General features: G+C 47.3%; 3 protein-coding genes across 6 annotated transcripts; 1 reads left to right on the top strand and 2 right to left on the bottom strand.

Annotated features, from left to right (window-relative positions):
- Positions 1 to 29,541: 29,541 nt before the first annotated feature.
- Positions 29,542 to 42,994, bottom strand: METTL6 (methyltransferase 6, tRNA N3-cytidine; the record flags this gene model as incomplete). Of its 2 annotated transcripts, XM_079704638.1 has the most annotated exons (5): positions 29,542 to 29,915; positions 31,862 to 32,003; positions 38,107 to 38,277; positions 41,693 to 41,824; positions 42,770 to 42,994. In XM_079704638.1, 5 exons carry the CDS (start codon positions 42,992 to 42,994, stop codon positions 29,734 to 29,736), a joined length of 852 nt encoding a protein of 283 aa, XP_079560764.1. In that variant the 3' UTR covers positions 29,542 to 29,733. The 2 variants fall into 2 exon arrangements, with proteins under 2 accessions (XP_079560764.1, XP_079560765.1); XM_079704639.1 differs by lacking the exon at positions 41,693 to 41,824.
- A 1,277-nt stretch (positions 42,995 to 44,271) lies between these two features.
- On the top strand, positions 44,272 to 54,998 carry EAF1 (ELL associated factor 1; the record flags this gene model as incomplete). Its single annotated transcript, XM_079705487.1, has 6 exons — positions 44,272 to 44,374; positions 46,202 to 46,296; positions 48,109 to 48,245; positions 49,892 to 50,082; positions 51,738 to 51,971; positions 54,798 to 54,998. 6 exons carry the CDS (start codon positions 44,272 to 44,274, stop codon positions 54,842 to 54,844), a joined length of 807 nt encoding a protein of 268 aa, XP_079561613.1. The 3' UTR covers positions 54,845 to 54,998.
- A 9,379-nt stretch (positions 54,999 to 64,377) lies between these two features.
- COLQ (collagen like tail subunit of asymmetric acetylcholinesterase) lies at positions 64,378 to 128,652 on the bottom strand (the record flags this gene model as incomplete). Of its 3 annotated transcripts, none has more annotated exons than XM_079704571.1 (17): positions 64,378 to 64,447; positions 66,134 to 66,236; positions 67,607 to 67,727; positions 68,063 to 68,182; positions 69,415 to 69,554; positions 75,510 to 75,615; positions 80,050 to 80,130; positions 82,753 to 82,788; positions 83,257 to 83,301; positions 83,963 to 83,989; positions 84,479 to 84,541; positions 86,334 to 86,405; positions 88,394 to 88,420; positions 88,750 to 88,794; positions 93,448 to 93,549; positions 94,663 to 94,775; positions 128,547 to 128,652. In XM_079704571.1, the coding sequence occupies 17 exons, from the start codon at positions 128,650 to 128,652 to the stop codon at positions 64,378 to 64,380; spliced, it is 1,377 nt and encodes a 458-aa protein (XP_079560697.1). The 3 variants fall into 3 exon arrangements, with proteins under 3 accessions (XP_079560697.1, XP_079560696.1, XP_079560698.1); XM_079704570.1 differs by lacking the exon at positions 128,547 to 128,652 and adding an exon at positions 107,355 to 107,445; XM_079704572.1 differs by lacking the exon at positions 93,448 to 93,549.
- Between the last annotated feature and the right edge of the window lie 12,517 nt (positions 128,653 to 141,169).

The following is a 141,169-nucleotide window of genomic DNA, read 5'->3' as shown; positions in this document are numbered from 1 at the left end:
CTTTTGCAGACTAGGGTGTGTTTTCCTCGCCATCGCCACTGAAGCAGCACCGGCCGGGCCCCTCCGTGTGGTCCCCTCGGTTTTGGAAGGCAACTCCGCACACACTGGCCTTTCCCTCGGGCACCCATGTGGCCGCCTGCGGGCTGCTTCTGCCACAGCAGCTGGCTGGGCCGGCACACAAGATCCCCAGGCCAGCCTCAGAGATGAGGGAGAGGAGCTGGTGAATGAGCCCACCGACCCTCACCCTAGTGGGACAGCTGGACGTGTGTTCTGCACAGTCTCTCAGAGGGGCTGCAGCAGGATTGAGGCCCCACTGCCCTCATGGGCAACCTGCTCGTTAACTCCCCCTTTTCAGCTTTGCTCTCTTCTCTCCCCCACTTGCCCGCTTCCCGCTCTGGCTCCTGGGATCGTTTCCCAAAGATGACTTGCCACAAATCCTTTACCTCAGGGTCCACTTTTGGTGGGAGCTCAACTAAGACAGCTACACAAATTTTAGATAAATACAGACTTTAAAGGGATTCTATGACTATTTGCTATTTTTTTAGCAGAATTTTCCAGGTCATCCTTAGGAAGACCCAGAAAAGAGAAATGAAAACAATGAGAGTCGCACCAAATAGCGGCTGTGTTCTTGAGCAGTGTCACCTGATGTCATCATGTCCCCCTAATTCTACTGTAAACACACTGTGGTCTGGGACTAGGAGGCTGGACACTGTGTAGAGCTTTACATGCATTAGCTGATCTCACTCTCACAACAGCTCCCTGAAGTGAGTACTACTGTTGTCCTCATTTACAGAGGAGGAAACTAGGAGGTGAAAGTTAACTTCTGCTGCCTAGAAAAGGCAGCAGCAGGATTCCAACCCCGGGCAGCCTGGCTCCAGATTCTCAGAGTAAAGCCTCTGACACAGGCCTGAGCCAGTGAGAGGTGTCTGATAAATGCTCGCTTGATTGGGGAGTTACTACATGTGGAGAAAGGAAAGAAGACGGTCTATGTAATATCTTCGAACGTTTGACCATGAACCCTTTTAGCAGTCTGTGAAGTCCAGACTCTTTCCCAAAACAATATACCACACCTCACGGCATGTGGGATCCTAGTTCCCCAACCGGCTATCGAACCTGTGCCCCCTGCAGTGGAAGTGTGGAATCTTAACCACTGGACCACCAGGGAAGTCCCCAAAACAATATTTTTTTTTTTTTTTTTTTTTTGTGGTACGTGGGCCTCTCACTGCCGTGGCCTCTCCCGTTGCGGAGCACAGGCTCCGGACGCACAGGCTCAGCGGCCATGGCTTACGGGCCCAGCCGCTCCGCGGCATGTGGGATCTTCCCGGACCGGGGCACGAACCCGTGTCCCCTGCATCGGCAGGCGGACTCTCAACCACTGCGCCACCAGGGAAGCCCCCAAAACAATATTTTTAAGTGCATAAAAGAAAACATATAAGATTACAAAGGAAACCAATTATATTGAAATGCATTGATCAAAACCTTACCACAACTTGTAACCTAGCAATACATACCTTCATCCTATAGGGGTGATTACACATTGCAATGCGCTCCGTAAATGTGTCAAATCTGTCTGTGACAGGAATGGGCTGAGCTGCCCAAGAGGCTGTTTCAGGATAGACCTCAGTGGTTGGCTCCAGAACCTGAATTACAAGACCTCTTCCCTCCAAGTCACCCTCCACCTTCATTAACTTCCTAAAACACAGGTTTGATTGTATTTCTCACCCATTCTAAACCTTTCAATGCCTGCCCTCCATTGGCTCCGGAATAAAGTCTAGGACGCCCAGGATGACATTCAAGGTTTGCATGATCTGAATCCAACAATTTACCTTACTAACCCCCGGCCAGTGATTCCCATGTTCCTTACACCCCAGCTGCAGTAAATTCCCTGCTTCCTCTGCCTGGAATGAGGAAGGGCCCCATGGCAGAATCCTTTCCCTTCAGATGAAACTTCTGTGCAAAGTCTTCCGCCATGGTCCCTCTCCCAGGTAAAATTAATCATTCCTCTGAGCGCACATAACTCTTTCCACATGCCTCTACCATAGCATAAGTAACACGTGATGTTATAGTTACTGTGGGCATACATTCTGGCTTACTACATGAACAATACCTTGTTCATCTTAAACAGGACCCAGCAGAATATCTAGCCCAGAATGAGAATTCAGTTAATGTTGTTTAAAACTAATTTGAGGGTGGGACATGGGTAGTTGATTTGACATAGGTTTGAGATAACCGTGTGGACTATCTCAGTATTTGCCAGCAAAGATAATGGATCGTTAGGAGTCTGGGAACAAAGCTTGAAGTGATCCACCCAGATCATGAAACTTCCTTGAAAATGTGTTATCTTCAAATTTCCTGTAAAACTGGCTGTCTCTTTCATAATACATTAACATTTGTTATCAGAGTAATGTCATTGGTTTTGCTCAAATTTTTAAGAAAAATGGACATTCCTAAAAAAAAATCTGTCCTCTTTCTCCTGTTTCTTCTACCCCCTGGCCTGCCAATAATCCAGTGGGTGCAAGTACCCAGGCACCTAGGGCTCCTCTTCCTGACCCGGAGATGAGGGCACCATTTGGCTGACTTTAACCAGAAGTCCCAGGAGAGCTCTCCTCCCACCTCCTCAGGCAGCTGAATGCTAAATACACCACATCTGGCAGGACTCTGCCTCGCAGTAAGTTCAAGTGAGTAATTATTCCACAACCTATCCATTTTCTCATCTTCCTCTGAAGTCTTTCAGGGATGACTCACTCTGTGACATGAAACAGCTGGTTGGGTTCTTCCATGCTCTCCCTTTGTGTTTGTTACTATTGTTTTCACTATTGTTTGGTTGCTGTTGGGACTTTATTACCCCTGACTTCCTTCTTGTCCTCAAACTCTTCTTTGACTCAGGAGGGCCTGAGCATGTGCTCAAGTTTTTCCCTTTTATTTGAGTTTGATCTACTTCCTTACATTTTAACTATGGTGAAGTGGAAAGAGCATGGGTTTTTCAGCCAAGTAAAGCTGGTTGCAGGCCTGGGTCTGCTACTCACTGGCTATATAACAGCATGCAGACAGTATCACCTCTTCTAGCTGCAATATACTCATCAGTAAATATGGGAACAATCAAACCTATTTTACAGGATGTTACAAGGTTAGGTGTGTAGATGCACCTTATACAGTATCTGGCGCAGAGTAAATGATAAATGAGAATTTTCATTTCCTTCCTTCTACTAGAGAGAGAGTCTAGTTCTGTGGTCTGAAAGTCTGGTTAGTGTTGGTGCCCAGTGAAGAGCCAGTGGCAGTGAAATCTGCAGGTGGCCATGCCCCTGGGGGGTTCGGTGCCCTTGCCTCAGTATCTCCAGCTCCTAGCCAGGTGGCATATAGTCGTGCTTCAACAAATACCTGTTGACTGAATGAATGAATAAATGGATAAAGGAACGAGTGGACACATTCCTCCAGAATGATAAAGGATTGGAGATAAATAACCTAGTTACATCAAAGCAATCAAGTAATTTGTAGTATGTGACGCTTATTTCAAAAAATCTGTCTGCTCCCCGCACCTCTGGCACTGCATGATGACAAGTCGGCAGTGGAGGTCCACCACGCTAGCAGGGGGAGAGGCGGGCAGAGGTGGCCGAGGCCTGGGGGGATCAAGCGGCCCATAAAGCCAGAGCAGGTGGGCTGAGCAGATCCCGCGCCTGCAGGAGTGGGCTGTCAGGGCGATCAGGAGTCAGCAGGGATGGCCTGAAGAGGAGCTGCCCTGTAATTACTATTGTTTCAGCATAAATACATGTTGTTGTTGTTTTGTTCTGGCAGGTGACTGCTGTGTTTCTGGGCTGCAGCGACGGTTCTGACTGTGGAGGTGTCTTTGAGGAGCGAGCTCAGATGACTAAGCTCGGCTTGGCGTCACCATGGCTTGCCGCGGCCGGCGTCCCTGGCCTCCCAGCCCGTGTCCTGCCTCTGGCTGTGCCATCCCAGTCCCTTCTCCACACTGCGGCCACAGCGACCTCTGCAGCCCCGATCAGATCTTATCAACTTCCCTGCCTCCCAGCCCCCACCCCTATTTCCATGAGAAGCCGAATCCCACCACCCCAGTGCTCGGCACCCAGCCCCTGGGTGACCCAGGCCCTGCACAACAACACCGCACACTGGCTCCCCAGACACTCCAAGCCCACGCCCCTCACGGCCTCTGCGGCTCCCTGGGTCTGCAGAGCTCTTCCTGCCTGTCCTCACAGGGCCGGTCCTTCCCCTCACTCAGCTCTCAGATCGGTTCATTCCCCACAATGTCCTTCCCTGACTCTCTGAGCCACAGGAGCTCTCTCCCGCCCCCTCTCTGTGCCTGTACATTCTTAACTTTCTCCATATCCTTATGCCCACCGAAGATCACCTCATTTGTTGATTTTTTTTAGTCTGTTTTTTGTTCATTTTCCCTTCCCCTGATGAAATACAGGGCTTAGGGGTTTACATCCAACTCGTTCACTGCTCTGTCCCCAGCACAAAGTGGCCCTAATAGGTGCTCAATCATTATTTGTTTGGTGATTAATAAATAAAACCTGTCCCACTGAGAATACGCAAGCTCGTGTGGCAGAGTCCCTGCCAGCTTCTTGCCATCGTTCCTGCAAGGTGGACAGGGCAGTGTGTGGAGGAGAGCTCACAGGCTGGCCAGCATTCTCCCCGGAATATAAGAGGCAATGACTCCGCACAGCACAGTGATTCCAGGAGCTCCTTAGGAATCCCTGAAACCACAAGGTGACCTGGAAGAGCTGGCAAACCCAGAAGCTGCTGATGATCCCACTGCCACCGAATCCTATTACAAGGCCCAGAAAATGACTTTGGTAATTGTCAGCACAGCTGACGTGAACACCAGTATGGACTCCCGCACTAGGCAGCCCTCTCAGTTAAGAGTGATGGTGTTGTCCAGGAATAGTTCAGCAGCAATGAAAATGGACTCTGGGTATCTCAATAAAATGGGAACTTACTAGAACGATATCAGAGGCTCATAGTTCCAGAAGGAGAAATGGACTGGCATGATTAAGCCAAGGAAGCAAGGAAATGCAGGGCGGAGTAGATGAACCACATGAAGACTAGCCAAGAACGCTGCAGGGGCAGGAAACCCATCCCGTTTCCCAGGGACATTAGGTGGGCCCCTGCCTTCTCTCTTCTATTCCTTTCAGGGTTGGGAAAGGGCAACCTTGTCTGAAGCAGGATGTCTGAGGATTTAGGAAGCAGCGCACTTTCTCCTGCCAGATCTGCCTGTTGAAAAACAGAGGTGACAGTCACGTCTTCATCACCCACCTCCAAAGGACCTGATCAAGCCTGGGCCTTGCCAGGACCACAGGGGCATAGTGGCCCCAGCAAGTCTGGGCTAGGCCCATCCTGGCAGCCAAGCAGGTGTCAGAAAGTCACATGTCTTCAGGGACCAGCAGGTCGGGCACCCGAGTGAAGCCAGTTAGGTAAGAGACAACACAGGGATGAGGCCTGGGCCTGTGTGGAGATGGAGCCCACCTGAGACATCCCATCCTGAGTGCACTTGTGATGGGACATTCTTTAATGTCACGTGTTACTCTTCTCTAATGTACTGACAGAATGGATTCATTGGTGGATTTCCTAACTTTGAATCAACCTCCAGTGGTGTGAGACAGCGAGCTCTTATCAGATTGTGAGAGCCAGTTGTTTAATTTTCAGGAATTTTCAAGCCAGTTGAGGTCATGGTGGTAGCTTAAAATTAACTATGCTTAAAATTAGTCTTAGTAGGAGTATTTACACCACAGGAATTGACAAATGCTACAAATCAGGCCTTTTTAATCTTTCCCAGAGAGCTGGTTATTAAACCAGCATACTACTGTTTGTATTCCTGAAATAAACTCTGCTTGGTCTTACTGTATTTTTATCATTACTGGATTTTATTTTTACTCATAAATGAGATTTGTCTATAGTTTCATTTTGTTTTTTGCTTTGTGGGTACATTCTTTGTCAGCTTTATTTCTTAAAGCTTTCCATATTGTTCTACGGCCCAGTTTAAATCTCTGATTTTCAATCATCTGGGGAGTATTTTTAAATGCAGATGCCCAGGCAATGCACCTGATTAATTAAATCAGAATCTCTGGGGGTGGGACTCAAATGCCAGTATTTTTAAAACTCCTCAGATAATTCCAATATTCAGCCAGGGTTGAGAACCACTGCCCTAGCCCAGTGCTTCTTAATCACTGATATACATGCCATCACCTCTCTAGGTGAGTGAACTCCTGTTAAAATGCAGAATTTAGGACTTCCCTGGTGGCGCAGTGGTTAAGAATCCGCCTGCCAATGCAGGGGACACGGGTTCGAGTGCTGGTCCAGGAAGATCCCACATGCCGCGGAGCAACTAAGCCTGTGTGCCACAACTGCTGGGCCTGTGCTCTAGAGCCCGCGAGCCACACCTACTGAGCCCACGTGCCACAACTACTGAAGCCCGTGCGCCTAGAGCCCGTGCTCCGCAACAAGAGAAGCCACTGCAATGAGAAGCCCATGCACCGCAACGAAGAGTAGACCCCGCTCACGGCAACTAGAGAAAGCCCGCGCGCAGCAGCGAAGACCCAGCTCAGCCAAAAATAAATAAATAAATTTATTTATTTAGAAAAAAAATGCAGAATTTAGTTTAGTAGGTGGGGATGGGGGCAAACAAGCTCCCAGGGATGCTGATGCTGCTGACCCATGGACCACACCTTGAGTAGCAAGGATTTGAATAACATGGTAATTATCTGTATTTTAAAGGTTAGATAAAATTCAGTTATGCAGCCATTTCATCCTGATGCCTTTTCAACATCAAATCTCATTACATTTCTAATCTCTTCTATAATAACTGATTTATTTAAATTTTCCACCTTTTCCTATGTCAATTTTTGGTATTTTACATTTTGTGAGAAATCTTTTTTCTAGGTTTTCAAATTTGCTACCATAGAGTGACATTTAACAGTCTCGTTCATGATTTTAAACTCTCCTGTATCTGTAATTACAGCAATTCAAAATCAATAGTTTAAAAAATATTCATCCAATCAGCTAAACATCTGTGGGCTGACTGATCCTTGAGTTTCCAGTTTGAGACCCTGCCAAAGACTCCCAATGACTCCAATCATTTCTCCAGTTTTTGAGTTGAGCTTTTGACTCTGTTAAGGCATGCTACCAAAGAGGCAATCTCAGAAACAGTTTCCGAGCTCAATTATGCTTAATGCTATGTATTGATAATTCAATCATTTTATATACCGATGGGGAAACTGAGGCCCAGAGAGGCATATGACTTACACCTCTGATAGAAGCCCAATCAGAGGTAGAAGATACATCGCCTCTATGTCCTCAGCATAACTCCTACAGTTCAACAACTTAAGAACATCACCAAATGTGAATGATGTATAAGGCACCCAAGGCCTTTTATATTCAGACCGCTTTTGTGATGTTCACACCTTTTTCCCATGGTCCCAAGGAGGAAGTGTTGTTATTAAGAAACCAATGACTGGAACTCGTGTACCATTTGTGGGAATGTAAAATGGTACAGCCACTGTAAAAAACAATATGGTTCCTCAAAAACTTGAAAATATACCGTATGATCCAGCAATCCACTTCTGGGTGTATACCCAAAAGATGTGAAAGCTGAGTCTCAAAGAGATATTTGCAAACCCATGTTCATAGCAGCATTATTTACAACAGCTAAAACGTGGAAGTAACACAAGTGTCCATCAACAGATAAATGGATAAGCAAGACATAGCATATACATATAATGGAATATTATCCAGCCTTAAAAAGGAAGGAAATTCTGGGCTTCCCTGGTGGCACAGTGGTTGAGAATCTGCCTGCCAACGCAGGGGACATGGGTTCGAGCCCTGGTCTGGGAAGATCCCACATGCCGCGGAGCAACTAGCCCCGTGAGCCACAATTACTGAGCCTACGTGTCTGGAGCCTGTGCTCCACAGCGAGAGGCCACGATAGTGAGAGGCCCGGCACCGTGATGAGGAGTGGCCCCCACTTGCCGCAACTAGAGAAAGCCCTCACACAGAAACGAAGAGCCAACACAGCCATAAATAAATAAAAATAAATAAATAAAATTTTTTAAAAAAAGGAAGGAAATTCTGACATACGTGCAACACAGAGGAAAGGGGGGAGAGTAGCTATACGCAGAGCCCGCAGGCACGCCCTCATTCACCACTGACACATCAAGAGTGTGGCTGCCACTGCCCCGACCATTAAAATCACTTCCTCTCAGGAACTGCCTGGCAGTCCAGTGGTTGGGACTCCATGCTCCCACTGCCAAGGGCCTGGGTTCGATCCCTGATTGGGGAACTAAGATCCTGCAAGCTGCACAGCACAGCTGAAACAACAAAAAAATCACTGCCTCTCCTGTTGAGTAAAAACCCAAAGCCACTGGTTCATGCTACTGAAACTGCCACCAGAGCTGGGGAGCCTGTGGTCACCTAGCCCCCCACTGCTGCCCCACCCCAGCACCCACCAGTGCAGAGCCCACAGCCCCTCAGCACAGCTGCTGATGTCATAAACAGGAAGAACAAAGGTTTCTTCCTTCCTCCTGCAGTTCCAATCAACCTCACACCGCTGCCCTGCACTCGCAGAACCTAACTGGCAAGGAACTCAGCTGGCAAGGAAGTTAGGGAAATGCACTTTCCAGGCGGCCAGCCCCCGAGATACAGAGTAGAATGTGGAAAGGCAGGAACCAGGCTGAGGAGGTCCAGACAATATCCGGGTACAGCCACCGAGAGGAAGGGGTGAGGCAAGCATGTGGCAGCTGAAAGTCACGTCTTGGGGTTCAAATGTGTCCCACCAAGAACCAACCAGCAGGGCTCCCCTGGTGGCACAGTGGTTGAGAGTCTGCCTGCCGATGCAGGAGACGCGGGTTCGTGCCCCGGTCCGGGAAGATCCCACATGCTGCGGAGCGGCTGGGCCCGTGAGCCATGGCCTCTGAGCCTGCGCGTCCGGAGCTTGTGCTCCGCAACGGGAGAGGCCACAACAGTGAGAGGCCCGCGTACCGCAAAAAAAAAAAAAAAAAGAACCAACCAGCAGTGGAGGTATCACAAATTCCATCTGGCACAGTCCTTTTATCTGGTCTTCCGACAAAAATGACCTAGCCCAGAGGAGGTTCTCCTCTCCTGGTCTCCAGGACGGCTGAAACTTGTTGAGCACACCCAGAGGGAAATCTCTGTGGGTGGAAGGTCTCCTGTTAACGTAGAGGCAGTTGGCCTAGAAATGGAGGCTCGATTCATTCCAAGAGTCGTGCTCGTCAACTCAGGCTGCCAAAATGAAGCACCACAGATTGGGCAGCTTGAACAACAGACATTTATCTTTTCACAGTCTGGAGGCTGGAAGTCCAAGATGAAGGTGCCAGCTGTTTGGTTTCTCCCGAGGCCTCTCTCCCTGGCTTGCAGACGGCTGCCTTCTTGCTTTTCTCTTCAAACATATCCCCAGTGTCTCTTCCTCTTCTTATAAGGTCACCAGTCCTATTGGATTAGGGTCCCACCTTATGACCTCATTTAATCTTAATTAGCCCTTTCAAGGCCCTGTCTCCAAATATAGCCATATCAGGGGCTAGGGCTTCAGTGCATGAATTGGGGTGGGAGACACAATTCAGATAATAACAGGAGACAAGTGGATATTTGCAATTCTGAGAATAAACAGAGACCTGGCTTTTAAGGCCTGGTCAGGAATATGCTGAGTCACCCCCTGCCCCCAGTTGCCTTACCCCACCATTAAATTTATTTTGTCCTTCCATTCATTTATATCTCAAACATAATTGAGTTTCACCTGTGCCAGGCACTGTGCTGATACTGGAGACAGGGTTTTGCCATCCGGGAGACATCAAAGTGCTTGGGGGTCAGAGGCACTGACGACAGAGAGTCCAAGAAACGCTTCCTAGAGAAGGTGACCCTGCCCAGCCCTGAAATATCATCCCATCAGGGAGGAGGAGGCTTGTTTAACCAGCAAGCCTCCGAAGGCTCCAAAGCATCCCTATTTGCCTAGACCCACCTGGGAGGGGAGCTTAGAGTTTGTGTTAAAAGTTTTTACTCAAACTGGGGGCCATGGATCAGTACTGGAATCACCTGGGAGCTTCTTATACAGACACAGAATCTCAGAGCCCATCCCAGACTCACCGAATCAAAACCCACAGCTTAACAAGATCCCTAGGGGATTTGTGTGACCATTAAAAACTGGGAAACACTGATCAAACACAATGCTGTTGTTTCACAGCTGGAGAAACCAAGGCCCAGAGTGAGGAAGTGATCCTTCCATGATGATGACATATCATTTAGAACAAAAAAAAAAAAGTCCCAAATCTAAGCCCCCAATCCCCAGCTTGCAAACGCCTTTCTTCCATGGACTGGCATGTCTGAGACATTCATACCACATAATGATGCTGATATTTCTACACAACAAGCCCTGGAGGACTCACTAGGAGCTCTAACCAATCAGGTGAGCACTGGGGGACCACAAAATTTTCCTCTGTTGACAGTGTTCTGCCTGCTGTTTGGGGCGGTTTGACTGATTTCTGGCAGGCTCCCACCATGTCTGTATTCTCCTGGGAGTTCACTATTCTCCCTGCCCTTGTTGACACAATTGCTGCTGCTACACAGAAGAAATTAAGTGCATCCTATAGCCTGCAATCCCAGGGACAGCCTCTGGCTGCAGCATGCTCCCATCTTCCATATTAAATGTGTGTGTGTTTCTCTCATTTCCTTGGTTCATTTCTTCATATGGTAGACACTGTTAATTGTCTGGGTCAGGCAATATCAATCCTTGAACTTGGTTGAAGGTGTTTTGAGACTCTTGGTGCCTCTATATACCTTGCAGGAGCAAATGCAAATACTTCTTGAAGGAAGGAACCTTCAATATAAGCCTCAAATAATTCAACAAGGCAAATTAACAAGGCAGGTTTGTTGATATCTTTGGGAATAGGAAACTCCATCATGTGACATAGTCTTCCCAGAACTAAGTAGAACTTCTAACAAAAAAAATGCAATAACCAAAATACATACCTACATACATACATACTAACCTCAATGGAAGCTTCACAGAAAAATAAATACAACTGAAGAAGGAATTAGAGAATTGGAAGACAGATCTGAAGAAATGATCCAGAGTGTCATTACAAGAGATAAAAAGATGGAAAATATAGAAGAGACATAGAAAACATATTTTTAAAGCCTAACCATACATTTTATCAGAGGCCTGAAAGGAGAAAGACGGAGTGAAGGTCTGACAAGGTGACCTTTATAGCACTGACTGAGCCAAGGGCCTGCTGAAAAGAAACAGGTAGTCTCCATGCTTGTGCGTATGGATGAATTCCTTCTCCTTGGAATCAGAGAAGCACATCAAAGGGCTGAGTTCCACCTTTAGTCTCATCCTTGGCTACAGCATTTCCCCTCCAGATGTCCTTTTATTTCTTTTTCATCTATTTCCAGTAGGTCCTTATTCTATGTGTGAAAAAATTTTTAAATCCAGTGTTTATTTTAGATTTTACACGCATGGCAGACAAAGTCCCTAGGCAAAAAAATAAATATACAGTTCAGTGAATATGAAAGTGTTTCCTTTTTTCTGGCGTTGCTGATGTTAGAGACATCTGGGACAGAAAACAAATCCTTTGGAGTCTGAGTGGCAGGCCTGCCCACCATCAATGATTGTGTGGTTTGTGTACCACATGAAAATACCTGCTAAGAGGATGGAAGCCTGGAAAACAGCCACAGCTCTGCTTGCCAAGCTGTGTACCCTAGCGAGGAGCTCTGTCTGCCAGAGGGTACCTTCTACACAAAGGTACTACCCCAAGCTACACTCTAGCTGCATTTGCCCAGATAAATACCTTTATCTATTTTGCATAAAAGTACTCATTCATTAATGGGGTTCCACCAAACTGTCCACTGGAGAAGGGTCTAATAAAAGATGAATTCATTCTCAGTTACCTCAAAGGCCTGCCAAAGCTAGGTAGCCGTGTGTGTGTGTGTGTGTGTGTGTGTGTGTGTGTGTGTGTGTAAGAGTATGGCTTGTAGGGTAACTAATTGTCCAGATTACCTGGTACTGAGGGTCCTGTGATACAGGACTGTGATGCTAAAGCCAGGACAGTCCTGGCAAACTGGCATCGCTGGTCACCCTACTTTGGGGAATTTCCTCAAGTTGGGCACCTTTGGACTGTCATTACATGAAGGCCTGAAATTCCTGGTATTTCCCCTTTCTCTTCCCCTGTGGTTCCCTTGCCTTGTGCCAACCCTTATGTTTAAATGGCATAGACCATGTCACAGTGGGCAGAAGTCTTCCCCTTCAAAGTATGCCTCTAGTGGGGATGTTCCAGTGTCAACTCCTCAGACATCTTGGCTGACTTAGAAGGTCACTTTTTTTCTCCCCACCTCTCTGTCCCAAAGGTACTGGCTTGAGTTCTACTCATTTCCTCTTATTCTTATTGCACTATTCTGTTCTTTTTTCCTAACTCTACCCTGCATGCCCTCAGAGCACTATTTCTCTGCTCTTTGGATCACTGAATACAAAGGCTCCTTTCCTAATCTGACCCCCAAGTCTACCTCTGAGCTCCTGGTTGTTTTATTTAATTGCCTTCCTCCCCTCCCTGATTATAAAAGTATATATCTATATCTATATCTATATCTATATATATATATATATATTTGTTGTAAAATATTGAGAGTACAGAAAAGTAGTAACATTTTATGGTACTGAATTTCTTACCAGTATTTTTTCTATGAATATTTTTACATAGTTCAGAACAGACTGTATAATTTTATACTTGGATTTTCTTTTTTTAACTTAACATTACGACATGAACATTCTATTAAAATCCTAAAAACATTTTCCTATGAGAGTCACATCAGCAAGATAGCAGACTAGGAAGCTACAGGCCCTCCTTCCCCCACAGAGACACCTACAACATATGAAACAGAATACCTCTGTGAGAACTCTAGAGACCAGCTGAGAAGCTACAACACCCAGGCCACTGTAAAACCAAGAAGGGATTCCAGCAAAAGGGGATGCTACAATATATAAAGAACTCCTATAACTCAACAACAAAAAGTCAAATAACCCAATTAAAATTGGGTAAAGACTGGAAGAGACATTTTCCCAAAAGTGATATATAAATGACCAATAAGCATAGGAAAAAATATTCAACTTCACTAATCATCAGAGAAATATAAATCAAAATCAAAATGAGATATCACCTCACATCCATTAGGATGGCTACTATCAACAATACACAAAATAACAAGTGTTGCCAAGGATATGGAGAAATTGGAATCCTTGTTCCAACTGGTGGGATTGTAAAATGTTTCAACTACTGAGTTCCAGATCAATATGCAAGAGTAGGAAGCTTATGCGCTCAACTCCTCCCACAGACACACCAAAACTACAGCTACATATAGAACAACTATCTCTGAGAATGACCCAAAGATGAGCAAACAGATTTCCTATGACTAAGGATATAAAGAAAAGGCCACACAGAGATGGGTAAGCAGAGCAGAGATGCAGTCTAGTCAGCACCCACAGCCCTGGTGCAGCAACCTACAAGCAGGAGGTATATCACAACCATGGAGTTCCCTGCTGAGGAGCAAGGGGTTCAAGCCCAACACTGGGCTGTTCAACCTGGGGGACCTACACTGGGAAGATGAGTCCCCATAATGTCTGGCTTTGAAAACCAGCAGGGCTTACATCTGGGACAGCAGAGGGCATTGGGAAATTGATACTCCACTCTTGAAAGACTCGTGTACAAACTCACTGGCCTTATGTCACGGTGCAGAGGCAGCAGCTTGAAAAGCGCCTGGGTCATACAAGAAAAAGATTCATTGACTGATCTTAGGATGTGTGTTGCAGAGGTAGGGATCTGGTGGAACTTTCTCTGGGGATGGAAGTGCTGGCAGACATGATTTTTTAAAACTGGTTTTCCACATAGCTGGGCCAGTGCTGGCAGGCGCCATATCTATCACTCTCCATCAGTCTAGCTAAAACCATGCACCCCACCCCAGTGATCCCGAGGACCTGTCCCACCTAAAGGCTCCCACCCCACCACACCTGGTGGGTGGCCCCAGCTGAAACCAGGCCCCTCCAAAGTGGCTTCTGCTCCGGGGGCCAGCCCTGCACACCAGCACGCTCACATCAATTGTGGCCCAACCACAATAGGAGGGCACATGCAGCCCACACAGGGAATACCACTGGAGCACCTGGCTCTGGTGACTGGGATGGCAGGGAGAGGGTTGTGCCACTGAACTCCACAGGGCACTTTCTATGTAAAGCCGTTCTTTCAAGACCAGGAGACACAGCTGATATATCTGATACATAGAAACAAACACAGAAAGTTAGGCAAAATGAGGAGATGAAAAATACCTTCTGAAAGAAAGAACAAGACAAAACCTCAGAAAAAGAGCTAAACGAAACAGAGATAAACAACTTACCAGATAAAGAGTTCAAAATAATAGTCACAAATATGCTTACCAAATTGGGAGAAGAATGGACGAACTCAGTGAGAACTTCAACAAAGAGATACAAATATAAAAAAGAACTAGTCAGAACTGAAGCATATAATAACTGAAATGAAAAACACATGAGAGGGAATCAACAGCAGTTTAGAGCAGCGGTCCCCAACCTTTTGGGCAGCAGGGACCAGTTTTGTGGAAGACAATTTTTCCATGGACGGGGTGGGGAGGGATGGTTCAGGCGGTAATGCGAGTGATGGGGAGCAGCAGATGAAGCTTTGCTCTCTCACCTGCCACTCACCTCCTGCTGTGTGGCCCAGTTCCTAACAGGCTGTGGATGGCCCAGGGGTTGGGGACCCCTTGTTTAGAGGATGCAGAGGAATGAATCAGCAATCTGGAAGACAGGGTAATGGAAATCACCCAACTGGAACAGAAAAAAGACTTTTAAAAAATGAGGATAGTTTAAGAGATCTCTGGGAAAACATCAAGCATACTAACATTCACAGTATAGGGATCCCAGAAGGAGAAGAGAGAGACAGAAGGGGACAGAAAACCTATCTGAAGAAATAATGGCTGAAAATTTCTTTAAACTGGGGAAGGAAACACATCCAAGTCCAGGGATGAAACAAAATGAACTGGTTCAAACAAAATGAACCGAAAGATCCACACCAAGACATATTATAATTAAAATGTCAAAGGTTAAAAATAAAGAAAGAATCTTAAAAGCAGTAAGAGAAAAACTAGTTACATACAAGGGAATACCCAAAAGACTATCAACTAATTTTTCAGTAGAGACTTTGTAGGCCAGAAGGGACTGGAATGATATATTTAAAGTGGTGAAAGGAAACACCTACAACCAAGAGTACCTGGCAAGGTTATGATTCAGATTTGAAGGAGAGATTTAGAGTTTCCCAGATGAGCAAAAGCTAAAGGAGTTCATCACCACTAAACCAGTCTTACAAAAAAAATGTTAAAGGGACTTATTTAAACAGAAAACAAAGGCCAAAACTAGAAATAAGAAAATTATGAAAGAAAAAAAATCTCACTGGTAAAGGCAAAAATATAGAAAAGGTAGTGGATCAACTACCTATAAAGCTAGTAAGAAGGTTAAAGGACAAAGGTAGTAAAATCATGTCTAAAATAATCAGTTAAGTGATATACAAAATAAAAAGATATAAGTGTGACATTAAAACATAAAATGTGATGAGGAGGGGCTTCCCTGGTGGCGCAGTGGTTGAGAGTCCGCCTGCCGATGCAGGGGACACGGGTTCGTGCCCCGGTCCGGGAAGATCCCACATGCCGCGGAGCGGCTGGGCCCGTAAGCCATGGCCGCTGAGCCTGTGCGTCCGGAGCCTGTGCTCCGCAACGGGAGAGGCCACGGCAGTGAGAGGCCCACGTACCACAAAAAAAAAAAAAAAAAAAAAAATGTGACGGGGAGGGTAGTAAAAATGTAGTGCTTTTAGGATGCACTCAAACTTAAGCGACCATCAACTTAAAAAAGACTGCTGTGTACACAGATTGTTATATATGAACCTCATGGTAACCACAAACCAAAAACGTATGACAGATAGACACGTAGGAAAAGAGAAATGAATCCAAACATATCACTAAAGATAGTCATTAAATCACAAGAGAAGAGAGCAAAAGAAGAAAGGAACAAAAAATAGCTACAAAAACAACCCTAAAACAATTAATAAAATGATAAATAAGTACATACTTATCAATAGTAACTTTAAATGTAAATGGACTAAATGCTCCAATCAAAAGACATCAGGTAGCTGAATGAATAAAAAACAAGACCCATATACATGCTGCCTATAAAAGAATCACTTCAGATCTCACACAGACACTGAAAATGAAGGGAAGGAAAAAGATATTCTATGCAAATAGGAACAAAAAGGCAGCTAGGGTAGCAATACTTACATCAGACAAAATAAACTCTAAAACAAAGACTTTAACAAGAGAAAAATGAGGGTATTACAAAGTGAGAAAACAACCCAACAAGAGGCTATAACATTTGTAAATATCTATGCACCCAACGTAGGAGCACCTAGATACAAAAAGCAAATATTAACAGACATAAAGGGAGAAACAGAGAGCAATATAATAATAGTACAGAACTTTAACACCCCACTTAAATCAAAGAATAGATCATCCAGACAGAAAATCAATAAGGAAACATTGGTCTTAAATGATGCATTAGACCAGATGAACTTAATAGATATCTACAGAACATTTCACCAGAAAACAATAGAATACACATTCTTTTCAATACACACTCTTTTCTACACAATAGAATACACATTCTATTCAATAAAATACACATTCTTTTCAAGGAATACACATTCTTTCCAAGATCTATCCTGGAACGTTCTCCAGGATAGATCACATGACAGGCTACACAATAAGTTTCAGAGAATTTAAGAAGACTGAAATCACATCAAGGATCTTTTCTGACCACAATGGTATGACATTAGAAATCAACTACAAGGAAATAACTGCAACTCACCCAACACATGTAGGCTAAACAACATACTTCTGAACAACCAATGGGTCAACAAAAAACAAAGAGAAATCAAAAAATACCTTGAGACAAATGAAAATGGAAAGACAACGTTCCAAAATTTATGGGACACAGCAAAAGCAGTTCTAAGAGGGAGGTTTATAGTGATACAGATCTCCAACAGGAAACAAGAAAAACCTCAAATAAACAATCTAACCTTATACCTAAAGGAACTAGAAAAAGAAGAACAAAGCCCAAAGTTAACAGATGGAAGGAAATAATAAAGATCAGAATGGAAACAAATGAAATAGAGACTAAAAAAGAAAATAAAAGATCAACGAAACTAAGAGCTGGTTCCTTGAGAATATAAACAAAATTGATAAACCTTTGGCTAGACTCATCAAGAAAAAAAGAGAAAGGGCTCAAATAAATAAGATCAGCAATGAAAGAGAAGTTACAACTGACACCACAGAAATATTAAGGATCATAGGAGGTTAATACAAACAATTACACCCCAATAAATTGGACAATCTAGTAGAAATGGATAAATTCCTAGAAACATACACTCTGCCAAGGCTGAATAAAGAAGAATTAGAAAATCTGAACAGACTGACCACTAGTAATGAAACTGAATCAGTAATTTAAAAATTCCCAAAAACAAAGGTTCAGGACCAGATGGCTTTACAGGTGAATTCTACCAAACTTTTAAAGGAGTTAATACCTATTCTTTGCAAACTACAGTTGACCCTTGAACAACCAGGTTTGAACTGCATGGGTCCACTTATATGAAGATATTTTTCAATAGTAAATACTACAGTACTACATGGCCTGTGTTTGGGTGAATCCACGTATGTGGAGAAGCCCTGAATATGGAGGGCCGACTATAAGTAATATGTGAATTAACTCCCATATTGTTCAAGGGTCAACTGTATTCCAAAAAACTGAAGAGAAAGGAATGCTTCCAAACTCACGTTACAGGGCCAGCATTACCCTGATACCAAAACCAGATAGACACTACCAAAAAAAAATATAGGCCAAAATCCCTGATGAACATATATGCAAAAATCCTCAAGAAAATATTAGCAAATCAAATTCAACAATAAAGTAAAAGAATCATACACCATGATCAAGTAGGATTTATTCCAGAGATGCAAGGATGGTTCAATATCCACAAATCAATCAACATGACACCCACATTAACAAAATGAATGATAAAAATCACTTGATCATCTCAATAGATGCAGAAAAAGCATGTGACAAAATTCAACACCCATTTATGGTAAAAGCTCTCAACAAAGTGGGTATAGAGGGAACACACCTCAACATAATAAAGGCCATATATACAAATCTATGGCCAGCATCATACTCAACAGTGAAATGCTAAAATCTTTTTCTCTAAGATCAGGAACAAGATAAGAATACCCGTTCTTGTCACTTTCATGCAACACAGTATTGGAAGTCCTAGCAAGAGCAATCAGATAAGAAAAAAAAAAAAGGATAAAAGCATCCGAATTAGAAAAGAAATAAAACTGTCACTATACAGATGGCATGATACGATATATAGAAAACCCTAAAGACGCCACAAAAAACTATTAGAACTAATAAATGAATTCAGTAAAGCTGTAGGATATAAAATCAATGTACAGAAATCTGTTGTATTTCTATTTACTAATAATGAAATGCCAGAGAAATTAAGAAAACAATCCCATTTATAACTGCATCAAAAAGAATAAAATACCTAGGAATAAATTTAACCAAGGAGGTGAAGATACTTGGAAAACAATAAGACATTGATGAAAGAAATTGAAGATGACACAAATAAATGGAAAGATATACTGTACTCATGGATTGGAAGAATTAATATTGTTAAAATGTCCAAACTACCCAAGTCAATCTACAGATTCAGTGCAATCCCTATCAATACACCAATGATATTTTCCACAGAAGTAGAACAAATAATCCTAAAATTTGCATGGAACTACAAAAGACCCCAAATAGCCAAAACAATCTTAAGGATGAACAAAACTGGGTATATCATGCTCACTGATTTCAAACTATACTACAAAGCTATAGTAATCAAAACTATGGTACCAGCACAAAAAGATATAGATCAATGGAACACAATAGACAGCCCAGAAACAAACCCACGTGTACATGGTCAATTAATTTACAACAGAGGAGGGGGGAAGAGATGGTCTTTTTAATAAATGATGCTGGGAAAACTAGACAGCTACATGCAAAAAAGAAAAGAAAAGAAAAGAAAAAAACTGTACCACTCTCCTACACCATATACAAAAATAAACTCAAAATGGATTAAAGACTTAAATGTAAGACTTGAAACCATAAAACTCCTGGAAGAAAACATAGCCAGTACGGTCTTTGACATTGGTCTTAGCAATATTTTTTTGGATTTGTCTCCTCAGACAAGGGGAACAAAAACAAAGATAAACAAATGGGACTACATCAAACTAAAAAGCTTTTGCAAAAGATGCCCAACAGACACATGAAAAGATGCTCAACAGCACTAATCAGCAGGAAAATGCAAATCAAAACCACAAGGAGATATCACCTCACACCTGCCAGAATGTTATTATCTGTTATTCTATTGTCAAAAAGACAAATACGTGTTGTCAAGGATGTGGGGAAAAGGGAAACCACATGCACTGTTGGTGGGAATGTAAATTGGTGCGGCCACTATGGAAGACAGTATGGAGGTTCCTCAAAAAACTAAAAATAGAACTACCATATAATCCAACAGTTTCACTTCTGGGTATTTATCTGAAAAAAATGAAAACACTAATTCAAAAAGATATATTCACTCCTTCATTCCTTGCAGCATTATTTACAATAGCCAAGATATGGAAGCAACTTAAGTGTCCATCCATAGATGAATGGATAAAGAAGATGTGGTATGTACAGTTGACCCTTGAAAAGCATGGGTTTGAACTGCACGGGTCCACTTATACACAATTTTTTTTTCAATAAATAACTACTATAGTACTACATAATATGCAGTTGGTTGAATCTGTGGATTCACTTGTGGATTGAACTGTGGATACAGAGGGCCAACTCAAAAGTTATACATGGATTTTCAACTGCACAGAGGGGTGGTAACTGTAACCCCTGGGGTTGTTCAAGGGTCAACTGTATACACAAGGGTATATTACTCAGCCATAAAAAAGAATGAAATCTTGCCATCTGTGACAACATGGATGGATTTAGTATTATTCTAAGTGAAATAAGTCAGACAGAGAAAGACAAATACTGTATGATTTCACTTATATGTGGAATCTAAAAAACAAAAGAAACAAACAAGCACAACAAAACAGAAACAGGCTCATAGATACAGAGAACAAACTGGTGGTGGCCAGAGGGGAGCAGGTGGGGAGTTGGGCAAAATTGGTGAAGGGGATTAAGAGGCACAAACTTCTACTTACAAGATAAATACATAAGTTATGGGGATGTAATGTACAGCATAGGGAACATAGTCAATAATATTGTAATAACTTTTTAGGGTGGCAGACGGTTATTAGACTTATCATGGTGATCAATTTGTATTGCATATAAATGTCAAACCACTATGTTGTCCACCTGGAACTAACAAAATATTGTATGTCACCTATACTTCAATAAAAAGGTGGGGGGAATGGTACAATTACTATGGAAAATAGCAGTAAGGTTCCTCAAAAAATTAAAAATAGAACTACTATATGATCCAGCCACGCTACTTCTGGGTTTATAGCCAAAAGAATTGGAAGCACGGTCTCACAGAAATATTTGTACACCCATATTCCTAGCAGCATTATTCACAATAGCCAAAAGGCAGAAGCAACCCAAATACCTATTGATGGATGAACAAAGTGTGGTATATACGTAAAATGGAATTTTATTCAGCCTTAAGAAGGAAGGAAATTCTCTCACATGCTACAACATGGATGAAGCTTGAGGACACTATGCTAAGTGAAATAAGCCAGTCACAAAAAGACAAAACTTGCATGATTCCACTCAGCTGAGGCATCTAAAGTATTCAAATTCATGGAAACAGAAATTAGAATACCAAGCTGGGGAAAGGGAAATATTATTTAATGGGTAGAGAGTTTCAGTTTTGCAAGATGAAGCTCTGTTTCACAACAATGGGAACATAGCTAACACTATTGAACTGTACACTTAAAAATGGTTAAGAACGGGCTTCGCTGGTGGCACAGAGGTTGAGCGTCCGCCTGCCGATGCAAGGGACACGGGTTTGTGCCCCGGTCTGGGAAGATCCCACATGCCACCGAGCGGCTGGGCCCGTGAGCTATGGCCACTGAGCCTGCGCGTCCGGAGCCTGTGCTCCGCAACAGGAGAGGCCACAACAGTGAGATGCCCGCGTACCGCAAAAAAAAAAAAAAAAAAAAGGTTAAGAAGGTAAATTTTATGTTATGTGGGGTTTTTTACAGTAAGTATTTAGGCTTTGCTGGCCATAGTCTCTGCTGTTATAGCAGGAAAGGAGACATAAACAATATGTACCTGGGGGTGGCTGTGCTTCAGCACAACTCCATCTACAAAAGTAGGAGGAGGGCTGGATTTGACCAATGGGCCATCATTTGTTAAGCCCTGGTTTAGACTGTTTCTAATATTTGATATTATAAAAATGCTGCTAATGAACATCTTTGTGAAAAAGTGCATATATACACATATGTATACTTTCCTAAGAGAAGCTACTATATATATACATATATATATATATGCTAATAAATATATATAAGCTTTTCTCTTAGGCAAGAATCCTAAGAATGAAGTTAATGGGAAAAAAGTATGGCTATTTCTAAGGTCCTTGATGCATACATTGGGATACGACTTGAAGCAGCTCTCTGAATAGCTACCCGATCCTGATTCAGCAACACCTTGGACTCTGTCAAGGCAATACCTGGAACGAACCTTTCTTAAGTTCGAAGCACATACCACCAGTTCAGCTCCCCTGAGTTGCCTCCACCCCTCCAGATCTGTCAGGCCCTTTACCCTTGGCAACCCTGACAATCTACTCCCTGCTCAAATTTTCCACCAGTCTGTGCGCTACCTTTTCCTTCCCAACCCAACTGACTAATTAGTCTGCATGTACAGACTAAGCACATGTACTTATTTCAGCTCCTTCTGGAAACCCCACTAAAATGACAACAAAAGGATTCTTTACTGCACAAAACCATAAAGAGATGATAAAATGTGGGAGGCTTGAACACAGGAGGATGAATAGCAGCTGACTTGTAGATGAAAAGCTGAACCTTAAGCCCATAGTGAGGAAAGACAAGGAGCAACTCAGTTTGCACTAACTCCCAAAGGCTCTGTGGCCCAGGACTTGGTGGCACCAGCTGCTTCTAGAAGTGTGGGTGCAGATGGGACTAAGAACAGGAGAACTGGTTGAAAATCAGTAAAGAGCATCTATACTCCCAACCCCCTCCCAATGCACACAGAGCAAGACAACTGTATGTTGTCACAACAAGACTAGTGGCTAAAAACAAAAGTCTCTGGATAACGGCACACCAGGCAACCTTAAGGATGGGGCGCTGTTCTGAAGGTAGTACTAAAGATTTTCACAGTGAACTAGGAGAAAGCTTACATGCTGAACACTTGAGATTTTCCCCACCCCTCACTGGCTTGGCTCCCAGATCACGGGTAGCTAGGATGGTATCTTCCGGGCAGGGACTGGAAGATTATTTTCTGGAGAGATCTAAAGATATCAAAATGTGGGTTATATAAAGCAACAGGCAGATTGCCATACAGAGAAGCCCACATTGACAACTCCTGATGCTCAGAGTTCTAACCAGCTTTTAGCTCCCCATTTAAAAATATGAATGGAGGGCTTCCCTGGTGGCGCAGTGGTTGAGAGTCTGCCTGCCGATGCAGGGGACACGGGTTCGTGCCCCGGTCCGGGAAGATCCCACATGCCGTGGAGCGGCTAGGCCCATGAGCCATGGCCGCTGAGCTTGCGCGTCCGGAGCCTGTGCTCTGCAGTGGGAGAGGCCACAACAGTGAGAGGCCCGCATACCGCGAAAAAAAAAAAAAGAATGGAAAACCAGGGATCACCACAAACCTGAGGACAGCCCCTAACAATAAAGGTTTAGACCAAAACAGGAAAGAAAAAAAAAAAAGAAAATGGAGTGTGATGACTGGGCCTCAGAATACCCAGATAGGTTAAACATCATTTCTAAGTGTGTCTGTGAGGCTGTTTCTGGATGAGGTTAATGTCTGAATCAGTAGACTGAGTAAAGCAGATTGCCCTCCCCAGTGTGGGTGGGCCTCATTCAATCTGTTGAAGGCCTGAATAGAGTAAAAGCCTGAGTAAAAAAGAATTTTTCTCTCTGCCTGTCTTTGACCTGGGACATTGGTCTTCTCCTGCTTTCAGACTCAGACTCAGACTTGAACTTAAACCATCAACAATCTTGCTTCTTAGGCCGTCAGACTTGGACTGTAACTATACTGTCTGCTCCCCTGAGCCTCCAGCTTGATAACTGTAGATCCTGGACTTCTCAGCCTCCATAACTGTGTGAGCCAATTCCTTATAGTAAACCAATCCTGTGTGAGCCAATTCCTTATAATAAACCAATCTCTCTCTCTCTCTCCTTATTTATTTACTTATTTATTTTTAAATTACCCATCTCTTTGCTTTTTTGTGAATTTCTCTATTCCCCTTCTGTTTTTTCCTCTCTAAATGTCAGACACTTATTTGTTTTGCTAACAGTTTACATTATCCTTAATATACCGCCAAATCCATCCATTTGTCTGTCTATTAAATGTCTTCACTTGGTTGAGTGGATAAAGAACTTGAACATCTAACTGTGTGGATAAAATCAAATAACAAAATCATAATAAAAAGCTGACTAAGGAAAAAATATAGTTATGTAATATAATTATATAATGTATACATATATTATTATACATACAATATATATTATATATAATTATATATATTGGTTCTGTTTCTCTGGAGAATCCAGACTGATAGGGAGACTAGATAGGGAGATGAAAACTAAACCACATCTCTAAGGAGAAAAATTAGAATCAAAACTTTTTCCTAATGACAGAAATTAAATATTAAAGAATATGATTTTGTCAAGTATGGTTGAGTTTTGGAGGGTCACAATTTATTGTAATATCTAATATTTTTTGCCAACCCCTAAAGAACCGATTTTTGCCCCTTTGGGGGACAACTTTGCCCCTGTGGAAAGTATATGCCTTAGATCAGAGAAGACATTGCTTCCATGAAACGTGACTAAATTGCTATTTTAAAAGTGGACAGGGTTTTCCTGGTGGCACAGTGGTTAAGAATCCGCCTGCCAATGCAGGGGACATGGGTTCAAGCCCTGGTCCGGGAAGATCCCACATGCCACGGAGTAACTAAGCCCGTGCGCCACAACTACTGAGCCTGCGCTCTAGAGCCCGTGAGCCACAACTACTGAGCCCATGAGCCGCAACTACTGAAGCCCGCGCACCTAGAGCCTGTGCTCCGCAACAAGAGAAGCCACCTCAATGAGGAGCCCACACACTGCAACGAAGAGTAGCCCCTGCTTGCCGCAACTAGAGAAAGCCCACACGCAGCAACGAAGACCCAACGCAGCCAATAATAAATAAATAAGTAAATAAAATAAATTATAAAAACATTGTTTTAAAAAAAAAGACATTTGAGGGCTTCCTTGGTGGTGCAGTGTTTAAGAACCTGCCTGCCAATGCAGGGGACATGGGTTTGAGCCTTGGTCCGGGAAGATCCCACATGCCATGGAGCAACTAAGTCCGTGCACCACAACTATGGAGCCTGCGCTCTAGGGCCCGTGAGCCACAACTACTGGGACTCCGTGCCGCAACTACTGAAGGCTGTGAGCCTAGAGCCGTTGCTCTGCAACAAGAGAAGCCACCACAATGAGAAGCCTGCACACCGCAGTGAAGAGCAGCCCCCACTCGACACAACTAAAGAAAGCCCGCATGTGGCAAAGAAGACCCAATGTAGCCAAAAATAAATAAATACATACATACATAAATAAATAAATTTATAAAATAAAATGGGCACTGAAAGAATAAAAAAGGTTCTTGGAAATTAAAACTGTGAAAGCATAAATTTTAAACCTCAATGAAAGGACTGTGAGCTAAATCTCCCAGAAAGAAAAATGTTAAGAGAGATGGCAGAGAAGGAGAGAACAGATTGTAAAATTATGGCATGAGTTCAGGAAGTGAAACATTTTAATAAGAGTTCCAGAAAGAGAGAAAATACATGTGGGGTGTGTGTATGTGTGTGTTGGTAATGGTGAGGAATAACTAAATAAAAATTTCAAGTAAAATTCCCCAAGGGACTGAAGGATATACATTTCCAAATTCAAAGCAGCCATGGAGGGCCCAGCCCAACAGATGAAAATCCCCCATCCAAGGCACCTCCCCATGAGTCCAGAGCACTGGGAACAAAAAGAATATCCTAAGATACCCATTCTCTTATTCCTGGGAGGTGTCTTCTAGTTCTTGGTGGGTTCTTTTAAAGGTTAAAAAGGTATTTCTAGCAGATTTGTCACAAGGATTTTAGTTCATTTAACTTATGAGGTTTTCAAGGGAGTTCTGAGGATGCTAGATTACTTTTTTTCTTAATGTAAAAGCAATATATGCTCATTACAGAAAACATGCAAACTTCAGAAAAGTATAAAGAAGAAAAAGTATCAGCTGTAGTTGAATAAATCTGAACATATATTTCTTTACCAGCATGGAGTATTGTTTTTTAAGCTTTATCCATTTGGCAGGAAAAAGGAGAGTCTCAATTTAATGTGTGATTATTTCTAACTAGAGTTGACCATATTTTTAGCAGTTATAATTCCTCTGGGAATTGTCTCATTTTGCTAGTCTTGATGTTTTTCTAGATGTGCTTGGTAAGATACTCTAAAGGAGCTGTGTCTCACGTTCTCATCTTCACGGCCATGCCCCAGACCAGAGCGTATGATGCCTCTACTGTGAAAATGTGGAAATATTCTTTCTAAATGATGACGGTTGTCACACTCAGTTTTCCCATAGCCTTTCTTCCTGTTTCTCTTTCCTCTGGTGGTTGTGTTTGTGTTTGGCTTACTAGCTATCTTGCTTTGGCTGAGTGAAGACTCGGCCAGGGCTACCTCTCAGCATGTGCCCGCACTGCCTCCCTTCCCAATCCTGTACTCCAGCCACAGTGACCCCACGGGACCCTGTGCCCAGCCGGTACCTAATGAATACTATCTAATGAAATGCCACACATCTGAGAAGGACAGAAAGGAAAAGTGAAAAAGCAGCTAATTTTATTTTTGGTTTCATTAATGGAGCCTACTTAAGTTTCTGTTAAATATTTGCTCCCCAACAGCAAACTTGGTCCTGGAAAACACTCTCTTGGTAGACACGATTTACTTCACAATTTTCCCTCCCTTGATTGACCAAAGGCTGTCAAAGATAACTGAATAATGTGTGAGGCAAACAAGTGTCCACTCTGCAGTCCCTTCTCTTGCTTTAAACCCCAGCAACGTAAAAGTAAGTCCACAGAACCATTTGAGGATGAGGGGTGAGGCCTTGCAGACACTTTCAGAGCCCATTGCCTAAAAATGTTGCCTTCAGTAGGCAAAGTAGAATGAGTGCTGGAGAAAAGCACCCTTGCTTTCTTATCCCCACTGTGAGGCCAAAATTGATCTTATGAGCTAAAGTTGACCTAGAAAACACATTGGTAAGCATTTCCCTTCCTCTTCGAAGACAATAAAAATGGACACGTTTTAACTGCAATTAAGACTGGGGCCCAGCAGAGGCTAGTAGGAATATCTGGCATCTAGCGCCACCTTGTGGTGGCTCATCCGAATCCTGGGCCCTGTCAGATTAACTATGACCGCTTCGTGGAGAGGAGTATGGATTAAGTCATTTTCTTGGGGAATACAAGCTAATAGAAATAACAAGCACTTGACTGTAACTCTATAGTAAATGAAGCACTCATTTAATCTGTTAGCAGTCCTGTGCTACAGGTAACAGGATCTCAGTCTTAGAAATGGAAAGACTGGGGCTTCCCTGGTGGCGCAGTGGTTGAGAGTCCGCCTGCCGATGCAGGGGACACGGGTTCGTGCCCCGGTCCGGGAAGATCCCACATACCGCGGAGCGGCTGGGCCTGTGAGCCATGGCCGCTGAGCCTGAGCGTCCTGAGCCTGTGCTCTGCAGTGGGAGAGGCCACAACAGTGAGAGGCCCGCGTACCACAAAAAAAAAAAAAAAAAAAAGAAAGAAATGGAAAGACTGAGGCTTGGAGAAGTTGACTACTTGTATGGGCCAAGTCCTGGACTTGAAAGCAGATGTTTATATTCCAAATAGCATAACACAATTAGTATTGTTGTATGTAGTATACATCAAAAACTCAAATGAAATTAGTAGTACCATATAGTATCATATACGGTATACACTGCGTAGTATAATATATATATTCTATACTGTATATGGTATATATACCTTACTAAAGAGCACTATAGTACTTATGCTATTTTCTATAGCACTGTAAACCAGTACTCACTACCCTTCTGGGGCTATTTTCTGCCTGTGAAGACAAGGCAATACTGGTTGACTCTTGGCGGTCTATGGTTTAGCAAATGCTGTCACAGAGTTTTGCTACTAAACACACTATGACCTTGCTTTCCTGGATCTCCTGGGCACCCGATCTGCAGAAGACTCTGCTCCTCTGTCTTAATCTGGGGTCCAGTAATGGAAGTGTCCCAGGGAGAATGAACACGGGGGCACCAAGGCAAGAGAACTGAAGCCATGTTTTTATTATTTCTTACCCCAATCCACTGGCCCAAACCATGATAGACTATGTCACCGCATTCATTTAACTAGATGTTTTACAACCACTACATTTTAAAGTGGGGTTACTGAGAGGTTACCTGGCTGGGTGTCAGAGGTGTGCGTGTCATTAGGCCAGCTTTAAATATTCCAGGTGAAAAATCTGCAGCCTTTCCTTTATGGGGCAGGAATTTGGGGCCATCATTGCTCCTGAAGACAGAGACGACTCCAAGTTGTGCTTGGAGGAGACCGTAGGCCTCGTTTACAGGCGTCCCCTCAGGCAACTCCTGGCAAAGGTAGAGGGGCCTTTTCTTATGGCCGGGTCCTCGTCAGCCTGTTCAGCTTGCTTTAGAGTCACTCCCGTCTCCAGGGCACGTGGTCTGCCAGATCGGCCACCTCTGGTAGGTCTCAGGACAATTATCCATGTCTTACAAGTAAGGAATCTGAGGTTCAAACAGAGTGAGTGGTGAGGCCACAACTGACTTCTGACAACAAAAGCCCACGCTTACCCTACTACACCACACTGCTCCCCACTTTCTACTTTAAACATCCTGTTTTTATCCAGCTCAGCCACTAAAACCCAATTGACATTGGTCAGACCTATTGGAGGAAACGGGTGAAAGGACTTCCGAGGAGGGGGCACTTAGCAGCATTCTGGGGCTGAAGCTGGGTGTGGGATGCACTTGCTGGAGCCACTTGGAGGAAAGAGCCCTGGACTGGAGGTGGGGAGCCTGGGGCTGGTCGAGGCTCTGTCCCAACAAACTGCTCTGGGGCTGGGCTTGCCCCTAGCTCCATGAGGAAGCCTGTGAGTCCCCGTCCCCCACCAGGTTCATCTTCTTTACAAGCTGATTTCAAAGGACAACTCTGTACTAGTCCTCATCAGTTTTACTCTTACCCAGGATAGCTATCTTCCAGCCTTCAAAAGAAGGGGAGAGAATACATAAAGCAACAGACCAGCAACAGACAGGGCTTCCTCTTGCTTCCCCTGCCCCTTAGCGCCCTCCCAAGCAGTCAGGACACCCAGCAAGCATGCCGCCTGAGCCTCACTGCCTGTCCCTCTTCTCTCCGGGAGCGGGAGGGCTGACTCTAATTGTACAGAACGGCCATGACTGCTGGCCAGCCCCTCCCCACAGGGACCCCTCCCCTTCAAATGTGTTTGGCGTTGAAGGGCCCTAGCTGGCTGTGTGTGCGGTCCAGGCAGTACACTCAAGACGTCCATTTTCATCACGGCCTACAGGATCAGCTTTGTTAGAAGGCCAAAAGAACTCTGATTTCATTTTATAAAGTGAAAGTCATTACACAGGAATGCTTGGGAAACAGGTCAGCAGACCAATCTGAGGATTTTCCCATATGCCACCTCAGCAACTAGCCATGGCAGTCACTGCCTCTTAGCTGCTGCCGCCTCATTTCCCAGTGGGGAGCTGGGACAGGGGATGGCCTTCCCATCTCCCTCAGGGCACTGTGGCCAGGGACTGGCCCAATTACAGACGGTCTCAAGAATGAAGCAGGAAGCCATGGGGTGTTCCTGAGACCTCCAATGCAAAAGTGGCATTTGTGGACACTGGTCCTGAGGAGGCACATAAATGAACCAAAGTAGAGGGAAATGGGCAAACATGAGACACTGGAGAAAGAAGAGAACAATCCTTCAAGCTAAAAATACACAGGGATGTGTTATTTTAGTCTATTTGGCCTCATTTTTCCACAGTGTTGTCTGACATGCTGCCTAGAGACACACTGACAGACTTCAGGAGTAATGAATGACACGGGTCTCTTTAAGTGCTACAAGGCCCTCGTGCTTTCCTCTGTGGAATCTTAGACAACATGGCTAAATCACTTTATGCCATAAAACTTTCCTCTTCAGGTCTTGCAATTTTATTTACAATTCTGTAACACACTTGCTACCTTTTAATATAAAAAGTATATATATTCATTTTAAAAAGTTAAAATATAAAAGTACACAAAATAAAAAGAGTGACTTTAAACTTTCCTCTTCAAGGGGAGGCACAGACATCAACCTCGTGAAAGGTCAGGACTCGTGGCCCAGGCGCGGGGTCACAGGAGTTGGGTTCTTCAGAGACTTTCGGAACTTGCTCTGAAGGAAAACCCTCGGCACACACAGGCCTTCTTTTTTATTCACCGTCTCGCGAAACACATACTCGTTCACCTCTTCTTCGTAACCTGTGTCCATAAAGAGCCGTGCCAGGAATTCTAGAAGACAAGCAGATCAACAGCGCTCGCAGTCTGGACTCCACTGCACCACTGAGCAGTGGTGAGGGGGGCGGGAGGCTGAGACAGGGCGTCCTTAATGGAAGGAGAACCTCAACACTAAAAGGTAAAGAAGGTTTTGTTCTGGAAAGTTAACAAACTCCTACTTCTCCCTGTCAAACAAAAACTCCCAAATAAACAATAAGCAAAAAAGTTTAAGAACAACCTGGAGTACACTCTCCTTGCCCTACTGTGATTCCCCAAGGACAAGAGTCTGAGTAAAAAGAAACACAATTCCAGACTGGCTGTACTCATGCAAAGTGCGTGTGTGCTCAATTTGTTTACATCAAGCACCTCATCTACGCTAACATGAAGGAGGAAAATCGGTGACCAAAGTGGGGAGAAAAAAAATCATCTGATGGTGACATACCCTAAGGAAAAGTTAATCCAAGTAATACATCACTACACATTAAGTGAAACAAACAGAATGGCTACGTAGCAAAAACAAAGACTCTTATCGAGGGCATTACTCCAAAGAATGTGCCCTAAAGCACTTTGAAGATATTGCATCTTCTCAATTATTTATAATTGGTTTAATCAGATTTCATGAATCCAAAACATTAAAACAAATTTTTAATTTTCACCATACATTTTTAATGGTTTTATAGTTTTAATGGTAAGCACTCATTTTTAGCTTTATTTTTAAGAGAATATTTCACTTCAAGAAATACAAATGTTGTAAAAATTAGAGCTTAAGTAGGTAATTATCTTATAGTTCAGATTAGAGGCATACCTCTGAGATATTGTGGGTTCGGTTCCAATAAAGGCAAATATTGCAATAAAGTGAGCCACACGAATTTTCTGGTTTCTCAGTGCATATGAAAGTTATGTTTAAACTACACTGTAGTCTATTAAGTGTGCAGTAGCACTGTGTCTAAAAAAACCATGTGCACACCTTAATTAAAAAATACTCTATTGCTAAAAATTGCTAACCATCATCTGAGGCTGAAGCGAGTCTTAATAGTAACATCAAAGATCACTGATCATAGATCACCATAGGAAATATAATAATTTATAATAGTTTGAAATATTGCGAGAATTACCAAAATCTGATATAGAGGCATGAAGTGAGCAAATGCTGTGGGAAAAATGGTGCCAAAAGACTTGTTCGACACAGGGTTGTCAGAAACATCCCATTTACGAAAAATGCAATATCCACGAACCACAATAAAACGAGGTATGCCTGTATTTAACAGGCTTAAAACTAACGTTCAAAATACCTAGAAGACTAAAATCATGTTTGGTGTTTGGATAGTTTTCTTATCAAAAATGACCTTTTAAAGACCCCTCTATAGCAAATTTGTGTAAAAAGTTTCAATCACTTTTTTCCTTAAAGATTTTTCTTGATGTGGACCATTTTTGAAATCTTTATTGAATTTATTACTATATTGCTTGTTTTTTGTTTTTATGTTTTGGCCTCGAGGCATGTGGGGTCTTAGCTCCCCAACCAGGGCTCGAACCTGCACCCTCTGCATTGGAAGGTAACCACTGGACCGCCAGGGAAGTCCCTCAACCACTTTTATAGAAAAAGGTTTCTTACCTTTGTGAAACTCAAGTAATCTCAAGGCACTACCCTGTCCTATTTGCTTTATTCCTGAGTGAACGAAGTGAAGATTCTGGTTTGCTCTCCCCCCTTTCCAGCGCAGCTCCTGGTGTCACCCACATGGCGGCGCATCAGAGCCTGTCCACTGATCCGGCTCACTAACTGGACACCGTCACCAGAGGCAGCCTGTGAGTTCACAGCCGGGGCTGGTAAGTGGTGCGCGTGAGCGGGCTTGTTCTGGGACCTTGTGCTTGTGAGGGGGGTACAGTCACCTCCACTCCAACTGGTACCACAGTGACAATGCAATCAAGGAAACAGCAGTCAAGACAGATTCCAGCAATCTTACCATCAGTGAAAAAATACGATCTGGTTCCATCTTGTCTAACATAAAAGTTTTCTGCAAGTTTGCTGCCGGCTTTAAACCTAAGCATGGCATGATCATACAGCCCATAGTCGCGAAACAAGACACTTTTGCCTGGTTTTAATACCTACGAAACAAAACAGGCTGCAAGTAATTCAGGGACCCAGTCAAACAGAGCTTACTATAAAATAAAACCTGATTAATTTAGGGATTAAAATAACTTGCATTTGTGACAGTTATGAAAGGGGCCAGACTGCAATACCCGTACTATGAAGGAAAAGGGCCTGATAAGCAAAGGTGTGCTAAGGCTTGGCAGTGTCCTGTGCACTGGGGGGCGGGGGGGTACTTCCTGAGCACTAATGAGACTCTGTGGAAGGTCCAGTGTCGCACAATTAAAGTGTTAAAGACATCAGAAGAAACAATCATACCCTCACTAAAGCACGTTCTCCCACCATTTTATTAGCCATCTCCTAATCCATGACCCTGCAGTCAAATTGTTTCTTGAAAAAAATACTATGTCATTTTCACTTTTTACTGATTTTTTGGCCTTCCTCATCCTGAGTCTCAGCTCTGGTCTCCCACGCTACAATTCTGTATGGCTTGCCCACCACGCTAACAGTGGACGGCCCTCTATAGCTTACCAGACATTTTCTCATTGGGTCTTCACACAATTCTGGGAGGAAGGAAGGAAGGAGTGTGATTATCCTCTGTGAGACAAGGAAACTGGTAGCAGAAGAGGGAAGTGGTTTGCCCACGATCATACAACAGCTACTAAGGAGGGGAGGCAGGACCCAAGCTGGGGTAAAAGGCATCACACTGCAGGATCAGGGACGTTTGTTAGCCCTGGGCGGAGTAGGGGCAGGGGGTGTCATTCCAGTTCTGTCCTCACTACTGACAAGACAAGAGAGGCTGTGAGGGAAGGGGTGACTTGAGTATTCTTCCCACACTGCTGCACTTCCTGATTTGAGGCGAAGCATCCTCACGCTAGTGCAGTGTGTAGAGAAGGGACCAGTGTCAGGCTCCGGTGGGAGTCCCTCACTACAGCCTTTCAGAAATAGCTGTCACAGAGCAGATGTCTCAAAAATTGGAAGGTAAAATCCGCCGGGAGTGGTATAACTGCCCCTCTCTTACACAGCAGATAGCCATATGCTCTTCAGAATGAAAAGAAGGTGGTACTCGCTGTGACACTTGCTTTTTATGTGGGGATTCTTTCAAACTGCGTAACTTTACCCAATAAGAGTGGACTTCAAAAGGGGGTATTGATTTTATTAAATATATTCTGCCCCATCACATCAACAAGATGATTTTTAAGACATGACATGTAGCACTTATTACAGTAGATTTTTGATGTAATTTGATGTGTTTCCTCCTCCTGAATAGAATAGGAAAGATTGCCCATAATACTTCAAAGTGTGCTGCAGATTTTCTCATTTAGCAAATTCTTTTTTTTTTTTTTTTGGCCACGCCCCATGGCTTGTGGGATCTTAGTTCCCCAACCAGGGAGCGAACCCGCGCCCTCGGCACTGAAAGCACGGGGTCCTAACCACTGGACTGCCAGGGAATTCCGTCATTTAGCGAATTCTTATCAACACTAGCATGCATTAAAAATATTGTCAGTAAAGTGCCTCTTCGATAAAAACATTCATACCTTTGTCAGAAATGCTAAATTTTAAAATGTGAATAATTGAGAAGGAAAAGGTCTGAAAATTTTAGTCTGTTTGAGAAAGAAACCATTCTTAATTTCAGAGGGAAGGAAAGGCTGCATGGGACCCTTGCTCAGGAATTTGGGAAATCCTGGTCCATATCCCAGCTCTTCTGTTAACTGGCTGAATGACCGTGGACAACATTTCATCCCTCTGAACGTATTTTCTCGTCCATAAGACAGTAATTATGGTATAACACCTCCTTTGATGGCGGGGCTGTGCAGCCAGCGGCTTTCCTCACCCTCCCAACAGCTCCAGGAAGAAAGCAGGCGAGGTCGACCAGACCCACTCCACATTGAGTGAGGCTCAGAGTACAGGTGACTAGCCTGGGCTTTCAAGGCAAGTCAGTGGCACAGGGAAGACCAAAATCTCATCTTCTGATGACAAATTTGGTCTATTTTTATTTTACCATTCTATTCCAAAACTGAGGGAATTCAACTTTAAGGCTGCCTTTAAGTGTAAAATTATGTGGTTTTAAAATTTCTCAGGTGTTAACATCCTAGAGTAATTACCTCTACCGTACAACAGCTTATTACTGTAGCTGATCAAGCAAGACTGCAGAGCTGCCCAAAGGGTGCCTGGTTGTCAGAGGCTGAGAGCTCGCTTCTTCCAGTAATTTCCTGATGAAGCATATGGTCTCAAATTGATGAACCAGTGACTGACTATGCATGACAGCATCACAATGCTGTCGTGCACTCATTCTAGGTCAGTTGAAAAAGGATTTCTATTGGCGGGTAAAAACAGGAAGACTGCTGAAATGGAATTTGTTACTATAAGAAAGGGGCCAGGTATGGACTGGGACAGCTCAAGTTAACTTTTCTTTTAATATAACACTTCATTATATACTAAAATATAGATAACATGCTGTATGTTTCCATTTAAGTAAAGAATAGGCATATCCTCATTAATACCCGGCTCTGTCAGACTTAACTTTATTAATCTAACGGTGTCTCATTATGATTTTATTTTCCATTTCCTGGGTTATTGAGGTTATCTTTTCATATGTTAACTATTTGTGTGTTCTCTTCTATAAAATGACTGTTTGCTCATTTTTCTATTGTCATTCTTACTGTTATTCAGGAATTCCTTATACATTCTGGATATTAAGAGACCAGGGATCGAAGCCATGCCCCATGCAGTGGAAGCTCGGAATCTTAACCACTAGACCGCCAAGGAAGTCCCTCAGTTGAGTAGATTTTAAGTTACTTTTCCCACCTTGTCTTTTCAGTTTCTTTGTATTATACTGTCTTTTGAAGAACAGAAACTCTTAATTTTTTTTACCATCATGTTTATGCATAGAATGTTTCTGAATCTTTGAGAAAATTTTCCCTATTCTGAAGTCAAAGATTTTCTCCTATGTTTTCTTCGGAAAGGTTTAATCTTTTGTCTTTTCCATTTGTCTTTAAATCCACCTGGAATGACTTTTGTATAGGATGTGAAGTAGGAATACAATTTTTGTTTTTCTCTCACGTGGACTACCAACAGTCCCAGAATCATTTGCTGAGCAGTCCTTTTCCCAGTGATCTTCAATGTCACCTCTATCAACTATCAAATTTCCATACATATATGGATCTGCTTTTAAGCTATCACATTCCATTTGTCAATTTGTCTGTCCCTCTGCCAATACCATTGTGTCTTAATAATTGTAGTCGTAACAAGCCTTTATAGCTGGTAGGGTATAAATCTCCCCATCGCTTTCTTCTTCAAGAGTGTTTTGACTCTTTTGTTCCTTCATGTAAATTTAAAATCAGCTGTCAATTTCCTCAAAAAAAAAAAAAAAAAAGTCTACCAAAAAACTCAAAATCAAACAAAGAGTAAAACAAAACACGTAACATGAAGTGGAAAAGTAAGATTGCACAATGCATGTTACTTTTTTAAGTGTACAGTTCTGTGGCACTGAGCACACTCATCTTACACTTATGTAATTCTGTTAATATTTTCTCATTAGACAATCATATTATCTGCAAATAATGAGTTCTGTTTCTTTCTCATTCTAAAACCCTTTATTCCTTCTTCTGGTCTTTTCCAGCTGACTAGGACCTCCAGTCTAATGATGGATAGAACACTGACAGTGGGCACTCTCGTCCCCAGCAAAGTTCCAGACACTCCTTACTCTGCCCCTATTACCTTCTACTCCTTCCTAATCCCCAAAACCCTCCATCAGTGAAATCACTGGTATCCTGAATGTTCCCTTCACATTCTTGTGCTAACAAAAACCTGACTGTCCCCTGAGGACACAGTTTTCCCTGCAACCTCTCAAGTCAGGCTGTGCTTTCTCCCATGGTCCTTGTATCACTGGGCGTGGGAATGGGGCTGGGGTCCTCCTTGCCCCACTGCTACTTTCTGTGCATTCCCCTTTCTCCTCCCCAAGCTTCAGGTCTGAATCTCCTGTCATCATATCATATCACCCACTATCCCTTATTGTTAGTTACCTATTGGTTCCAGGGTCATTTCCCACCATTTCATGATGAATGCATCTTCTGGTTTATGCTTTTATCCTCATACTACTCCATTCTTAATCCCCATCAATTTCAACATGCACATGGATTATGCTTCCAAATATGCTGGCCTCTTCCAAAGATCTCATCCTCCACCCTACCTTAATCACTCGCTCCCACAGTAATGTCCTAAGGTCTTGTCAACACTGTAAAGTATAACCCCTTCGTACTCTCAATGTCACACAAGTCACTCTCCAACCACCCCCTCCACCATTTTTCCAGCTCTTTCTCTAATTCCCCATCTTTCATAAACCTTCACCTTCAACTGAGTCATCAAATCAGGGATCCTCCCATCGGTCCCCTCTTCCCTCTTTACCCGGCTTAAGTCCCATGCCCATCTGTGGATATATGCTGGGTTCTCATCTGTTCATATGCCAGGGCAGGGAAAGGAGAGGTAAGGAGGAAAAAACCTTACAAAACCTCACAAGCAGAGGGCTAAAACCAATGTGGCAATATCTGAATTTTTTAAAAAATTGTTTTCAGTGAGAATAGTTATTCCCTAACAGGTTTCCAGCATTTGAAATTTCTACCTCACTGCTCTTTTAAAACATCATGAACCAGGGTTAAATTTTAATGTACAGCTCTACATATACAGAGGTTCTCAATTAATGTCCACTTCCTCAGCTTGCTGGACACTTTCCACTCTCTCTGTAAACTGACTGAAGCCACGACCCCCTGAGCAGGTGAGGCTCCCAGGCTCTTTAGATCATGCGCCATTACACTCCAGGGCCTCCCGGGGAGCTGGTGCTCCCATCAGTCACTGGTGTTCATTCCCAAGCTTGCTTGTGCTGTTGTTCTGAGATTTATCACTATATACGAGCATATAAACAATGCAATACGAACGTGAACAGAAGGCAGTTTTATTTCCTATGAAAAGTATGTTGAATACTTTGGAAAGACTTGTTAAACAAGCACTGAACAAACTTCTGTTTAATTAAGCATGGGAGAATCAACTATGAAAGTCTGGGTAAAAATATAAAAGAATCTGCCCTCATATTACTTTTCAATTGTTTTTAAGTTCTTGCTGTAAAGAAACCAAAACTCTATTACATGTGTGATTTATGTAAGATAAATGGCCCCACACTCAAAGAAAAGGCCTTGGCTCTACATGAAAAGAATGATAAGTGAGTATTAACATATTTTAACTTCTAATAAAATGTTTACGGTAAGAAGGTACCATTTTTAAAAATCATTTCTTGACTTAGTTGATTTTAAGTTAATCAACATGGTTACCCACTGTTTGTACAACTAAGAGAGCCTCTATTGTAGTTTACAAAGCACCTCGAACCTGATCTTTCCTGCATCTCACAATAACCCCATGAGTGAAAGCCACCCCCATTTTACAGACAAGAAAACTGAGGCCCAGAGAAGAACAAAAAGGTGGCCTGTTTTGAGTCACATGACTTAGGAGTGATGCTTTACCCCCTGAGTGCTGCAGCAGCCTCCTGGCGGCCACAGCAGCTTGGGTTCTCCCCAGTCTAACAACAATGATGGGAGTAACAACAATGACGACCACAGCTGACTTTTAAAGAGCACTCACCATTTCTAGGCACTGCACTAAGCACTTAAAACACATCTCATGTAATCTCCCCCAAATCCTAAGATCTAGGAACTATTATCTCAACATTCCACAGGTAACGAAATGAAGGCTCAGAAAGGTAAAGGAAGTGGCCTACATTAGGGGAGCCAGATTTGATTCTAGGCACCCTGACTCCAGACTGTGTGCTCTTGTGCACTGAACTATGCTTCCTCTCACTTTACAGCAAGACTCCGCAGATCCTAGGCAGCTGCAAAATCAGCCCTGCTCCAAGGCTGGCCAAGCTCTGAAGGGCAGCGATGGCCACCAGGCAAATGAGAATTTAGGGTGGATGTTTTATGCAGGAGAACTTTCTTCCCTACACTGACTACGCAGCCCACCTCATGAGAACGGGGAGACTCTGTCAATCGAGACAGCACGTCAGCCTCAGAGGGAAGGTCAGTGAAAAGATCAGGACATCTAACCCTCAAGTGCAGGTTCCCAATCACTAACCTTGTAAATGTTTTGTAGGACGAGGCGCATTTTATCAGGGTGAACCGCAGAGAGCACAAATATCAACATGACAACATCCACAGACTCTGGGGGCATGTGTTCCAGAAGGTCATCTTTAGTCAGATCACACTGGAATACCTTGCATCTTTCTGTGTCATATAAAGGATTTTGCTAGAGAGGAGAAAAACACAAAATAATTTTAACACCACATCCATGTTGATACATAGAGAAAAACACAGCATCAAAAGGAGATCCTATTTCTACGTGTACACTGCTGCACAGAAATCAATGATCACTTTGTAACTGGGTAAAATAGTAATGAACCATTTGCACATGCACATGAAAGCATGTAGTGTTCAATACTGCTACAACAGACAAGATTTCATTTTAACAAATCATTTTTTTCCTTTTAAAAAATTTTATTTTATATTGGAGTATACTTGATTAACAATGTTGTGTTAGTTTCAGGTGTACAGCAGAGTGATTCAGTTATACATATACATGTACCAATTCTTTTTCAAATTCTTTTCCCATTTAGGTTATTACAGAGTATTGAGCAGAGCTCCCTGTGCTATACAGCGGGTCCTTGTTGGTTACCTGTTTTAAATATATTAACCAATCATTTTAAACTGAGTACACAGTCTATCACATATTCCAAACTGAGCATTTTAGAAGCATGTAACTCCAGAGGGATGATAATCCAAAACCAGCCTCTGCTCCCTTAACCCTATGAAAAGTCCTTCCAACTTCCTTTATTGAGATGCTCCCACAGTTCTTCTGGGTATATTTTCCCTTGATGCAGCAAGCTAATAAAACCTAACTTTTTTTTTTTTTTTTAACTACAAGTGTGTTCCCAGTACATTTTGGTTGATGGTTTCAACACATGTATAAGAGCATTATGGAAAAAAATATCAAACTTTTCTTTAATGTAAATAAGGACTTTAATAAATAGAGAGATGGGGCTTCCCTGGTGGTGCAGTGGTTGAGAGTCCGCCTGCCGATGCAGGAGACATGGGTTCGTGCCCCGGTCCGGGAAGATCCCACATGCCACGGAGCAGCTGGGCCCATGAGCCATGGCCGCTGAGCTTGCGTGTCCGGAGCCTGTACTCCGCAACAGGAGAGGCCACAACAGTGAGAGGCCCGCATACCGAAAAAAAAAGCTAAGAGAATTCAGCACCACCAAACCAGCTCTACAACAAATGCTAAAGGAACTTCTCTAAGTGGGAAACACAAGAGAAGAAAAAGACCTAAAAAACAAACCAATAACAATTAAGAAAATGGTAAAGGAACATATATATCGATAATTACCTTAAACGTGAATGGATTAAATGCTCCAACCAAAAGACACAGGCTCGCTGAATGGATACAAAGACAAGACCTATATATATGCTGTCTACAAGAGACCCACTTGAGACCTAGGGACACATATAGACTGAAAGTGAGGGGATGGAAAAAGATATTCCATGCAAATGGAAACCAAAAGAAAGCTGGAGTAGCAATTCTCATATCAGATAAAATAGACTTTAAAATAAAGAATGTTAAATAAAGAGACAAGGAAGGACACTACATAATGATCAAGGGATCAATCCAAGAAGAAGATATAACAATTATAAATATATATGCGCCCAACATAGGAGCACCTCAATACATAAGGCAACTGCTAACAGCTATAAAAGAGGAAATCGACAGTAACACAATAATAGTGGGGGACTTTAACACCCCACTTTTACCAATGGACAGATCATCCAAACAGAAAATTAAAAAGGAAACACAGGCTTTAAATGACATTAACAGACCAGATAGATTTAATTGATATTTATAGGACATTCCATCCAAAAACAGCAGATTACACTTTCTTCTCAAGTGCACATGGAACATTCTCCAGGATAGATCACATCCTGGGTCACAGATCAAGCAGGGGATGTGGGTTGGATCCCTGGTCAGGGAACTAAGATCCCACATGCCGTGGGGCAACTAAGCCCACACACCACAACTACCAAGCCCGAGCACCACAAGTAGAGAGCCCGCACACCGCAACTACTGAGCCCACGTGCTCTGGAGCCTGCGCACCATAACCACAGAGAAGCCCGTGCGCTGCAAAGAAGAGCCCGCATGCCACAACTAAGACATGACGCAGCCAAAAATAAATAAATAAATAATTGGAGACAGTACTTTTTGCCCATAAGGTTGGGAGATATAAAGAAGACTGATGTCAAATGTTAAGGGCATAGAGGAAAAAATATCTTTATACTATTGGTGAAATTATAAATCGGTATAATTTTCTGGATGGAAGCTTGGCATTATCTACTTAAATTTCAACATGTATCCTTTCTCCAAGGAATTCTATTCTATTATTCACCACAAAAATAAGTGCACACATGTGTTTTGGGGCATGTGTACAATTTTGATTACATTAACCCTACTTGTAAGAGCAAAAAATTAGAAACAATTCAAACAATTATCAACAAGGCAATTGTTACAGTATGGCATATCCGTTCTATGGAATACTACAACAGGTAAATGAAATGCAGTGGACCTACATGTACTAGGATGAAAAACTCGGCAAGATATAACATAGAGTGAAGAAAGCAGGTTATAGCACAATGTGATGCCACTATTTAAAAAGCCTAATAGATGCTAAAACTGTGAAAGGTTGATGGAAAACTACATATCTGCATGTTGCCAAAGTATCCCCCACATATCTGTTAGTGACAAAAAGAAAATACCTGCACAACAAAGGAATTAGGTAGTTACTACCTTAACCCAGCGATCAAAACTAGCATCACTTACAGCGAGATTACACTACTGACTCCTGATAGGATGCAATATGAAAGAAACAACATCAGCTGTTAAAGTATTTTTGCCCAAAGTATTTTACCTCATTTAAATCTAACTTCTAGTTTACAGGAAATAGAGAAACAAGTTAAACAATGATTAAAAGAAACAATCAGACCCAATTTGGCATGTGGTACCTCATTATAGAAAATGGCTTGCTCTCCGAAAATTCAATGTCAGTGGGGAAAAAAGGTCAAGGGGAAGGGCAGGAATGTTTTAGGCTAAGGAGATTTAAGGTACATAATAAAGTGTAAGATGTAGTCCTTAATTAAATATAGCTATTAAAGACACCTGGGACTATCGGGGGAAATCTGAATCCAGACTGGGTATTAATGACATTAGGGAATTACAGTTATTTTTGTCAGACATGATAAGTATATTGTAGTCATGTAGGAAAAGTCCTCATTTTTTTTTTGAAGATGTAGGCATACATATTTAGGAGTGAAGCGTGTCAACGTTTGTAACTTACTTTAAAACAGTTTAGCAAGTCTATAAAGCAAACATAGCAAGATGCTGGCAAGCATTAAATCTGGATACAAGGATAAGGATGTTGTTTGGTGTTTCTTTCTACTTTTCTGAATACTGCTATGTTTCTGTATATATTATACATGCATGTAAACAGGAAAACGAGGTTCACAGTGATCATAGCTGGTTAGCTTCAGGGAGAGGACTAAAATTGGGCAAATGGGTGTAGAAGGCAGGTCCAACAAGTCTAGGAAAATATAACAAAACACACAGCTGGTGCACCAACCTTGACATATTCAACTGCTCTTGGAGAAAAATCACAGGCATAGGCAAAGATATTCGGATCTTCTAAAAGCGGGAATAAACAGTTCCCAACCCCACAGCCAGCTTCAAGCATAGTCAATTTTTGATCTTCAAACTGAGGAAAGAGAACCCAAAGTTACAGTACACTACATCTACATAATGAAGAAAAAACGAAAAGGTCCAGAACATGAGACAAGGTCTCTGCCCCCATGGAGGAGACAATTAAGTGAATTGAGAACCCAAAGCCACTGATACCTCGTCCAACATTGGGCAGTTTGGTGTGGAGAAAACACAGCATAACGGTTAACAGAATCGGCTCTGAGGTTAAACCGCGTGCACTCCAATCTGGACTCCTCCCTTCGCCCCGGCTTCTATCACTGGACAAATCACTTAAACGGCTTTGTGCCTCAATTTCATCAGCAAGTGGGGATAATACTAATGCCAAACTTCACCATGTTATTATAAGGCTTATGTGACAGAACACATGTAAAGTTCTAGAAAACGGGCATGATAAAGTGTTCACCATTATTATTATTATGAACCTGTCATTGAATCATTAAGTCGATGTCATTAAATCAATCAATGTTGATTTAATGTCAATGAATCATTAAATCATTCATCATGAATTTAATACTTACAACTTTCAGATTAGCTTTAAAGAAACAGAAAATGCCCCCCTTTTTTTTAACTTACAAAAAAAGCATATATTTATCTACTTTTCCTTCTCTTGCCATAATACAGAAGCATGATGCTGATGGCCTGATATGTCGGTGTGAAGTGGCTGAAAGCCCCACCAGTCACTGATTTCAAAATTCTGTGACTGGCCTTTGTTAGACAACAGGACTGCAGTTAGAGCGTCTTTTCTCCTCTGTATTATACAATTCAGCAACTGCTAAAACTACTTGAGACAAACAGTGTATATCTAAGGTACAAAAATTTATGAAGCCTCTGAGAGGTTTCATAAATTATCTCACACTCCCCCTGGGAATGCAATAAAACACCCCCTCTTCTACACATTCTAAATGAAGAACAGCTCAAATGAGGTGTAATATTAGTTTACCTCTCTACATGATCTGAGCTCCTCAAACTCTCTGGTGGTCCAGTGTCTATCTTTGAAGAAATTAGTGCTATGTCTTTTGTAAAAACGGTCCCAGTTCTTCTGAGCCTCTTTTTCCAGTTTTTGCTGTTTAAAATCAGACACTAAAGCTTGGTCTCTTGTCAGTTTCTCCTCTTCTTCAGAGCTGAGAATCCTTGCCTGAAGCCCTTTCCTTTGCAAAGCAGCCATCTCCTAAGTTGATGGTAATATATTTAACATTGCTGGAGATTCTCCATTCCTGAACAACCTGAGGAATTCAAGCGGATACTGCAGACACAGGCAGGGTTTTCTCAGATGTGGTCCCTCAGGTTGGGTCCAAGCCTCAGGCTGCATCGGGTGTTTCGCAGGAAAAACAATGAGACTCCGGTTGGGGGGTTCTAGAACAGTTTTTTAAAGATGCTGAGTTAGTGGTCCTACAACAGTTCTTTCACCTAACAGTTCAACTCAGCAAACATTTACTAGGTACTGACCTTACACAAATCCCTGCCCCGCTACAGAATCGTTCACAATGACCAAGACACAGCCCCTGCCTTCAGAGGGCTGACATTCAGCGGCGAGGGCTCTCACGCACAGAACTGTAATTCAAACCAGAGTAAGTTAACTAATACAAAAAATCGCTCTGGTTTAGAAAAAGGTCACTGCCGAGAACTGACTGAGAAACCTTGGGTTCATCAACGTTGGGTGTCCGTGAGAGGGGTGTCTTACAAACAACCAAAACGGCTGCACGAACTGGAAGCGGGTGGTCAATTCACAGACAGAAGGAGGGTCACCGTTTCCAAGGACCGGAGACTCAGTGTTTTTCGGGGAAAACAGAGCTAAGCCCGGGTGGCCTGAGACTCTGAGTCTTATGAACCAGAGGGGGCGTCACTTCCCAGGGACTAAGGGCCTCGCGTCGCCGTCGGCACGCGAAGGGGAGGAAGAGACTCAGAGACGCGTGGCGTGGGGTCCCCAGGATACACGGGATAACCCGGGCCGCCCGGCCGCGAGGGCCTGAGAGGACGGCGTGAACCTAGTCCCTCGCGCGCTGGGACCCCGTCATCAGTTCCTAGGTTCACCTGGAGGGTGGGGCCGGGCTCGCTGAGCCCTCAGCTAGGCCAGCCTCGGCAGCAAAATTTGGGAGCCACAGCGGAAAAACCCTTCGACTGGAGAACCGCCCATGAAGGCCTCGAATAGGGTTTCTCAGGCGGAGTCCTTCTGCCCTGGCACCGCCCCCGCAATTTCCGCTCCGGGCCCGGAAGTCCCTCCTCGGCGCCGGAAGTTCCGGAGCCCCGCTTCCTCAGAGTCGTCCACCTTCCGGACGCGGAGGCCAGGAATTGCTTCCGGACGCGGGTGGGTTCCGGCTCGGATCCCCGCGCGACCCGGAGCGCTGTCCCGGGAGCGCGGCTCCCCCGGACGCCGGTACCGGCAGCTCGGGCCGCGGGCGCGCCAGGAGTGCACCGGTGCGGGCGCGAGGCCCGGGGGGGGCCATGAACGGGACGGCCAACCCGCTGCTGGACCGCGAGGAGCACTGCCTGCGGCTCGGGGAGAGCTTCGAGAAGCGGCCGCGGGCCTCCTTCCACACGATCCGCTGTGAGTCCGCGCCCCCACGGCCGCCCCTGGCCGCCCTTAGCCCCTCCGGTGTCCAGGGAGCCCTGCCAGCGTCAGCTCCCTTCCTCTCAGCCCGGATCCGCCGGAACCTCGGGTTTTTTCCAGCTCACTCCCAAACCAGAACTTTACTCCCTTCCCACTATTTCTCTGCCTCGTGGTATCAAACTCTTATTCCGAAGACCATTGGCCCCTTTTCCTGCCGCGTCCAGCCCTCCCGCGCACTGACGCTCCCCCTCTTATTTCTGAAAGGTTGCGACACCACATCAGGCTCCAGCTCTTCTCTGTAGCCCCCTTTCCGCCATGACCCCACTGGGGGTCTCCACGCTTCAAGGAAACGCTTGTCGTTTCCTCGGGATCCGCGTCCACTCCCTCCTATTCCATTCTCTTCTTCCCTGTTTTCCTCACTTTTCTTCCCTCGTCCGTTTTGGTTCTGCCCTCCCTGACGCAGTGCTTCATCCCCTTTGCAGCCCCAGAATCCACATCCTCTCTGCGCCTCATCAGTCTCCCTCCTCCATGTCTCCATGCTAGCTTTTCGTGTGATTTTGATGTCTTTTGAGGTCACCTGGACTACCCCAACTTTTCCTCGGGACCAAGTCCCTTGTGGGTGAAGAATAAAATTAGGATTTGAGAGCCAGGAATAAGTTAGCGCTTGATCTGTGTCTGGAAGCAGGAGCGAGCAGGCCTAAGGAATGTGGAGATAGTCATTATGCTGGACCTCCTTTTTCTCCATGGTTACAGACTCTATTGAGAGAGGGCCCTTCCACTCTGTGTCCTGGGTGAAGAATTGGCTGACTGAGCATCCCGCTGTGATTCGCAGGCTCCTGGTTTCCCTTCCTGGTAGCCCCAGTGCTGGTTAAGACTTGTTTTTGTCAGAGGAGCTCCTCCTACACGTGACTCAACACCTTGGAAGAGAGTGTGTTAGATAATGCAGTTCTGTTTTCCTGTGGTCACTTGCCAGGCCATTACTCTGCTTTCTCCTGACAACAGGTCAGCCCTTTCAGAGGGAGGGTATTGGGAATATGATAAGAGCGTCATTTCCTGAGCAGTTTACTGAGTTGATGTTTTAGCAGAGTGAAGGGCAATGTGGAATGTAAATAAGACACTTCACAGAAGCACCTGGCCTGCCGTTTGAGGCAGGTTTGTGTTAAAAGGGAGTAAGGTGGCTGGCTGTTCATGCTGTGCTTTAACTGCAATTCAGAAACGTGGGCAGGATTAACCTTTGGAAATACAGTTCAACCTTCTGCTCCAGACATCTACAGGAGTAATCCTTGTTAAAGCTATGGAACTGGAGTGTGGCAGTTCCTATCAAAATGAAATCAGCTTATATGGTGCTATGGCCTTTCATATTTCATATTGGGTTTTACAATCACAGGATCTTAAAAATATGCTCTGTTCCTTTTGATCCTTTTAATAACCCTAGTAAAACACCTCATTGTGGATAATAAGACATTAATTTTTCATCTGTCATTTGGCGGAAGGGGATATCTTTGCTTAATAAAATGTTGTGTAAATTCTAGCCTTTTTTCTTCAAAATAATCCACTGAGAATGAGAAGAAAAGTATGTGGAGGTATAGATGAGACAAGATTGTCCCAGAGCTGGGTGATGGTACACACGGCTCGTGGTATTATTCTATCTGCTGTTCTATATGAGAAGCTGTCCACAATGAAATTGCTTTTTGAAAAATTCTAAATGGTGTGTATTTTCCATTTATTTGAGTTATAAAAAATTTCAGTTCTTACATAGGAATGCCCTGCAAACCCTTAGCAAAAGTAACCTGGTGGATAAATGCTTTTTTCCTTTCCCTTTAGATGACTTTAAGCCGGCATCTATAGACACTTCCTGTGAAGGAGAGCTTCAGGTCGGCAAAGGAGATGAAGTCACAATTACGCTGCCACATATCCCTGTAGGTTTTATCCCACTTTTGTTGTTTTTAATGTGGAATCACAGTGAATCCTCATATTCTATATTATTGCAATTTGATTTTCCTCCTATTTAAATATTTCTAGATTTCTAAAGTGCCAGTATAAGGGAAAAAGGAATTTTGGGGGTAGGGTGGGGTAGAATTCATGCTTCCCAGGTACTTGAGTAAAAATAATTATTTGTCATTTTCCCCAAGCTCCCTTTTCCCCCATTTGTCCCAAAGTAGACAAGGTTCCTGTGTGGACACCTGGCCCCTCCCTTAGACACACGTAGCTTCCCCCCAGCAGCTACAGAGAGAAAGGCCCAGGTGCCCTGTGGAAGTAAAGCAGCAGCTTAGGAGTGCAGAGGGCAGGAGCATGGTCGACACGCATCGTGAGTCCGGAAAGGGATGATGTGCAGGCTGGTGGTTTCAGGCAGAAACCAGAAGTGCAGAGCCTTCAGCTCATTTAGGGCTGAGGAACCCGGTTAAAAGCTGAATGGAGAAGCCTTGCCCGAGGCGGCGCTCTGATCACAAAGCCCAAAGGATCAGACAAAATACTCTTAATGACCATGGGTCAGTGCATGTCCCAGCCCTGTCCTGGAACATCAGTTCTCGGTAACCAGTGATAGAATGAAAAGGCTCTGGACAGGGAGACCTGGGAAGCTTTGTGCTGGGGAAAACTTATTGTCTGCTAGTTCAAACTGCTATCTCATTACTTGTTGCCTTAGGCAAGTTACATCATCTCCCTTTGGACCTTGGTTTCCCAAATGTAAAATGAAGAGGTTACATCATTGGTCCCTAAGGTCTCTTCCAACTCTTAATTTTTACTGTATGAATAAGGAGTCAAGCAGCCAAGCAGTTTCTGATTCCATACAGAGGATTAAACGCTATATTTGGCAAATATTAATGACCACCTACTGGGTGCTGGCTCACTACTAGGTACTGAGAATACAGTCTTGAACAAAACAAGCACGTTTCTTGCCCTTAGGGAATTTAAATAAATATAAGAAAGCGTAGCACTTATTTTGGAAAATCTGGGAAGGCTTCCCTGAGGAAATGACCTTTGAGCAGATTTGAATGTTGAATAATTAAAAGGGAAGGAGAGGGTGGGATGTTGCAGGCAGAAGCCCTGTTAAATCCCTGCAAGAAAGAGCTTGGGTCTGAGAGAAGGCCAGCTCCTGCTCTGGAGCCTGCAAAGCCTGCGGCGAGTGGAGCCGGGCACAGTGGAAGGGCCAGGTGGCTCGTTTAAAGATTTTCTTCTTTGGCCTCAGAGTGATGGGTAGTGATTGAAGGGCTTAAGTGGGTGAGTGGAATGATGTACTTACTGTGAACCAGCCAGAATAACGAGCTGCCGTTGGAGAATGCTCTGTGGTTACTTGGCATGGGGGGAAGCCTGGACTTTCCTATTACAAGGAAGTACAGAGGTCACTCACTAGCTTTACTGCTCATAGTGAGAGCTCTTCTCAGTGTCAGACACGTAATGCATAATTTATGTTTCTCAGTTCACATTTTACCATTATTTGTAACATTTCCCAAATCCCTGGAAAAATGTACAGTAATTTTAAAATTTTATATTTATTTCTTGATTACTTAGAGCCAGTTGCACAGTCACAGATTCTTGCCGTATTGTTATTTCCTCTTTATTTTTGCTTGGGAAGCCAGTAGGAGTTAAAATACAAATCGGTTCATTCTGTTCCTTTTTGAGTAGCTCTGATAAAAGATGTGATGAGGTAAAGCCACCTGTAAATTCAGTTTTGATATGCATAACTGGTGTGTTTGGTTTGATTGTCTGACTTGTACTTTTGTGGCATGTAGGGATCCACACCACCGATGACTGTGTTCAAGGGGAACAAGCGGCCTTACCAGAAGGACTGTGTGCTTATCATCAATCACGACACTGGAGAATATGTGCTGGAAAAGCTTAGCAGCAGCATCCAGGTCAAGAAAACAAGGTATGTGAAGAAGCAGATGCGGATCAATGTGCCGTTTCTATAGATTTACATTACCTATTCAGTTATTTTATAAGGATGTGAGAACCTGGGTGCTTCGTGTCCTGTTGGCAGTCTCAGCAGCTCCACCTCTCTCTTCTCAGACAAGTCAATAAAATATCTTTTCCTCAAAGGCAATAAAGAGAGATAATGCTTTTAAGACCTGAAACAGAGAAAACATTGGAGAAAGGAGTGTACTGTATGATTAAATCCATTTTATTAATTTCGTGATTGTTGATATAGTTCCACCAAAGGGATAAGGTTTAAATTTACACACTTAAAATTATGAAAGAATAATTTAATAATATATATTCTTCATTAGAGTGAAAACATAAAATTTTTACAAGGTACATTTGAGATCATTATTACACCAAAGTAAAGCTTTATCTATTTTTTTGAATAATGAGCTCTCTTTAATTTTTAATTCAACAGACATTACACGTGTCATGTGAAGCCAATTAGATTTTATTTTAAAGTCAAATTTCATCCTGTAAATAGAAGTAACCCAGTGGTTCTATTTTTATATCGTGATACAATAATTATTGTAATAGAGTAATTAAATTTTAAAGAGAGTATTTGATGTTTTTCTGTTTTGCTTCCTCAAGCCATTTTTCTTTACTCATTCCACAAAGAGTAAAAGTACCTACCATTTATTGAGGGTACTTTATTTATTTATTACCACGTGCCAGGCACTGTGCTAGATGTTTTACGTGCATTAGCTAATCTTTACAAATAACTTTTGAAAAGGTGGTGTTGTTACCCTTGCACACACACACACACACACACACCACACACACACACACACACCCATATGACGAGACTGAGGATCAGTGAGATTGTGACTCACAGTGTGTTTGTGTTGATTACCTCCACCAACCAGGTGCTGCTCTTAGGCCTCTGAGAGCTGATGCTTGTGGGAGTTTGACTTACTACTCAGTGTCATCTGGCAACTAGCAGTATTTTATCACTTAGGTGTTTGTTAGAAGTGCAGAATTTCAGGACATACTAAGTCAGAATCTGCACTTTAACGAGATCCCCAGGTGATCTGTGTGGACACCAAAGTCTGACAACTGCGGAGCTGGTCCATTTACAAAAGAAACTGTTCATGGGTAGCATTTCCTTGGTCTGGGGTGCAGTGCTCTGCCTGCCTGCCAGCAGGAGCTGGCCTGTGACAGAATGAGCAAGCAGTGTATAGATAATGGGGAAAAGTGCTAACAGGCCAGTGTTTCAAGAGCTAGTTTAATAACTCACATGTAATTGTAACTTTATACTGCACACAAGGTGAATAGTTACATTTTCCGTTATTAAAATGGGTTCTCGTAATCACACTGTATCCCACCTCTGTGTCTTACCTGCTGCTTGATATAAAATGTGAGCTCCGTGAGGGCAGCGAGTCTGTTTTATTCGTCTCTGTGTCTCTGGTGCACGGTGCAGAACTGGAATGCAGTAGAATGAGTAGTTTGTGTGATAAAATTAACAAGTATCAGTATTTGGAAGCTGTCTGTAAAGATCCTGGGGTTCTGCAGAGACTTCCAGGTGCTTGGTAAGCGAGGCAAACCTGAGAACCACTGTTCTTGCCCCTCCAGTTTAAAATCCGTATCTCATTTCAGAGCTGAGGGGAGCAGTAGAATCCAAGCCCGAATGGAACAGCAGCCTGCGCGTCCCCCACAGCCATCACAGCCACCACCGCCTCCGCCACCTGTGCCATTCAGAGCTCCAACAAAGCCTCCGGTTGGACCCAAGACCTCTCCTTTGAAGGATAACCCCTCACCTGAACCTCAGCTGGATGATATCAAAAGAGGTAGAGAGCGTTTTCTGGGGCCATGGTAGCAACTTGGAGGAGGGTATTGATGTTGTCGTGGAGATCACGAGGCCATGTACACGGCGGCATGGGCATTCTCCGCCATCGTAACAGTTTCCGCAGGGCCTGCCGTTCCACAGGTGACGGGGTGGGGCGGGGCGGGGAGGCGAGGTTTACCGCTTGGCTCGTTTGACAAGGGAGAGTCCGGGACAGTGACCTGAGCTGTGGCTGTCTTTGCAGCTTTCTGCTTAGAGGCCTGAGGTTTAAACAAGCCTGCCTGCCATCTAAAGGTCCGTACAGCACACCTTTTAAGGCTTTGAAAGAAGAGAATTACAAGGTACTGGGGGTAAAAACCAAGTGTGCCAGTGTTAGTATAGTGTCTAGGTTAAATTCCACGACCACTGCTTTGTATTAACAAAAGTGCGTAAATATGATAGCGCCTGGGACACTGGGGACGCTGGCCTAGAAGGACTTAGAGGTCTGGTCAGGCTCTCCGAGGTAAAACCAAGACAGAGGCAGTCACCTTGGTTCTCTCCCCCACACAGTGGATGGTTTTAGTTGTCCAGACACTTGGGAAGTTATGCAAGTAAGTGTTATATTTCGTATTTGTGAAGTTCTATGAAACAAAGTTAAACCCATAACAGTAGTAAACAGGAAAAGATAAAAAAGTTGCCCTTGGGAAGTTTGCCCTTTCCACCCTGTGGACATACTGTCTTTTCACAAACGAGATCACTCTCTGCATGGTACACAGTTCTTAAGCCTCTGGATTTTTTTTTTTTTCTCATGGATATTGGAATGCTGTCTATGGAAGTTTTCACTTTAGTCGAACAGGAATTGGACCATGAGTGGTTGTTGTTACCAGTTATGCTTAAAGGAACCATAGTCATTTAAGGCCTCATAGTAGGTTTGGACAGGAAAATCTGGCATCTTCCTTGATGTAGCCTATGGTGAATCGTTAATGTACTCACTCACATTAAAATGGTCAGGTAGAACATGTGTTTCCTTCCCTGCTTTACATTAACATTGCGGTACCTGAAGGCATGGCCGTAAGTCAAATGTGTAAAGCACAGAGGAGGGGTGTCGTCCCGCCATCTTTCTTCAGCCACCACGGCTCCCCCTGCGAGCCTTGTTTACCTGTGGAACGTGAACGCTGGAAAGGCCCCCAGAGGCTGTCTGCTGTGGCCCTTCCTTTTTCCAGAGAATCTTGGAAAATTCATTGCCTTCCACCTGGGTCTCCCTGCTGGTTAGAGGTGGATCCAAAGCAAGTGCTCAGACCTTCCGGTTCCTGGTCAGGTATTTCTCAGCCCATGAGCAGAACGTTGCTCTCCTCTTATTTGGTGTTTAATCCCATAATTCATAATTCTTTTTTTTTAAAGTAGATAAAGGCAAAATAGACTTAATTCATTTCTCAGAAGAACCATTATCCTGGAGCAGTCTGCTTTTTGGTTATTTTGGGTGAATTAAATGTTTCCATTGTCTCTCTGGAGACGTGTTAGATGTTTCTGTTTGTTGGTTTTGCTTTGGGTCATTTTGTTTGTTTTTAAGGACTCAGGAAGCAGGAGTTCATTTTCAGTTATTCCTCGTCACTCTTGGTTTTGCCAGATTACTGTTTACAGAGGCTTGACGCGCTGACCCCGTCCCGTCATTTATTCCAGAGCTGAGGGCCGAGGTGGACGTCATCGAGCAGATGAGCAGCAGCAGTGCGAGCAGCTCCTCGGACTCCGAGAGCTCGTCGGGAAGCGACGACGACAGCTCCAGCAGCGGAGGCGAGGACGGCGGCCCCGCGTCCCCTCCGCAGCCGCCGCACCAGCAGCCCTACAACAGCAGGCCGGCCGTCGCCAACGGAACCGGCCGGCCGCAGGGAAGCAGCCAGCTCATGTGCACCCTCAGTAAGTGCGTGCTCCCGCTTCTGGGCCGCGGCGGGGGCTTGGGGGTGGGGAGAGAGAACGTCAGGCCAGAGCTGGAGCTTCTGTTCATCTTACACCAGAGTCTATAAACCTGACGGTACTTAAGGCATAAGAAAGGGTCCTGACAAAGGCAATTTGAAGCAGAAAGGAGTAAGTTACCAAACAGTAAAAAAAAAAAAAAAGAAAAGAAAAAGCAACAAAACTAGAAATCTGTTCCATCTCTTTTCTTTTCCTTATTGGCACAAATTAGGTTTTGTGAATTCTGGAGAGTGCTGAAACGTGAGCCGCAGGGCTCTGTACTTTTGCATATACCAGGCTTTAGGGGTGCCGCCTGACCCCACCCAGTCCCCCACCTCCAGGTTCTGTACAGTCCTGAGAGCCCAGTGCCATCAGAATGTGGTATCCCACAGCCCACAGAGTTGGGAACCTGTGCCCTTAGAAGGTGTTTGGCGGCCAGCTAGCCTTCGCAGGAGGGAAGGAAGGGACATTATAGCGTCTGGTGGCTTTCAGTGCAGTTGGTAAAGCAAAGCAGGGGAGAACAAACACAAATGTCTTTGTCTTGGAGGTGGGGAGAGTGCAGGGCCTCTGTGCCCTCCTCTCTCCCGACTCCCTGGAGTTGGATGTTCTTTTCCAGTCTGACTTCCTGTGAGGAGGCTGGAAGGTCAGGAGGCAGTGACGGGAAGCTAGCCTAGGTAACCCTGCTCCTGCGGGCCAGGCAGGAGTCACTCTCAGCTCCACACTGTAGACATCACGTAAACCCCTGATGTGAGGCCCGGCCCCAGCCTTGTAGGATGGTGAAGAGCATCCCTGGCCTCTACCCACTTAGGTGCCGGAGCACCTCCCGCTTTCCCCCAGTGTGTCAGCCCAGAATGTCTCCCGGCATTGCCACGTGCCCCTGTGGCGTTAGAATAGGTGCCAGTGGAGAACCACTGTGCTGGGCCTTGCTCTACTATCTGAGTGAGTTCAACACTGTTGTGACATCAGTTAAGGCTGTTATCTGCTATCCTGTTAACATAGGCCCAGCTTCTGGAGAGCAGGGTGTACTTGATGCTCTTCTCAGTTGGCTTGGGATAGTAAGTTTCACGCTGCGAGTTTGGAATTCACAGTGGAGAACGACCAGACAGCTACTGTGGTTATAACTCAGCTCTTCATTTTGCCCAGTCAGTGCTAAACTATTCCTTAGAAGAAGAGAGCCAAAAACGGCTCAGTGCATCTTACCTACCTATCAGCGCCTTAAACTTCTGTTAGCTCTTCATGGCTCCAAGTCCTCCTGGCCCATGGCTCTTCCATGGCAAGACCTTAATCTTTGCATACCTCATATACAGTAAAGTACTGGAGTTATTTAAACCAGGATCGTCAACTGGAACCAATTTATAAACCCTAAAATCACAGTAAATAGCGCAAATTTGGTAAACCCTAATGTGAAAACATACAGAGTAACATAATACTGTTTTTCTGAATGGTAATGTGTATTATATCTTCCCCCCCGCCCGCCAGAAAAACAAATGGATCAGTTTGAACCTGGGTCAAATTGATTGTGTAAGAAATTTCAGAACTGGGTTTTCAGCTCCATTACACTGACCTGTTTATGTGCATGTCACCTTCTTTGTAAGTGATGGCACTTAGCTCTGCTGATTGGAGGTTGTCAGCTGGTGTTGATCCCGTCGCCTTCCCCACGTCTAGAACAGCAGATGTCACCTTTTTTGGTCTCAGACCTCTTTATGTTGTAAAACTTATTGAGGACCCCAGAGAGCTTTTGTGTGTGTAGCTTATATCTATCAATATTTACCATATTAGAAATTAAAACTGAGAAATACTTAAAATAGTAATTCGTCTAAAAGAACAACAGTAAACCATCACCTGTTAACAAAAATAACATTTTTATGAAAAATAAATTTTCGAAATAAAAAAATATTTAATATGAGGAGTAACATTGCTTTAAAATTTTGCCAATCTCTTTAACATCTGGCTTAGTACAAAGCTGGATTCTTACATCTGCTTCTGCATTCAATCTGTTGCCATAAGTTGTTTAGGTTGAAGTATATGAAGAAAATGTGGCATCACATAGATATGTAGTTAGAAAAGAGAGGCCTTCAGGTCGAATCCTTCTGAAAGGGTCTCAGGGACCCCAGGGTTCTCAGAACAAACTTTGAGGAGAGGTGGCCTAGAGATTAGTAATCCAGAAATACAGAAATTCACTTTTTTTCTTTTCCAAGTGGTATCAACTGGAGTCTGTTATTCTTATTATATTAGATGGGAAAACTTACATTCTTCACTCCTAAAATCTAAATGTCGCACACTGGACAAAACTTCGAGGCTTTACAGAGTTCACTAGTTCAGATTTGTGGTGTAAGGTAACGTGAAGATTCTGGCCAGAGGGGTCGGGGGGGTACTGGATTAGTATATGACTGGTATGCACAGTATAAGTAGTATTCAGCCTCCTTAACAGGAAGCCCAAATTTTCACTTTTATAAAGCAACTTAATATGAACAATTCTACTAGACAGTGAGTCAGTTATTTATAAATATTTTTTGTCATTTATTGACACATGTATGTCTAGCCTATCCCTCCCCTGTTTTATCCCAGAGAGCAGTATTGCTGTGCTTTGCAGATACCAAAAATGGCAAATTCTTTTAAAACGTTGACTGTACCAGTTCTGTCACTGAGCCACATCCGTTTTCCTCCCTAATTAAATGGAACTGGCCTGGTTTTACTGTAGTGTGAGAGCCCAGGCAGTCAACCAGAGAACCGTGGGGAAGTCATTTTTAAATTGTGTACTTTGGGTTTGATTTTGTTTTCTCTTTATAGGAAATGACTTGCAGTTGAGTGAGTCTGGCAGTGACAGTGATGACTAGAGCCGGATCTTTCGAAATCAACTTTTTGTGCACAGATCTGCTGCGAGACTGGGCTGCTTTAGCGTGGAGTCCACGCTGAGAGGAAAATGCGGGGATCAGGAACTGTAGGGGGAGTTGGAGGCTCTGGAGCGCTCAGATGTGCATATCTTTAACATAGCGGTGATGGGTGATTTTCTCGTGTTATTTTTGAACAATGTCACGTTTCAAAGTTTTAAGTAGATCTATAGCAGAACTAACAGAATTTATATCTCTTATTTGGTTAACACTGTTAACGAAAAACAGACAAACGTGCCCTGGTTTAGGTTACTCAAAGGCCATTTCTTCACCTAGCCAGTGATCCAGTTGTAAACCTCAGCAGCCACCAGCTTGGCCAAATGGTCTGCACCAGTGAAATGAAACACAGTCTTTGAGGGGTGGGCAGAGAGGGAAACCTCAAACTGCAGGATAGACGCATGTTTAAACCACTTTCAATTATTGACACAAAGTGGTGAGGAAGTTCTGTCTGACCCAGCCTGAGAAGCCTGTGTAGAAACGGACTTCAGGATGGAGTCCAAGAGGGTCAGCTGGGGGGACCTCAGAGCTCTGCTGGCTCAGCCCCTCGTCTGCGCAGTGCTGGTTTAGGACCAGTGTCTTGCCCCCAGTCCAGGCTTTTCCAACCGCTCCAGCCCCTGAATCTCACTTACTAGAACCAGAGGTTCTACTTAACAGTTGTGCATTGGAGCTTTTATTGGATTCCAAAAGGAAGAAGTGTTGGCTACTTCTAGCTCCAGCTTAGATCCAAACAGTCCCTAAGTACATGAGGCTGGGGGAGCAGATTAAACCAGCAGCCGCTGTGCTGATGCATGTGACTTGATTAAATATGAGACTTTTAGTTCCATGTGGATCCATAATGAGTGTGTTTCTCTCAGTAGGTTTCAGTGGGGGACTAGGAGTGGAAGAGAGGTGAGGTAAAGAAGCCTCTTTGAGCAAATGATCTGGCCACCGGTTTCCAGACCAGAATCTGGATAGGAGTCGTGCAGTGTGAAAGGAGCACATGTTTTGATAAGGTTTTTCTGTTCATGCTTTTGTACCACTGTTTGTGCCTGACCCCTAAACTGATGTGTATTTTTTATATGCAACTAGAAGAAAGTCACAAGGTTGCCTTCTGCAGTGTGCAGTTTCCAGATGAATCTGTTGTTGCAGGAAACTGGTGACTAGTAAATGTTCTGTATGCAGCAAATGTGTGATAAGCCGTCCCATAATTAGTATGGAGTAGCCCATTTCTGTAATTTGAATGACTGTGTCCTGAGAAATTTCTGTCTCCTTTGGTTCAGTGGTATAAAGAACATTAAGAGTGATTTTTCTTCCTCGAGGTGGCCTCTCCCTCCCCAGCTAGTGGAGGGAAGCAGTCTGGACCTAGAAAGAAATTAGATGATCCATGGTGGGGGCTTAGAGTTGAGCCTTGCAGAGTCACCTGTTTGACCCACACAGTGACCCCAGTGAGCTGGAGAAGGGGGGCCAGCAGCACGCTCACGCCACTCTGCCACGTGCCACTCAGGGGTCCACGCCAGTGCCCTGTGCTGGGTTCTCAGCCCGTTATGAGACTTCAGTGGATTTCATGGCAGGTAGGAACTTACTGATAATGAACTGATCATTGCATTTTAATTCCTTGGTAATGAAAGCTCAGGGAAGCCAAAGATCATGGTTGGGAGACTTGAATTGTTACTGGATGTGAGAATTGTTTCACTGCTCTTAACTTGCTCAAGCTGGGGCAGGTTCCAGGAACTTGAACTATAAATATCTATTTAAGCCTCTGTCTTTCTTTTTTTTTTTCCCTCCCAGAGTCTTGATATATGTAGACAGAACTGTGGTTTGGGGCCAGTTGGGTCAAGATGTTTGTTTCTATAGGAAGTGCTTGCAGGTGGCAGTGGGCTTGGTGAGTTAGGCTCTCTGAGCTCAGACCCTCTCCCCGTCATCTGTCCTGCCTGGCCCTGCACGGTTGTAACATCTGCTAGCACAGCTCCCGTTTTGTTCTCTGCACAAAAGCTGTTGGCGGTTCCTTCCCCAAGCCCTCCAGCTTTACCCAGCAGAGTAAGGAATCTTTTCTTTTTGGAAATGAAGAATCTGGCCTGCGTAAACTACTTCTCACGAGTGCCCTCCTGCCAGCCAAACTGGACTTGTTCTTCCTGCCTCCGTGCCTTGTCACACTCTCCCCTCCCCCAGCCCCACTCAGGGGTCTCTGTGGGTGCCCCCTTCATGGACTCCTCCTCTGTTGGTTTCACCAGCTGGAGTACTGTGTGCACACACGGACCTTCCTCTTGCTCGAGCTCTGGTTGGTGCGAACTCCTTCAAAGCAGGCACCGTCGTGGTCATCTCTGTTCCCTGGAGGGTGCCCAGGAACAGACCTGTAGATGCTCACAGCCTGGTGGGAAGGGGGCAGAGAACCAGCCAGTGGAGCACAGAGGGCAGACGTAGAGGAAACGTTCCAGGTGTTTGGAGACAGCTGGAAGCTGTCCATGCTGATTTTCATGGTTTTGAAGTCTCTAACTGAATTGTTAAAATTGCCTTTTCTTTGTTCTGTGTAACGTCTGCCGCGCTGTGGTTCGAGCGGCGAGGTGTGAAGACTTAAGTCCGAAGCACCTGAGGAGCCATGGCAAGCAAGCCACAGTAAAGACATGATTTGGGGAAACTTAACAAGCTAGAGGTTCTCATGATGCCACTCATTTCTGTAGCAGAGTCATATTTTTCTATGTGTGGTGTTAATATGTATGTGCTTCAGTGGTGGGAAAACTTGAAAATTCCAAAATCCTTATTACTTCCCTATTTGAGAGGCTGGTTAAGTAGGGTGTGTGTGCGGTGTGTGTGTGCGTGTGATGTATTTATTACATTATTTTGAGAGAGTAACCGTCTGTTATGTGGATATACATTGGGTACAGCCAAATTGAATATTTCCAGTTGGCGAGGAAGGTAGGATTCACGAAACTCAGGCCTTAACCAGTAGGCTGGATGACAAGACAAATTGAAGCGTTATGAAATGTCTTTTTGTTGCTCCTGTTATCTTTGTCTTGGGTTCATTGTCTCATTCTTAAATGATTATTAAAATCTTGTGCCTGAAAGTTTATTTTGCTTAATTATGAGGTAGACATGCACGTTTATATTTATGTAAAGTATTTGCTGTAAAGTGTTTTTGGTTTATTCTCTTAAAAGATCACTATATTTAAGTAAAAAATTAAGGTCAGCAATACACTTCATGTCTTGGTGGGTTTTATTTTCTTACTAGAAATCAATCTAGGAATCAGTGAAAAATGTAGGGTTCTTTTAAGAATCCTTTGTGCTTAAGCCTAATTACCTAAATTGATTCCCTTTTAATTTGGTGTTTATGATCGTTAGGATGTACACTTTAGTTTTAAAAGGTGTGAAGTTCAAAATTAAAGGGCGGCTTCAGCAAGCCACATGGCATCTGAGGCCATTTTACTGGGTCTGGAAAGGCAGGCTTTTAGCTTTGGGTCTGGGAACCATGCAGGGGTTAAACTGTATCCCTAGACGTGTATCCTAGTCATTTTAGCTCACTGGAGGCCTTCCACCTGGAATGCCGCGCTGCACAGAAGGACACGTGTACACCTCTGACCCCCAGTCGACACTCACAGTCTGGAAATGGTCCTGCCTCCTGCTTGCCCTCCGCACCTTGGATACAGCGATGCCCACGCCTATCTTGTGGTCTTGGCGCCCGGATAGCTGTAAATCCCTACGTGGGAAGTGACCACGTTCCTTTTAAATTTTCTGTGGCGTCTTTGACCTATTGGGTGCTCCGTAGATTTGGATTGAAGACAATTATGCGTTCAGAGAACTAGGCCAGGAATCCTCTGCTGCTTATGCTACACCCGGCTCCCATGTCTCCCGGTGGAAATGGGAGACTTGAGCCAGGACTCTCAGTGGGGAAGCGGTGGTGCATGTCCATCACCTAAGGGACTATTGATCCTCAGGTAACTATTGCCACCACAACAGTGTGTAACAAACCATCCCAAAGCTCGAAGCTTAACATAATAAGCGTTTATTCTGCAATTTAGGCTGGACGTGGCTGGACAGCTCTGGTCTTGACTGGGCTCCTTCCTGTGCCTGGGATTTGACAGGTTTAGCTGGTCTAGGATGGCCTCCGCCCTCACAGCTAGGGCAGCTCAGGTCGACTCCATGATTCCCATCCTCAGCAGCCTGGCCTGGGCATGTTGTCACAGCAGAAGCAGAGGAGCTAGATGAGAGGAGGCTACCCCTGTCACAACTGCTGACATCTCACTGGCCAAGGCGAGTCACAGGGCCAAGTTCAGAATCGAGGGGCGGGTGGGCAGATACACCCCAGCAATCGATGTGAGGAGTGGCAAAGTTCTTTGGATCCCGGGAGGTGTGGGAATTGGGGCAGTTACTGCAATCAGTCTGCTGCCTCCATGGACCCCATGTCTCCACCTTGGTTGAGAACCCTGGGCTGCATGATCACTAAGGCCCCTCAGGGCTCTCTGGCTTTTCTCCTGGCCAGAGGGATAAAAGTCCGCAACAGATAAGAAAGACAGCTTTGTGTTCGTGGTTCCTGCAGAGGGCGCCAAGCCCAAGCCAGTGGCTCCTCTAGGCGGGCACTTCACTCTGTTCACTGCGTGTAGTTTGCTAACCTACCCTTTCCAACCCGAAGCGCCACTCTGGTTACCTATTGCTAAACGACAAACTGCCCCGAAACTTAGTGGCTTAAAACAACCACCATTTGATCTGATGGAATCTTTTGGTTAAGAATTAGAACAGAGCTTGGCTGGGCAATTCTGCTTCTTGTGGCTTCAACTGAGGTCACTCACTTGGCAGATGGGCAGGCGTGGCGAGTCCAAGCTGGCCTCACTTACATGTCTGGCGCATGGTGGGTGGCTGGAAGCAGGCTCATTTGGGGCCATACGTGGCCTCTGTAGCAAGGCCATCTCAGGGAGGCCATCTTACGCGCTGGCTGCCTCCCCCTAGGACAGGTGTTCTGAAAAGCTGTGTGGCCTTTTATGACCTAGCCCAGAAGGCACACGGCATCACCACCGCAGTGTTCTATTGGTCAAAAGCTCACCTAGATTCAAGAGGAAGGGACATAGACCTACCCCCGGCTTTAATGACGAGTATAAAAAAGCCACCCACCCGAAGTCCCCAACTGTCTTCCCTGTGTTTTTTGCCTAGTCTTCTGCAGTTCTCAGATGAGACATCTCCCCAGGCTCTTTAGGTCCCTGGTCTAGCAGCATCAGCATCCCCTGGGACCTTGTTAGAAACCCAGATTTTCAGGCCCCACCCCAGCAGAATTACAAGCCCTTCGGGTCATTCTGATGAACCCTAAAGCTTGAGAACCACTGCTCCAGGACACAACACCCTTGGTGAGCCTCAAGTGATGACCCATGACCACGATGACTGCCTTGAACTTCCCATCTAGGTAGGTGTTGGATGAGGGTGACCTGGGGTGGGGCACCCATGGAGTGTGGTTCTGTGTATGGGTTGGAACATCAAAGACAAAATTCATCATTGCCTTTGAAGAAGTGACTGGGGGCAGAAGTTCACTGTGACGTGGGCCCCTTTACCTTCCTGTGAAGGGAGTGGGGCAGGGGGAAGAGAGGGCAGGGGAAATAGCTGCTTCCTTTCTTTGGTGAGATTTCTCGGAGACTCGTCTAAAAGTCCGCTGCCTGGGGCTGAAAGGAACTCAAGTGAGCCACAAGAGAGAATGCCCCTCTGATACAGGCAGTGTGAGTCCTCTTCCTCTATTTCTTGGGCGGGCGGGTTGGATGAGGTGGGATGGGGAATCCTTAACTCATCACTCTTGTGTGGTTTGCACCTCCCCCAGAATGGTTAAGAATGAATATGCGGGTGGGGGACCAGCCCACACCCTGGAGCCTCTGTGCCCATGGTGGTAGCTGGGCCGCTCAAGTGTAATAATCTCCTCGGTGCATCGCCAGGGGCCTCGAGCTGTGTGTGAGCCCATTGCTACCACACAAATGGAAGATGTGCGTTTCGTTGAAAATTTAAATTGGTTCGCTCCACTACAGGGGAGGGCTGGGGCAGACGACCCAAGTAAAGCAGTCACTGGGGTGTTAGCTGGCCCACTGATGATAAGGAAGTTTGGAGAATCTTAAGCAATTTGACCCATATGTGCCCTCCACACCCCTACCTATTAGGGTGATGGAGGGACCCATGTGTCTGCCCCAAGATGCTCAGAAACTTTGTCCTACCGTCTTCCCAGGCACTGGTTCCTATATCTCAGTTACCAAGTTCCCTTCAGAGACCTTACTTTGCTTACAAGTTTGTCACATTTGCCCCATTCCTGCTCCCCAATATATCCGGTCCAGCAGCCACCCCTTCCCCACACAGCCTATATGCTTCTGGTGAATCCCCAGGGGGTGGGCTAAGGGGTGGGCTAAGTAAGGGTAATCTTAAAACCTTTGCCACCCTGGGTTCAGGAACCCAGCTGTGATCTGATCAGCAGGCAGCGTTCTGACAACAGGAACCGGTTCAAGAATGGGCATGTGACCCAAAACAGGCCAACAAGGCTCAAGGCAAGATTTGCTGGGGACTCCTGGGGGGAAAAAAAACTTATTGAGAGCCACTGGAATAGATGTTCTCTCTTCCTATGGACGTTACAAGGTCCAGATGTAAGCCTGAAAACTGTAGTCAGCTTGTGACCACGCTAAGGACTGAATTAACAGGAGAGATGCAAATAGCTGAGAGGCTAAATCAAGCCGAGAAATGGAGTGGAAGCCTTGATTGAACCTTGCCTGATCGCCACTCCACTCCTGGAACTTATGAGTTATATGAGCCAATAAATTCTACCCTGTGGTTTATATCATACTTAAGCTGGATTTTCTGCTACTTGCCAACAAAAGCATCTGGACTGACACTGCCTCCTTTGGTGATGAAGGCCCTGTCATATTCTCAGCCATGCCACGTGACAGCTTGAGAGTAGCCAAAGGAATCCATCACCCCTCCAAGGACATACCCTGTCACAGCCGGAGGGCAGAATCCACACTCACCAGCCGTTCGAGTTGGAAGAAAATTCAACCTCTGTCTCAAGTCTCTCAGGTGAGGAAACTGAGGCTGTAGGAAGTGATGAACCAAGTATGAACGGGTCAGGGGCCTCCCACCAGCAGGTGATCCCAGGAGGTGTTTCTGCGGCTGCCTGGCTTGCTGACAGGTGCCCGTGCTCCTGGCAAAGCTGCTTCCTACGCCGCGGAGTTAATGTTTCAGGGGAGGCACGGGTCCACCTTCCCCGATCTTTCAAAATCTTTTCATTTCAGAACGCTGAAGGGGGAGAATGACTATTACTATATATATTCTCAACACATGTGACCTTGAATCCTTTCATTTCCTGCGCCTTTCAGAACTCTCCCTAGAAGTAGCTGGAGGCGGGCCCCCCTCTAATACTGTGGGGTCCAGGGACAAGAGCACAGATGGTGGCTCCCACGCGAAACATCTGAGTATTTACATTAGGATCAAACTGACAAACTGTTACGCATTAAATAGGTTCTGCTTACACTTTCATGAAGACTGGAATCTTTAGATTCCTCAAAGTTTTCTGTGGCAGCACCAGGAGAGCGGGCCTCCCTGCCCCTGGCCCATCTCACGCCGGGATGTGTGGCCTGTGTCTCCAAGCTCCATCTACCACCCCTGCAAACAGCTTGTCCCTGGCCACCCCTCATGCTTACAGGTGTGTGCGAGCCACAGTCAGGAAGACAGGCGTGGAGAGAGGGCTGTGTGGCCCCGGAAGCAGGCTCAGGACCACTCGGGTGGAGAGTTAGGGTTTCCTGGGACCTGCAACATGGAGTGTGCAAGTGTCACCGTGGCCCCGTGGGGAGGGTCATGGCCAGAGGAAGGCCAGAGTAGTGCCCTCCAAGGAGTGGGACCCAGGACTGGGCCACTCTTGGCCAGGTCCAAGGGCAGTACTGGACCTCCATTCTGTCCTATGCAAGATCATAAAGCAAGGCTGGGGGTGAGCAAGACCCGGCTTGGTGACCTTGGACCTCAGTTTCCTCCCTCGTCCCTGAGGGAGCAGGACTACTTCCCATTCTAGAACCCTCTGTCGAGCCTGGAAGCAGACTGGATTTCAGAGCCCTTATCCCATCCAGCAGTTCTGGGACACCAGCCCCAAACCCCCGGGGAAGAGAGAGCCACAGTAGGGAGGAACACCGCCTTTATTCCTTGATTTCCCATCTGGAGATGCCAGGATGAAGGTGGTGGCTTCACATGGGACAGACGTGGGCCATGGAACCTCAGCCCGGGACTTGCAGTAGAGGCGGAGGGAGCCAGACTGACCCATGTGTCCACCCACCCCGGGGCTGATTCGCCCACGACTGGCCACCAGCACAATGCCAAGTGCCCGAGACGCAGGCCTTGTACACAGGCCCAGGAGTGTCCCTCCATCTGGTAGCAAGTGGGCAAACCCCACCTGAGGTCTGCCGTGGGGAAGACGTCTTTCCCAAACAAAGCTAAGCCTCACTCAGGAAATATGGTGATGAAAGGCAGCTCACAGATACGCAGGGCTAACGATCCTGTAGAAACGGGGGCTCGGGCGCACGCACACGAGGACAAGACTATGCACCACGAAGACAGGGAGGGAGGTCACAGGGCTCACGGGAGTCAGCAGGCAGCCAGGAGCCGGCGCCCAGGACAGATGCCGTCTCTGCCCGGAGCATGTACTCAGTCGTGAGGCCCAGATGGGAAACCAGGCGGCAGTTTCCTAAGGACTCAGGAAACACCAGTGGCCGGCCTGCTAGCCAACGTCCTGAAGGAGAAATGGACACGAGGGACATTCACAGGATGGAGGTCCAAGTGCGCAGAGCCAGGAGGTCAGGATGGTGCCGGGGATGGGGAGGCCCCAAGAGCAGCCCCTTCGGGAAACGTCGAAAAGAAGGCCACTGCTCTGCTTTCGTCTACACGGCAAGCGCCCCAGCACCCCAGGGTTTGGCGGCAGTCTCAGTACTTATTCACAGTTGGGGCTCTGCCTGGGGAAGCCGCATCCACACGAGGCTGCGGTGGGCTGTGGTTAGCTGCAGGGCGGGGGGGTCCCTAGTTGGGCCCAGATCTGGGGGCCACCCCCAAAGAACAGGCCCACTTCCCTGCTCTGTGGTTCCCAGGCCCGGGGAGCCCCGGCCAGCTGCCGGGTGAGAATGCCCACATTTCCAGAGGTCAGAGGAGATGAGAGGCCTGCGCCCCAGATGCCCCCAGTGGACGGGAGCAATCTCCAACAGTCTGTGTGCCTAACAGTGCAAAGCCAAGTCCACGATATTCGGAAGGGAGGGCCCCGCAGGCCGGGGGTCTGGCCAGAGGGTCGCGATGGGCGTGTGGAGGAGGCCCGGTACTCGGGGTTAAGACAGGATGCAGTGGTCCTAGGTTCTTCCAGTCGGACTGCGTTAAAAGCATATCTTAGCAGCAAGAGTTTGTCCTTGTTTCTGTTGCGTGAAGGTGGTGGAAACCGGACCAGGACAGGGTGACGTCAGTCTGCCGAAGGTGGAGAAGCTGCTGCCAGTTCCGTGGGTGCAGCCGCCTCCTCCCGGCGGCCCTCAGGTGAAGTAGCGACAGGGCGTGGAGTCGATGTAGCAGTACGGGGTGCACCGCAGGTCTCCGTACGACCTGAGGGGGGCAGACACGGGGCAGTGGGCAGGAGCCCCAAGGACACAGCCGTGTTCTCAAAGGCCGCCTCTCGGGACTCTGGTCAAGCCTCATCCGAGAGCTGCCCTACTGCCACCCTCCTAAGGGCGAGGGGCTCCAAGGTGAGGGGCTTGGGGCAGCTGAGTCCAGGCCTCTGGGGCTTCTCCCCTTGAGTCCATCTGAGGGATCTCGGGGAAAGGGGTTGGTAGGTAGCCTGGCTGTGAACGCAGCCTCTCAGAGAGAATCGGCCCTTTCTCCAGCGCTGTCCAGTAGACCACACTGCACTATTTCTGTGGCAGCCACTGGCCATATGTGGCTACTGAACTCTTGAAATAAGGTTAGTGTGAATGAAGAATCGGATATTTAACTTTATTTAAATAGCTACATGTTGCCGGGGGCTGCCATATTGGAGAGCACAGCCTACGCGTCTGTAAGCCCAAGCGCTAATTCCGAGACTGTGTTGTATCGATACACCACGCCCACATTCGCAAGCATCCCCTGAGGCTTCTCGGGATTAAAGAGTAACCACAGAGAGCGGGGGTGAGCCCTGGGCTCCACGTGTCCCTTACCCCAGGTCCGACTGTCTACACTCAGTGGTCTCCTTCCGTCAGCTCTTTGGCAGGGGCCTGGCAGGAGCCTCCCTACTTCAGGGAGGGGCGGTGCACACAGACACACAGATGCAGTGGGGTCCTGGCCCGGCCTACAGTGCTTGGAGTTTGGGGTCTGAGCTCCCCCAGCCCGGTTTGCCCTGCGTTTGGGGGTGGGCATTGAGGAGACCCCCTTGGAGGAGAGAGACAGGCCTTGTGTCTGTCCCCCAGCCCTGCTGAGGGCCTGGGTCCAAGCCTACAGAGGAGTGGGGCCAGAGGGAACGGCTGGACAGATGGACTCCTGAGGAACCAGGGATCCACTCTAGGGCCAAGGGAGAAGCAGGATGTGGACTGGGAGAGGAGCGGCCTCCCTACCTTCCCTACAAGCTACGCAACTCTGGTCCTGGGAGGACTGGGGGAACGGAGCCCAGGAGACCCCATTCTGGGCATGAGATCGTGCCTCACAGGGTAGAGGCCCTCAGGGGCTTGGGAGATGTCCTCGTGGGGGCCAGGACACTCAGGATACTGAGCCACGTGCACACCCACTGAGGGGTCTCAGAAACAACTGCAGGGGGTGCTTGAAGGGAAGACTACATTCCTGGGGGTTTCTGGGAGGACCTTGGAGCCACCAAAGTTAGATACTAAGGCTGGTGAGATCTCATGTGTACCCACAGGCCTGCCCAGTGGTTCCAGAGAATTCAGGTTACAGATGCTTAGAGTCTCTGAAATGCCCAGATACCTCCCCCCTCTACCAGCCCCCCTCCCAGGCAGACCCACTCCCAGGAGACCAGTGTGGTCATGGGAGCAACGGAGCTGCTCATCCAGGGGCCACGGTGCGCTGCAGCCCAGGGCCCAGGCGGAGCTGGGGGCGGGCGACTGCTCTGAGTGGCATGTGGGTTTCTGTGTTTAGCACTGTCCCCCCACGAGAGCAGGGACCATGCATGTGTTGTATGTCACCATACCTCAGAGTCCAGAAAGCCCCAGGAGCACAGAGGCATTCAGGAATATTTGTGAAGGAAAGAGGAGTAGGCAGGAGGGAGGGAGGCCGGGCTGTGGTCACAGCCCGCGAGGTGGTCCCTACCCGGGGAGATAGGTCTCGCAGGTCAGGTGGCCGAAGTCAGAGCCGTCACAGTCCTCCACGCCCCTGTGCCGGTGACCATCTCCACAGTAGGCCCGGCGACAGCCTGAGGGGACACAGGAGGTGAAGCCCTGAGAGGGGGGCGGAGTGGGGGACAGCCTGGCAGGACCATGTGGCCTGAAGCAGCCCCCCCACCATCCCACAGGGCCTGAACCCTCCTGCAGGGATGTCCACAGAGCTTCAGACCCCAATCCCACGGGAGGACACTGTTTCCGTCGCAGGACCACCGCGGGTTCCCGCGAGGTGAGGGTAGGGAGATGGGGAGCACCGGGCACATCACAGCCTTGGTGGCGCTTGTCTGTCTGCAGAGAGCTTCCTGTGTCCCTCGGGAGCCAGACCGTCTTCCACGGGATCTCTGTTCTCACACCAGGGGAGGGGCCAGGAGTATGAACCCACCCTCATTTTTATAGGGCTTCGAGACCCTATTAGTTCCTTCCTGCTGTGTCACCTCCACGAGGGGCAGGGGGACTCCAGGCAGAGCCAGCATCCTTGGAATCACCGCCCAGGAGCTGTCGCAGGAAGTGCAGCTACACGGAGAGAACCAGACACTTCATCCTGCGCCTGCCCCTGCGCACTCTCATCCTCCTCTGAGCTCCTTGCTGGCGAGGAACCCGCCTTTGCACCTACATGTCCCCAGCCCTGGCTTCTCACAGCAGGACTTTAAAAATAATGCAGTAAAGGGATGTCGAGTCCTCACGGCACCCAGACAATCCATGCGCACGTCAGCTCACAGAATCTCACAGAATCTAAAGGCTTGAGCGTTTGGTGCGGTCGTACCCATTTTTCAGGTGGGGAAAGTGAGGCCCTCCATCACCCCACTCACCGTGTAGCCTCCTCTCTGAGACTGAGGGTGACTCAGTGGCTTCCAGAGCCTGTGTCCAAACTCTGTCTGAATCTAAAGCTCATGCTTTCCACCTCACCTCTGCTTTTGTCACTTGATTTTTTTAAAAAAAAGAAGAAGAAAAGCGACGCTTCAGCCCTATGCTGCCTGCCTGTCCCGGTAGCATCCATAAGCCTGAAGGTAGCCCAGTCGCCCACTCCCCCCGACAGAGCTCTACTATGAGGACTCTGTCTGCTAAAAGTGAGTCCTGATTCAGATTCTTGCCTTCTCCTGTCTGCCTCTCAGCCCTGCATCACCTTTATCTTTTGGTAAGAATTTGGATTAGAACGTGGGTTTTGCCAAGAAGTAGGATTCAAAAGAAAGGGAGGGCCCGGTGGCTTCTCTGGGGCCAACATCCTTGACAGCAACCCCATTGCCATGCTTGGACGGTGGGAGGGCTCACGTTTGGCCTCAGTGGGGAGGGTTGTCCCCCCAGCAGCCCAGCTCTGGCTCCAGAACTGTCCCAAACCAGCACAGCTGGTGTCCAGGGCTTGGCCTGACCCCACCCGGCGGCGGTTCAAGCTGGGGCCACTCACGGATGCAGTCGTCACCCACATCGCCGTTCCCGTCATCACACTCCTCCCCCGGCTGCAGGACCCCGTCCCCGCAGGAGCCGCGGTGGTCTACGGGGTAGTCCACAGGGTAGAAAGGCGTCAGCTGGCCAGAGAAACACAGCACGGTTACCGGTACGGTGGGACAGGTAGCCGGGCACCGGGGACAGGGGCTCTGGGCGGGGGCAGGGCGGTGGGGGAAGGGCCCGCCTCCCCCGTAGCCAGAGCTCTGTGGTTGGCAGGAAGGCTGTGCGGGGCTGGGAGCCTGTCTGGAGCCTTCGCCCAGAGCAGAGCTCCACGTGGGGAGCCAGGGCCTGGCGAGCTCTCAGAGGCGGGCTGGGGGAGGGCGCTCAGACTTCCATGGAAAGCTCTGCGCCAGGCCTCTCCTTCCTTTGGAGATGCGTCCCTCTGCTGATGGGGTGTGTGCTGCGTGCCCCGTACCTGGATGGGTAGCCAGCCAAGGCTGTCCTTGAAGTACAGAGACCTCTGGTCTCTGCGGAAGGCAATGGCGTGTTGGGTGTTCAGTCTCTCAAGCTCCTCCTGGTTGTTGACCACAAATATCTGCCGGAGGAAACATTGGTGAGGATTCCAGGAAACACTTCTCCGGAGGGCGGGGGAAGAGCCAGAGGAGGAAACAATCCCTGACCTTGGGCTGGTGATCAGTGGGAAGGGGGGTTTGCTTTTACACTCCTGCCTCCCTCCTGAAGTGGGGACCAATGTCTTGATTCCCACATCTTCCCAATCCAGTTCCTAATGTCTGAGTTTGAAATAAAAATATCTACCGTGGTTTAAAATTTATAACATTTAAAATGTTACAAAGACTTGGGGACTTCCCTGGTGGTCCAGTGGTTAAGGATCTGCCTTCCAAGGCAGAAGACGCAGGTTCGATCCCTGTTTGGGGAACTAGGATCCCACATGCCGTGGAGCAACTAAGCCTGCGCGCCTCAACGAAGATCCCGCGGACTGCAACTAAGACTCGACATGGCCAAATAAATAAATCAATAAATATTTTTTTTTAAATGTTACAAAGACATAAATAAAAAGCTGATGTCATCTAATCAAGTAATTCAACACATGGAAATGATTCTTAACAAAAATCCTATACTCAAAATGTTCTTAACAGTGTTATTTATATCAGGGAAAAGCTTGGGAGCACCTGATACATATGTGACAGTTGGGCTCTGGTTAAGTAAATCACAGCACAGCCACATGATGGGCAGAGTGTTACCTACCCATTCAAATTATGAATTGATGTCCGGGTTTACTTTAAAATAATCTAAGGTAGGTAGGCTGTCGTGAGTAAGAGTAAAAAGGAAACAAGATTAGCCGGGAGTAAAGAGTACAAAGAGGGTACGCTTTGGGTAAAGAGTACAAAGAGGTTCCTTATGCTATTTGTTCTGCTTTTGTATTTATTTGAAGTTTTCTATCTTTTTTTTTTTTTCTTAGAAAAGACAAAGAAGGGAATTCCCTGGCAGTCCGGTGGTTAGGACTCCGCGCTCTCACTGCCAAGGCCTGGGTTCAATCCCTGGTCGGGGAGCTAAGATCCTGCAAGACGTACGGCACAGCCACACACACACAAAAAAAAGACAAAGAAAATACTGCAAAATAGACCCACAACCTTGGTTTTCTTCTTTTGATTTTCCCTTATTTTCCAATTTCCTGTAACGAGCTTGTGCCCAGTATAACGGAGGAAATAAGTTTTACTAAAAGGCTTTTACAAAGCCCGGGGAGCATCAGTCATGTGAAGAGTCCTGAGGGATGACCACCCCAGATTCCGCCCGGAAGAGCCTTACCACAGGAACTCGTGGGGAACTGGGCCCATACGCAGACTCCCCGTAGGAAGGGTTATTCACATTCATGGGAGGGCCACAAAGACATCTTCCTGGAGGCCCGGGAAATCCTCTTTCCCCTTTGGGTCCCATTACAAGGTGCCCTAGGAAGCAACAGACTGCTGTTACTAGCAAAGGAAGAGAAAACCAAACAGCCCAGAGAGATGTCAGCAACCTTCATGACAGAAAGAACTTTGAAGTCCACAGCGTGGACTTCAGGAAGGCCTGGAGGAGAGGTCCAGAGAGACACTTCTGGTCCAAGGTGTGAGTCCCTTAACCACACTGGGTGTGGCAACACCTTTCCCAACCCTCTTCCTCCCTTCCCTCTCTCTATACTTTAGAGACCAGACAGATGGGCATTCTACCTCCCAGACCCCCTTGCTCCTGGAGGTGACCGTATGCCACAGTGTCAGCCAATGTAAGATCCGTGGTGGGAGAAGGGTGAGTGTCTGGGGAAGTCTATCCTGATAAGGGAGAAGCATAGCTGGAGGGAGACACAGCTTCCTCCTTCTTCCTGTCTGGAAGACAGACAAGATGCCTGGTGCTGCAGCAGCTGTGCTGCAACAATGAAGTAACAAGTGTGAGAAGAGAAGCCAGATCGCAGGGAAGACCAGGGCCTCATGGGGCTTGCTTGGGGCCCTGAGAGCGAGACCTAGAGGCTGAACCAAAGCCAGCCACTGTCCACCTCTGGACTTCTTTGTTGTAGGAGGGAAACAATCCCTATTTATGTTTAGACCATTCTCAATGGGGACTTCTTCCTGGTGAGTGCATTGCTGGCTGATAACTCTCATTATTTTGTTACTCATTTTATTTTGTTCTTATATATAGGAATTTAACAAAGGGATTTCTGAATGTGGGTTTCTTTGATTTCTTCTGGAAGAAACGGAATGTTTGAAAACGCTCAGCCTATTTGTTCTTACCTGATTCTGAAAAAAGTGTCCGGAAAAGATGTGATCAGGAAATTCACTCCCTGAAAGGTAGGAGGCCTACTAGGGTAGTAGTTCTCACCTTGACTTGTAAAGGCCCTGATGCCCAGGCCACACTCCAGACCAATTCCATCAGGACTGCTGAGAATGGAACACAGGCATCCGTGCTTTTCAAAGCTCTCACAAGTGAGCACCGAGGTTGAGAGCCGTTGGTCTCGGGAAATGGTCTTTGCACAAAACCCCCCAGCAGACTATCCTCCTCTTCACCCACCATCCCTCCCTTCCCAGGCACCTCCTGGCTCACTCCTGATCTGGGTTCCTACATCACTTCTTCAGAGAAGCCTTTCTGAATCCTCACACTCCCATCCTGTTCACACTGAGTACAGTTTCTTAGTTCCCCAGGCCTTTTCTTCCTGGCACTTATCTCTGTGATTCTATTCACTGTGAGATTATCCAGGCCACCTGGATCTCCCCCAGGAGAATGTCAGCTCCACAAAGGCAAGTGGATGCCTGTTTTCACTCACCAGGGCGTGGCACAAAGTAGGGGCACAGTACATGTTTGATAACTGAATGAATGAAAGCAGACTAACTGGAAAGGGAAGGTCTTCAGAAAAGACTAGAGGTCCCACTCCGGCTGGCAGAAAAGTGCTAGAGCCAGAGCCACCAACAGGGAGAGAAGAAAGAGAGGAAAAGATGGGCACTGAAAACAGAAATAAGTAAGTACCCCTCCTGCTGGGAAAATAAGGGGGAGCTTGGAGATCAGCCAGTCATTGGTTTCAGGTTGTATTACTGTATTGAGGGCAGTCAGCAATTGGGGACATGGTTTGCAGATCCCACAAGGGTGGGGAAAAAATGACCCCGGGGGGAGAGGTCTGGTCAGAACCCCGAGGAAGCAGCTGCAGCTGGAGGAGGAGACCCCAGCAGGAATGCCCACACCCTGAGCCTTCCTGAGCCGGTGGACAGACGTGTCCAAGATGGGGATGCTGCCAGCCTGCCGGGAAGGGAGGCTTGCCAGCATCTTACACCAAGTTATGGTCGCTCGTTCTAACAAGAAATACAAATACAACCTGGGAGGAACGCCAGTCTCATGCCTGGAGGGACAGAGACCCCACCAGCTCAGGAATGTTCTGGGGAGTTAACCAAGGACAGGAGAGCATGGGAGCTGCCTTCCAGCAGGCTCTGTGACCGCCAACTTCTCCTCCAGAACCACAGCCTCAGAGAGGCTCAGGAGTTTGTCCCATCATCTAGCTAATTAGTGGTGAGGCTGAGATTTGAGTTCATGTTTGACTTAACACTATGCCATTCAAAAGACACGTGCCCGGGAATACTGATGCTCGCAGGAAGCTGGCAATTCCCAGGTACCACAATGATTCACTTATGCCTTGTCTGGGGTCAGGAAGGACTCAGCCAAATTTGTAATTTGGTTATTGCAAATTACATCCTAAAGGCATTTTGCCGTGGTTCCCTCCCCCGTCCCCAGCCCCTCTTTCTTGGGTAACCTGGGTAATGAGAAGCTCCTGCCGCCTCCATCTCCCCAGAACCGTCCCGCCCCCCAGCACCAGGCACTAGAAGCAGAGGTGGCCTCCAGATAGGACGACAGGATGTGGCAGGGAGCCTGCTTCCTGCCCCCCTCCACCCCCGCCATCATTTCCCTGCCGCTTCCTCCCAGCTGTCCAAGGGCATCCATTACCCCTGCCTGCTTCCTGCCAGGCTGCACTGAAGGGCACAGCAACCCAAACTTCCCCAAGTCAGCCCCTCGGAGCTTGTCCAGCAGGCAGCCTCTCCCCCATCCCTGGCAGCTGGAGGACCCAGCTCTGCATCTTTGCTCAGGGAGCCTCCCATCTCCACTGGCCACTGCAGTGGGAGCAGGTCCGAGGGGTAACCCGGGAGAAGGCAGAGGAACCATGGAGTCGTCTCCATGTCACCCCCATCCCACTCTGCCCCTGCAGAAGCTGCATGGCTACGTGGGAGGGTCTCAGGACCAGGAGTCACAGAGCAATTCTGGACCAGGAGTGGCCACCAGTCGGCTCTGTGACCTTGGGGAATCTCTGTGATCTCTGAGGCTCAAAGTTCTCCTCTATAAAGAGAAGGATGGACCAGACCAGGCAGTTTGACCTGGGGAGCCTGAGGATCTCCCAAGATGGATCGGGGGCAGGGGGTCTGGAGCTCTGGGAAGCAGTGAGCAGAATCTTGGGTGTAGGTAGACACATTGTTTTCCTGAGAGTGGAACTTCTTCAGGCTCCCAAAGGTAGTCTCAGAAATCGCTTTGGAGGCCTGTTCCGACTCCTGAGGATAGTCCAGCTGGTCCCGGGCACAGGAGGGTCTCTTTGAAATTCCTCCCTCTCCTTCTCTACCCATCCCCCCAAAAACATGTCTAAAGAGCAGGATTCTTGCCCCATTTTCTTCAGCAGCCTCACTCTGGGAGGCTCCCCAGAAGGGAAATGACCCAAAGGAAGGCACAGGGAGGGGACCTCAGTCAAAGAGCCGGCCCGCATCCTGCTTGGCTGCCCTGCGGTAATGCAGGTGGGACAGCCCGAGAGTCAAAGTAGACCAGGTGTGTGAGCACCTGCAGGGGCCAGCCCCATGCACCCCACCTGCCCAGCGCCATGCGGATGCAAAGCTGACTTGGCCAAGACCCTGCCTCAAGGACCTGCCATCTAGAAGGAAGAGGAAACACATCTGCAGAAAACAGTTAACAGTGGAGGGGCCGTAGCAGATGCAACGTGGGACTGGGGCCCAAGGGAAGGAGACTCATCCCGTTAGGGACCAAGAAGGCCTTATTGAAGAGAGGGCTTTGAAGGAAGGAGAGGAGTTGGTGGGGTGGACCAGAGCAGCGGTCCCCAACGTTTTTGGCACCAGGGACCAGTTTCCTGGAAGACAATTTTTCCATGGGGGGCAGGGGTAGGGGGATGGTCCAGGCGGTAATGCGAGCGATGGGGAGCGGCAGATGAAGCTTCACTCACTCGCCACTCACCTCCTGCTCTGCGGCCTGGCTCCTAACAGGCCTGGGGGTTGGGGACCCCTGGACCAGAGGATGACGGGAACACTATTTCAGGCCACGTGGACCCAGAGGGACTGTAGGAATATGCTCCAGCTCAACAGACAGCAGAGTCCACTGGAGGGCAGAGGGCACCGAGGCTGGGATCTTGGAGAGGATGGGGTGGTAGAGAGGGAAGGGGGTGGGCATACCAGGCTGAAAGACAAGGTGCCAGAGGACCAAGGAGAGAAAACAGGATTACGTTGGCCCTGCTACAGGGATGGGGTTGGCAAGACAAAACAGCAGGCATCTGAGGGAGCTGCTGAGGGTCTCCAGGCCCTGCCCTTCTCACCCCACCCCAGGCCCTAGGAGGAAACCGGGATTCAAGTCAGTTACACAGAGTGAGACCAGTGAGGTCTTAGTTTGCTGAGGACGCCCCCCAACTGCACGCCTCCTGGCTATTCCTCAGTTTTGTGAGCTCCTAAATACCCCAAGGGTCAAGAGCATCCCTTCCAAAGGCAAAACCCGGGCTTCAGGCCACGCTCCCAGTCTCTGGGGTTGGCAGCTCAGGGTCATGGGCTCAAGTGGAACGTTATGCATCCGAACCAAGGAGGGAAAGGACTGGCTGGAAGAACCTTCATCCAGATCATCCAGTCAATGCAGGAAAGCAGGGTCCGGGCATGGACACAGGGCCTGAGGTCCATCTCAATCCAGCTCCCCTAACAGTTAGAAATAAGGGGGGCAGGGTAACTCATCACAGTAATTGATGTCTGTTCTTCCATTATTTTTTCCTTCCTGACTTCAAGGAGGTGGCAAGACTTTGTGCTTTCTTGCCCTTGCTGAGAAACAGGTACTGTTTGAAGACTTCTGCCTTCTGTTCTCAAAAGAGAAAAGCTCCTAAGGGGGTGGCACTGTATGAGGAGTGTGAGGAGGGAGGGGCTGCAGGACAGAAAGGGAAGGATCACCCCAGATGTGGGAGCACGGGGAACCCCAAATCCTGGAGGAGAGCCAAGGTCTCAGGAGGGACGGCTGTGGGGCCTTCCTGGGAAGGTTGAGCCTTAGGGAGCAGGATTCTCAGGCTTGGAGATGATCTGATAGCCAAGCCTGGCGTGAGGAAGGTGGTCACGTGTCTGACCGTGTGGCCTTGGGCAACAGGCATTTCAGAGGTGAATGGGGCACATCGAGGGCTGGAGGGACCTCCTGTGATGTTTATCTGCCATAACTCCCCAGGATCTTTGCCCCACGGTTCTGTGGCAGTTGAAGAAGTGGAGAGAACCCCATTAATGCCTGAGATTGAATTTCCCTGGCATACTAGCAGGTTGGAGTCTCAGAGCCAGTTTTCATTTGGTTTAAAGGATTAACAAAATGACATTTCTTGACCTTCCCATGACGTGGTTGTACCCAGTTCCCCACAGCGGGGAAAAGTGCGCTTTGGGATTTTTAAATGCCTTCATTTTCTTAAGAAAAGGATTAGAATAAAAATTTTGATTCCTTTCGTATAACTGAGGACAAAGAATCTTGCACCGTCAGTAAACAGTATTCTTGGACCTAGAGATGCTGCGCTTATATAGATGATGTGCTGTGAAGGCCTTCCTCTGAGCTGACAAACTAAATAAAAGGCTTAGCTCCTCAAATTAAACAAGGTAAAACAAGGTAGCAGTGTACCCGCACCCTCTTCAATGGTAGACTTTCATTCCTTTATAGTGATTTCTTTCTATATTCGATGCAAATCTGTAAGGACTCTTTTATAACACTGTGTAAGACAGAAAAATGGGCAATGTCATCTTTACTTCTAGGTTTAAGAGCATTGCTTGGAGCCATGAAACATTTTTCTAGAAGAGGCTGTCAGTTGATGAAATACTTACCTGTTATTTTTCACTTAAAGTGTAAATGACATCGCCAATGTGATTTTTTTTTTCTTTTTCACTCCTCCATGTGTTCTCCAAAATGCCAAAACAAAGCCAGAATAGTGTTTATCTCTCTCGTGTAAAATTTGAATGGGCCTAATTGTGGATAAATTAGAAATATATTGAAATGCTTCAGGCATTTTCCAACTCAGAACACAAGGCAGGCCTCTGCTGACATCTCCCTGTGCTCTCTGGGAGGCTGGCCAGGAGGGCAATAGTGTGGATCAGGTGAAGCATTGTAGCTCTTACCTGCAGACGGGGGACCCGGGGGGCCTGGGGCGCCCGGACGGCCAGGTTGACCAGAAGGCCCAGGTTTGCCTGGTGGGCCCATAACTCCACTATCTCCTTTCTGCCCCTAACAGAGAGAAAGGCAGAGCCCGTTATAAGAGCAGGACATGGCAAACCTCCTCCCCCATTCATCTCTAAATTAGGGACCACCTTGCACTTTGGAGCAAGTGCCAGGGGGAGGATGCAGTCCCAGAGGTCCTAGAGGGACCAGCAAGCTCCTAAAAACCTCAGGGCAAGTGACACTTGAGACAGTGATGGATGCATGTTTATAGACATTACTTTTTTTAAAAAAATTGAAGTATAGTTGATTTACAATATTGTGTTAGTTTCAGGTGTACATCGTAGTGATTTGGTGGGGTTTTTTTGGAGATTATATTCCATTATAGGTCATTACAAAATATTGAGTATAGTTCCCTGTGCTACACGGTAAATCCTTGCTGCTTATCTATTTTATGTATCGTAATGTGTATCTGTTAATCCCATACCCCTAAAATGCCCCTCCCCCCATCCCTCTCCCCTCAGGTAACAGTAAATTTGTTTTCTACAGACATCACTTCTTGCTCTGTCCTAGACACATAGCACCTGACAGCGAATAGGAACCAATCCAAACCACACCCCTCACTGGGCAGGTGAGGAAAGAAAGGCTCAGGAAAGAGCAGGGATTTAGGCCAGTCACCTGGCATCAGGCCTCTGCCTGCTCATCAGGACAATTTCTGTCTCAGCACAAGAGCTGTTCCCGCCCCGTGGCCTCCCGCTGCTCTCAGGATAAAGACCCGGCTCCTTACTGCAGCCTCCACAGCCCTGCACGGCCAGGCTTTCCACGCGTGTCCCAGCCTTTTGGCGTTTTTGATCTCCAACAGCACCATGCCTTTTCTTTCCCTTCTCGAGACTCTTCTCTCGGCCCCAAACCCCTCTTCCCACCCTTCTGCCTAGTTAACTCCCTCCCATCCTTCAACTCCCAGCTAAAATGCAGTTGCGGCAAAGCCTTCCTTGACCTTGCCTGACCAAGTCAGTTCTCCCTGTCATAGGCCCTTTTCCTTCACGGCCTTTATCCCTGATCATAACTACCATTGTTCGTGTGGTTATTTCCTCTGTGTCTCTCCAGGAGACAGAAGCTCCCTGCGGGCCAGAATCTGTTTTGTTCACCTCCTTTCCCCAGACCAAATGGGGAAGGAGGAGAAGCTGAACACACAAAGCGGATGTAGTCTGTTGGCTCTAGGTCGAGAGAGCTAGGTTTTCATCTTGGCCATGAGACCCTGGGTAACTCATGTTGTTGCTCTGTGCCTCAGTTTTCTCATCTGTGAAATGGGGCCAGGCAATATACACCTGCACAGGCTTGCTGTGAGGCTAACAGAGATCTCAAAGGTGAAAAAGTGGTTTGCACAGAATCGAGGGCTTTGTGGGCCAAGCTGATTATCATAGCAACTGGCTTGGTTTCATCTTTTTCCCACAGTTAGAAAAGTCCTGATTCTTAACGAAAGGCACACCTGCAGGTATAGTCTTTCCACACAACATGTCCTCTTTGCTGTCTGCTCGGGGAGGGTTAAGAGCACACATCTCCCCCCAGAGCTGCCCTTAGGAATGACCCCAGAAACCAAGGCTGGCACACCTGTAGATCCTTTCCCCCAAGCCATTTGCTGACTGTCCACTCGTGCCCGGGCCCCGACCAGGACGGTGACTGGTGCCTGATGGCTTTGGCCTGGTCCCCTTCATACCCTTGTGCTGTGGCTACCTCACCCACCTAATGAAACGTAACCTTTCCCAAGCCTGGGGAACAGGCAGGCTGGGCACGCCTTTCACCACCATGTGAAGGGGGACCTGTCGCCTTGTCAGCATGGCCCTGGGGGCGCTCTCGGCAATGTCCAAGGAGTTCTTAAACACTTAATGCTGGATCGTGAGGTCAGAGTTTGTCTCCAGTTCCACCCTCATGGAGGGAGTCTTAAGCCTTGCCTTAGCATTCCGTGAGGCAACCAAGATGGGTCCCAGATAGCAAAGGAAGTCACACCGTCTTAATATAGCCACAGCAAAGGCTTGTTCTTCTAAGAGCCACATCAGCTGGCTCTGAGCACAGGAAGTGCCACAGCTTGAAGGAGCTGGAAAAGCTCCTTGTTCTGACCTCAGCGGTAATCAGATGTTCTGCTGCTCAGCCGTCTATTCAGAACAGCCTCGACCCCTGTGAGCAGGACTCACTGAGCAGCGCTTTCCAGGAAAAGCATTCTTTATTCCTTTACTGCCACCAAGTCTGGTGATTCCCGTCAAGGAAGTTGTGTCTCCATGACTGAAGATTTGTGTGATAAAGTCAAGAGCTGCTGTCCTGAGTCTGCCCGGGGGCCAGGCCTGAAGCAGGAGGCTGATGTGAAGATTGCTGTGAAGAAGCTGGTCTCAGATCTCCAGGTTCTAACCCTGCTTGGAAGCTGGCTTGGCTGGGGGTCCTGGGCGGTCAGGCCACTTCCCTGGCCCCTGGTTTTCTGGTGACTACATGCAGGAAATTGGGTCGGTGGTCTCTAAAGTCCTTCTGGATCTGAAGTTCTTACTCCTGGATCCCCTTCCAGATTTCTGATTCCAGGATTTGTGTTGACTTTCCATAACCTCCAGAGACTCTTAGCACCATGGCTCAACAAACACTCTGTATGTAAGACTCTACTAGGCAATTAATTCATGACAAAAAGAAAGTACCATGGCCCGCTCCCAAGGCTGACAAGTCCAGTCTCAGCTGGAGCACACTCGGGTGTCTATAATGTCTTTGGAGGAAGATGAGCTCATTTCCCTAACTTCTCTGAGCTCCCAGATGTGGTTCTGGTGTCGTTTTAAAGATTGCTCCGACGGAATCATTCTCAACAGGGTCAAGAAAGAGCCTTCTTGGCTTCGGCCCTCACCAGGACAAGACAAACACTGCCCAAGGAAAGAACTAGATGACGGAAGCCAACCGGCTTCTCGAACCCCAAGCATAACACATTCTGGATGGAACGCAGCAGTAGCGGAGAAAACGATTTTTTTGAAAAGATTTTTCCTTTTTTTCTTCTTTTTCTGAGCCTAGTTTTTAGGACATTGGTATCTGTGGCATCGTTGTGAAGCCACCCGCGGCCATGCCACCAACTGTAAATCTTTAAAAATTAAACTGGAACTTTGTGACTTCCAAAGTCATCATGGAAGCTGATTCATCAGGGTGGAGTCTATGTCTTTCCTAAGTTCATTTCGAAAAGACCAGAATTGGCTTTGTAGTGTTACCGTGGTTCTGAATCCCGGTGCACATTAGACTCATGTGGGGCTTTAAAAACAACAACAACCCATGCTGCAGCCCCAGTTGTATCAGAGTCTTTGGGAAGTGAGGCCTCGACATTGGGGAAGAGGAGAGGCATACTTCGGACCACCACCAGTGCACCCAGGGCAGGGAATCTGTATTTAATCGGCCCCCAAGATGATTCTGATGGAAGCCAGAGTCTGAAAGCCACAGATCTAGCCTAAGGAAAGAATGGAAATGTGCCCAAACACATTCACGTCTCAGCATTATTTATAATTTGGTTAGGCTTCTCTTGTCCAAGATATCTACTCTGGTTACTTATTTACCAAAATCGATGCAGAGATTTAAAAAAATGTTTAAGAGTAAGAGTGCTTAATGAATGCAGTAACAAGTTAAAATGTGTGTGCTGTGATTTTTAAAAATTTAGGATACAATAAGTATATATCGGATATAAAAGGAACAAACGACTAGAAAGTCCACGGAAGCAATAATACTGGAAGGAAGTGTACATACATGGTAACATGGTTGTACCTGGGTGTTAGGTCTTTAGATGATTTCCTTCCTAGTTTTCTGAATTTTCTGTTTTCTGTGATGATCATATATTACATGTATAATGGGAAAGGAGGTAAAAAGCCAACAGACTGGCAACCAAAAGAGTAAGGGGCACACATCTCATTCGAGCAAAGGGGAAAGGTTCTCTGAGGCCCTGGGGACAGCTCACATCACATGGTTTGACATAAGAGCCTGCTGACCAGGGGAATTCAGAATGAAAACTTTCCCTAAACTCTGAATAGTGCCAATAAAGGGGTCATTTACAAATGGGGATTTTGAGTGAGGAGAAAGCACCCTATTGTTGAGACCCAGCAGATCCTTGAACAGCAGGAAAATATCTGGGCTGATTCCAGAACTCCATCTGCGTCTGGGGCACTGAGGCAAAAAGCAGGTTTTCTGGGCGAACGAGCAGACCTGATTTCCACTCCCAGTTGCCTTGGATAAGACAGACCTGTTCTTATGAACCGAAGACCCACTCCTGCCTCTAGCCTTGACACAGCTGGACGGGCATCCTACCCCATCCGCCTCTAACTCCCGCCTCGGTGGAGAGCCCAGGCGCCCCGGAAGGGGTGCTGCTACTGCCCCCCCAGCCCAAAGGGTGCTGGAGACTGTGTCCCCGCAACGTCCCTGACCTGTCCGCCCCACCCTGCCCACCTCTCTACACCCGCACCCCAGCTCAGGAGGTCCGGTGAGCCCTGGGATCCATACCTGCTTGCCTCGTTTTCCTGGTCTTCCTGTGGGCCCCCGGTGGCCTGCTATCCCGGGCTCGCCCTTTGGTCCCATTTCACCCTGGAAAGAAAGAGAAGCAAGAGAGGAATGAGGGCAAAGGGAGCAAGCTCAGCTCCAGGTCGATCCAATCTCCAGCCACGGGGCCTCTCCTTGTTCACTCCCAGTCTTTTCCAGGCAGGCTGCTCTGGGAGGGTGGGAGAGCGATGAGGTCGTGTGAAGGGAGAGAGGTTTTTCAAGGAAGAGGATGGGAAGGAGAATGTTACCGTGGGTGGGGAGGTTACTATCTGAGAGAGACAGCTGCCGGGCAGCACACATTTTGGCTCCTAAATCCCCATCCAGAGAGGCTAGGGTGGGAGGCGCCTGCATTTCAGTCCCCTGTGCCTGGGACACCGATGGGGGAAATGCCTTCCCTTAGTTGAAATTTTATGCTGTGCTTTGCTTTGTTTTTAGCACAAATTCAAATCTATGGGTTTCTGAATGACTGGACACAGTTTTGACAACTATCATCTCTGGGATGTTTCTGCTCACGTTATATATTTCCCCACTCTTCAGTAAAACATTGGTTTGAGTTCCACCTCACTCCCGTTTGATTCAGATAAAAACTCTTAGTGGGAGAGATGTTCCAGACACATGTTCACACACTCAATCTAGTTATTGTAAAAGGCATGGAAAGCAGCGTAAGCAACAGTCCTAATTGAAAAGCTCTATTTGGAACCATCGGAACCACGTGTACCAACTGCAGAGTTCCAGAGTTTAAGGCCAGCCTTTTGTAAAACCCACCTCTCCATTTTGGTTCACCTCTCCTTCCCCATGTTCTTCCAGGATTCCAAGCCCAGTGGTGGCCTCTTCGGCTCATGAACCCACCCCACAGGGCATCCCTCCTACTCCCAGTAACCCCTCCATAGCCCAGAAGGCACCACACAAGCTAAGCTTAGCAACAGCAGCCATGAGAGTTTCTGTTAGGCAACAGCCGGTGCCCGTGAAGAGCTGACCCAGCCACTCAGACGAGGATAAACGCCCGGACGACTTCTCCCAGGGAGGCCAGAGGAGGTACAACACAATGGAAAATTCCAGGGAACACCAATACACAGTAAGGATCAAGCATAAAGCTCTGAAATTACCTGTTGGCTCAGCCAGTATAATGAATTTGTCAAGCTACCAACATTTTGCCTCACCTAGAATTGTCCCTAAACCTACGATTTCTTTCCCGTCCGTCATGTCCTTTGGCCTGCTAGGATAGGGTGGATTCTCTGTGGCCATGGAGATGTTTGCATAATTTTCCTTGGCTGTTTAGAGGGAGCTCAGAGGTATCTTGTTTGGCTGGGAGAAAACAGCAGCATAAACAGCCTAATTTTTTGGAAAAGATCGTCTGAAGAAAGTGTGGTCCTTGTCTTCACCAGCTGGAAGCATCTGGTGAAGTAATGTCTTGATCTAATTTCTCTCCAAAGACCTAATTATGGTCATCATATCAGCTCTGTCTTAAACAGGCTGCCCTGGGAGGGAGAGAGAACTCTGTATGGCAAGTCTAGTAAATGGTGCAGAGACCAGAGAAGCTGTCACACTTAATTTTACAGGAATGTATGTCCACTGTTGCACTGAATGAAAACCTAGACTAAGTATTTTAAAATAAAATTATTTGTCTCTCTTAATGTTTCCTTTCACTTGCTAATATAATTAATCTATTTATTTTTAACCCAACACTCTATGTAGGTAGCAGAGACAGAGTTTTTGACAGCTTTAGGCAGTGATAAATTATAATCATGTCGGATGATTGAAATTATTTAAATATGATCTACTGACAAGAGAAAGTCAGATAAAAATTGTTCATTCAAGTTTGGAAAATTAAAATTTTAAGGTGAACTTGAAAACAATTTAGAGTTCTAAGAAAGCATCCCGTTTGCCTGTTTGAAGAATATCATGCTCTGAGGCTTAGGCAAAAATAAGTTTCCAATGTCAGTGCCTTACAGCCTGAGGAACCACCATTGTGATGATGGTTGTCCTAAGTGATCATTCAAGCACCCTTTCTCCCCTCGCCACCCCCATAACTCTTCCCTAACCTTAAGTAAAAGTTTAAAAAAGTCTGTCACTCAATTGTCACTTTCATGGTTTTTATCATATCTGCACACCATTCTATTGTTATTCACTGAATATTTTTTCTTTAAGTCAACCAAATTAACTCCTTATTTAAGTCTTGTCCCAAGCAAATCCCACTAAATACTTAAACAGATAATAAATTTACCTATCAAATAAAAAATGTTTTTGCTGTTACCCACTAAAATAACTCTGTGGGCCTCTGGCAGTGCATGTGCCCCCTTGAAGGAGCACTGAGCTGGGTGCAGTCAGCAGTGGTCTCAGACCCACTCCAGGGTCCTTGACCACTGCTGCTCCAGTCTGAGTGCCCGGGCACAAAGCTTTCTGCTTTTGAACAGTCCCATAGCCCTCTGACAGACAGAAGATGCAGGGAACGCCTCTCTCCACTCAGGTGGGGAATCCCTTCCTCCCACTGAGCTGGAGGGAGGTCCCACTGATGCATTCAACAACTTGCTCCCCTTTCAAACTAGAAACTTCCACAGCAAAACCCGCTTTTCATGCCTGATGAATGGAGAGGCAGACCTCTTTTCGCTGCACTTGGAAGGTCTAATTTGTTACTGAGACCTATTTTTACTACTTCTAGGTACTTACTTTCTGCCCCAACATTCCAGGAAGTCCTGGGAAACCCTGTGAAGAGAACAACAAACACAGTGACTGCCTCTGAAATAATGCTTGAAAGGGCTGAGGAAGAGTTTGGTCAGCTCTTCAAGATAAAGTCCTGTCAGTCAGCCAGCCGGCCAGTCAGCCAGTCGGTCAGTCAGTCAGTCAGTCAGTCGGTCAGTCAGACAGCCAGTCAGTCAGTCAGTCGGTCAGTCAGTCAGTCAGTCAGCCAGCCAGCCAGCCAGCCAGCCAGCCAGCCAGCAGTCAGCCAGTTGGTCAGTCAGCCATTCAGCTAGCCAGTGAGTCAGACAGACAGACAGCCAGTCAGCCAGTCGGTCAGTCAGTCAGTCAGCCAGTCAGTCAGTCAGTCAGTCAGTCAATCAGTCAGTCAGCCATTCATTCATTCATTCATTCAGCCAGTCAGCCTGCAAGTTGGGGGTGGGCAGGGGCTGCCACTTCTGTTGAAGTTTATCATTTTTATGCAATGCCCATTACCTTTTCTCCTTTGGGACCCAAGTCACCCCTTTCACCTCTGGATCCCTAGGAGGAAACCACAGGAGAGAGTCAATGAGTTAACTCCATTGAGGGGGAGGGGGACCTGGAGCATTTCAAACTGAAAGCTCCATAGGTCAGCACCCTCACTTCCCAGGCAAAGAAACAGGCTCAGAGGTTAGGAGACTGGCCCAGGGAAGGCATGCTTTGTGAGATAAACTTCTATTTGGACCTCAAAGACCTCTACACTAATAAAGGACAACCCACAGAAAATTCCGGGTCCCAGATTTTCTCTTATCCTCTAGGAAATTTGTCCCCAGGGTCTGGCTGGGTTTTTTGTTTTTTGCTCCGTTTTTGACAGACAAGAAGGTTGTGTGGTAGAAGCTTGCTCTAAGGACACATCTTCCATTTTTGTGCAGCACCCCATGCCAGCTGTGTTCACGCTGCACCTAGCACAACTTTCAGCTCTCACTGTCCTGCCTGAGGGGCCTTCACCTCCTCCGGGAGGTCCTCCCTAACCCACTTGCCCTGGCTAGGAGGCCCCTCACTCCTGTCTCGCAGCCCATTGACAAAGGACAGGGTAATATCTAGGAGTTGTGGCTGCAGTCGCTGACTAAAGAGACCCCTGGGCCCATTCTCTGCTCATCACAGACCCCAGACCCAACAGCCCAGACCAGGCTCTGGGGAGCCATCAGAGATAAGCACCAACCTTTTCCCCTCTGGATCCAGGGTAGCCCTAAAAGAAAGCAGAAGGTGAATTGACAATCAGCCCTGTAGGACCTTTGGGTTTGGTGCAAGAGCGGAAGCCATCCCTGTATGTGGTGGTGAGATGTGTCTCCACATTGAGCTGCACGTTTTTGTGGGGGGGTGGGGGAGTTGCAGCAGGAAATACAAAGATGTCCCTGAGGGTTGTGTTTAAACCCGGCCTAAAAAGAACACTGCTTTTCTTACTCTCCCAAAGGCCCAAACAAAGGTTTCCATCTGCTTTGTTGTCCAGAGGCTTGACCCTCGCTGCCCAAGATAACGGCAGGAATGGCATCCCTCTGCCCCTGTGTCCCAGGACACGATGTCCCCCAGAGGGCTGGTAAAGATAAGCACACTCTGGCAAGGGGCTCTCCAATATCTGTGACAATCCCCAGCCCAGGACGGCAGCCACATAGACATCAGCTGCTCCAGAACCTTAGTAAGAAGACCTGGAAAAATCTATCTGGACCAACACACTGACCTTGGAGCCCATTGGTCCTCTTGACCCTGGCAAGCCCATCATCCCCAGGTCACCTTTTTCACCCTGTGGGAATCAGAAGAAGGGGGAAAAAAGACCTACAGTGACATTTCCTAGAGAAACTGAACCAGGAAAGGCATGGGCAAGATCAGGATGGAACTGGGGACATTGGGGCTGGCCTGTGAATCTGAGGACCCCAAATCCTCCCTTGCTGGCTCCCAGGGGCCCAAGACTACAGACTCCACACTTCATTCTGGTATTTGACATGAAACATAGAATGAAATTGTCCAAGGTAGAGCAGATCTTCAAACTAAATGCTCACTAACATGTTGTAAATTGACTGATGTTTGATCTTCTCCCAGAGGAGGCTGGGAAAGGGAGGGGGAGAGAGCATGAAGGCACTGAGGCCTCAAAGGACAAGGTATCTGCACCCCCCAAAAAACTACATCTGCTCTACTCTTTGCATAGTGAGGACCTTTCTGATGTTTCCATATACTGTTACCCTAAGTTTGCAGCCAAGCAGAGTGAACATCAGCCTCTGGGTGTATACTACGGAGGCAGGGGACTAGGATTCATGGGTGGGATCTGTTACCCCTCAGAATGGTTTACAGCTGGAACTCTCAGTGCCCTTTGTGCTAAAAAACTTTAACCAGCGCTAAACAGTTGAAATATAAGGTGAACCACATACTTAATATTAAACTTGTTTTAGAAGTCACATTAAAAGTAAAACTAAACAGATGGAATTAACTTTAACAACATATTTTATTTACTCTAATTAATTTAATCTAATTATCATTTTAAACATGCCATCAATGTAAAAATTATTCATGAGAGGTTTACATTCCATTTTCCATAATAAATATTTGAAATCTGTTGTGTATTTTACATTTAAATCACATCTCAATTCAGGTGCTAAACTTTCATCTAAAATACTTGATCTATATTTAGATTTCAAAAAATTTATAGTTAAAAAAGCAGATTCACGTACTCAATTTACTCCAAAATACTTAAATATTTTCAACTAACTGAATTGAGTACAGGTTTTTAAATTCAAACTTAAATTAATTAAAATTAAATATTCAGTTCCTCGGTGGCACTAGGCATGTTTCAAGGGGTCAGTAGCCACATGTGGCTAGTGGCTGCCATATTGGACGGCTCAGCTCTATACAGTGGATTTTTAAAGAAATATCCTTGGGACTTTTTCTAAGAGGACTGGGAACAATTTTCTATCCTCAGAATAAATACAGCCAATAAGTGAGTCAGAGCAGACAGTGACATTCACCTGCTCACCCCTGACTTCTGCAGGTCAAAGTTCTGAGTCGTGGCCTCTGCACCCAATAGTCTATGACCAAAGTGTGTAAAAAGACATGGGTGTGGATGTATTAGCTTTTCCTAACCTGTCTGAGGACGGGGATTTCACCAGCATTTGACAATCCCTCTGTGAATATAGGATTTCCGTTGTTCCAGCCCCCAACTCCCACGCCTTCACCCTCCACCCCCTGCCCAATTAGCATGACAGGCCAACAGCTTTCCAGACACAAGCCCCTCTTGCATCATCTCAGGGAACCAAAGAATTGCACACTAACTCTCAGGACAAAGGAGGACAGGGCCCCTGGGAAAGAGGTGGCAGCCCCTCGTTTCTCCTCCCACAGAAGCTGAGCTGTGGGACTGACCAAGGTCTTGCAGTCCAAGCAAAGGAGGAAGTGTTTAGGGACCTCGGGTCAGTCCTCAGGCTCTCTCCTTCCTCCCCATCTGGAGGAAGTGAGTTTCACCGACTATGTGCCAGGGGCCTGGGGAGCCGCCATCTTCTCCCCTCCAGTTCTGATGCCACTGGAGCCCTGAGAGCTGCCACACTTACCCTGGGGCCTTCAGGGCCGGGCCAGCCAACAGGCCCAGGCATGCCAGGAACACCTGGGGGGCCAGGTCTGCCCTTCAAAGACAGAGAACAAAAGTCAGGACAACTGGGTTTGTTTCCCTCCCTCTAAAAACACAGATTTGCCTCTGTGGCCTAGAGGGGAGTATGGGGCCTCCAAGCATGGCCCCAGGACCCTCATCCCCACCCTCCAAAGACTGATGGCCTAGAAAGTTGGGCCACTCGGGTATGAGTTTAAGCCCTTGGTGTCACATTATGTCAACACACAAGATTGTTCTATTCAAGAAATGGAAGGTGGTAGGGAAGGGATTCTAAACTTCTTGGTTCTTCGATTGTTATCATCTCTACCCACCCACCCAAATGTCCCCTGCATTCCCATAGGTTCTCCCCAAGGAGACAACGTAGGAGGGGAGAGGATTATGTTTGGAGAGCAGCAGCAGATGCTGGGGGTACTCCCTCAAGTTCTTTCCCCCCTGCTCAGCATGCCCATTTCCCAGGGGCTACCTTCCTTGCTGTACCAACACATTCCTTCTTACAACCTGCAAGTGTGGGTTTGCCGGGGGCAATTGGAGCTGCCCAGCAATTGATGTACCTCCCCTTCCTGCAGTCAACAGCCTAGCCCCCTTACATCAAGGTAAGGCAGGACAAATTCTCTGGTGCCGTTCACACTCCAGAGCTCCCCTAGGGATCAGACTGAAGTTGGATGGGTATCCGCTCCCCTCAGGCTCCTCTGGAGAGAGCTCCCTTAATCATTAATTCACTTGCACATGGCATGGACCATCTCTATCTCTGTGTCTAGGGAACCCAACATAAGCCAAGGAGCTATGGAAGAGTAAGCCCTGCAAGAGAGCATGGGAGCGGGCTTCCCTGGTGGCGCAGTGGTTGAAAGTCCGCCTGCCGGTGCAGGGGACAGGGGTTCATGCCCCGGTCCGGGAGGATCCCACATGCTGCGGAGCAGCTGGACCCGTGAGCCATGGCCGCTGGGCCTGCGCGTCCGGAGCCTGTGCTCCGCAACGGGAGAGGCCACAGCAGTGAGAGGCCCGCGTACCAGGAAAAAAAAAAAAGAGAGAGCATGGGAGCAGCGACCTGGGGTCTATGTTGACCTCTGTACCCATTGGCTAGTTTCAGTTAGCCAAGCTGGAGATGTGGAAGGCTCAGCCCCTACCCAGACATCAGAGGTGCTGGCATGTGTACTAGTTCCTGCTCCTGCCTTCCCCATCCACGGCAGACATCACTAATCAATCACGGCCCTTGTTAGTCCTGAGCATGGAGACGATGGCGGAATCCTCCCAGCCCAGCACTTCAGTCGACCACTGGGCCTTGACTGGAGTGGTCAGCTGTGCCTTAAAGGGTTGGCACTTTGCCTTACAAAGGTCTGTTTGAGGCTCTTATTGATAGTGAAAGTATTTGAATAAAACATTTAACTGGGAAAATAGTAATGTATATTTAGGACCAGAAGCATCTTTCTTGGCCAAAGTTTTGAACCTCCTTCTATATCACCAAGACCTACAATTTCAGTGCCAGCATCCACTGACTACAGCAAGCGGCAGGGGGTTTATTCCTTCCTGACACTAATGAGAACCTTAATAACATGTGTTTGGTTTACTGAGTCCCTGTGACCTGAAGTAACTCCCATTTATTTCAGCTGGGCCTTAAAGCAAAGCCATTTGTTTCTGTCTGACACTTTATTCCACTTTAATCAAATTGACAGTGAGAGTCATTTGGTGCCGCTGGCTGAGGCCTTGGAGGGTTTCTCTGATGGATGGCAGGATGAGGTGGTGTGAGGCTGGGGGAAATCTGGCCAGGCTTGGCAGCCTCTGGCAGAAGTCCGAATGCCACCAGTAGCAGGCTGCAGCTCCTGACTGAAAAGTGGGCAGAAAGACGAGGTCACTACTGTCCTCATCAGGATGGCAGTGCTGTCATCAGCCATCCGGGTATCAGGGCCGCGGAGGTGCGCGGCTGGTCCCCACCCCTAGAAGTGCACACACCCACGCACGCTGAGCACAGCTGCCCGCGTAATGCTGACAGAACAGCATGGACCATACCTTCCTTCCCGGTCGGCCAAGCTCCCCCTGTGGATGGAGAAGACAGGTAAGCAGAGGCTGCTTTGGAGGAAAAGTTCTGGAATCAGAGGGCTTAAAAGGGCTAATGAGCGGGCATGCCCATGCGGCTTGGTCACCTGGTGGTTCACAGCACCCCTGCCACGTCAGGGGGCCCCCCCAGATGCACCAGTGGGGTCCCACACCTTCAGCAGCCCAGTCACCCCGGAGCCCATCCTCACGCACTAAGGCAGGATTAGCACATGCTTTGAAATCTGAACTTGAAAACCCTCAGTGGCGCCCCCAGAAAACAGGCTGGAACTACCAAGGAGAGGTGGGGTGAAGATACAGGTGGTTCGTACCTTTTCTCCCTTTGGTCCTGTCTTGCCGGGAAGCCCAGGTGGGCCCTACACGATCAAGATAAGAAGTGAAAAAAGCATGCATGAGCCCAAGGCGGGCCGGTGGGAGGGAGCCAAGGCCGGGAGGGGCTCTTGGGGCCCTAGTTCCTCAGCAGCCTCGTTCTCTCTGCAGATTCAGGGCTCCAGGCACGGCAGGAAGGACACTCCACACTCTCCAGCCCAGGCCCCCCCTCCCTAGGCCGCCTCTTCTTGCTTTCTCTAGGCTGTTTCCAGCAGCACCATTATTGTAATTAATGGTCACACACCTACTCTCTGTGATTTTCATTTTCTCCCTGGAATTCTTGGGTTGCCCGAAACATCCTGAGTGCTTGGTGAGAGAGGCTAAAGAGACGTGAAGATATGCTATTTGCTGACAACGAGATGCTGCACCACCTCTCACGTCTTTTCGGCTGCTCTTCCCAAGTTTCCCTGGGGCCCAGACAAGACGGAAGTTAGGCTTTGCTCGCAGGAGCAGCTGACACAGAAATTCCCATGGTGGATCTATGGGTACCAGGTACAGCAAAAGTCTGTTTTAAGATGTGAAGAGTACGTTTTTGTCCCACGGCCCGGCCACGGGAGCGGGGCGGAGTCCAGCTCAGGGACTCAAGGGCCCGTCGCACTAAAGCTTGACGCCCCCTACGGCAGGACGCAGCTGCCTTCAGCGTACGCGCCTATGAAATGCTCAGTCGGCCAACTGTCTTCCAAGCTCCCCAGGACAGCAGAGAGGAAGCCACCAAAACCCCCAGGCCACCACTTCATCCCCAAGGTCTGCAGGTAAGCACACCTCACACAAAGCCTGTCTGAAACAGGATTTCTATGAGGCTTGTCCAAATGATCAACAACCCCTCAGCCAGGGGTTCCTAAGCCTCTCTGCACATTAGAAACCCCTGGGGATCTTTTAAAATTCCCGAGGGACACAGGCATCCCAGGGGATTCTAATGTGCAGAAAAGTTTGGGAACCACTATCTCTGGTTTATTCTCCTTCTGTTTTAGGGACGGGAGGAGGGAGAGTTTCAGTTCCATTCTTTTTTCTTTTCCAAGCCTCACTTTTTTCCATTTTCTTGAAATGGACTAGAAATATGTATCAGGCCGTTGTGCTCTCCCTAGCTCAGCGCTTCCCAAACTTTGATGTGGACTGATTTCCTCTGGAGGGTCTTGTTAAAATGCAGATTCCGATTGAAGGGTGTGGGATGGAGATGGGGAGGGTGAGATTCTGCGTTTCCAGCAAGTTCCCAGGTGATGCCAGTGTTGCTGGTCCTCACACTGTGTCCCAAGAGTCGGCAGCACAGCCTCGGAGTGACACACGTGGGACTGCACGAGGTTGGAGGCATGCACATGGGGCTGGAGACCGCAGTCTGGGGGCAGCAGGGACACCCTTCCCATGGGTTCGCTGTGGGTTCTGAAACTGAGCGGGGCCTGTGGCGGTCCCAGACACGGAGGCCTTTTTTTGTCCCGTTTCTTTTTTTTTAACATCTTCATTGGAGTATAATTGCTTTACAATGGTGTGTTAGTTTCTGCTGTATAACAAAGTGAATCAGTTATACATATACATATGTTCCCATATCTCTTTCCTCTTGCGTCTCCCTCCCACCCTCCCTATCCCACCCCTCTAGGTGGTCACAAAGCACCGAGCTGATCTCCCTGTGGTATGCGGCTGCTTCCCACTAGCTACCTATTTTACATTTGGTAGTGTATATATGTCCATGACACTCTCTCACTTTGTCCCAGCTTACCCTTCCCCCTTCCCGTGTCCTTAAGTCCATTCTCCATGTCTGCGTCTTTATTCCTGTCCTGCTCCTAGGTTCTTCAGAACCTTTTTTTTTTTTTTTTTAGATTCCACATATATGTGTTGGCATACGGTATTTGTTTTTCTCTTTCTGACTTACTTCACTCTGTATGACAGACTCTAGATCCATCCACCTCACTACAAATAACTCAATTTCGTTTCTTTTTATGGCTGAGTAATATTCCATTGTATATATGTGTCACATCTTCTTTATCCATTCATCTGTCGATGGGCACTTAGGTTGCTTCCATGTCCTGGCTATTGTAAATAGAGCTGCAATGAACATTGTGGTACATGACTCTTTTCAAATTATGGTTTTCTCAGGGTATATGCCCAGTAGTGGGATTGCTGGGTCGTCTGGTAGTTCTGTTTTTAGTTTTTTAAGGAACCTCCATAATGTTCTCCATAGTGGCTGTATCAATTTACATTCCCACCAACAGTGCAGGAGGGTTCCCTTTTCTCCACACCCCCTCCAGCATTTATTGTTTCTAGATTTTTTTGATGATGGCCATTCTGACTGGTGTGAGGTGATACCTCATTGTAGTTTTGGTTTACATTTCTCTAATGATTAGTGATGTTGAGCATCCTTTCATGTGTTTGTTGGCAGTCTGTATATCTTCTTTGCAGAAATGTCTGTTTAGGTCTTCTGCCCATTTTTGGATTGGGTTGTTTCTTTGATATTGAGCTGTATGAGCTGCTTGTGAATTTTGGAGATTAATCCTTTGTCAGTTGCTTCATATGCAAATATTTTCTCCCATTCTGAGGGTTGTCTTTTCATCTTGTTTATGGTTTCCTTTGCTGTGCAAAAGCTTTTAAGTTTCATTAGGTCCCATTTGTTTAGTTTTTTTAATTTTCCATTTCTCTAGGAAGGGGGCCAAAAAGGATCTTGCTGTGATTTATGTCATAGTGTGTTCTGCCTATGTTTTCCTCTAAGAGCTTTATAGTGTCTGGCCTTACTGTCCCCTGTTTCTTGTAGGCAAGCCTCTATGACCTTCCCTGAGATCCAAAGGGTGGATTCGAACAAAGGAGGAGCAGCCAAGAGACCACCTGAGGCAAGATTAAAGGGACCAGAGAAGCTCATCAAGATGAGGAGATGAGGTTAAAGGAGGGCAGGCCCTGCTCACACCCTAATCTTGTCAGAGACCCCACCCTTGAACCACTGTTATAAAACTCTTCATCTAGTCCTCTGGGGTTGGGACACACAGTTTTGAGGGCATTAGCCCGCTGTGGCCCCCTTTGCCTGGCAAAGTAATAAAGCTGTCCTCTTCTACTTCACCCAAAACTCTGTCTCTGAGATTTGATTCGGCACCAGTGCAGGGAGGCTGAGCTTTCAGCATCGTTTCTCACATGCTATCACTCGCTGTCAGCATGGACTTCAAGGCTGGGAAGATAGAAGTCCCCCCAGAGCTGACCCTCGGGTGCCCACCATGCCTTTATGCGGACTCCCCAGCCCCTCTGTGGCAGCTCTGGTCCACCTGTTTTCCTCACTGCATTCAACAAATATTGACGGGGAAGCTCTACACCCTGGGCACTGGTGTGGGCTGGGCACACAGCATGAGCAAGGCGGGCAATGTCCCTGCTCGCAAGACCAGGGGTCAATTTACTGGTTCTGTAAGAAGCCAGATAGGAAATATCTTAGGCTTGGCTCTGATATAGCAATTTTGTCACAACTACTCAACTCTACGAGTTAGTGCAAAAGCAGCCAGAGACAATAATATTTAACTACAAAAAAAAGCCAGATTGGACCCCTGGCCATAGTTTGCCAACTCCAGCCATAGAGCTGACATTTTATGGAGGGGAGACCAAAGAGCCTAGGACCAAAAAATAAGAAAACCATAACAATGTGAGCAAACTATGCCGAGAAAGAAAATAGGTCATTGGGTGGAGAGTGATGGGGAGGGTACTGCAGGCGGAGTGGCCGAGCAGACATGTCTGAGGAGGTGGCGGGCACGCTGAGTGCTGAGGGACAAAGGAGCTGGCCGTGGTGAAAATCAGAAGGCAGAACGTGCCAAACAGCCGGAGCCACAAGCCTCAGGGCCCTAAGGCTGGAGCAAGCTTCGGGGGCTTGAGGACTCAGGAGGTGCACTGTGGCTACACTGAGTGGGCAGTGGTGGTCGTTTGAGCTGATGCAGGAGATAACGGGTCCCCGCGTGTGGGGCTTTGCTCCCAGGGTGAGGAGTTTGTCTTAGTCTTCATCCCGTGATGGAAAGCCCCAGGAGGGGTTCCCCAGGAAGGGTGACATAATTCCTCTTTCCCGTCCCCATGGCAGGCCCAGACCCCAGGCTGAGGGATGTTCCTCCTCGATGGACCCCTCTCCCAGGCCAGCCAGAGGGGCCAGGAGTCCATGAGACAGGGTCTCTGGAGGGTACTCTTTGTCTGCCTAGAAAATCCTTTCTGTAGCATTTTGCCTGCTTCTCACTCTTACTTGAGCTTTGGTGGGGAAAGGTGAGCTACGTGGTGCCAGTATCTGGGGGCCAAACTGAGCTCAGGGTAACAAGTTCCCTGTTACCTCCATTTTTCTGGCCTGAATGCAGGTACCTCTGGGTCCACTGGTGGGGTCACATTGTCATCAAATGTTTGTCTGATGATAACTATAATAATAACCACACCCATTATCACCACTTTGGGGGGTGCCCAAGCAACCAAGCAGCTCACTGGGTCACCCCCCCAAATCCAGTACTGCAAGGGAAGTTACTTATTCCCATTGTGTGGAGTAGGACGTCAAGGCTGGGAGGCAGACTCCCCCAGAGATGAACCAGTGTTCTGTCCAGGGCAGGAAGACAACCCCATGTCACCTGAAAAGGGGCAGCTCTGTCCAGAGGGCATCCCTGCTCTGAACAGAGGACAGCGGGGTAGGGCCTGGGGGATGCACCGACCTGGGGCCCCGGAGGCCCGGGGGAGCTGAGCAACCCTTGCACGCATGGGGGCCGTGTGGTCTCCAGTTCCAGGACGAGATTCTTCATGTCTGGGGAGAGAAGCTTCAAGGCAAAGTGACACAGGTTACAGGTCAGACTTGGGGGACAGAAGAATGGTCACCTCCTGGACACAGACCTGTTCTATAGCCCAGCCCCTGAGGCTGGCGTTTCCCTGACACCCCAGTGGGCGTCTCAAGAAGGAGACCTCTGGCTCCCCAGTTTCCATTCTCTCATCTGCTCTGAGACGAACCTGGTTTGAATACAGAGAGATAATGACCCCTCGGATGGAGTTAGGAAGCTCACTCAGGGGCCCTTTATCCAATGTCCAGGACAGCACCGTCCAAGAGAAATAAAATGTGAGCCACCAATGGGAGACACCTATATAGTTCAAAATTTCCCGGTAGCCACATAAAAAAGGTAAAAGGAAACAAGTGAAATTAATTTTAATAAGTATTTTATCTTACCCAATACATCCCAAGTATTATTATTTCAATGTATATTCAATGTAAAAAAATTACTGAGATATTTTACATTCTTATAAAATGCATCCAATGTGTATTTTACACTCAGCACATCTCAACTGGAGCTGGTCACATAGGGCCAGTGGTTATTGTACTGCAGGGTACAGGTCTAAGAGGTTCTGGAAAGATCTGAGCATCTCAAATCCCTGAAATGCCCTGGCCAGCTGTCTTCTACGTCAGCTTCTCTGATCCTGCCCTTTCCTCACCTTTTCCTCTCTCCCCACTTCCGTTCCCTCTCACAGGACTGTTTCCTGTGTCACCTCATGGATATGGTGTAAGTTCAATTCGGGCTGTGGAAGGGAATTTCACAAGCACTTGGGGAGAAGAAAGACAGAAGGGAAAATTCCATGTCCCAGCCACTGATAGGAGCCCAGAAAGTTATAAATTCACCTCAATGTTTTTGAGAGGACGGGACACCTTGCCAAGCCCAATTCCCTGCTGAGAAGCACTTCCCTCCATCACTTGTTTAAGGCGGTGGGAGAACAGACACGTACCAGAAACAGCTAAATGTCCAACCTGGGCTCTACCTGCCACGTGAGGGCAGAGAGCGAGATGCCTCTGGACAGACTCCCATGGAGCAGTGGGGGAGAAGGTGAGCTGTGTGGTGGCCCTGGGACCTGCATTTCTGCTCTCTCACGAGCCCAGAGCTACTCACCGGACTTCGGCCCCCTCTGAAGAACGGTGGTGGGAACAGAGGGGGTGGCGGGGGAGTCAGCAGGCAGCATGCTCTGTGGCCGCCACGCTTCTTCTGATCCAGGCCGGGAAGGGCTGTTCAGAGAAAACAATGCTCATTAGCGTGGGGTCAGTGCTAGGGCCTCTGGGTGTCCACCACGCCCGGGAAGACTACGTCTCATCTCCGAGTCTCATTTCCAGGCTGTTGGGTGTGAGCGCCCCTCCTGCCTGTACCTGACCTAGCCCTCCCCTGCCTTCACTGGATAAATGAACAGATGGTGCGGCCACTGTGACCACCACGAGGTCCAGGGCTGCTTCTCCAGACACTGACTGGTCACTCCGTAGATGGGACAAGGAATGCTAAGTTCAAACTTACTCATAAGGTGCCCCCAACAGTTGGGGAGAAGGCAGTGTCTGTTAATACCCTTGATGCTGTGCCCAGAAGGAACTGTTCTGACGGGGGAGGCAGCAGGGCTGGGTGCAGTGCTGATCAGACCCAGAGCCAGGATTTCAAACATAGATTTGACTCCAGACTCTACACAGACATTCCAGGTCACCCATGCTCACTGGAGAGCTAAGGTTTAATGTCTCCAGACACAGGTGTGAGGAGATGAAGAGAGGGCCCTGGATACTTATAGCTTCCTTGTCACATGCCCATGTTCAATGTTAGTACACGTTCAGTGTTGAAGTGTACCTGGCAGGAAGCACACGGATCCTAAGTGTACAGCCCACTGGATTACCGCAAAATGGACACACCTAAAAGCCAGCACCTGGGTGGAGACACAGAACTCCCTGGCCTCTGGAAGCCCTTTCAGCTCCTGTCCAGTCTCTGCACTGCTCCCTGTCCACCACCCTGGCTGCTAGTCCTGGGGAGTCCTTGTGCCTGTATTTGAACTTTATATGAACGTGAATTCTTGTGTCCTTCTTTTGCTCTACACGGTGTCTGTGAGGGGCTTCCTGGTCATTGCTTGTCGTTGTTCTGCTGCTGAATAGGGCTCCTATTCAGGCTCATGCATTGGCTGGTGGGAGTGGAAATTGCTTCAACCTCTTTGGAAAACTCTCGGCATTGTCTACTACAGCTGAATAGAGGCACATACGATAGCTCGGCAACTCACTCCTAGGTGTTTACCGATGGAAAAGGGAGTACGTGTTCACCCAACACACGTACTAGAACATTCATAGCAGCGAGATCCATAATCGCCCAAAGCTGTAACTTTCCAGCTCCCAGTTTTGGTCTCGTGATGGCACCTCCATCTCCACCCTTTCTCCAAACCTCTGATCTCAGAGAACATGGGCGGGTTTCCCCCCACCCCCTGCACTCCTCTTTCCCTGAACCCAGTTTTCAGTCTTGTTTCCCAGGGGACAGTGCTCGCCTTCTCTCTCCACCCTGTGATCCAGGACTTGCCTCACACATCAGGCAACCAGCAGGTGCTCCCCAGAAGGCACACGGTGTGGGGTGGCTTGTGTCAGCTCCAGCGCCCCGGGAATCACCGCCCTGAGCACACCCATACCCTCACACCCAGCAGAGGAGCATCCACGGGCAGGGCCAATGGTCCTCAGCACCCTCAGATGCAATGCCCCCATTGGTAAGGAATATTTTTAAAGACCCCTTTGTTATCCTAAAATGAAATTCATAAATAATACAACATACCTATACAATTAAAAAATCAATATAATGCTGTGAATATAATATAAAAGAGAACTCTCAGAAAAGTGACTTATGATATAAAAATGCTTTTTTTTTTTTTTTTTTTTTTTTTGCGGTACACGGGCCTCTCACTGTTGTGGCCTCTCCCGTTGTGGAGCACAGGCTCCGGATGCGCAGGCTCAGAGGCCATGGCTCACGGGCCCAGCCGCTCCGCAGCATGTGGGATCTTCCCGGACCAGGGCACGAACCCGTGTCCCTTGTATCGGCAGGCGGACTCTCAACCACTGCGCCACCAGGGAAGCCCAAAATGCATATTTTGACTATACGTGGTCAGGCACTAGCATATCAGGAAACATGATGATGTAGTTAGATGCTTGCACCTATATGTGAAACCGCAGTGAATGTAACAGCTACAAACACAAGGTGCAATAGAGGCAACACAAATGCTTCAAGTGACATGCCCACTGTGCAATGTGATTTTCTCAAATGATGAAAAACACTGGGTAAAATCCCAACCAAACAAAGCACAGTCATTACTCAGCAGTTGTAGTCTCAGAAAACTCAGTTTCATACTACAACCGTTCAACAAATTTGATGTCAAAGAGAATTAGTTTCTAGGATGAGATAATTATACAGGGTATGTATCATCCATGTGACATTTCAGAGTCATGTGGGACATGGAACCACTCTTCATGTATGATTCTGTCCCACTCTTTGCGGGAAACCTCTCACCTCAGCCACTGTGACAACTGAAAATGAAAATTTCCAACGTGGCCCCACAAAACACTCTCTGACATAAATTGTAGCAATGTTTTCTTAGGTCAGTCTCCCAAGGCAATAGAAATAAAAGTAAAAATAAACAAATGGGACTTAATCAAACTAATAAGCTTTTGCCAGCAAAGGAAACCATAAACAAAACAAAAAGACAACCTACAGAATGGGAGAAAATATTTGCAAATGATGCAACCAACTAGGGATTAATTTCCAGAATACACAAACAATTCATACAGCTCAACAACAAAAAAACAAACAACCCAATCAAAAAATGGTCAGAAGACCTAAATAGACATTTCTCCAAAGAAGACATCCAGATGGCCAATAGGCACATGAGAAGATGCTCAACATCTTTACTTATTAGATAAATGCAAATCAAAACTACAATGAGGGGCTTCCCTGGTGGCGCAGTTGTTGGGAGTCCGCCTGCCGATGCAGGGGACACGGGTTTGTGCCCCGGTCTGGGAGGATCCCACATGCCGCGGAGCGGCTGGGCCCGTGAGCCATGGCCGCTGAGCCTGCGCGTCCGGAGCCTGTGCTCCGCAACGGGGGAGGCCACAACAGTGAGAGGCCCGTGTACCACAAAAAAAAAAAAAAAAAACTACAATGAGGCACCAGTCAGAATGACCATCATCAAAATGTCTACGAATAACAAATGCTGGAGAGGGTGTGGAGGAAAGGGAACCCTCCTACACTGTTGGTGGGAATGTAAATGGGTACAGCCACTATGGAGAACAGTATGGAGTTTCCTTAAAAAGCTAAAAATAGAGCTACCATGTGATCTAGCAATCCCACTCCTGGGTATATACCTAGATAAAACTCTAATTCAAAAAGATACATGCACCCCTACATTCATCGCAGCACTATTTACAATTGCCAAGACATGGAAGCAATGTAAATGTACACTGATGGATGGATAAAGAAGATATGGTACATACATACAATGGAATACTACTTGGCCATAAAAGAGAATGAAATAATGCCATTTGCAGCAACATGGATGGACATAGAGATTATCATACTAAGTGATGTAAGTCAGAGTAAGACAAATATATCACTTATATGTGGAATCTAGAAAAATGATACAAGTGAACTTATTTACAAAACAGAAAGAGACTCACAGACATAGAAAACAAATTTATGGTTACCAAAGGGGAAAGATGGGGGAGGGATAAATTAGGAGTCTGGGATTAGCAGATACAAACTACTATATATAAAGTGGATAAACAACAAGGTCCTTCTGTATAGCACAGGAAACTATATTCAATATCCTGTAATAAACCATAATAGAAAACAATCTCATATATATATGTATATATCATATATATGAATATATATTCATATTCATATATATATATGAATCACTTTGCTGTATACCAAAAACTAACACAACTTTGTAATTCAATAAAAATAAAAAAATAACAAACAAACAAACAAACAAAATAAAACAAAATGGCCCCATTAGAAACTGTTGGTTTATCCCATGTTTGGAGATTGGCTTGGTCATGAACAGTCCACAGAATCTGGTTCCCACACAAAAGCAGCATCTGCCCCAGGCCAGGTAAGTTAACAAGGAACTGAGGGAACTCAGAGAAGCAAGGAAGAGGTGATGACCAGCTGGGAGGGACATGGGAGCCTCTCTGGAGAAGGTGGCATTCCTGCTAGCTCTGGAAGATTGGGGAAGATTCAGACAGGAAGTCTTCCAGACCCAGGAACTGTCTAGGGCAGTCAGGGGCACTAGAGCTAGGCCTTGAAGGACTGCATGGGGCAGGGGTGATGGAGGAGGAAGGCTCCCCAAGGGGAGGCAGCAGGTAGAGACAACGTTCTATTCAGGCCACTTTGACTGCCAGAAGCAGAAGTTCATTCACACCGGCTCAGGTGGGAGAAAAGGGAGGTTTATCATAAAGCTGCCAGATGTTAGGAAGAGCAGGAACTGAAACTCCTGGCACTCCTCTTCTCCTCCCCCCTCCTCTCTCTTCCCCTCTCCTTCCCCTCCCTCCAGTCTCTCCTCTCCCCACTCCCACCTCCTCTTCTCCCCCTCTCCTCTCTTATGCTTCCTTCTGTGCATCTGTTCACCCTGTCTTTTTTTAATTTCCTCTTTGATTTCTTCAGTGATCCATTGGTTGTTCAGCAGCATATTGTTTAGCTTCCACATGTTTGTGTTTTTTACAGTTTTTTTCTTGTAGTTGATTTCTAATCTCATAGTGTTGTGGTCAGAAAAGATGCTTGATATGATTTCAATTTTCTTAAATTTACCAAGGCTTCCTTTGTGGCACAGCGTGTGATCAATCCTGGAGAATGTTTCATGTGCACTTGAGAAGAATGTGTATTCTGTGGCTTTTGGGTAGAGGGCTCAATAAATATCAATCAGGTCCAGCTGGTCTAATGTGTCATTTAAGGCCTATGTTTCCTTATTGATCTTCTGTCTGGATGATCTGTCCATTGATGAAAGTGGGGTGTTAAAGTCCCCCACTATTATTGTGTTACTATTGATTTCTCATTTTATGGCTGTTAGTATTTGGCTCATATATTGGGGTGCTCCTATGTTGGGTGCATATATATTTACAATTGTTATATCTTCTTCTTGGATTGATCCCTTGATCATTATGCAGTGTCCCTTTTTGTCTCTTGTAACAGTCTTTATTTTAAAGTCTATTTTGTCTGATATGAGAATTGCTACTCCAGCTTTCTTTTGATTTCCATTTGCATGGAATATCTTTTTCCAGCCCCTCACTTTCAGTCTGTATGTGTCCCTAGATCTGAAGTGGGTCTCCTGTAGACAGCATATATACAGGTCTTATTTTTGTATCCATTCAGCCAGTCTATCTATGTCTTTTGGTTGGAGCATATAATCCATTTACATTTAAGGTAATTATCGATATGTATGTTCCTATTGTCATTTTCTTCATTGTTTTGGATTTGTTTTTGCAGGTCCTTTTCCTTCCCTTCCTCTTTTGTTCTCTTCTCCTGTGACTTGATGACTAACTTTACTGTTGTGTTTGGATCCCTTTTTCCTTTTTGTGTGCGTGTCTATTGTGGATTTTTGGTTTGCAGTTACCATGAGGCTTTGATACAGCAGTCTGTATATAAACAAGATGGTTTTAAGTTGCTGGTCTTTTAATTTCAAATGCATTTCCAGTATCCTGCACTCGTACTCTCCCTTCTCACGATTGCTGGTTTTGATAGCATATTTGTGCGCAGATGATTTCCTCCTTTTACTTTATGTTTGCCTTTACTGTTGAGCTTTTCCATTTGTAATTTTCTTGTTTCTAGTCGTGGCCTTTTCTTTTCCACTTAGAGAAGGTCATTTAGCATTTGGTGCAAAGCTGATCTGGTGGTGGTGAATTCTCTTAGCTTTTGCTTGTCTGTAAAGCTTTTGATTTCTCCGTCGAATCTGAATGAGAGCCTTGCTGAATAGAGAATTCTTGGTTGTAGGTCCTAGCCTTTCATCACTTTAAATATATTGTGCCCCTCCCTTCTGACCTGCAGAGCTTCTGCTGAGAAATCAGCTGATGACCTTATGGGAGTTCTGTTGTATGTTATCTGTTGCTTTTCCCTTATTGCTTTTAATATTTTTTCTTGGTCTTTAATTTTTGTCAGTTTGACTACTATGTGTCGTGGCATGTTCCTCCTTGGGTTTATCCTGTCTGGGACTCCCTGCACTTCCTGAACTTGGGTGACTGTTTCCTGTCCCATGTTAGGGAAGTTTTCAGCTATTACTCTTCAAATATTTTCTCAGGTCTTTTTTCTCTCTCTTCTCCTTCTAGGACCTCTATAATGCAAATGTTGGTGCATTTAATGTTGTCCCAGAGGTCTCTTAGACTGTCTTCATTTCCTTTCATTCTTTTTTCCTTTATTCTGTTCTGTGGCAGTGAATTCCACCATTCTGTCTTGCAGCTCACTTATCCGTTCTTCTGCCTCAGTTACTCTGCTACTGATTCCTCTTAGTGTATTTTTCATTTCAGTTATTGTATTGTTCATCTCTGTTTGTTTGTTCTTTAGTTCTTCTAGGTCTTTGTTAAACATTTCTTGCATCTTCTCAATCTGTGCCTCCATTCTTTTTCTGAGATCTTGGATCATCTTCAGTATTGTTACTCTGAATTCTTTTTCTGGCAGATTGCCTATCTCCACTTACTTATTTGTTCTTCTGGGGTTTTATCTTCTTCCTTCATCTGGGACATATTCCTCTGCTGTTTCATTCTGTCTGACTTTTTGTGATTGTGGTTTCTGCTCTGCAAGCTCACAGGTTGTAGTTCTTCTTGCTTCTGTTGTCTGCCCGCTGGTGGACGAGGCTATCCAAGAGGCTTGTGCAGGCTTCCTGATGCGAGGGGCTGGTTCCTGCCCACTGGTGGGTGGAGCTGGGTCTTGTCCCTCTGGTGGGCAGGGCTGTGCTCAGGACGACTTTAAGCAGCCTGTCGCCTGATGGGTGGGCCTGTGTTCTCACCCTGTTGGTTGTCTGGCTTGAGGCATTCCAGCACTGGGGCCTATAGGCTGTTGGGTGGGGCTAGGTCTTGGGGAGGAAATGGCAGCCTCCAGGAGGGTTCACACCAATGAGTACATGCCAGAGCTGCTGCTTCCAGTGTCTTTGTCCCCACAGTGAGCCACAGCTGCCCCACGCCTCCACAGGAGACCCTCCAATACTAGCAGGTAGGTCTGTCCCAGTCTCTTATGAGGTCACTGCTTTTTCCCCTGGGTTCTGGTGGACACGTGACCTTGTGTGCCCTCCAAGGGTGGAGTTTCCATTTCCCCCAGCCCTGTGGAAGTCCTGCAATCAAATCCCATTGGCCTTCAGAGCCAGATTCTCTGGGGGCTCCTCCTCCCATTGCCAGACCCCCAGGCTGGGAAGCCGGACATGGGCCTCAGAACTTTCACTGCTGTGGGAGAACTGCTGTGGTGTAATTGTTTTCCAGTTTGTGGGTCACCCACCCAGTGGGTATGGGATTTGATTTTATTGTGATTGCGCCCCTCTTACCATCTTATTGTGGCTTCTTCTTTGTCTTTGGATGTAGGGTATTTTTTTGGTAGGTTCCAGCGGTTTTTTTGTCAATGGTTGTTCAGTTGTGATTTCAGTGTTTTTGTAAGAAGGGGTGAGCTCACGTCCTTCTACTCTGCCATCTTGCTGGCCGTAACTAAGGAGTCCTCAGGCAGATGGCTTCTGGCAGGGCTGTACCTGGAATTCAATGACATCAGCAGGAATCGTCTCTCCCGACCTCTCGGCTCTGCTTACTGGTGTCATCCTCACTCAGGTGGCTCTGCCTTTATTTTATGAGAGCAAGATGAGCACTAACTGCCACAGGCTGACCCACCCTGTCTTTTTTTGCATCTTCACTCCCCCATCACTGCACGATGGCTGACCGAGTCTCACCTCAAATCTTTTACCTCCAGCATCTGTTTTGCCTGGAACATCCCTTTGTGGCTCTTGTTTCAAATATCCATGAGGGGACTCTGATGGCCCTACACATTTTTTCCAGCCAAGTGACAGGTCCTTGGGGTGGCTGTGCAGACCCACCCGGGACCAGGCCCAATCTTCAGCAGCATCTCAGTGTGTTGCCAGCTCCACTGAGGCTATGGGAGAAGGTTCTCTGGAAGGGAGCAAGGGCAGGCAGACCCTCTAAATAAGTTAAATAGAGCACAGAAGCAAGAAGTTTTAAGGTGTAGGTCTAATGGGAGAGGAGAATCTGGAAAGAAGAGCGTAAGTGAGGAAGGCTGGAAAGTTAGTTTGGGGCTAGATCGTGCAGTTTTGGATCCCCCACCAAAGGGTTTGGGCTTTATTCAAAATGTAGTAGGGGGGCTTCCCTGGTGGCACAGTGGTTAAGAATCTGCCTGCCGATGCAGGGGACACGGGTTCAAGCCCTGGTCCGGGAAGATCCCACATGCCGTGGAGCAGCTAAGCCCGTGCGCCACAACTACTGAGCCTGCGCTCTAGAGCCTGTGCTCTGCAACAAGAGAAGCCACCACAATGAGAAGCCCATGCACCACAACGAAGAGTAGCCCCCGCTCGCCGCAACTAGAGAAAGCCCACGCACAGCAACAAAGACCCAACGCAACCAAAAATAAATAAATAGATAAGAGGGTTAACATAAACTTAAAAAAAATGTAGTAGGGAGCCACAGAAGGTGCTGAGTGAAGGAGTAATAGGATCAACACGGTGCTGGGAAAGACGGTGTAGGGGCAAGGTGGGCAAGGAGAGCTCAGAGAACGGCAGGCAGCAAGCAGGCTGCAGGCTGGGTGTGGAGATATCCTATGAGGGCCTGCGCTGGTATGGAAGCAGTGAGGGCCGGAAGGAAGGGGCCATGCAAACATCCTGGGGAGAAAGAAACTGGGGGTCAGTGCACTGCAGGGGTGAAAGAGGAGGAAGGAGCAGGGTGATTTTGATGTTGCAGGGCACCTGGGGCAACAGTGGTCAGAGTCTAAAATCGAATAGTCAGAGAAGGCACTGGTTGTGAGGAAAGCTTCCAGCTTTAGTGTGAGACATTTGTTCATCTGTGCTTGTGCTGTGCCAGGCACTGGACTAGGCCTTGTGGGGCAAAGCGGTGCCTAAATGGGCCCCTGCCTGTAGGCAGCTGCCGCACCCTCTGCTCAGGGCCCACTCTGCCCTCCCACACCCAGCCCCGTCCTGGAGACTCTTACTCTACAGCAAGAACTGTCAGGTTCACCCTCCACCAAGAAGCTTTCCTCGATTCCCAGGCCAAGACTGAGGGATCCTGCTATGCCTTCTCCGGGTTTACCCCATGTTAGCTCTTATCCATGGGGTGTTTCTTTGTGCTCTCTGTGAGGATGGGCATCAGTTTTGATCCATAGGGTCTAGCACAGCACCTGGCATACACTGGATATTCTGAAAATGTTTGCTGAATTAATTTTTAAAATGTACTACATGCCAGGCACCATTTAAATGCTTCACACATATAAATTCGCCTAATCCTCAGAGCAACCCTGAGAGTTAAGTACTATTATTACCATGATCATCATCCCCATTTTACAGATCCAGTAGCTGAGGCAAAGAGGTGAAGCAACTTGCCCAAGGTCACACAACTAGTAAGCGACAGAGTCAGGATTTGAACTCTGGTTCCAGAGTCCTTCGTGTTGATCTGGACACTATGACTGCATGTGTGTGGAAATAAAGATCGGGGGCTAAGAAGAAGGCCTGGGGTTCCTGGAACAACCACCTGAGATAGAAAGTGCCTCATCGCCATGAGGGAGGACGCACACTAGGGGACCCATCGGCATCTCGGTAAGAGGCCGTGAGGAAGGATTTATTCTAGGAGTTGGACTTTTGCTACGTGATGCTGGCGGGAGCTTATGGGGAAGCCAAGTCTGGCCTTGCTCTGGACTGGCTGCTGTCAGGACATGGGGGTTAGTCTATGACTTCATCTTTTTTTTTTAAAAAATAAATTTATTTATTTATTTGTTTGTTTGTTTGGCTGTGTTGGGTCTTTGTTGCTGCGCGTGGGCTTTCTCTAGTTGCGGCGAGCAGGGGCTACTCTTCGTTGCAGTGCGTGGGCTTCTCGTTGCACTGGCTTCTCTTGTTGCAGAGCCCAGGCTCTGGGTGCGTGGGTTTCAGTAGTTGCAGCACTCGGGCTCAGTAGTTGTGGCTTGCGGGCTTAGTTGCTCTGTGGCATGTGGGATCTTCCCGGACCAGGATTCGAACCCGTGTCCCCTGCATTGGCAGGCAGATTCTTAACCACTGGACCACCAGGGAAGTCCTGTGGCTACATCTTAATTCTCATCCAGAAGAAGAGGAGACAGGAGCTGTGGGCACAAAGCAGCAGCACAGTTACCCACGTGAGCAAGGACAGAGGGCCCACTGGCTGGGGGATAGTCTTGTTGTGTCCGTGTCTGGCATGGTGACAGAGTAGCCTTGTTTTTATCTTGATCCATCACGGTCACAGAGTGGCCCCATTGGCTGTCGTTCTGCGAGGCTGTTTGTGTCCAAGAAGTGGAGCCGTGGCAGAGCCGGAGGGCAGGCAGCCAGGTCGCTGTGTTGTTACAAGGCTTGACGTCAGCAGCAATGGCACTCCTCTCCCTGTTTCTCTCCTAGAGTGTAAGCTGCTGCGGCTGGCCTGGGGCAGGCGGGCAGCTCTCCAGAGCCCCTCCCCGGCCCCAGCTGCAGCCTCTCCTCCGCCTCGGTTGGGCCTCAGCAAGGGCTGAGCTGTGGTTCTCCGCACGGCCTCTCCCAGCCAGGGGCACCCGGGGGGCGGCAGGTTCGCGTGCCGAAGGCGCACTGCTCATCACTCCTGTTTCCAGACCACATAGGGCCCCGGTGCTTCCTGCAGTCCGCACCCTCTGCAGCCTCCACTGATGAAAGACCCTGGCCCCTTAGAGCCGTCCCTCCTTCACTCCCTCCTGGCGGCTGGAGGTCCCTTAGGGAAGACACACGACCAGCTGCTCCTGCCGAGGCTACTGCATTGTCCACCCCTCCCCCTCCCCCTGTCCCCTCCCCCTCCCCCCACTTCATCTTCAGCAGGTGAGGACCATCTATTTCTGCCTGCCCCCCAGCTCCCTGGAGAGGTTTGTTTTTAGCGCCGTCTAGTTTATTTCCAGCTCATTCCAGCTCAGAATATTTCCATCAGGTGGACGTGTTTGGGAACAGCTTCCCCTCGCCTTCCTCCCAATCACTAAAACAGGCCTTCACATGTCTATTTTGGTGTCATCTGAGTGGCCTGCGGGTCTCTCCGGACTAGGCTGCCTCCGTGGAGTCATGTCTGAGCTCGGGTCCAGCCTGGAAAGCCCCAGAGGCTCTGTTGTAATGGAAACAATCCTGTGTGTGTGTGTGTGTACATGGCGCCTGCAGAAACCTGGGTGCCCCACGTGGCTCAGCCCCAGGCAGCTGCCTTGGAAATGCCAACCCCCATGGAGTTTCGGGACTGCCCGCCCCGACTTACAGACACAAAAGCCATTTTGTGTGTGGCCACTGCAGGGCCACATCACAGGCAGAAAAAATGCTGAGTGTAATGCAGGCTTTCGGCAAACATTTGGGGTTTTCTTCTTTTTGCTGTTGTTGATGCTGTTTTTGCCCTTTGGACAAACTACGCACTTGAGTCTGGTGCATATCCTTGGAAGGTGATTCACTCTGACCTACTCTTGGAAACATAGGGACTTGGATCAAAGTGTGAGTCCAGGTGCAAGTGACCATGGGACCCGGCACGACTCCCTTCTTCAACCTGAGGCTCCCCATCTGCACCACAAGGAATTTGGTCCAAACCACCTCCAAAGTCCTTTTTTTACACATATGACCCCAGGATCACCCCTGTGTCCAGCTGGGTCTCTCACTCACCAGACCAGCCCATCAGTAGGGCACTAGAGGCAGCCTTTTCTGTTTCCGCCCCCTTTTTCTGCATCAAGCAGCAACCCCTCAAATCAAGCAAATGTGTCATTAGAAGGCAGCAAAGGAAAGACGTGACACACACATCCTGCCTTTGCAGGTTGGGAAAATTACAGGTGCAGCCATGCACTAACTGCTCCACAGCTGCTAGGGCTCATTACTTCCGCCCCCTCCGCTCTGGGCCTCCCCTGCCTGTTGGAACTTGTGCTCGCAAGAGCCCGAGGAGAGGAGAGGTGAGGGCACACGCTCGTAGCATCACTAAGGGTTCTGACAGTGAGTCAGATGGCTCAGCTACAACCAAGTTCTCACCCTGACCAGCGGCAGTTTGCCTGGTTTTCCCCGATTCACAGATTCCAGAGAAGGCTGCACCTTACAACTTTCTTCACACCAACCCCACTCATACCACATACACCTTGAGAAAAATATTCTGATCCTAGAGCTTGAAGGTATTTGAACGTCTCTGAAAAACCATGTTAGGAGTTTGCTGTCTTGCGATTTGACTGAGCAGGCCTGGGAGGCAGGTGAGGACACAGCCTACAGAAAAGACATTTGCCCCTGGGATGACAGTGAGCTGCATGACCCAGCCTGGAGCTGCCAGCCAGCCAGGAGAGAGATGGAGAGTGTCTTGGCCACCCGGTGCCAGGGTGGCCCCGGACCACAGAACACCATGCTACTTCAAAGCCAAGGGAGCAGCAGCTGCCAGCCTGCCACTCAAGGTCACAAGAGAGGCACACACCCACAAACACATACACACACACACGCACGTGCGCCAAGATCCCCATCAACTCCAATATCAAACCCCTTTACGTTGCAATTCCAACACCGGCGGAGGAGTTTAAAATTTAAAGGCTGCTGAAACCTCCAGAACAAGTTTGCTTTCCAAGAGTCTTTTTTCCAAAACAACAAACACACGCACACTCACACAACACACCCAAGCAGCAAGCTGAGTAACAGAGCAGTCCGGAAATGGTGAGCAGGTGAGTACGGCTGAGGGATGGTCCCATCATCATGGGCAAGGCCCCGGAGGACTGGCGGGGGGACACCTGCTGGAGGCTGGCTGAGATTTGTCACGCCCCCAGCGCTCCCAGCGCTCCCAGCGCCTGTCCTGCTGGGCATTTGGGGTGGGAGTCGGACAATCCCTGCTTTGGTGTCGCTTCTGCCCCAGATGCCAGGGGTCCGGAGGCCAGTCCTGAGCTCCCAGGAGCAGGAACGGGAGGCAGAGCTCTGGCCTCTCAGGAGGATGCACTGGGGGTGGCTTGGGAGAGGAAGAGCTCCCCAGGGAGAGCCCAGGGGAGGAGGTGGGGCTGGAGCCCAGGATACTGATGCCCCTGCAGCAGAGGGGAAACGGAGGGTAACCCATTAAACAGGCTGCTTTGCACTCTGGCAAGCCTCACAGGGCCATCCTCACTGTCACCCCAGCCGCCGTGGGAGTGGGATGGGGGGAAGTCTGCCTGCCTCCGCTCCAGGGAATGTCACCACATCTATGCCAGTGCCGGCAACAAAGCTAAACTTAATTTTTTAAATATGTATTTATATATATATTTTCAAAGGGCCCATGAGGCAAACTTTTTTAGATGAAACTTCCCTGTAAAATGATTAAGTGACATATACCAGATACACGTGGAAATCTGACATTTTATAGGCACCCAATGCACACAAACATACAGAATATTCTAGATCATAAAAGCAGTAAGCACTGCTGTTTTAACCAGCTTAGTAAGGACCATGAGCTATAACAGGAGTTGACAAACTTTTTCTGGAAAGGGCTGGATAGTGTTTTAGGCTCTACGGGCCTCATGGCCTCTGCTGCAACGCAACTCTGCCATGGTGCATGAAAGCAGCATAGACAACACAGGTAAGAATGCGTGTGGCCGTGTTGCAATGAAACTTTCTTTACAAAAATAGAAGGCAAGCTGGATTTGGCCCCCAGGCTTTAGTTTGCCGACCACTGAGCTACAACCTTCAAAAGAAAGGATACTTCTTGTATTCATTCATTCATCTGCTGTTTCATTCATTCAGAAATACACAGTGAGTGAGTGCCAAATGCCTGCAAGACACAATGACTAGACACAGTCCCTGCCCTTGGAACGTCTCAGTCAGTGTTGTGGACAGAGTACAGGCCCTAGAGTCAGGCAAACTTGGGCTGCAGCCCTGCTTTTGCCACTTACTGGCTATCTGAACTTGAGGAAGTTACTCACTCTCTCAGAGTCTCGGCTTACTTACCTGTCGAGTGGATATGGCGAAACTCACCTAGCTCATTCGTTGTAAGGATTAGAGCAAGGCTTTTGGAGTTCCTAGCACAGAATAGGGGCTCTTTTGTCAACATTTTCATAGATAACTTGTACGAGGTGGAAAAATAAAAGCGGCTAACATGGGGCTGGGGTGTCTGGAGGGATTTACAAGAAGAAGTGATGGGTACCAGTTGGGGCAGGGGACACAAGTGAGAAATCAGGGAAAGCTTCCTGGAAGAGGTGGCATTTGAGCTGTGCTTTGAAAGTAGAGAAGATCTGCTGGGGAACTTCCCTGGTGGTCCAGTGGGTAAGACTCCACACTCCCAGTGCAGAGGGCCTGGGTTCGAGCCCTGCTTGGGGAACTAGATACCACATGCATGCCACAACTAAATGCTGCAACTAAGAGTTCACATGCCTCAACTAAGAAGTCCTCATGCTGTGGTTAAAAGATCCCGCATGTCACAATTAAGACCCAGTGCAGCCAAAATAAATAAATATTAAAAAGTATATATATCTGCTGGTACCATGATGGGAGGAATGAGGGAGGAGAGGGTTAGGCTCTGTTCCTTGTCTGGAGCATTTCCCTCTGTTCGCAGAAACATCAGGGAAGACGGCACAGAGGGCACGGAGTCCTGAAACCCAGCCCAGGGCAGAAAGGTCTTCTGCATCACATTTACCCAGATCCCCCAGTGCCAGGGCCTGTTCCTGCAGCTCTTCAATTTTTCAAGCCTCATTTCAAAAACCCTTAGAGACGGAAGTTTTGCCATTTTAAGCACCTGAAGCATTTATTTTTTTACCATTCCACATCAAACTTCTCCTCAAAAGGTTTACACAAGTAAACCACTCAGCTATACTTTGTTTCATGATTGTCCGAACGAAGGTGGCTGACTAGAGGATCACTGAGGTCCTGTCCAGCCCTGCAGGTGTCTGCGTCTCTACTCCCAACCTAATGTCTCAGGCTCACCAATGTCTCTTTCTGTCTCCCTCCTTCTGCGACTCTCTTTCCTGCCTCGATCCCATTCTCTCTCTGTCTCGCTATCTCTAACTTGGTCTCATTCTCTGTCTCCGTCTCTCCGGGCACTAGCAGTTGAATTTCCTTAAGTCCAATACCTGGAGGTGTGCTCACTGCCTAACTGCCCCTCAGCCAAGCATGCCAGCTTGGGATCAGAAGGCCTGGCCTCCAGTCTTGTGTGGCCAGTAACTTGCGGCGTGACCTTGGAGAACTCACATCCGTGCTGGGTGTTGGTTTTCCCAAATGTAAATGGGAGCGTTGGACCAGATGCGCTCTAAGCCCATTCCAGCCCCGGCTTCTCCCAGGAGAGATGGTTCCTGAGACTCTCCTCTCTTCTCCCCTGGAGAGCAGTCCTTGCCCTCGACGCAGCCTCTTGTTGGCCCAAGCACTAGCTCACCCAGCAGAGCTGCCTGCAAAATCTAATTCATAGTAAAAGTTTCCGGGGCCTTCTTGCAGCTGTCAGCAGGTGTCATATTCACAGTATTTTGTCTTAATCGCAGCTCTGGAATTCATCACCCAGGCCAGAAGACCCTTCTGGAATACTGCCTCCCAGGCACCAGGCCAACACCCCTGTCCCCACTGCTGCCACATGCAGGCCTGTTTCCTGATGAGCCCCCAAAGTGGAGTCTGCTTTGCATCTTCCCCTGGCCGTGTCTCCCACCCCTGCTGCCCAGACAGGCTGTGTGGCCTGGCTAACTCGGCACCCTTCCCAAGGACTCAGACTCCCCAGAAGTAGGCTGGAGGACCTGGGGTCTGTCTTCTCACTGCCAGACATGCTCTCCTTGACCAAACTTTGGTCAGGCTCTGAACCAGGCCCCCACCTTGGGCTTCCTTGCTGAGTCCAGTTTTAGCAAGAAGCCTGCTAAGTCAGTTTAGAGAGAATCGCCACCCTTGAGATCCGTTCACCCTTGATATCTGATCAAATTCCTCAACTCCCCCACCCCTGATTCCTTATCACCTGGCCTGCCTTCAGCAAGAATCCTGTTAAGTGGCTTTAGCAAGATCCCCCTACCCTTGAGGTCTCTTGGTAATCTTCCATCTACCAACCCCTCGATCTGCTCCTTGACTACAAATCCCCACTTGTTCCTGTTCAATTTAGAATTGAGCCCAATCTCTCTCCCCTCTTGAGAGAGTCTTGCCACCCACGGCAATAGTCTCCATCAAGGTCTCCCTTACTCTTTCAACAAGCATCAGAATTGGGCTTCCCTGGTGGCACAGTGGTTGAGAGTCTGCCTGCTAATGCAGGGGACATGGGTTCGAGCCCTGGTCTGGGAGGATCCCACATGCCGTGGAGCAACTGGGCCCATGAGCCACAACTACTGAGCCTGCGCGTCTGGAGCCTGTGCTCCGCAACAACAGAGGCCACGATAGTGAGAGGCCTGCGCACCGCGATGAAGAGTGGCCCCCACTTGCCACAACTAGAGAAAGCCCTAGCACAGAAATGAAGACCCAACACAGCAAAAATAAATACATATCCTTCTTAAAAAACAAACAAAAAAAACAAGCATCAGAATCATTTTTTCTTTGACACAGATCCAGTGTTTTGTTCACAGCAGAGCCCTGTAACAGATCCTACTTCAGCCCACAAACACTTATTGAACACGTACTATGTGTCTAGCCCTTGCTATGCCACCAGGACGGAGAGACAAAAACGCCCACGGTCTAGCCTCTGGAGGGCAAAGAGTTTTCATATCATCTGCTAACGCCAACGATTGGTGCAGATTTCCTGGAACACTGTGTTGAGAAGGACTCTGAGGAAAGAGGGTCACGACTTATGGGTATTGCCTCCCAGAGATGAGAGAAAGGAGTGGCATCTGCGCTGCTTACTTGCTGGGCCTTGTTTAGCAAAATCCATGAAACAATGACAACACCAGACTCAGCACAGCCCACGCATTATCGCCCTGAATCCTCAGAGAACGATTGCCCTCAATTTACAGAGGAGAAATCTGTAAATTTCAGATTGGTCCAGGCCACACGGCTAGGACTGGGGTCAGAGTTCAACAGGACTCTCGTGTAGCCCTGGGAGAAGGTGGCCTCCTGGTGGCCACTTCCCCAGCCCCAGGGATGGCTCCCCGTCAGACTGCCCTCCCCGCTCCTGCTGCTTTCCCTGCTCTTGTGGGCCAGGCGGCTGCCCTCTAACCTGGCCCTTCCCTGGTGGCTGGCTCTCTCTACTCTTAACCCCCAGCCATTGACTTTACATCCCAGGACCTCCTCGGAGTTGGGGCTGTGAGGAGAAGGCTGGGACTCCCCCAGAATGTGTGCTCCCCACCACCCCATAGGCCAGAGCTATCCCTGAGAAGCAGTGGCACTGCCCATCTCCCCCGCAGTGAGGGAGCTATGGTTCTGAACCACCTATGGTTCTGCCTGGATGCAGGAGACTCCAGCCCTGGGCGATGCTGGAGCCAGGACGGAAAGGGCCTGCATCTCTGGATGTCAGTGAGGAGGCTGGCCACCCCCAACCAGGGCCACTGGACTCTTGGGCGAGCAGAAAATGAATTTTGACTAGACAAAGTCACGGATATATTGGTGTTTGTTTGTCACAGAAGGCGGCATTACCCCAACGGGGGGTGAAGCGCCAGCCACAGGAACACTCGTGAGCATCCGGTACCCTTCCCTGGTCCCCACAGCCACCGCACACAGTGATATCAGTATCATCAGCCTCGTCTCCAGATGACGGTCAAGATCTAAGGATGCGCCTGAGGTCACACACAGCTGGTAGGTAGTTGGCCAGATGTCTTGAATTGAAGACATCAGCTGAATCCAGATGTCTGACCCTGGAGACTTCTGGAGGTGACCAGCACAAAGTGGTGACCTTGCCCCACACCCTCACCAGCCAGCGAGAATGAGCAGGGAACCTCAGACAAATGCAGGTGTGTCCCAGCCAGCTGGGCTTGGAGGCGTTTCCAACACCCAGTCCCATGTCTTTCTAACCAAACCTCATGATCACTCATCTTCGGGTCCTAGTTTCCTGGTTGGTAAATGCAATCCGACCTCCCTGACTATCCTGGCCACAGAGAGGGTTCAGTCATGTGTGCATTTACTTTCTCTGTTGAATAGTTTACTCTTCAAGGTGAGCAAGGGATCTGCAACTCATTTTGAAATTCATCGAATAAAATAAGGTGGATAAACAGATAGAGGATAGAATAAATATAGCAAAATGATAACGACTGCAGAATCTATGTGCTGGGTGTATTTGTTTGCTAGGGCTGCCATAGCAAAGTACCTGGGCAGCTGAAATAACAGAAATACATTTTTTGCAGTTTGGGAAGTTAGACGTCCAAGACAAAGGTATCAGAAGGTTTGGTTTCTTCCAAGGCTTCTCTCCTTGGCTTGCAGATGGCTACCTTCTCCCTGTGTCCTCACATGGCCTTTGCTCTTTTTAAGCATCTCCGGTGTCTCTTTGTGTGTCCAGATCTCCTCTTCTTATAAGGACACCAGTCAGATTGGACCAGAGCCACTGCTATGGCCTCACTTAACCTTAGTCACCTCTCTAAAGGCCTATCTCCAAATACAGTCACATGCTGAGGTATTGGGGGTTAGGACTCCAATATATGCATTTTGGGGGCAGGGGGAGATGCAAGGCAGCCCATAACAGTAGGCATACTGGTGTTCCCTGGACAACTCTTTCCACTTTTTTTTGAATGTTTGGGATTTTCCCTAATAAAAAAGAATAAACTTAAAAAAATTTAAGTAGGCAACAGAGAACCAAAAGTTACCTCCACAGGGTTAGGATTGGGGGTGGGCCATCCAACACCCTTGCTAGCAAATATCTGGGCGCTCTGGAGCTGCACACAGAACCAGGACACCAGCGTCGCCTGGAGGAGCCTGTAGCCATTAATCCGGAGACCTTGAGCAAGTAACCAAATCCTCAGGAAAGACATGAGGTGGACATCCCCTTCCACACCCCACCCCCCCGATAAGGCTGCCCGAGCCACAAGGATGAAGGAAAATCACCTCACACTGGCCATTAATTTGTAGTAAGTCATGTATCAGAAGTGACTGCCTTGTGCATAGATCTAAGGAGACAAACCCATCTCTTCTTCCTCCCACGAGAGAATTTTTTGGATGTTATCTAAAGGAAGGCATCTGCTTTTCTGAGTTCAAGTTCTAATTTGACCAAATGGTATGTGGTAAATGGAGAGGAAGAAGGAGGCAATGTTATTAGGAGCTGAGGGAACATCAAGAAACCTCCTCAGGGCTGGCTGTGCCTTGGCTCTGAATTTGATTATGGCGGCCAGGATAAATCAGTGAGTCCTATTAACTCTTCTGCTTTGGCTTGATGGGGGAGGCCAAGTTTCTAGAGTTATTCGGGAGATCTGGCCACAGGTCAGAGATGAAACCCTCCAGCTGCATTGAGCCCAAAGGGTCGGCTGTTTCAAACATGTGCTCACAACTGGGGCTGAGTGGAAAGATCCTGTATTTCCACCAGCTCTACGGACACTTATGATTCAAAACCATGTGGCTCACTTAGCCCTTTCCCTAGAGCCTCCACCCCTGCCCCATCACCTCCAGTAATTGTTATCCAAGGGTCCACAGCAGGTGGGGAAGAGGGAAGCAGGGTCCCTGGGTGCCCGTGGCTGCCTACTGGCACAGTGAACACTTCTACCCATTGGTCTCATGAGTCACTGAAGTCCCTGGATTCCAGAAAGTGGGGGACCTTGGGTTGACCCCCTTGAACTCAACTGAGCAATAGAGCTTACTGACTGAACAAGTTGGCAAAAGGAACCTTATAAACACTGCTATAATTACGTGATTCTACCATTCTGGGAAGTCTCTGAGATCTCAATTCCCTCTGCTAATTTGGGTCTAACGGACTTTTAAAGACAGAAAAATCCTATCCTGTGCTCCAGATGAGAGGCTCTGTTTTGTATGTATATATGGGATTTTGTCTAATTCTTTAGAAAAGGTAATACGTTCATGTGATTCAAAATTCAAAAAGTATAAATGCGTATACTTGAAAACTCTCCTACCCTGTTCCAGTTCCAATTATTTATTATCAATTAGCCTCCTGTGTATTCTTCCATGAATATTTTCTGCATACAGAAGCAAATAAGTAGGTATAATATTTCCCTCTCTTGCTCAAATGGTTATCTGTAATATAATACTATACCTGTGATACTTCACAGTATTTCTAAGAGTATTCTGTATTACTGCATAAAATGCATACACATTCTTTCTTATGGTTATGTAATATTCCTTCATTTGGAAGAACCATAATTTGTTCACCCTGCCCTGTACTAATGTGCATTTGAGTGATTTGCAAACATTTGCTGATATAAACAATGGTACAGCAAAAATTTATATGGAATTATAACAGAGCCAGAATTGCTAGAGCAATCCTGAGGGAAAAAAACAAAGCAGGAGGCATAACTCTCCCAGACTTCAGACAATACTACAAAGCTACAGTAATCAAAACAGTGTGGAGTTGGTACAAAAACAGGCATAACGATAAACATAACAGAATAGAGAACCCAGAAATAAACCCACACACCTACAGTCAATTAATCTTCGACAAAGGAGGCAAGAATATAAAACGGGAAAAAGACAGTCTCTTCAACAAGTGGTGCTGGGAAAGTTGGACAGCTGCATGTAAATCAATGAAGTTAGAACACACCCTCACACCCTACAAAAATAAACTCAAAATGGCTTAAAGACTTAAACATAATACACGACAGCATAAAACTCCTAGAAGAGGACATAGGCAAAACATTCTCTGACATAAATTGTACCAATGTTTTCTTAGGTCAGTCTCCCAAGGCAATAGAAATAAAAACAATAATAAACAAATGGGACTTAATCAAACTTACAAGCTTTTGCACAGCAAAGGAAACCATAAAAAAAAAAAAAAGAAAAGACAACCTATGGAATGGGAGAAAATATTTGCAAATGATGCTACAGACAAGTGCTTAATCTCCAAAATACACGAACAGCTGATACAACTCAACAACAACAACAAAAAACAAACAGCCCAATCGAAAAATGGGCAGAAGACCTTAATACACATTTCTCCAAAGAAGACATACAAATGGCCAAGAGGCACATGAAAAGCTGCTCAACATCACTAATCATTAGAGAAATGAAAATCAAAACTACAATGAGGTACCACCCCACACCAGTGAGAATAGCCATCATTTAAAAGTCTACAAATAGCAAATGCTGGAGAGGGTATGGAGAAAAGGGAACCCTACTACACTATTGGTGGGAATGTAAGTTGGTATAGCTACTATGGAGAACAGTATGGAGGTGCCTCAGAAAATTAAAAATAGAATTACCATATGATCCAGCAATCCCACTCCTGGGAATATACCCAGACAAAACTATAATTCAAAAAGATATATGCACCCCTCTGTTCATAGCAGCACTATTCACAATAGCCAAGACATGGAAACAACCTAAACGTCCATCAACAGATGAATGGGTAAAGAAGACGTGGTACATATATACAATGGGATACTACTCAGCCATAAAAAAGAATGAAATAATGCTATTTGCAGCAACATGGATGCAACTAAAGATTATCATACTAAGTGAAGTAAGTCAGAAAGAGAAAGAAAAATACTATATGATATCACTTACATATGGAATCTAAAATATAACACAACTGGGGACTTCCCTGGTGGTGCAGTGGTTAAGAATCTGCCTGCCAATGCAGGGGACATGGGTTCGAGCCCTGGTCTGGGAAGATCCCACATGCCGTGGAGCAACTAAGCCCTTGTGCCACAACTACTGAGCCTGCGAGCCACAACTACTGAAGCCCACGCACCTAGAGCCGTTGCCCTGCAACAAGAGAAGCCACTGCAATGAGAAGACCGCACACCGCAACGAACAGTAGCCCCCACTCGCCACAACTAGAGAGAGCCCACGCGCAGCAACGAAGACCCAACACAGCCATAAATAAATAAATACATACATACGTACATTTATTTTAAATAAATAATTAAACTAAATTAAATTATATATAACACAAAGGAACTTATCTATGAAACAGAAACAGACTCACAGACATAGAGAATAGACTTGTGGTTGCCAAGGGGGAGGGGGAGGGGAAGGATGGACTGGGAGTTTGGGATTAGCAGGTGCAAACTATTATATACAGAATGGATAAACAACAAGGTCCTACTGTACAGCACAGGGAACTATATTCAGTATCCTGGGATAAGCCATAATGGAAAAGAATATGAAAAAGAATGCCTGAATGTATATAACTGAGTCACTTTGCTGTACAGCAGAGACTGGCACAACATTGTAAATCAACTACGCTTCAAAAAAAACCCAACAAAACAATGATACAATAGAATAACCTTTTGCATGCACCTTTGTATGTGTTGTTAAGCATGTCCATTGGATGAATTTCTAGAATAGAATTGCTGGGTCAAATAGTGTGTGCATTTGTAGTTTTTACACATGATGCCTAATTCATCTCCACAAAGTCTCCATTAATTCACATTCCGTCCCACAAGCAGTGGATGAGGGTATCTATTTCCACATACCCTCACCAGCACACGTGATGTCAGACCTTTTGAATTTCACCCATCTGATGGATGAAAAATGGCACTTCAGTGTGGTTTTAATGTGCATTTCTCTTACGGTGAATGAGGCTGGGATATTTTCACACGTTTTAGAGCCATATGTATTTATTCCATTTTTCCATTAGGTTGTTGGTCTTCCGTTATACATTTTTAAAAAAATATATTTTAAAAAGCACCATTTTATGATATGACTTGCATATATTTCCCCCAGTTTGTTTTGGTCTTTTGACATTGTTTTTTTAATTGTTTTTCCTATACACAAATTTTTTCTTTTTATCTGGTAGAACTGATTGTAGAAGCCTTTTTTTTTATGGCTTCTGGGTCCCCCCCCACTAAAATTACTCCCCAAATCCCCCAAAGTTTCTTCTAATAATTTTATGCTTTCATATCTTATGTTTAAATCTTAATTGATTTGTGCTTTATTCTGGTAGAAGATGTAAGTTTGTTTGTTTGCTTGTTTTCCAGAAGATGTTTTATCTGTGACCTAAAGCAGGAAACAAAAACATTCTCTAAACTATGAAGCCTGCAAACATCACCTATCGCAACACTCGGTAACATAAGTAACATGCATGGTGGGAGTGGGACTTGAACCCAGATCAACTTATCTTTACTGCTCTGTTCATTCAAATGCCAACCACCTGTGCACCCCAGATACTGCTGCCATGACCCACTTTACTTCTCATTTATTATTTCATTTGTGTGGGGTTTTTTTTTTTTTTTTTTGGCTACACCATGAGGCATGTGGGATCTTAGTTCCCAGACCAGGGATTGAAACTGTGCCCCCTGCATCAAGAGCGCCAAAGTCTTAACCACTGGACCACCAGGGAAGTCCCATCCATTTGTGTTATTTTAATGTCACAAACAGACTATGGGCTCCTTGTGTTAGTTTGTCTTGTGAATCTTCTTGTTCAATATAATAGTTAAGTATATAGTAGGAGGTGCAATAAAAATTGGTCATTTGATTGATGGGATGTGTATCAAAAGCTACATTTATCAAGTAATAGTCATAATTAATTTAGAGACAGAGACAGATTTAAACATGCTAATGATGATGATGAGGATGATGATGGTCTGAATCCATTCAAATGGATTTTATTGCCTCATGTAGGAAAAAAAAGTCAAACAAAATGCAAAGTGGCAGCAGATGGGTATGCGGCCAGAAAACTGAGCATCTTTGTCAAGTCAGCCACCGTTTGCTGGCATTCCGTTTGAAATTTTCATGTTTAATAATCTGCCTCTGATTTCCCAGGAGGACCCACACTGGCAGGCCTGGTGATTTGACATTGCTGTCCATTTGGAAGGGTACAAGACTGTTATTCCATACAAGGCAGATGCCACGTGGACAGAGGGCCCCGTTCTCCTGACTCGGATGAATTGGATATGGGAAGTGACTTGTCTACCAGCTGGATTCACACAAGGTTGCACAACTTCCAGTGGGGAGAATGCCCTCAGGCTGCAGCGCCCTGGGGGCTCCTAGTGTGCTCACCCTGTCTGGGGAGGTGAGAGCTTTCTCCCTCACAGCTCAGGGAGGCGTCTGTGGGTGGACTGTGCCCATCAGCTCAGGACTCAGTAGCTAAGGCGTCATCCTCAGGTGTGAGCCTGTGCTTTCCAGGTCGTGCCCTCCCATGCTTCCTCCTTTGATTCTCAGCACAATCCCTCGAATTACCCTCTATTATGCCCCCCTTTTCCAGGTGAGGAAAACTGAGGCTCTGACAGTTAAGGTCCTATGGAGCTGGGCTTCTAAGCCCAGACCTCCGGTTCCGAAGCCCACGCACTGTGATGGTTCCCGCTCAGTGCAGGCTTTCGATGGAGACTCTGAATTCTGAAACTCTTCAGCACCAGGAACAAACCTCTCCAGCCGCTGAATAAGAGCAGGTGGGATTAGAGTAAAAACGCATCATCCCGGGAGAAGGCAAGCAGCTTAGATTCCAACACTCTCACTGCCATTTGGCATAATGGTTGCAACCACTGACCGAGAGCTTAACTATGTTCCAGGCACAGCGCAAAGCTCTGTACCTACTACACTGCCATCTGATGAGGCAGGTACACTTACTAACCCCATTCTACAGAGGTGGAAACTGAGGTGCTAAGAAAGCAAACCAAGACCACTTGGCCAAGATCACTCAGCCAGTGGGTCACAAAGATGTCACTCAAGTCCACAGCTGTCTGAACCTGAACCCCACGCCTTTTCCTGCCACGTCGTGAGTTCTCAGGTGCCGATGCTAGGAAGAGAAACATGTGCCGAGACCCCTTCTTTGTGGAGGAGCTAATTCTGTAAATTAGCAAGTGACTTGTGAGCCACAAAGTCAAAGAAAGTCTACAGCTAAAAGGATTTTTGGAATCTGGTCCATTCCTTCATTTTACAGATGAGAAAACTGAGTCTCACAGGCAGCAAATGGCTGGTCCAACAGTACACGGGTCCTAGAGTCAGTGGCAGGTCAGAGAGAGAACCCAGGTTTCCCGAGTTCCACCTCCGTGCCTTAGCACTGCCACTGTTCCCTCTCAGGGAACATCAGTAAACAGGCAGGTGGCCAAGCCCGCTGGTTAACCGTCCCCAGGCCACCGCATTCTAGTTGGACCTGGACTGAGCAGCAGGCCCCATGCCGGTCAGGCAGGTGCCCTCTCGCTTTCCTGACTGCGCAGCAGAGGAAGCGTGGGCTGGACAGTCAACTCGGATATTGAAGGAAAAAAAAGAAAAGAAATCATTTACTCAGACACTTTGGGGAAAGCGCTGCCAGGGCCTGAATCGTCCAGCCTTTCGGCCTCCCAGTGCTCACTTCGTGGGCAGCCACGGAGCGTGGAAGAGCGCCACCCAGACCCAAGGCCTTCGCTCAGGACACTCGTGTCCACTGTTGACTTTCCCCGCCACGACCTGCCCGACACAGCTCTCAGGAAGGCGGACAGGAGGGAAAGGGTTGTCCTCATTTGGAACCCCCCTAAATCCTGAACACTAACCTCAGCAGCGGAGAATCTGGTTTCCGGATGACCACAGAGGATCTGGAGGCCTTTTGGGGGCCACCCTGTGAGGTCCACCCCAATGCAGATGATCTCAGAAACCGAGCCAGTTCAGTTTGGGCAAAAAGGGCAGGCTGGTTTGAACTCTCGACAATAATGATGCACCTGGCAGGCCCCTCATAGAGGCCCCTCATACCTCCTCAAACACTTGAAGAAACCCTGAGTCAGAGGAAAGTAAGAAAGCCTCAGTCCGGCAGGTAGGCCTCCACAGGTAGCATGGCCATCATCACCCCATCCCCCATCCGCCTGGGTCCCCAAGACCTCCATGCCAGGTCTCAGAAGGTCCTTCCTGGAGCATGTGTCCCAAGAGAAATCTACCAGCTGCAGCAGGAAAGCTCCAGTGCTCTCTCCAGGCTTCTCAGAAAGATGCCAAGAAGACCAGGTGAGCGGTGTCAGGATGCGTGAGGAAAGGAGCAGGGAGACCCGGGAGGGGAGGGGCCTGTCCAGCTCCCATTCACGGTTCCTTCTTTTCTCTCCTCGCTTTTTTCAGACCTCAGCTGGTTCATGGTGCAAGCCCTCAGCAGCCACCAGGCCTCCTCTGCAGCTGTCGCAGCTCCGGGCACCTGCCTCCCGCTTGTGCTTATGTTGGTTGCCGTGGAGACATAAGGGCGGGCTTGAATGGAGTCGAAAGGTCCAGGCTGGGCGATGGAATAGGGCCAGGTGTATTTTTAAAGCCATCTGGGAAAGCTGGTCGTCACGAGAAGAGCCTCCTTCCCTGGTCAATGGGTCCCTGCTTTAGGGACTGGTTCACAAAGGCAAAATGGATGAAAGCTGAGCCCCTCTTTTGGCCTTAACCCACTGGATATTTTAAGTAAAAAGTTACTGTCTGTATTGTATTTGGGACTTTTGCCTTTTGACGCAAATGCACCTTAGGGGAAATCATGACCTCCCGGCATGTGTAGAGACAGCGTGGGGTTCTGGACATAATGAGAGAAAAGGTTTATACATCACACACCAGGCACTTTTTTACAGTTCTTTGTGTTCCTAATTAGCCCACTTAATCTTCACAACTGCTTCGTGAGTGAAACCCTACTCTGAGCCCCGTTTTACAGGCAGCAAAACTGAGGCACATAGAAGGCAATTTGCCTGCCCAACATCACAAAGCTAAGGGAGACACAAGATTTGAACCCAGGCAGCATGGTACCAGAGGTCCTACTCCTAATCAATAGGCTGTTCTGCCTCTGCAATAATTTGGGGCCCAGAAAGTCCTGATTTGGAAATTTGGCCCTGGCACTATGTGACCTCAGGCAAGTGACTGCATCTCTCTGAATGGTAGTCCCCTCTTTGGTAAAACTGGGGTACTAATGTCTTGTGAAATTGTTGTGAAGATTAGAAGTCAGGTACGTAAAGAGTCTAGCAAATAAGCAGTGCTCTATGCAAGGTAACTTTATTAGTGTTAGTGGCGGCTCCCTTAGCTACTGGACCCCAGCTCTGGTATCACAGCAGGGGGTTGCTGAGCTGTAACCGCCGCTGTCCAGAAGGGGCGGGTGGGCAAGCAACTGCAAAAGGGCCAGCAGCACCACAGCTGCTGGCAGATGTTGCTGCTTCCCTGTCATAGGCCTCCGCACTCACCAGGCCCCGTGGGCTGCCAGCTCCTGTCACAAGCACCTGTAACTATGCCAGAAGGCTTCCCCAGTCGTGGAAGTTGCCTGGGGAAGCATGTCCCCAGGAGCTGGTGGATCAATATCCCAGTCCCCTGTCTCCCTGAGGTCCCAGGAGATCTGAGCCCCAGCTGCCCACAGCAGGAATCGGCTCGTGAACTCCCCCAGGACTGACGGCCTTCCCTTCCCTGTCTCGGTTTCCCAATGCCCTACAGGGATCACCTCCCAAGCACACCACTTGCACCCAAATCCTTGTCTCAGGGTCTGCTCTGGAAAGGGATCCAAATGACGACAGTATTCATGCCTGTGCCTCTGATCCTGATGTCCTTAAAGAAAGCACTCGGGGGACACTTGACCCAATGGAAAAGGCAACTGTAGGAGAAAAACTGATTGATGGCCCCCAAAGAGGTCCAGACCCTAATTCCTGGAACCTGTAAAGGTTACTTTATACGACAAAAGGAACTTTGCAGGTGGGATTAAATTAAGAAATTTAGGAGGGGGAGATTATCTGGCTGGGCCCTAAATGTAGTCACAAGGGCCCTTATAAGAGAGAGGCAGAGGAAGACTGACACGGAAGAAGAAGACAATGTGACCGCTGAGTGGCCATAGGAAACTAATACAGGAACTCAGGGGCAACCCTGAGCAGTGGTCCTCAAAGCGCGGCCCGTGGACCTGCAGCATCAGCAGTGTCTGAGATCTTATTAGAAGTGCAAACTCATGGGCGCCACTCCAGACCCACTGCGTCAGAAATTCCGGGGGTGGGCCCAGCAGTCTGTCTTAACAAACCTTCCAGGTGATGCTGATGCTGGCTCTAATGGTTAGCCACGGCTAGGCGTTAGAATCACCTGGGGAGCTCTCAACACTCTCAGTGCCCGATCCCATGCCCCGGAGAGTCTGATGAAATTGGTCTGTTCAGCCTGGACGCTGGGCGCCTGTAAAGCATCCCGGGTAATTCTCAGCTCTCCAGAGCTGAGAACCAGTGCTGTAGTTTGAGAACCACCGATCCAGAACATTACATTTCAAACTGAGCTTTGAAGAGCTTGGGAAGTCTGGAAAAATGCCTAGACTGCTAAAGAAGGATGAGGCAGGGTCCAAACCAGCAGGGCTTCTGACCCAGATGGTCCAGATAGGCAGAGGTAATGAGGAAGGCAGCCCAGGTGTGAGACGGGAGCGCGCAGTGGGGACTCAGGAGCTTCTCCATGCCAAACAGTCGCTGTGGTGTGGGTCAGGACTGCCAGGTTGCCCTGGTTTCCAAAAGGTTTTTTGGTTTTTAAGAGACATCAGAAATATATTTTAAAAATTTGTTAAATCACTTGAGTTTTAAATGTTAGCAACTAAGGCAATTTTTAAAAGTTTTCTCTGTCTCTTTTTTTTTTTAAGTACTGCAACATGATGGCTGAGTACAGCTCCACGTGAAGACTGGACTCGGTCCTTGGGCAGGTGGTTTGCGAGCTCCAGCTCTACTGTAAGGGTCTTTCATTCACCCCTTGAGCCCAGCAGACTAGTCTTCTCAGGGTGATGACAGGAACTCCATGTGGGCAGGATGTTCTTGTCTGCTCACTGCTGCGTCCCAGTTCCAGGTACCAGAGTTGGGACTTACTAAGTGTTTGTTGAATGAATAAGTGCTCATAGCAATCCTGTGAGACTACTATACCCATTTTACAGATGAGGGAGTCGGGGCTCACACCACAGTTACGGTGTGAGCGCCCCACATTCACCCAGAGGCAGGATTCAGACCCAAGGCTCCCACAGCAGGGACAACTGTGAAGAGCAAATACACTGCAGCTGTGAAAAAGCTTGGCCAGATAAGGGGTTTGGGGGCACTTGGTACCAATTGTAAGAGCAACGCGAGCAGTAGTTACGACGTGAACTGCGTTTCAAGAAGACGGGTCCCCAGCCTACTTGGTGACTCACAGAAGTCAGAGGGGTTTCTGTTCCTTCTGGAGCTATGTTGTTTTTGTATGGTCGTGGGTCTGAGGAAAGAAGGCTTGGGTGTGGTGAGTGACAATGTCGGTGCTTGGCCTGGATCTCTGGAGAGAAAGTCCTTGTCTCTCACACCCACCCCTCTGTGAGCTGGAGACGGGTCCACTGCTTCATTCAGAGGCTTGGGGTGGGGTGAAGTGGGCAAGCTGGGACCCCTGGAGGGCCCTTTAATTTAAGAAGCCTCTCTGATTATATTATCCAGAGGAAATATGGGGAGCTAAATCGGAGGAGATGGCAGGGAAGTACATTACAGAACATTAAACAATAGCAGACCAGCATCAGACACAAATAAATGGCCCATAATCTAGTGCCAAGAACATGATTGGTCCCAAGCAGTGGCCTGGCTGGCTTCCAGTCAGGGGAGTGCAGGGCTGGACACCACGTCCTATAGGCCACAAAACGCCTGCCCTGGTCACATTCCAGCACCCACAGGAGAAGATTGCAGCACCCAGACAGAACTCATAAGCTTCCACAAGATCTCACTCTCCAGGACTGGAGGTGGGTCTTCTCTCCATCTTGTCCTGAGCCCTGGACCCAAACATCATCGGGAGAGTTCCTGCCTGCCTGAGAAATCCCATGTTGGAGAAGGGAAGCCACGTGTGTCTATGGGCTCACACCCCTGAAGAGAATGTCTGTGAAATGGGGTTCCCCTGGCTCCAGGAAGCCTCATTCCCCAAAATGAGCAGGTTGAAGCTCATCTCACTAGAGCATCCTTTAGCTTAGATCTTTAACTCCTGTTACAACACAAATACCTCCAAAGAAAGACAAACCAGTACCCTGGCAAGTCGTGCACCTTTAGTATGAAGTCCTTGTCTCAATCGTTTGCTAAGAGCTTCAGGCACTGATGTCTTGAGGAGAAGGCAGGAGAGTGCAGAGGATAAAGACCTGGAGCTGGGTTTTTGGAGGCTGGGGTACAGGACCTTAAAAGCTACTATCACTGTTTATCCATGGTCATAGCAGATTTGGTCTACATTGGTAAGAGCCCTGGACTTATAGTCAGCAGGCAGGGTTCCAGTCTCCAGCTCTCCCCACACCAGCTGTGCCATCTTGGGCAAGTCACTTAACCTCTCTGAGCCTTCATTCCTCCATCTGAAAATGAGGAGTGAGGCCACACCCATCCTGGGTGCTGTGAGAGACTGAAGTGTGCAGAAGGCCTTTCATTCTATAAATATCACTGTCCTTGGGTCTGTGCCACCACATTCTAGAAACTGTACAACAACGGAGCCGCATCCGTGGATGGACCCTGGGGCTGAGTCAGTGCACAGACCACAGCGAGTCCAGCCAGGCCCGCCAAACCCAGGCCAGATCAGCTGACCCTTAGCTGATCCACAGACACTTGAACTTCAACAATAAACAACTGTTGTTCAGCCACTGAGTGTTAGCGTGGTGTATTGCCCGGCAGGGGTTAAAAGACACCAAAGTTAGGGCTCCTGACACTTTAAATCTTAGGGTCATGTTCAATAGAAATTAATATATATGACACGTCTCTGCCTTCTTAGGCAAAATGAAGTGAGTACAAGTCTGTCTTCACTGGGTCATTCATGCTCATCACAGTGCAAACCAGTCAACGAGCAGTAAGTCAGTGGTGCCTTCAGGGGATACAAACAGAATGGAGGCTCTAGAAATAATTCCAATTGGCTATCCTTTCTGATCTCAGAACTATTCCCTGGTTCTTTGCCATTTTTCTTGTAATCAGTTTTATCAGCTGCCTTTGTTGTTCTTATTGTCACTGTGTCTATCTTAAGCAGCAGTCCCCTCCCCAATCTCCTGTGCTACGGCTACGTCACCACCCTCAAGAAGCCTGCTCACTGAGCCTGCGAGGATGATGTCCCACGTAAGAGTTCACAAGCTTGGAGTGCGGGCCTGAGCTAGTTTTCTCTGTATCCAGGGCAGGTGCTTTCGTGCTGGGATTGCTATCATCAATTTTGGTCTCTTTGATGCTTTTTGTTCTCTCTTGCTCCTCTCGGGGACCCGATAGTGGAGGCTGCCAGGCAATGAACATCTGATCCAGAGAGCTGTGTTGTGTCTGGCGTTGCTGGAATCCAGTCTCTTCTGAAGAGAGTGAAGGAAAGAACCAGCCCACAGGCCTGTAAGAGCACTTCCTCCATCCCAGCCCGTCTCTGGGGCCTGTGCTACCTGCGGTTCCCCCAGAGCAGAGCCGTGTTCTGCTTGTCTTGTGTCCCCTGCAGCCACTTCGCACAGTGCCAGGCGCACAGTAGGCGCTCACTAAGCTACAGTGGGTGGAATGAAAAGATTTCCTGGTGGCACTTTTCACTATGTGCACAGGGCTGGGCTTCTTCAGAAGAGTTAAGAATCCATGAGCTTCTGAATACAGACTATTTCACATCAGATTGTGGGAAACTATTTTGAAAGGATTAAAGTTCTCCTGTGTTAAGGAACAGTTCCCGTTTCAGGGCATAAGTTTATTTCTGAACTGTGCTATCAGGAAGCCCTGGCGACAAGAAGAAGGGGACAAACAAAGTGAGGAAGCAGGAGGAAGCAGATGTCTTTGCTCTGTTGAGCTGACACCTTAGTGATTCCCCCCAGAGCTACCCCATTGTTTTACCAAATATTTAAAGAGCACATTCCCCACCAGAAGACCTGGATGTAGCAGTTTACAAGGAAGTGCCTATGGACAGGTGAGCTACCTCTTCTTAGTTTCCACTCCCTTCACTCAGCCAGGGGCTGACCCCCATGACTGCCTCAAGGGGCTCCCCTGCCCCGGCTTCCGGTTGGGTTTGGCCATGAGAGGCACTGCCAAGAGGTGGTCGGATTGGAGGGGAGAGCGGTCGGGGTACTTCTTCTGCGCTTGCTCTCTGCTTTGGGTCCCCTTGTGACCAAGGCTCCTCTCAGCGGCCCCTCCTCCAAGGTCCCAGATCTCCCCGGGATCCAGTTCCCCACTTGGTCCTCTTGTCTCCTCAAGCACCGGGGTGGTAAAGGCTTCCCTCGGCTGCTCATGTCTCAGCCTTCCTTCTTGGCGCCCCTAAGCCCACCCACACCCCTGAAAGCGGGCCCCTCATTCCAGTCTTTTCTCGAACCGTCTGAGTTACTTCTCCTTCCTGCTGTTACCCTGACTGGAACGGTCTGTACCAAGTCTTGCCTAAGAGATATCTAAGCTATGCCGAGGCTCTCTTGAGGGCAAGGAGTTCAAAGAAAATCAGAGGTCCTCTTCTCTCCAGCTTTCAGAACTCACTGGCCATTCTGGCTGTATCTAAATTAAGTGGTAGAAAATGATGGCAGACTCCAATCTACAGATGAGAAAAGTTTTCATTCCTTCATGCACTCATCCACTCACCAACTATTTATTGGGCATCTACCCGATATTCCCCCACGTAACTAGTGATAATGGCCAAGACAGACACAGTCCCTGCCCGCATGGTGTTTACAGTCTACCGCCAACCACCTGCCAGAAGCCAGAGAGCCCGCCAGAGGCAGGGCTGGGACCAGAAGACTGAGTTTCTTTGAGTCCTGAGCCTTTGGCAGATCCTCCAAGGAAGCTATGGCCCAAACAAGGTTAAGAACCACCAAGCAGACCAAATTAACTATGAAGCTTCCCCCCTGAATTGGGGAATAACGACCCACTCACTCCCAGAAGCTTGGCGCTCTCAGCCTGAACTGGGGGTGGGACATGCCGAACCGGCCACCTTTCCTGCCCCCCACCTCCAACATTCTCCGCAAACCGCCTGCCCTCCTCCCGCCCCTCACACGTTTATAATTAGCCCCATGCCCTCCTCTGTGTCCCTCCCTCAGGGCCCACAGAGGCTGGCAGCTCGACGGGTCACTGAGCCATTCTTATGAATGGAGAGGGCTGGGGACTGCATCCAGAGCTGTGCCCTCCCTCCTGGAGCGCCTGTGCCCAGCAGAGGCGGTGGCAGTGAAACTTCTGCCTCAACTCAAGTACTTCTGAGCTGCGTGCTGGAGGGTGTGAAGGAAACGGCTTTTTCTGGGGAGAGCCAGGGGTGACCGAGGAGAACTGAGGGGGGCTGTGATGGGACCGGCTGCCAAGCCTGGGGTCTGTCCGCCCCCCTCAAGCCCTCCGGAAACATCCGAGTTTCCTCAGAAAGCTTTAAAGAGGCCGTGCCGGTAACCCAATACTTCCCCTGCCCGGGGTCGGGCCCGACAAGGGCAAAGCCTGGAGCCCTCAGGAGAGGTTGCCAGGCCGGGCGGAAAGAACCCTCTCCCCACCCCCAGCGCTACGCCCAGCTCCGGGCCCGCCTGCCCCCTGCAGCCCCTCCACCTCCCCTCTTCGCTGAGGCCGAAGAGAAGCCCACCTCGGGGAGAAAGCCCAGCAGGAAAGCCCACGGGGCCGGAGAGACGGAGACCTGGTCCTGAGGCTGCAGGGGCCCCCGGACCCGGGACAACCAACGGGACTCCCGGTCAGCCCGCTGCACAGCATCCTCTGTGGGCCGAGCCCCCCGCGATGGGTTCAGGGCTGTATTTATGGAAGTGTCTGGACGACTCACTTGCCTTCCTCTCTGCCTCTGTTAAGCTCCCCACAATTCCCAACCCAAACGCAACCCAGCAGCCAGTGAGGGGAAGAAACAGTCTGTTCAAGGGTCTCTGGCTTTGAGCAGCCAGGCAGGGACAAGGACAGAAGGGGCGTCCCAACGGGGGTTGGCTGGGCGACCGGAGGCTGCTGGGGCCGGCTCCCTCCCAGCCTCCCTCCACCCCGAGGGGGACGGCTGCAGAACAGCCCGCCTCCCTTCCCCTGCCCGACACAGGGGAGACAGGGAAGTTGTGGTCCTGCTTTACCTGCTGAAATCGGAAGCACGCTGGTGAGGAAAGTGGGCTGAGACACGATGAAGCGGAAGAAAAGCTGAAGATAAATTCCCAGGGTCACTGGATTCAGGACAACCATGCTGGCTGCGGTCTGGAAAGTGTCAAGTTCTCAACGAAGGGCTGCAAGGAGCCTCGCTTATCTGTGCTTTGTCTTCCCCACGCTGTTTGCCTCTCTCTCCCTCACTCTCTCTGCCTCTCTCTCTCCGTCTCTCTCTCTCCCTCCCTCTCTCTCCCTCTCTCTCCTTTCCCCATGCCTTTACCAAGAAAGAATGCCAACCATTTCCCACTAAACCTTCTCCGTACTACACAGGGTTATATTTATCTTGAGCACTGGATCAAATGCCCTCATTAAAATTAAGATATCTGAATTTTCTTCTTTGGTGACTGAGGTAAGAGGCCATTGAAGAGGTGATTAAAAAGGCAGCCAGATCTCAAACATCCACTAGAAGCAGTCCTCAAGGGCAGACAGATTTCCTCATTGATTATCCACCAGTGCCTATCGCCTCGCAGCTGGGGTGTCCAGCAGCATCACAGAATCCATTCGAACCTCTGGATTCAAACTGAATTTCCGTGGAGACAAATCCTTCTGCTGTCAGTCTGTGACATTTTTACCCACTGGGGGACAAATGTAAAGCTGACCCTGGATTTTTTTCTTTAATCATCCAATAAAACGCGGAGGTGTGGGTGGGGAGATTTTATAGTTTCCAAGACAGCTTTCTCCATAAAAAAGTGTTTATCTCTCTCCAGAATCTACAGCCTTTATCCCATGCAAAGCAGCGCATGAAAAAATGAAAAGTGTCAATGGATTGCAAAGTGAATGATTATTGATCAAACTGCATTTGGGAAACATCATTGACTTGACCTTCGGCCAGACAAAATTCTTCAAATAAAAAGTGTCACATCCTTTGATGAATCCTCTTATGAGTTTATAAAGACTGTTATAGAGATCCTTAGGTCTCTCTATATAAATAATTAAAATAATAACCCACATTTTGCTTTGATCTACATAACATACTCCCAGGGCCTCATGGGAGCTAATTCAGAAATGGTGTGGTAGCTCCTGACTCTGGGGTCCAGTAGCTGAGCCTCACTCTGGGGGAAGGTGGGGTTGGGTGAAAGCATAGGATGAGGCGATACCCACGGCGCCAGCACCAGAGGGGCTTGACTCCAGTTCTGCTGTGACCGTGGACAAATTCCTTGATCTCTCTACGCCTCAGTTTTCTCATACAATGGAGGCATTCCCCTTTAAAGCCTTGTTGGAAAGGTTAAATTAGGTAACACGGGATGACTCATACATGAATTTAAAATTGTGTATAGAGACAGCCAAAATGAAACCCGCGGAGCCATCGTAAATGGGCGGCAGATATGGCCACCAACAATCTCTCCCATCCCTGTACGTACACTCCACTCTTCCCAACAAGAGGCAGGGTCTGTTTCCCCTCCCGTCCAGTCTGGGCTGGCCTTGTGACTAGCTTTGACCAACAGAATGTGGCTGAAGTGACACTGTGCCATTTCCAGGCCTAGGTCTTAACAGGTCTGGCAGCTTTTGCTTTTGCCTTTTCTTGGAAACCAGCTGCCACATTAAAAAGTCTGGACTATTGAATAGGCCACAGGAAGCGGGAAGCAGCAGGCCCCTGGCTGTCTGGCCATCTCAGAAGAGGCACTAGACATGAGAGTGAGGTCAATTTGGATCATCTGGCCTCATTCAGGTCCCCAGATGATGGCAGTCACAGAAGTGACCAGGGGAGACCAGCTGAAGAACTACACAGATGAACACAGCCCAAATTACAGATTCATGAGCAAATGAGATGGCTGTTGTTTTTGCCTTCAGTGTCCTGAAGCCACTAGGTCTTAAGGTGATTTGTTATGCAGCAACAGCTAACTGATACAGGATTTATAAGAAAAGCATGAAGAATATACTTGAGTTACATTCAAAATTAACAGGGCAGCTTAAAGAGGGGGTACCCCATGTCGCTGTTCCCAAAATGTTTAATAGAAGGATCGTGATTGTTGGCCAAGTCCAACCAGGGAATTCTCAGGCTTGTTCTCATTAACTCTGGAAACCTCTGGCCCCAGCAGTGGGCTTTGGGTGGCTTGGAGAAGATGCAGGCTACGTGGGGGGAAGGTAACTTTTAAGTAACTTGGTGCCAGAATCTGAACTTTTACCGTCCAGCTCTGATTCCTCCTGTGAGAAACAAAGGGATATCTCCTTCTCTCAGCGCACAGATTTCACCACTGACCATGCAGTTGGCACAGATTATGTCACTATGTCCTGCCCGTGACACCTGCTGGTATTGTTTTTGAACTGCTTCTAAACCACCGTATGTTGCTCTCTAACCTGTGTTAACGTCTCTAAAGATGAGAGACTGGGACTTCCCTGGTGGTCCAGCAGCTAAGACTCCGCGCTCCCAATGCAGGGGGCCCGGGTTTGATCCCTGGTCAGGGAACTAGAGCCCACGTGCCACAACTAAGAGTTCGCGTGCCACAACTAAAGATCTTGCACGCGGCAACAAAGATCCTGCATGCCGAAACTAAGGCCCGGCGCAGCCAAATAAATAAATAAATATTTAAAAAATATATATGGGGGACTGTTCCAGAGCTCTGTGCACCCCTACAGGCCCCAGGACAGTCCTCGTCACCTAATAGATCCTCAACAATGTTAGTTAATGTGATCCAATCACACCATTGTAAGATGAAAAGAAAGTAGGAAAAGTGACATAAACTTATGCTCCAGCCATACTAAGCTGTGGGCCAGGGCCTTGTCCAGGGAGGGCTGGGGCGAGCGTGGAGACTGTGGACAGTGGCCTGCATACAGGAGGCTGAATGTACACTCAGGCCACCAGGGGGAAGTCACTACTGATGTCAAGTTACGACGGGAACCTCTACCCTCTGGGGAGGCCCCAGCACAGAGGTATTTATAAGCTCCCAATATTTATTAAATCGTGTTTTGTAAATTTCTGTGTCCCATGGACCATGTGTTTTATGAGCCTATTTCACATCAGGTGACCTTAACTGACTGAGGCAGAAATTATTATCTCTCTTCAAACACTTCTGGAAGGGCTCTGAATCTTTCAGAATCTAATAACACAAGCTATTGGATTTTTCCAGAAAGAAATTATCTGAGATTTGTGAAAGGTTACACCAATAAAGCCAATCAAAGTTAGAGCCTTCCACCCCAAGCCTTGTAGGTGGGGGGGATACTAAGAAACAATCTGGGGTCCCCATCACTTAACACTTAACATGCACATGCCATTTCACCCAGAGATTCCACAGAAATACTCATTCAATTGCCCAGTGGTTTAGATGCAAGGATATTCGTCACAGCCTCAGATTTGAAACAGGCTTTCACTCCATTCAGTGAAACATTATACAGTCATTACAAAGAATAAGGTAGTCTTTGCAACAAATGATGCTGGAAAATTGGTCTTCCATATGCAAAACAAACAAGAATGAACCATAACCCTTACATTGCCCCCTACATAAAAATTAGCTCAAAGTAGATCATAGACCTAAATGTAAAAGCTAAAATCATTGAACTTTTAGAAGGAAACAGGAGAAAATCTTAGTGGCCTTGGATTAGGCAAATATTTCTCTTTTTTAAAAAATTCTATATATTTAAGGTGTAACAACATGATTTTTTTGATGTACATATACATTGTGAAATGATTACTACAGTCAAGCTAATTAACATATTCATTACCTCACATGGTTATTTTTTTTTCTAGTGAGAACACTTACGAAGTACTCTCTTAGAAAATTTCAAGTGTACACTACAGTATTATTAACTATAGTCACCATGTTGTGCATTAGAACTCTAGAACTTATTCATCCTACGTAACTAAAACTTTGTTCCCTTTGATCAATATCTTCCCATTCCCCCACATCCCTGCTTCTGTGAAAAAAGGTTTCTTAAATAGGACACAAAAAGCACAAACAATAAAAGAAAAATTTTTTCATGGACTCATCAAAATTTTTAAACTTCTGCTCTTCAAAAGACAATGTTAAATTGAAAAGACAAGCCAAAAACTAGAAGAGAACACTTGCAAAACACATATATGATAAGGGACTTGTATTCAAAATACATAAAGAACTTTTACAACTCAATAATAATGGAACGACCCAATTAAAATAAATGGGCAAGGGTTTCCCTGGTGGCGCAGTGGTTGAGAGTCCACCTGCTGATGCAGGGGACACGGGTTCGTGCCCCGGTCCAGGAAGATCCCACATGCCGCAGAGCGGCTGGGCCCGTGAGCCATGGCCACTGAGCCTGCGTGTCTGGAGCCTGTGCTCCGCAACGGGAGAGGCCACAACAGTGAGAGGCCACCGTACTACAAAAAAATAAATAAATAAAAATAAATGGGCAAAAGGTGTGAATGGATACTTTACCAAAGAAGATACATGCATGGCAAACAAGCACATGAAAATATACTCAACCTCATTAGTCATTAGGAAAATGTAAATGAAAACCATAGTGAAATACCACTACATACTACTAGAAGGGCTAAAATTAAAAAGACTGACAATTCCAAGAGTCGGTGAGGATGTGGAGCAACTGGAACTCTCCTAGTTGCTAGTGGGAATGCAAAATGGCACAACCATTTTGGAAAACAGTTTGGCAGTTTCTTATAAAGTTAAATATATACTTACTACACTACCCAACAATTCTACTCTTTGGTATTTGTTTAAAAGAAATGAAACATATTTCCACCCAAAGACTAGTATGTATGTGCATGTTCATAACCACTTTACTTGTAATAACCAAAAACTAGAAACAACCCAAGTGGCCATTAACTGGTGACTAGATAAACAAACTGTGTACAAGGCAACCGTAGTCAGTAACATGTGATGAACTGCCAAAACGAGGGACATGGCTGAATCTCAGACGCATCATGCAAAGTGGAAGGAGCCAACACAAAACGCTAATCCTGCTTAATTACATGTACACAGCCTTCTGGGAAAGAGAAAACTCTAGGGATGGAGAACAGATCAGTGGCTGCCAGGAGTTAGGGTTGTGAGGAGAAAGTTGATTGCAAAGGGAACTTTTGGTGGTGAGAGCAGTGTTCTCTATCTTGATTGCAGTGGTTGTCTCCTATGTCAAAACACAGCAAACTGTACTCTTAAAAACAGTAAGTTTTACTTTATGTAAATTTTCCCTCAGTAGGGGACTTCCCTGGTGGTCCAGTGGTTGAGACTCCGCACTTCCACTACAGGGGGCATGGGTTCGATCCCTGGTTGGGGAACTAAGATCCCACAAGCCACGTGTCACAGCCAAAAAAAAAAAAATTTCCCTCTATAAATGTGACTTTAAAAAATAAGAAAAAGATAGTTCCCATTTATGCACTAACATGGAAGCTTGTCCATGTTGAGAGAAACTGGAAAGTTGCAGTGAATCTGACCAAAAAAAGCAAGTCTATTTATCAATTATTTATATGTGCTACGAGAAAGGCAAAGAGAAACCCTAGAACAATGTACACTACACACTTGGGGATGGAAGCATGTGGGCTAAGGGGAAAAAGAGGGAAACTTTCCTTTTCAATCTTATACAAATAACACCTTCTTAGCCTTCTATACCTTTTAAACCTTATACAAATCATATTTGTATTAGTGGAAATTCTTACAGTGAGCATTACTTACTTTGCAATTTAAAAATAAAAGGATTTTTTTTTCCCGAAATCAAATTCTTGGCTATCTTAGGAGTACAGAAGAAAGAAGAAAGGGAAAAGGTGTCTTTCCTGCATGTTCAAGGTCCAAGAAGTCCCTGCCGACGTGCTGAGCGGGCAGACAGACCATTATTGTCTGGTCCTGGCAGAGAACAGAGCTGTGAGCCTGGTCTTCCTGGCCCAGCATGAAGGATGATTCACTTACACCAAGGCCCCGGCCACCCCCGCCGGCAGCTGCGTCAGCAGCAGGCAGACAAGACAGGGCAGCTGGGAAGCCCGGGAGAGCCCTTCCTCACAGCCCTGTCCCGCAGCAAAGGCTAAAGTCGGAGCCAGAACTGATGGAGCCTCGCAGCGCAATGGAAAGCTCGGCTGAGAAAGCTGCTAGTAAGTCTAAGGTGCCTAGCCAGACTCCCCCAGGCCGTGAGCCCGCTGGTCCTCTGCAGGGCAGGAGGTGTGGTTGTCCTCACTTTCAGAGAAGAAATTTGCATTGGGCGGGCCTTGAGCCACTGCATCTGGAGTGCAGTCACAGCAGTGACAATAACCTTACAACACAGCCTTCCCCCAAGCTGAGCTGGAGGTGCACCAATTCTAACTCCGTTTTTAAAAAGCAGACGAGTTTAAATAAATTGAGAAATGCGGCCTATTGTATGTCCCTCTTGGCAATGTATACTATATACTAGCATACCAAAGCCCCTGGGAAGTTCTGCAGAAAAGAAACCCACTTACTTTGCTTTTTCCCCTAAAAGAACCTTGACCCCAAATCTATTGTTATTTAATTCCTATTATTTAATCCCCCCTTTTACTTCTGTTTTATACAATAAACGTCATTGGTGCACTAAATAAATAATTGTGATGTAGGGCTTTACTTTTTTTTAAGTGAATATATAAATGTTTCTGTAATAAATTTATTTATTATTTATTTTTGGCTGCATTGGGTCTTCGTTGATGCCCACGGGCTTTCTCTGGTTGCGGCCAGCGTGGGCTACTCTTTGTTGCAGTGTGTGGGCTTCTCATTGCGGTGACTTCTCCTGCTGCAGGGCTCTAGACGTGTGGGCTTCAGTAGTTGTGGCACGTGGGCTCAGTAGTTGTGGCTCACGGGCTCTAGAGCGCAGGCTCAGTAGTTGTGGCGCACGGGCTTAGTTGCTCTGCGGCATGTGGGATCTTCCCGGACCAGGGCTGGAACCCATGACCCCTGCATTGGCAGGTGGATTCTTAACCACTGTGCCACCAGGGAAGTCCCAGGGCTTTACTTTTTATAAAATCTTGTTTAACAGTTTTGTTTTGTTTTTTTCATTTGACGGTCATGAGCAAGGCAGCAGGACTAACGTTAATAATTCCTGTTTTGCAGATGAGAAAATTGAGGCTTCTGTGAGGCTCCAGGGGCAGCAGCAGAGATTCAGGCCACTGTCCAGCAGGCGGAGCGATCACTGGCAAGACTAGACCTGAAACCTCCCGCTGACACCCGAGCTAGATGCCACCATTGCTCCAAGGCCTCAGGCCAGACTTGCTCCCCAAGGGAATATCATCAGTCAACCTCGTCTCTACCAGACTCAGAAATGCTGTGGGTCCAAGAATCATTCAGCTATGAAGAGGGGAAACCACATTCTTGGAAGGGAAATGGGAAGGTCACAGCTTTAAGACAGGAAGTCAGAGAGGGCCCGAGATGCTGGAGGAGACCCCAAAATCGTCTGTGACAACCAAGGATGGATGGAGTTTGAACTGAAGCCCACAGGCAGGGAAAACATCCTGAATCCTGAGCAAAGCCAGTTTCCTGATGTTACATATTTCAAGAATCACAGAAATAAAAGGGCTCAAAAGAATTGTTAAGCCACCAAAGGCTTACATGTAACAAAATACATACCTACACAACAGACCTCAGCCCCACTCTCGCAGGTGGGGTGGTGGGTCTGCCTAAGGTTTCCCAGAGGGTGAGCCCTCGAAAACATAGTTGACATTCATTTCATCATCTTCTAGCCAGACCAAATGCATGTTCCTAGTTTACTGTCTGTACTGGCCATGATACTTTATTGCAAGAACGTTATCACTCCCGACCCCATCACCTCCCCGACCTCACCTCACGCCTCTCCCCATCACCAATACCCTCCCACCTTGGATTCCAAGAGATTGGATGGGGTGGGGAGGAAGGGCCGTGCCGTAATTTGACCTGGCCCAAGGTAAAGGCAAAGCATCGGTCTCAAAGCTTGGATCTAGTCTCTGTGCAGCTGAAGGTGGAGATCGAGGGAGTAGGGCTGTGCTGTTTGCTGAGGCCCTGGAACAGGACGGCTCACTCCTAACACACTGCTAGGCCAGGGCTGCCCACGACTCCACAGTGTGGGAAAGGAGCATGGCCCCAGCTCTGTAAAATTATGCACATGCCCACCCCTGTTGTGGGAAGGGACATCTTGGCCAATGCAAGCAATACCAGCAGCTGCTGAGGGACGTTTTAGAACCACAGACTTTAGGAAAAAATAACCTGAGAGACAGAGGAGAACACACACAGGCGTGGCAGCCTCTCGCCGCTTTGGGGTTTGCGTTCAGTGAGGCCCTATGGTTCCTGCAACCAGGAGGTTCCCCATCCTGCAGGCTGTGTGGGAACAAACTGCAAACCGGGGCCTCAGCATGTGCAGTATTTAATCCCCTCCTTAAAGTCTTAAAGTGCTTTAAAAATGCTCAGCCACAGGGAAAGGGCTATCTGCAAGGCCAAAATATATACCTACACAATCTGGGTTAAGAGAGCAGTGATTTTTTTTTTTTTTAAGCACTAGAGAGATTAAAAAAAAAATGTTCCATGTGGTTACCATGGATTATGTGATAACCTGTTTCCTTATATACAGTTACCGAATGTTTTGCAAACACATGTGTGTCCTTAGGAGGTGGATGGACAAGGCTACACTGGAGAAGATGGAAATAGAAAAAAAATGATTCAGGAAGGTAAGAGAGAAGTCAGAGGATTCATTCATTCAAAAATAATTACTGAGTTCCTGCTGTGTCCCATGCAAAGATCTAAGAGTTAGGGATTTAGCGTGAACTGAATATATAAAATTCCTTGCCCTCAGGAAATTGCACTGTAGTGAAGGTGTCAAGACAGACAAGAAGCGTAGTCCAGGCATTCAGTGTGATGCAGAATGGAGAGAGAACTAATCAGGGAGGGCCTCCCTGAGGAGGTGACATCTTGGCGGAGACCTGAGGGGACGTGGTGTGTCTCAGGCGCGGAAAGGAGGCCCCTGTGGCTGGAGTAGAATAAGCAGGGGTGGGTGAGGGAGAAAGGGTGGGAGAAGACACAGGGGCCAGGTCATGTAGAGTCTGGGCTTTGTTTTAAGGTGGAAGCCAGTGGAGGGTTTTGAACAGAGGAGCTACAAGCTCTGACTCTTGTTTTAACGGGATCACCCTGGCATACAAATGGCAAGAAAGGGACTTAGAAATGGATGTGGGAGGATGCAGGAGGCCCCTTAGAAGGGTCCTGAAGGTGGAGATGAGGGAGACAGTGAATAACGACCAGATTGGGTGTATTTCTAGGGTGGAGTGTGGCCAACTGTGTTTTCCCAAGGCGGCTGCACCAATCTGCACGCGTCCTACACCTCCTCGTTACAGTGTGATGCTGCCACACCTCTGCTGAGCCCAGACCCCTAGCCTCTCCTCAGCCCTCTGGACCGCTCTATCTCTCTCACATCACACTGGCCCCAGCCAAAGGCCTCCCCACCCCCCAGGTCTTTATAAAGTTACTAGAACCGATGAAGGGCACATTTCTCACAGATCCTGGGCTGGTGTAGGACAAAGTAGAGACTTGGGCAGGAGAGAAAAGCCTTCCTTTGGAATATGCAGAAGTGCTGAGGAGACTTGGAGTGACCAGGACTGTGGAACCAGGGTCAGAGGTGATCTGGGGAGGGCCCACCGCCATCTAGATTACAGGAATTTGGCAGGAGGCGTGCCAGAGCCGATGAGGAAGATAAGAGGTGAGATTTGACTGTACTTCTCAGGGAGGGATTCATGGAAGACTCTGAGGCCTTTCTGATCTTAAGGGATAAAAACACTGATGCCAATCACCGGTCATCAAACACCTATTATACTTGCACACCTGTTTCGTTTTTTTTTTTTTTTTTTTTTTTGCGGTATGCGGGCCTCTCACTGCTGCGGCCTCTCCCATTGCGGAGCACAGGCTCCGGACGCGCAGGCTCAGCGGCCATGGCTCACGGGCCCAGCCGCTCCGCGGCACGTGGGATCTTCCCGGACCGGGGCATGAACCCGTGTCCCCTGCATCGGCAGGCGGACTCTCAACCACTGCGCCACCAGGGGAGCCCGCCTGTTATTTCTTGAAAGCCTCACAGCAACTCTGGGAGGTAGCTGTCACTCCCTCCATGTTACAGATGCAGAAACAGAGGCCAATGAAGGCAGCTTAGGTGACCTGACCAGGGCCACAGAGCTAGAACACAAGTACCCCAAAGCCTGCATTCTACACACCACCAGCCCCGGTTCAGACACCACAGGGAATGGGGAGGCACCTGAGGGGACCTGCCCAGGCACAGGGTGGGCGTGACCATGGCCCTTCGGGGGCCAGTGGCAGGGCCTCACGGCCAGAGAGTCCTCAGATGAAAGAGAACAAGCTAAGATGCTGGATGCAGATCTTGGTGGCCTGCAACACAGGCGGTCGCTTCCCAGTGTGAACGGCTGGGCGATGGGGGAAGATTCTCCATGTGTGCAGGGCATTCCAGCTCCTGCTGTGAGCTGCCAGCAGGGAATGCTGGCCTCATGTTTGTCTCCTATTCCACCTATTCCAGAATTCCTGCTCTCCCCTCCACTGGGAAAGACCCCTCCCTGCATGTCCAAATCCTCCCAGATCTCCCAAGTTTAACTGTTCCCTCCTCCATGAAAACTCTGCCAGGAGGGATGCATTTGCTCCTGGGAACGTCCCCGGTGGTTCCCTCATCTTCATTCTTGCACTTAGAGGGCAGTGTGCATGGTGGCAACAGCACTACGGTTTCAAGTCAAACAGTACCTGGTTGGAATCCCAGCTTGGCCGCTCACCGGCTGAGGAAACTTCTCAGAGCTCAGTGGAGATAACATCCATTATGGGGCTCTGAGGAAGGGTCGGGGATGAACCCTGAGATTCCCTGCACTAGGAACAGCCAACCTTGGGACTCACCTCTCCCCACTCAGGACCTGACTAGGGGGCTGCATGCAAGTCTCAGCACCCAAGTGGGAACTGGGGACACTTTATTAATTGTGGTAACAACCAAGACGGATTCTGGCAAAGGCTGAGCTGGGGAATGTGGGTCAGACCTGGAAGCCACAGAGGGTTGCTTCTTCCTCCCCAGGGAATTGAGACGACCAGCCCTTCTTTGGGCTTCTGCTCCCCTCCCCTCCAGAGACAAGAATGAGGAGGAGGGGGGCAAGGCCAGACCTGGTAGGCAGCCCCTAGGAATTCTCAGGAGGCCACAGAGCTGATCTTTAAGGCAGAGTGAGCCCACTCATGAGCAACACGGCCCCGTGAGGATCCTGGGTTCTGACCCATCAGACCGAGAACTCCTGTTTTTTGGAGGGCATGGGCATATGGCCTTAGAAGGGGTGGCCCAGGGTGTAAGTGTGGGGAGAGGGGTCTCCTCTTCCACACTATGGATTCAATATACCACGTCTATCTTTTTTTTTTCCTTTGGCCGCGCCATGCAACATGCAGGATCTTAGTTCCCCGACCAGGGATCGAACCCTTGCCCCCTGCATTGGGAGCGTGGACTCTTAACCACTGGGCCGCCAGGGAAGTCCCTCAATGTACCACTTCTAAAATGCCTTATACAATGCCTTGCCACGTGGTAGGAGACATTTAAACTATTCAAAAAGAAGAATACTTATGTTCATGTGTATGTATATGTGCTAATATAAAGGGAGCTCTAGTCTGTGCTTTCAACCTTGCAATATAGTTATTTTGATACATGTCTTATTTCTCTGAGTAGATTATTAATTCCTTGAACACAAGGCCCATGACTGGTCCTTCTCTTTATCCGCCCAAGTGTCAAATCTGATACACAGTAGTCGTTCAATAAACATTAAATGAACTAATGAATGGATTTCCATGGTATATGCAAAATAGTTAACTACATTGCAAGATATCCAAAATTCCTAAGAGTAATTCAGCCTGGGTCAAGATTCTCCTTGCAAAGTCTCAGAACAGACTTGCCTCTTGCCAAGGGAAATGCAAGTGTGCAGCTGCAGAGGCCTTAGCTGTAAATGAAATGACATGTGTGAGGCACTTTCACACAGTCTGGCCTATAAATGTTAGGTTCCAGAGGCCCCTCTGTAAGTTGAGGGCTGGGCGAATGCATTCTCCCCCCGCCTCCCCCAGGCTCTCTCCACCATGTGCCAGACTCCTCTCACATCAGGCCTGCACCCAGCCTGGAGCAAAACAACTAGCTCTGTTCAGCTCTGGCTTCCATGCCTCAATGCCATGTCAACAACTCCTGAAAAATAGTCTTCAGAGGAGAAGATGTTGACATATCCTCAATTACATTCTGTGATTCTCCACATGCTGTCTGGAAAATGCATTAGTCCAGTATATTCATTTGCTAGGGCAGCCATAACCAAAAGACCACAGATTAGGTGGTTTAAAAAACAAATGTATTTTCTCACAGTTCTGGAGGCTAGAAGTCCAAGATCACGGTGTCCGCAGGTTTGGTTTCCTCTGAGGACTCTCTCCTTGGCTTGTAGATGGCCACCTTCCAGCTGCATCCTCACATGGCCTTTCCTCTGTGCATGGACATCCCTGTTGCCTATGTGTCCGAATTTCCTCTTCTTATAAGGATAGCAGTCAGATTGAATTACGGCCCAGTCATAAGGCCCTATCTCCAAATACAGTCACAGTTTGAAGTACTGGGGATTAGAGCTTCAGGATATAAATTTGGGAGTGGATACAATTCAGAAGAACTGGATTCAAGTCCATTTCCTGGT

The sequence above is a fragment of the Hyperoodon ampullatus genome, assembly GCF_949752795.1.
Source record: "Hyperoodon ampullatus genome assembly, chromosome: 5".
NCBI classification, from domain to species: Eukaryota; Metazoa; Chordata; class Mammalia; order Artiodactyla; family Ziphiidae; genus Hyperoodon; species Hyperoodon ampullatus.
The sequence above is the reverse complement of the archived record's forward strand: the minus strand, read 5'-3'. Positions and strand labels throughout refer to the sequence as shown.